Source organism: Monodelphis domestica, chromosome 4 (genome assembly GCF_027887165.1).
Source record: "Monodelphis domestica isolate mMonDom1 chromosome 4, mMonDom1.pri, whole genome shotgun sequence".
Classification (NCBI taxonomy): Eukaryota; Metazoa; Chordata; class Mammalia; order Didelphimorphia; family Didelphidae; genus Monodelphis; species Monodelphis domestica.
The window spans coordinates 254,965,491-255,109,669 of record NC_077230.1 but is presented as its reverse complement, the minus strand read 5'-3'; the positions used below and the strand labels follow the sequence as shown (position 1 = coordinate 255,109,669).

General features: G+C 35.8%; 1 protein-coding gene and 1 pseudogene across 1 annotated transcript; both read right to left on the bottom strand.

Moving 5' to 3' along the window:
* Nucleotides 1-90,436: 90,436 nt before the first annotated feature.
* LOC100011825 (ADP/ATP translocase 3-like) lies at nucleotides 90,437-91,810 on the bottom strand (annotated as a pseudogene).
* Nucleotides 90,437-133,674, bottom strand: ANGPTL5 (angiopoietin like 5). The gene is made up of 8 exons (XM_007494954.3): nucleotides 133,146-133,674; nucleotides 126,811-126,955; nucleotides 124,834-124,937; nucleotides 124,468-124,561; nucleotides 123,333-123,433; nucleotides 111,637-111,757; nucleotides 96,917-97,102; nucleotides 90,437-92,935 (listed from the first exon to the last, which is right to left on the bottom strand). Exons 1-8 carry the CDS (start codon nucleotides 133,242-133,244, stop codon nucleotides 92,616-92,618), a joined length of 1,170 nt encoding a protein of 389 aa, XP_007495016.1. The 5' UTR covers nucleotides 133,245-133,674; the 3' UTR covers nucleotides 90,437-92,615.
* Nucleotides 133,675-144,179: the final 10,505 nt, after the last annotated feature.

The following is a 144,179-nucleotide window of genomic DNA, read 5'->3' as shown; positions in this document are numbered from 1 at the left end:
AAAAACTGTCAGATTGATAATCTCAATGAGTAGAAATTCCAGTTTTCTCAATAGCAAACTTCCTTTTCTTTAATTAGTCTTGACTTTGCCTTCCTTTGCCTGTGCAAAAGTAGCTTCTGTGGATGAAGGAGTCATGTCACATGGAATTGAACATATTTGCCTTTCCACCAGGATCCCTCAGGCTTTATTCTAGCAGTTTAACCTTGGGCTATGATTTTAAATTGCCCAATCATAAAGGATGATTTTTTTAATATAAAAGAGAACTCAGAAGATTCTTCCCATTCCAAGGGACCATGGAAAGAGTTTTATTCCTATTTAATGTCACTGAGCTATTTAAAACTACAAGTTACTCATTAATATACTGGTGCCTTTCTATGTAAAATTTTTTTCAGAAATAATAAAATCTTAAAAATCATATTTAATACTAGTCATGATTTACCCATAATGAAAGTCAATACAATGATTTTTTTCCACTGAACATTCAATAACATCTCTCATCATGTCATGTGTGAAATGTGTGACATTAGACAAATTGTTTAACTTTTCTGGGCCTTGGTATTCTCATGTGTTAAATGACAAAATTGGACTAGATGATGCCCCTTCCAGTTCCAAATCTAGAATTATAAAATAAATCAGACATAAAGAAATAAACATATTTTGCTAAATTTCTAAATGTCCAGGACACAAAGTAGCAACTAATTCCTAACTGTGTCAGTAGCCCAGCATCCAATGCTGAATATAAAAGGTCTTAATACACAGAAAAAGGTAGAAAATAAAGGAAAGATTTTTTAAAATTTATTTTTATTGTCATACAAAATGCACTTCCATATTGATCATTGTTGTAAGAGCAAACTCCTGCTAACCAAAATCCCCCCCTAAAAACCATAAATACACTGATGTGAAAGATGACTCCAACAGTTCTTTCTCTGGAGGAAATATTTATTTTCGAAGTGGATTATAAACTTGTCAGGTGTTGGTCTTCAGCAGTATTAACAAAGTTCTCTCCCTCTTAGTATTTACTTGATTATAAGTATCAGAAGAATAAAGGGATTCTTCATTGACAAACCACAGAGTAGGCTTAATTACATGGGTACAATTTCAGATAAACTCACATTCATCCTCTGAATACATTTACTAGAAATCATATTGTAGCAATGTAATGATCCTTTAAGCATTAAGACTATTTTATTGAGAATTTTTTTGTATCACAGAATCCTAAGAAAACAAAAGGAAATATATAAAAACTAGCACTTATAGCTAGCTATGATGTACAATTTGTTAAAATTCAGCTGTGCTTTAAGGACTTTTGTTTCAGCTTTGTAATTCATTTAAAATATAGGATGCTTCTTTTCAAAACATACAATAAAAACAAAAACAAAATTTAAAACTAAGTGACCTGCAATGAAGTGGAATCAAGGAGGTTTTTTATGATGTGAAGTCCAATTTTTAAAGAAAAGGAAAAGCACAAAAACAACGAAAGTAATCAATAGGAACAAGAATATTTGAACTAATATTGTGCCAGTGAAAGACATTCGTATTCTCTTTGATTTTCTATGGTAACTGACATAAAATGTTATCTTTTATGTCATCTTTTGTTTTATATATTCAAAATTACACAAAAGACAAACAACAGTTCCCTTTAAGAAGCCATTTATTAAAATGGCAAGATCCTTTCCCTTAAAGGAACTAATTTAGGAGGAGGAGGAGGAGGAGGAGGAGGAGGAGGAAAGAGAGAGAGAGAGAGAGAGAGAGAGAGAGAGAGAGAGAGAGAGAGAGAGAGAGAGAGAGAATGTCAGAACTAAATAAATTTATATGGTTGTAGAGAATAATATTCCAAATCATTCTGAGTCCTACAAGAAGAGAAGCTAAACAAGGTAGAAAATTTCTGAATTAATAGTGAGTGGCAGAGAAGTATTAAAGAAATAGTTATATTCTAAGAGGATTATGGTGAGATGCTAGTAGGTTAGGACCTAAAGTAACTCAAGTCCCCTGGAAACATCCCAATTCTAAAAATGGACCAGAAGAAACAATGTTAAAGAAAAAGAGAATCAGCTAGGAAATCTTATGTCCAAAGAAGAACAGCAGGAAAATGGTGCCAGAATTCACAGAAGTAGAGAGCAGAGGAGTTGTGGTAGATGAAAGTCACAACTTAAAACAGATTGATTGGTCTCACAGCAGGACAGGGTCAAAGCAGGATCCTTAGATGGGATAAAAGACAGGACTAAATCAGCATCCAAGGACCTTGGGGTTAAACCTTGTGGCAGTATATAAGGACAAACAATTTCCACAGAAAGTCAGGGCCTACTCTTAGCCATTAAACTCAAGATCAAGCAAGGCCACTCCATACCAACCAAAGGGAGTGTTTGAACTAAACACAAACTCCCAGTACAAACTCTGAGGCGCTCTCTCTCTCTTTCTCTTTCTCTCTCTCTCTCTCTCTCTCTCTCTCTCTCTCTCTCTCTCTCTCTCTCTCTCTGTGTGTGTGTGTGTGTGTCTCTCTCTGTCTATCTATCTATCTATCTCTCTATCTATCTCTCTATATATACATATGAAAATATTGAAAACAATGAACAAATACTTTAGCCTAAAAGAATCCCAAGTGATAAACTCAAAGGAAGAGAACAATTCCATGGCAAAAACAAATGTAGAAGCTTGATATAAAGAATGGACTACAAGGATATTTTGAAGAATTGAAATGAGAGAGAAAAAATGGTCGAGTACAGACAGCAACTCACCTAAATTCTCCCAGAATTCCCTGCCAAATAACTTTAAAATTATGCCTCAAATCAAACTTTGGAATACCAGAGCTGACAAAAACTCAGAATGAAACATTTTTTTTCCAGCTGAGACAACTTAGGAGGTCAGAAGGAAAGTTCAAGTGATGGCCTGACCATAACACACATAGGAAGTGAAAGCACCAGTGGAAGGTGTTGGAGGTGGCCATGACAGCAGGAATAGCAGCAATAGCAGAAGCTTTGGAAGCTCTCAGTCCAGAGAAAATAATGGGATCAGATAACTAGTCAGAAAGAGATATCAGTCATTTGCTGACATTGGGTATAGCTGGCACTGGTTGGCATAAGAATCTGGATCACAATTGCAGGGTGCAGAGGAGTGCTTGTAGTTGGTCACAAGGGCACAGGAGCCATGATAACAGAAGGATTAATTTCAAGTGGCAGAAATAATTTCAAAATTCATCTGGAAGAATAAGAGCTCAAGAATAGCAAACAAAATGTTTGTTATAAAAAAAAGTGGGAAAGATGAGAATCTAGAAGCACCACATCTCAAACTATTACTGCAAAATAATGGTCACTAAAACATTCAGGTAAGAAAGAGAAAGGTTGATCGAGGGAATAGATTAGAATAAAATATTATAAATAGAATATATTATAAAATATACAGAAATAAATTAAAACATTTGCCTCATATTCAATTAACCTCAAAAGTCTACTGGAGTAAGGACTCACTATTTGACAAAAACTGCTAGGAAAACTGGAAAGTGGTCTCATATCCACAAATCAGGAGAAGATCCAAATGAATATATGACTTAAATTTTTTAAAAGGTGACATCATAAACAACTCAGGAGAGAAAAAAAATTACTTTAGATCTTGGGACAATTATTCATGACCAATCAAAAAATATAAAGGATCACAGAAAATAAAGGAAACAATTTCAATGATATGAAATTAAAGCATTTTGTACAAATGAAACCAATGGCATCAAGATTAAGAGAAATGGGTGACCTGGGGAAAAAAATCTTTGCAACAAGTTTCTGATAAAGGTTTTATTTCTATGATATATAAAAATTTTCAAATGCATTCAAGATTCACGTCAATATATACAAATATACTTAAAGAAGCTCTTTTTTAATAACAAAGAACTGAAAAAAAATGAATGACCATCAATTGGGGAATGGCTGAACAAATTATGGTATGTGAATTATGAAGATTAAATTGTAATCCCCTGATTGTAATAATGAAGTTACTTAGCTCTTCCTTTATTGGGAAGATTAAATTGTAATCCCCATTCTTTTTTTAGATTATAATCCCCAAAAGTGTTAATTTATTATTTAAAGTAGATATACCCATTTTAACTACAGAAGGTGCAAACTAACTACAAAATGTGAGTTCTAACCAAAAAAGGTATAATCTAACCAAAAAAAGGTGTGAACATCCATTTCATATATTGAGTGGGCAGTCCTGGAGAGGAGTGCCTGCTGTTTTTGGTAGACATGAAATTTAGGGGAGGTGACACAAAAGAAAAAGATCTTTAAATAGAGGGCCACAGAGGCCAGAGAGAGATCAAAGAACTCTGACTCAGAGTTGGACTGGATATAATCAGTCACCCGGGATTGGAGTAAAGGATTAGTCGCCCCGAGCTGCAGGGAAGACAGACACTTGAGGAGAGACTGGAAGACAGACACTCAGACTTGGCTGTGGAACTCGACCCTGGAGTAGCTTGTGCAGGAGACCTCAGACTGCTTTCTTTTTAGATGGTCACCATGGTGAGTGTAAAGGCTGACTTAGTTTCCCTGACTTTCTGGAGGTGTGAACCTCTGAGAAAGTCCCATTGTCTTGAGACTCTTTTCCCTGATTAGGGCCTTAGAATTTCTACTTTGCTAAGAAGAGCTTTCTCACTCTCTCCCTTTTCTCTCTTCCTTAATATCTTCCCTCTATTGTAAAATAAACTACCATAAATTACATTTACTTTAGTAATTCATTTGGGATTTAGAAATTAAATCCCTGGTGACACAAATTTAATTATAGTCAGTCCAAACATAATAAATTTAACAGAATATAATGGGACATTATTCTTTGGAAAGAAATCTAAGACTTATATGAACTATACATAATTAAATGAGCAGGAGGATAAGTTATACATTAATAATCTTCTCTATAATATATAATTATGCATATATATGTGTGTACGAATATTATGTATGCACATAAATATAAATTTTCCGACATTTCATAAATTATGTTCTCTCCCTTGTTCCCATCCCTGCCCTTTTTCCAAGACAGCATTTAAAACAATACAGCTTGTATATTTGTTATATATAGCTTATATACTCATATATTTCCATGTTCATCATGTGATGAGAGAAGACATATGACTTATATACTAGAGAAAAATTCATTGAGGAAATAAATAAAGTGAAGAATGGCATGTTTCAATCTGCATTAAGCACCCTTCATTTTGCAATGAGGATGTAACATCTTGTCTGGCATTTGAACTAGATTTGTAGGTCCACATTGCACAGACTCATGACCCCTACTTTCTCTCCAGAGTCATTGATATCAGAGGGAAGATAAAAGTCAGGACTACTCATGATGGCCTGGTATGCAATGGCTGACCTTGGTAAATTCAATGTCTGACCAAGCTCTAAGTGCTCCATGGCTCATGTTTCAACTATCTTCATAGCCTTTTGAAAAAAAAAATGTCCTCATTCCTCCCATTCCTCTGGGGAAAGTCTTCACTGCTTGAGATAAACAATCTTCTAAACTCACCTACCATGGATTTGAGATCCATCCATTATCTTCAACCTGGTTTAGCCATTCTACTGAGATGCTTTTTTGGGAATGTGGCTACTGTGTATGCTCTAGCTTCTAAGAGCTACAGGTGAAAGCTGGGTGAAAGGACAAGAGAAGTAGCTGAACAGCACTGAAAAGCACTCAGCAAACCACACAAGAACTGTTAGTCCTCACTAAACACATCATATGCCTTTTTTTACTGTTATCTCATTTATTAAATATTTTATTGCATACTTTAATATATTATTTAATAAACATATCATTGTATGCTTTAAAATGTTATCTAATATTTGACATGTTATTACATACTTTAATGGAAAGGCAAGTTCTCTATATAATAGATCTAAAGTTTCAGCTAAGTGGAACAGTGGATAGAATGCCACACCTGGAGTCAGAAAGACTCATCTTTGAGAATGAAAATCTGGCCTCAGACACTATTAGTGTAAGGATAGGTTGCAAAGGAAAAGACGTAACATTGGAAAAGGGATGATGGACAACCAAAGACCATTGGTAGCAGAGGATCATGGGAGAGAACAGACCTCAGAGAGCTCTGAGAGGAACTCTGGCCTTTTGGTGTTGGGATCTCAAGGTGTGTGGAAGCCTCTCATCTTACCAGAGATTTTGCCAAGAGCCTAACTAAAAGATTTCCAAGTGTCCAGTTCCAATATACTCTCCTGAAGAGAATTTCATAGTACCATGGAAAACCTTGTGAGGGTCTAAAACTCTTAGCCAGAGAGGACTGGACCCTCCTTCAACCTATTGCACCTGCTATGCTTGTTCCTTGGCCCTACAAGTACTAAATTAGTAGTGAGAGATAGAGGGAAGGGGAGGTGAAATTCTGGGTTTGCTTTTCAGGAGCCAGAACCAAGGACCTCTTGGGATTATAAATCAGGGACCCTGATTTCCTCAAACCAATTCTCCATCTTTCCTTATGTTCATTGTCTATTAAATCATCAACTCACTGTCAGATATTTTCAAGTGGCTTATTCTAGGAGCTTGAGGAAAGCAACTCATTGATACAGATCAACCATAACCAAGTGCAGACCAAAACCCCTCCCCTGCTGAGTCAGAAGACTCGGGAAAGGCTTATCTTTCTGGCCAATTTGTGCAAGGAAATTTGGGGGCACCCCTTACATCATCTGATAGGGGAGACTTTCCTTCATCTCCCCACCACCTACTTCTAACAGGGGAACTTCAATTTCTTGAGTAACACCGACTGATAGCATAGCCCAGGCAGAGTGTGGGAGAGAGAAGAGTAGGAGTCACTTCATCAAGGATTCTACCATTCAACACCTCACCTCCTCACCATTGTGGCCTCATCTAGCTCCTTTAAACCATCAAATACCATCCTCAAAGAAGCATAAGTCTCTGTTCCATAAATAATCCTTACACTAGCTATGTGACTCTGGGAAAATCATTTAACTCTGTTTGTCTCATATGTAAAGTGCCTCAGTTTCCTCATATATAAAATAAACTGAAAAAGGAAATGGCAAATCACTGAAGCATCTTTACCAGAAAAAACCCAAATGGGATCACAAAAACTCAGATATGACTAAACAACTATTTCATTACATTTTTCTTTTTCTGCTCTTTTATGTTTAAGGAAAAAACGACATTTGGTGGTTTTAAGTTCAAAACAAAAAATATAATAAAACATGTTTTTAAAGCTTTATCCTAAATATGACTGGAAAAAGTCTTGAATAAATAGGACGAATGGCTATGAAAAAGAGTTGAGGCAGTCCCTAAGCAATATAAAGATAGAGAAACAAGAGTGCTGAAGAGTAATCAAAGCTGAACAAAGAATTAAATTCATAGAGGTATATATCAAAGTGATCTGTTCTTTCTCCCATCCAGCTAGTAATGTCAAGTAGACAGTCTGGAACAGTGGGATGGTAACTGGCTGTGGAATCAGAAGTGAGGTTCAAGCCTGGCTTCTGATGCTTTTAATTTGTGTGACTTTGATTGTCACCTATTAGCTTGCAATCGCCTTAAAGGCAGGGACTGTTTTTTGCCTCTTTTTGTATCCCCAGGGGGTGTATGGGGTGCTCAGGGAGGGGTAGTATCTCTGGTATGGAGGGCTTGTCGTGCCCTCTTAGGGCAGCTTTCCAACCTCTGACACCCAGCTCTCACTTGTGGCTCCCGGTAGCTGCTAGCATGCAGCAGCGGCCACACCCCGGGCAACGGCTTCGACAGGCCGGCTAAACCTTGTGAGGGGAGCCATCGGGGTCGTCGACCCCTGGTGAACCAGGGCTTTGCTCATCCAGCATGGGAAGACTGCTTCAGCAGAACAGGTGGAAGAAACCAATAAGAAGATTCAACGGCTAAGATGGCGACACAGCAAAGCACTGTGGAGTGCTGAGGAAGTCTCCAGGTGTAACGACTTTTCATGCCATTGGACCCAGGCTTCCAACGCCGAGAGAGTGGGACTGTCTCCGTGCATCGACTATTCCACTTAAAAAAAAAAGTGTCTTTGTGCATACACCATAGATGAAAACGCACAAAGAAAATCGTCATCCTCGGTTACCGAGTGACTACTACTGTATCCTCAGAAAAAGTAGGTGCTTAATAAAATTTTATTGAATTAAATTAAACTTACTCTACCCAGGTCTAAGTTTTGTCATAAGTAAAATAAGAATGCTGAATTAAATGACATCTGTACATCTGTACATCTATACAGTGTATAGAGAATTGTACTTGGACTCTGAAAGACCTGAATTTGAATTATATCTCAGATTCTAGTTATATGACCTTGCCTAGATCAATTCATTTGATCTCTCTAAGGCTCAGGTCACTTATCTTTAAAACAGGATACAATTGCTGGGTTTATACCCCAAAGAGATAATAAGGTAAAAGACTTGTACAAAAATATTAATAGCTACACTTTTTGTGGTGGCAAAATTTTGGAAAATGAGGGGATGCCCTTCGATTGGGGAATGACTGAACAAATTGTGGTATATGTTGGTGATGGAATACTAGTGTGCTCAAAGGAATAATAAAGTGGAGGAATTCCATGGGAACTGGAATGACCTCCAGGAATTGATGCAGAGTGAAAGTAGCAGAACCAGAAGAACATTGTACACAGAGACTGATACACTATGGTAAAATCAAATGTAATAGACTTCTCTACTAGTAGCAATGCAATGATCCAGGACATTTCTGAAGGACTTAGAGAAAGAACACTATCCACATTCAAAGGAAGAACTGTGGGAGTAGAAACACAGAAGAAAAACAATTGCTTGATTACATGGGTCGATGGGGATATGATTGGGGATATAGACTCTAAACAATCACCATAGTGCAAATGTCAATAATATGGAAATAGGTCTTGATCCATGACACATATAAAACTCAGTGAAATTGCTTATTGGCTATGGGGGGAATGGAAGAGGGGAGAGAAAGAATATGGAACATGGAATCATGGAAAAATATTCTTAATTAATTAAATAAAATTTTTCAATTTAAAAATATAGAAATAAAATAGGGTATAACAATCCTATATAAATGTTAGTGACTATGATTACAGATGGCATCTAAAATATCTTCCATCTTTAGCTCTATAAGCCTTTAATTTGCCTGATATGCAAAACAGGGGTGCTTTTAGAATAGCACCTACAAGTCAAAACAAATCGGGTGCTTTTTTCTCTAAGGATGCCCTCCATCTATTCTATAGCTATAGTGTATGTATACAGGGGTATATGGGGTGTTCAGGGAGGGGTAATATCTCTGGTATGGAGGGCTTGTCTTGCCCTTCTATGGCAGCTCTCCAGCCTCAGACCCTCATCTGACACCCAGCTCTCACATGTGGCTCCCAGTAGCTGCTAGCATGCGGCAGCAGCCACACCCCGGGCAACAGCTTTGACAGGCCAGCTAAACCTTGTGAGGGTAGCCATTGGGTCGTCGACCTCTGGTGAACTAGGGCTTTGCTCACCCAGCATGTGAAGACTGCTTCGGCGGAACAGGTGGAAGAAAGCAACAAGAAGGTTCAACGGCTGAGATGGCGATGCAGCAAGGCATTGTGGAGTGCTTAGGGCGTGTTGGAGCACAAAAGACAACACGGCCATCCAATGCAGCTGAGGAAGTCTCCAGGTGTAACAACTTTTCCTGCCACTGGACCCAGGCTTCCAATGCCGAGAGAGTGGGACTGTCTCTGTGCATCGGCTTTTCCACTTAAATCTACAAGCACAGGTGTCTTTGTGCACAAAAACGCACAAAGACAATTGTCTTCCTTGGTTGGAGAGACAACCAACCATGTATACAATATAAACTCCCTGAAGGCATAAACCATTTCTGCTTTTTCTTTTCTGTTTTAGGAACCCAAGGATCTGTCTGTAACACAGATGAAAGACTTAAATGCTTGCAAAGATTATTAATCAAGTTTTTGGGGGTGGAGCTAGAAGCAGAAGGTGGTAAAGAGATTATCTGGCTTAATGGAAGCCCTCATGTAGACAAGCTATGAAGAATCTTAAATACTGTTAATCTCTCATTACAAAAGAAGCCCATTGAAAGACAACTCTTAAAGGTAGAAAATCAATATAGATAGTATATTTTAACAAAACTTTTAATTTAAAACAATCTATTTTAAAAAGCATCAAAAGCACCATCTAAATATTATTTCATCTTGTTTTTCTAATTCCTCAAGGTGCACAACAAATTCTCTAGGACACACTGACTTCTAAAAAATATTATTTGAGGGCTGACTGACTTCATTTACCCCCACCACATTATTTCCAGGGGGTAATTAGCATTTCTCATTGCTCACAATGAAATTCGTGTGGACACATTATGTAACTTGCTTACTGTCCCTTTTTCTTCTTTCAGTTCTTTTCCTGTTTATTCAGAATGAGTAGTCTAATGGAAGATTGTTTGTATTCTCCAGAGAATAGAGTATAATGAGAAGAAAATGTCACATTACAGTGACTAATTAGTTGACAAAAGGGATTGAAGATGAGGGTAAAAAGGCATATTAAGCTTACTTTCCCCCAATGATGCATTTACCTTTCCAAATATTGTGAAATTAAAGTTTATTTTGACAAGAGTTCCACATACTATTTTTATACAACTAATTTTAATGGGATTCTGGGAAGATTTTTTTGGTGCTTCCAATTTACATTTAGATGACACATAAGGTGATTTTTTTATGTTATTTCAGCAACCATTTAATCAACAAAGGAGTAACAAAAAACTTTGAATGGAAGCAAGCATAACATCTTAGAGTTTGAGATGGCTAATGAGAACAAATCCAGGCTTGGTCTTAAAAAAATGGAATCATGGTATAAGACCAAAAGTAAAAGGAGAAGGAGACAGCAGAGAATAAGATAGTGTCCTAGAAGCAATGAACATTGCTTGGAAAGATTTGGGGATATTATGGAGAATAGAAGAGATGGATATGCTATGGCCCATGGGGTCACAAGGAACTGAACATGAATGAATGAATAACTAAAAAACAAAATTATGTAGGGGGTATTGGACTCAGAGTCAGGTAAACCTGGGTTCTCTTCTTGCTTCAAATACTTAGCTACATGACCCTGGGCAAGTCACTAAAATTGGGCCTCCGTTAATTGTCAATAAAGGAGTCAGACTCAATGATCTCTAAAGTCACTATAATTCTTGATGTTAATGACACTAAAGTCAAAGGACATGGTTTTGGTTTCAATTCCTTTATCTGATGTTTACTACTTAAGGATCCTTGGACATGGCTCTTATAAGGGAATTTCCTCAATCCAAAATTTTCTCATCTATAATTGGAAGGGGTTAGATTAGAATCTTCTAACATCTCTTCTAGCTCTAGATGTATTATATCAAAATAGCTAGGGAGGAGGGGTTATGTACAATCAGAGTCTGAAGACACAAGTTTGATTCATAGTTTCAACACCTTACTATCAATATCACCTCAGAAAAATAACTTTATCTCCCTGGCCTTCTTTATCCTCATCTGAAATATGAAGGATAGAATTTGGGATACATGATAGCTGAGGACATTTTGGAGTCCATATCTTTGAAGCTATACCAATTACCTTTGACTTGGAAAGAAAAAGCTTCAAAGAATTTACAGGGAAAAAATAACTAGAATCTTATGACTCAAAGATTCATAGGGTAAAGATTTCTCAAATGAAATGGACAGCTCCAAAGAGTAAAATGAGGAAGAAAGGGGGAATCTCTATAGAGGTTGTTGTGGAAATATAGGACATTTGTTGACCAACTCATTCATGATGTAGGCTATAATGTCACACAAACCCTGCCAAGTAGCTGTACATAATCAAAAGCACATAGGAACAATAATTAATTGATTAGAATGGGGTTACCTTTCATATAAGACATATGAATTGCTTAGATTCACAACTATGAGAAAACTCCTTATATCTTTGAATATAACTGAGGTACTTGGTTGGGGGTCTCTAGAAAGCAAGTAAAAGTGGTTCAGTTTGCCAACCACACCAGACTAGCTTCAAACAATGCTCAATTCCACAGTTATTGCCTCTCTTGGAAAATGCACAGAATAAGGCAAAAGTGATCTAAGTTGCACCAGGCTATTTAACATATCATTAGCATCTCATTTACATTGAGAATTGCTCTCCTCACCTGAAGTGAGCAAACAGAGTGAACCATAGGTAAAGTCACACAGACCAAAGTGGACCCTGGGTAAGTGACATCCATTCCCTGGAGACATCCTTTGGATAAGAACCAATTAGCATTAACCCTATCAATTCGGTGGGGGGGCGGGGTTTGGGGGGGTGTACACTGATCCATATAAGTATGTATATATACATATATATATAATATACATGCATATATGTTGACCAACTCATATATATGTGTATGTGTATATATTTATATATAGATGTGAGTTGACCAATAAGAAATGTACATATATATATATATATATATGTATAAGCATATATATATGAATATGATAGAAATAAATGCAGATTGGTAACAAAAAAGAAAAGAAATTATTTTATGACTAATACTAAATAATACTAAGAATGATATAACCTAGAATGAACTGAGGCATATAATGAATGCTTAAGTCAATAGAATTGAATTTTAGATATGTTGAGAACAAAAAAAAAGGGTTACAAAAGGTTGTATGAGGTAATAATGGGCTATGAAGGAAAGAAAAAATTCCTCTATTTCACTCATATTTTCCCTAGCAAGAACTAAACAAAGATGATTAACAGGTTTTGAAACAGACAATTCTGAAAGAACTAGCAGATATAATGGCTTAGCTGTACTCTCCGAAAGCCTGTAAAAAATAGGACTGAAGATGAACAAATGTGATTCTAATTTTTTAAAAAAGAAAATAATATCTATTTTATAAACTGTAGATCAGTAAGTTTTACTTTATTACCTGGCCAAATTGTAGAAAATATTATTTTAAATATGTTTGTAAATAAGAAGAATGAGTAGTGATAATCTCTACAAGTTTGCATGGGTTTATGTAATACAAGTCATCAAAAACAAACTAACTTTATTTTCCTTTCAGACAGGGTTTTTTTTAAGCTGAGAAGAAGAATACATAGCAATAATCTATATGGCAATCATCTGTCAATGAATTAACTATAATCAGAAATGCAAAGATCCAGGACAACTCATGATGAAAAATGCTATCTGCCACCATAGAAGGAATTGATGAAATCTGAATACAGATTATAGCATACCATTCTTCAAAGTATTTCCTCCATGAATTTTCTAAACTGTGAATGATATGTGTCTTTCACAACATGACAAACAAGGAAATATGCATTGTATGATAACACATGTACAACCTCTATCATATAGCCTGCCATCTTGGGGAGGAGGAAAGGATGGAAGGCAGGGAAAGAACATAGGTATCAAAATGTCTGAAAATGATTGTTTTTTAAAATGTATTGGCATGCAATCTGGAAAAAATATTTTTAATAGAGGAGAATACAATGGACTCAATATGTCTGGATCTATACAAAATATTTAACAAAATTTCTCAACCCATTTTATGTGTGTGGTAGATTTAGAATTGGCTCAAGAATTGTATCCAAAACATATCAACAAATAAATAATATTAAAATGAAGGGAAGGATCAAGTAGTATGGCACATGACTCTATCTTCAGGCCTCTTATGTTCAGTGTTTTTAGCAGTGATGTATAGATGATGTATATTAATTCTATGCATGGAATAAGATTGGATGGAATATCTGGGTTAGAATTTGCCAGGTTGAAGTCTCCCTAATTGTGTAATAAAAAAATACTATGACCAGGGTGGGTCTGATCAAGAAGAGAATAGAAGCATCAGATGGCTCTTGCAACAAGCAATAGTTATTATTCAGAGATACATGGTTCTGGGCTGAGAAACAAGTGTCAGGAACAAAATAGAGTAAAAAGTGAGCAGGTAAAAAATAAGGTCCAGGGTCATGTTTCAGGGTTCCTAAAGAAGAGGTCTGCCCATGTTCATACCAACTCAAAAAACACCAGTGACTCATTATATCTACAGAAGGAAGAATTCCTACCAAATATTTCATGTGAAAAACATCCCTCAGATTTATTGTAAAGAAAGCTCCACATATAGAAGCCATAAAACAAGCCAAACCAAGACAACACTAATGTGATCTTGGGCTAAATTAAGAAAAGTATCATGCCTGTGACTAGCAAAATAGTGCTATTGTACTGGTCAGATCATAACTGGAGTATTACTAAAGGATGCCCAAAGGAAATTGACAAGGATGGTGACTGGGGTTAGGATATTGCAATAGAAGGATGATCTTTTGATGGTACTTGGAGATGCTTAGTCTGGAAAAGAAATGACATGGAGAATATGATAGTTTCCTCTTAAGTACTTGAAGGACTGTCACATGAAAGAGGAATCAGTCTTAGTCTGCTCTTAAAAAGTAAAACTAGGAGCCATGGGTGCAAGTTCAAAGGGATGGAAATGGAAAATTTCTTAATAATTAAAGTTATGCAAAAATGAAATTGACATTGATGTTGACTATTGGTCATGATCATTTCCCTACTTTTTCATTCTGCTTTTTCAGTTTTAAGCTGTCCAAAGGCTGTAACTGAATTCAGTAAGGGAGGAAAATATTTTCATTTTAAGCAATAGAAGCACTCAAATTTTAACATTTCTCTCAAGTGCTGAACATAAAAAACACAAGAAAACTGTGTTGGAAACTTCCAATAATGCCACAGATTTATAGCCTAAAATTTAGTATAATGTGTGTCTTAGAAAGTTGCCAGTGGAAATGAGAGATTATGTAACCTGCCAGAATCACATAGTCAATATATAGGACCAAAATCATTATTAAGGCTGTGACCACTCCTACGGGTCTGCTTTCAGTCCAAAGCAATGGCCTCAATACCTGGTACACCAAAAGAATCTATTCTTAAGACTCTTACTTCTAAGCTTCACTACAAAACCACTATAGCATGAACCACAAGAACAGTGTTATAGTGACATTACTGATGAGTTAAGTGGTCCAACTGAGAATCCCTTTACTTATTCAGTAACTGTGCTGTAAATGTATAGTTTGGGGCAACACTGGAGTCACTGTGGGGCTAAATAACTTGACCAGAATCATCCAGCCAGCAAAAGCCAGAGGCAGGGCTTGAATTCGGGTCATTCCACCTCTAAGTGCAGATCTCTATCCACTGGGCAACATTGCTTCCCTATTCATAAGTTGCTAAAAATTCAGACTGGTTATATAAGTTTATATCCAGTAAGTCCAGGGAATGAAAAATCCTCATTTTAGTTATCAGTCTTTCGTAAAGAGCTAACGATGCCTTTTAAAAAACTGTCCTAACAATATTACTCTATCCAAAGCTTTAAATTCCCACACTGTCATAAAAAAGACACGCCATTAGTTTGAGAACTAAAGCACATGAATCATTTTTTGGTGAGAAAATGAAATCTGTACCTTCCCTCCTAACAACAAACCAAATAGTGATCACAAACTTCTATATCATCTCCAGATGTCAAAACTGGTGCCAAGACTCAAATGTTCATCTATCAGCATAAGGCTGATAAAGAGTTTTTCATCAGAAATGGCCTGAAGCACTTTTCCTAAAGAGATGTATACCTTTGAAATCCACTTGCTGCACTATCTGCTTTTCAATTATCAGTGCAATTTCATAAAAACTATTTGAGGATTGTTTTCGGGTGTGAACAGTAAGTTTCTAAGCCTATTCAAAAATGCAGAACTGCATTGTTTTATGCTAGCAATAGCCTAACTAAAAATAGCAAAAATATGATTATTCCCTAAAGTAATATCCTTTTGTAAGACTTTTGTAAGACCAAATTCAAAGGACATTTCATTCAACTTTGAACATACAAATTGAGTGTCTGCCATATCTCTTCAATAATCTGAGCTCAAAATCAAGGATCAGAGTCTGAGAAATGCTAAGTCCTAGATCTGCCATTAACACACAGTCTGGCATAAGGAAAAGAGAGGTGAAAGAAAGGAGCAGAGAAATGGGGGTTAGAGTCACTTTGTACTATTAAAGTTGGTTTTTGAATCGATCTGTAATACTTTATATGAAGCCCTATTCAATTCCATGTTATTCCCAAAGAAGATTGGATATAAGATTAGACGCCAAAAGAGAAGATCTGAGATGAGAATGTGGGAAAAGAATACAAGACAAAAGTTTTTTTGTCAAAAATATGGATGCTACTAACTTATGCTATAATAGGGATAAAGAAGGATGTCGGGCTAGCATTAAATGACAATAGCATGCATCCTGTTATAAATTTGCTTAGTGAATATTTGCTTTTTCAAAAATCATTTAATAAAATAAAAAATAAAAACTCAACTTACCTAAAGAGAATCCTGTGGCCATGATGTGTTGTCATTCCTTTGGAAAGGCATCTTCCCTTCCTATGAGTCATAATAAAGAAAAAAATTCAAAATCTCACAACCAAAACTAGTTCTATATTCCTCTGAAAAAATGACAACAAAAGTCAAAGACTATGATCATCTTATAACTAAATCTAGTCTCTTTATATTTTTCACAAGGCAATTCAAAAACACCAGGCACAGGGAAACAGCTCCTTTCCCTTGGATACTTTTTAATAATACCAGAAAAAATATTCTAAAAGCTATTTGGCTCTCTTTCACTGGAAGTGAGATTTATAAGGAGAAGAGAAGCAGGTAACTGGCCTTTAGATAGATGCCTGGATGTGGGCCAGTAAATAATTCTGCAACAAAAAACCACAAACCAATTACCTAGAAGCATTCTTTCTCCAAGGAAGTAAGTGTGAATAGAGAAAATTAAAATAAAATTTAAATTATCAAGCAACTATAAGTGCTACAACGTGACTTGCCTCAAAAGTGCTATAATGGAAAATAGGAATATAATTAAGGATTTAGATTGAAGATGAAAATGAGCTATAATGCACCATTAAGATGTGATTACTCAGGATAAGGTAAAAAAAATGGAGAATTAAAAGTCAATAAGATGAAAGCTACAAGATAAAAAGTCAGATTTCTCATGCAAGCTAGTCTATTGGAGTGAGAAGTTCATATTAAGACAACGTTGTGCAAATTAATTGGGTCAAGTAATTATTTTGATAGGATATCATTTGGTGACAGTGATGCTCATATCTGTACACATGTAATCAATTCTCAACAAATACTTTAAGGGGGAAACCTCGATGAACTGTTATTGAATCCTATGCAGGGTGTTACCAACTCTAGGTTGATTCAGAATGTCTAATCTCAACCAACTGAAACCAGATTGAGCTAATGTTTCCACCATTAATTAGTTTTCTCTCCATTTTCTTCTGGATTTCATATTATACGTGTTTTCATTGATCTTTGTTGTGTCTTGTGGTTTGGGAGTCAGCAGCATTCTGGCACTAGATAGTATTTCAAGGAAACGTGGAAAAGTTAATATTCTGAAAGAGTGTGCTTCATTTACAGTCAGCTGGTAGCAGAGTAGATTTAGTGTTGGGCCTTGAGTCAGGAAGACCTGGGTTCAAATCCAGCCTCAGACAACACCTAGCTGTGAGTCCCTGGGCAAGCCTTTCTTCAGTTTCCTCAATTATAAAATGTTTCCATTATAGCATTTCTAAAGCAAGTAATTTTGTAGCACTTAGTGTTGCTTGATGATTTTTTATTTTTTAATTTTCTAAATATTATATATATATGTATATATGTATGTATAAAATAAAATGATAATAAGAACAGCTACATCACAGGTAGAAACAGCTTAGTGCAGTACCTGGCACAATAGTAGACACTACTTAAATGTATATTCCCTCCCCTTACTGTTAGATAGACAAAATAGTGCCAATTAGAGTGGAGGAAGCAAAGCATTTCAAATACACAATGAAACAGAATATGCAAAAAGTGTAATTGAACATTTTTTTAAATGCCAAGAACTGACAAACTATTGCTTCAAAAACAGAATCCTCAGAAAACAAAGAGAGAAAACTGACACCAGGATGAGATGCTATTGAATCCTTTATAGTGGTTTATAGACTATTGATGTTGGAAGAACATTGAGACCAATAAGTAGATTCTAGAATTATTATGAAGTGAAAAAATCATGCCTCATGGGCAAGACTCTACAAAGATGAGAGGATTTAGAATTCATATGCAAAATGGGACCTTGGATGGGGTACTGGACCTGGAATCAAGAAGATCTGAGTTTAAATCCTACATCAGACATCTACTAGCAATGTGACCCTGACCAAATCATTTAACATGAGTTTTCTCACTTGTAAAATGAAGGGAAGTTAGACCCATTGCCTCGAGGGTTCATTCCAGATCTTATTCTATTATTGGGGAAAGGTAACTTTACTGATGAAACTCACTTTTTCATTCAAGGCTATTTATTCCAAAATCACTATCAGAAGTTTAGATGAATCTGAAGGTCTGGGCATCTTCTTTAGACAATAAAACATTTATCAACAATGTTTTGGGAGAAATTTTAATTCTGAAATGCTTGGAAGTCTTGTCCCCATTGAGATTTGAACTCATGAATAAATTGATATACTGATGTTAGCACTTTCAGGTCTTATAGGAGAGCAGAGAGTTAGCTACCTAGCACTTGGTCCTTTCTGTCCCTTCCTCCATGCTGGACAGGCTTTGTCTGTCTCTATTTTTAAGGCAGACTTACAATATGATTTTTTTTTCTCTCTGTCTATCACCATATCCTCATTAGCCTCTTTATGTCTGGGGATTTGATCCACCACACCCTATTACCATTAGTTAAATTTTTGGGGTGGAAAACAATATGATAGTCCATAGATACACATATTCCATTCCTTTGCTTATTTGTGGACTTTATATTAGACAGAAAGTTGATGATACAATCATAATAAACTTATAGCCAGCATTAAGAAAATGCCTAACATTCAGATAGAAGTTTGGCTCTCTATTCTAATTTCAATGTTTGTGTGCATCCAAGATATAAGAAACAGGAAAGGGAAGCCAATAGAGCAAAGTAATGGCCTTTAATTGGACAAGCATAAGGAGGGCAAAATTAAGAAAAGGACATGCCACACCTTTCTTTTGGAAATTCCCTCAGTCCATTAAAAAACTGAATAAACTGGTAGCTTCAGTCTGATTCCTCTGGGTCAAGATACCCAAAGGGTCCCCTTCTCTGTAGCACTTATGCTCCCTTTTTGGTTTACTCTTTTGATTTCTTCTGTCAGTTTGTAAAGTCTGAGGTAATCCTGGGAATGCCATTTCCCAGATCTTTCTTCTCAGTCTGCTCCTGGGAAGGCAATTTGCATCTCTTTTATAAATTCTGGGTAAATCAAGTTCTCCTATTCTGAGATATCACAATAAGTAAAATCACTATCAGGGCTACAAGAAAAAGCTTGTCCTTTGAATGTCAAATCTCAAAATGCCAGTCAGTTCTCAAATCTGTATTATACTGATAAATAGAATTATTCTGGAATTAAAGAAATTCACAAAGGGTAATGGAATATTACAACATAGCCTTATATCATGACATGTGTCACACAAGTTTAACATTATTCAAGAGAGAGAACATTCAGTTGACCTAAGGATTTGCCTATATATAATGACATTAAGACCTATGAATTGGGGCAGCTGAGAGGTTCAGTAGATAGAGAGCCAGCCTCAATTCAGGAGGTCCCAGGTTCAAATCTGGCCTTAGATACTTCCTAGCTGTGTAACCCTGTGAAAGTCAATTAATCCCATCTGTCTAGTCCTTCCACTTTTTCTGCCTTGGAACAAAACTTAGTATTGATTCCAAGATGGAAAGGAAATGTGTTTGGGGTTTTTTTTTGTATTTATAAACAAAAAGAAAACCTGTAGGCTGGGGCAACTAGGTGTCACAGTGAATAGAGCACCAGGATTGGAGTTGGGAGGTTCTGGGTTTGAATCTAGATTCAGATACATCCTAGCTGGGTAACACTGGGAAAGTCACAAAGCTATTTGCCTAGCCCTTGTCCTTTTGTCTTAGAAGTGTTATTAAGATAGAAAGCAAGGTACTTTTTGAAAAGCTATGGACTCTTATCAAGGCTAGACTTGGAAAATGAACCATTTCTTAATGATATACTCAATAGGCAATGTGACCAAAGTGTGGTTCCATGACAAAAAATCAAAGATATCAAAATCTTATGGACTCAGTGTCAAATCATGTTAAACAAGTGATGACATCTAAAGGAGGGCCTATTGCATGTTAAAAGTATTTTAATATGAACTATTGTGGGGTTTCTTGAATAAGTGATTGCATTTAATTACTTTGCTTTGTCCCCATTAATTTGCACACTTCTGTATGTAGGGAAAGTGACTCCATCAAATAAATTCAGTTTTTAACTATTCTGAGGTTCAGAAAAAGGTTTCTGCAAAAGAAGAGTTATCCCAAATAATATGTAATTTTAAAGGGCTTTTCTCTATTAAAGTTCTACTCTGATACTTCATTATAGTGTCGAGGTAATTTCCAAATGACATTCCAAAAGAATAAGCTTTTCAAGTTCCCACCTCCAAACACTGGACTTGGAGTCAAGAAGAAAGAACTGATTTATATCTGATTTCAGATATTTACTAGCTAGGTGATGCTGGGCAAGCTTTTTAACTTCTATTTATCTCCATTTCTTTCATTGTAAAGTGGGTATAGTAGCACCTACTTCCCAGGGTTCTTATATAGATTAAATGAAATATATGTAAAGCAGCACACTTCCTGGTAAACAGGAAGAGCTTAATAAATACTTGTTCCCTTCTTTTCTGTCAAAATTAAAAGGTTTAAAGCAGAGGTCTTGCATGAAGTATGTACCTCTTATCTGATAATGCCTAGAAGGGTGCAGAGGAGCCCATAAACAAAAGGAAGACCAGAAAATTACTAACCTTGGGGTCCTGACATCTGAAAAATACTTATTATTAAAGGCATAGAGGCATCTATTTATGTAACTGGAGAAGATACCCACAATGGTGAAATTGTAGGTCTTAAAGTATTGAAGTATTAAAATACAGATCTTCATTGAAAATAAGTCCCTTTGAAGAATCTTTATTTCTTTTCCTTTTTTAGCTCTTACTTTCTGTTTTAGTAACAACTCTTAAGACAGAAGGATAAGAGCTAAGCAAATGGAGTTAAGTGACTAGCTCAGAGTCATATAGCTAGGAAATGTCTGGGATCAGATTTGAATCCAAGTCCTCCCAACTCCAGACCTGACACTCTATACACTGTTCTACCCAACTGCCCCCTACGACCTTTATTTCTAATTAAGAAGATATTGTAAGGGTCTTTGAAATAGCTTAGAACTACTCAACATTTGTAGGAAGCAAAATTGCTGGTGAAAAAGTTAAAGACCTTTCTGATTTAATTTTTTTAAACCCTTACCTTCCATCTTAGAATCAAGACTGTGTATTGGTTCCAAGGCAGAAGAGCAGTAAGGGCTAGGCAATGGGGATTAAGTGACTTGCCCAGGGTGACAAAGCTAGGAAGTTTCTGAGGCCAAATTTGAACCTCAGACTTCCCAACTATAGGCTTGGCTCTATGTCCTCTGAGCCAACCTACCTTCCCCCTGGTTAATTGAAAAATATACCAAAAAATAACATTCATGGAAACTACAATAATGTCAATGAAAACAGGATTAAAAAATCAATAGATTAATAGTTATGGTGTCAATCGCAGTCCTAGATAACTGATGATGAAACACAGATCTTTGCTTAAAAGAGAAAGGTGAGAGACTGTGGAAGTGAAAGCATCTTTCATCAGACTCCACCATCATTTTGTTTCTTGGTTTTCTCAAATGTTCTCTTTGTTGCAAGGAAGACTTCAATGATAAGGGAAGAAAAAACTTGCACAGTGCTTTACAAATATTATCTATATTGAGCTGCTCAACAACCCTGGAAAGTTGATGTTATTATTCCCACTTTAAAGATGATAAAACTGAGGTAGACAAGAGTTTAAATAATTTGGCCAGAACCACACAGTTAGTATCTATATTTGAATGCAGGTTTTCCTGAATCCAGGCCCCATTTTCTTTGGACAGCTCTATTTATCTATTTCATACTGAGATCAATACTGGTCTTCCACATCAGGGGAAATCCCATCATCATTTGTAAATGATGAGTAGAAGCTTTGACTTCAATTAATTTCAAAACATCAGTTCTGACAAAAGGGAAAAAAATGCCATAGATTTATGTCATCATAGTACAGATGATAGAAACTAATGGGCTTGAGTCCATAACTCCATAAAAATAGATTCTACCAAATAAGGAACTGATCCAGATTGAACTAGAGAATGATGTAAGCAAAGGGGACTTGACAGTTCTCCTCACCATACTTCAACTGAATATAAAGCAGTTAAGAAGTCCTGTTTTCTTTTAAAGATTTGTGTGCAAATTTTTACTGGAAATTATCCAGACTTTAATTGAACTCTTAGAGCTCCAAGAAGAATTAATGAGGCAATTGAGAGTTTATGCAGGAAGGAGATTTGTTCAAAGTAGCTATCTTTCATTGCATATTTTGTACACAAATAAACACTGAAAATAATATATCAATTAAACCCAGGCCAACCCAAAAAGCATAACAATATGTCCAAGCCATTTTGCTAGATAACAAAACTCAAAATTTTTTCTGTTTCTCAAGGGACTTATATTTTACTGGGGCAGATATAATATTTAAATTGATAAGGAACATAAGATAATTGAAGGAGAGAGATAGAATTAATAACTATGGAAATCAAAAAAGGTTTCATGTAATAGGTGGCACATGAGCTGAACTTGAATGAAGCCTAAGAAATAGAGTTGAGAAAAGAATGTTTGACAGGCATGGTAGGCTTCTAATGCAAGGTCTCAGAAGATGGAGGTAGAATGCTCATCTGGAGCATAATAAACTGGACAGTTTGACTAAAACATGGAAAGAGTGAGAGGAGTACTGGGAAATAATTCTAGAAAGGTAGACTAAAGACAGATTATGGAGTATTTCAAATTGCTCATAGAGACAAAATGGAATCTATGAAGGTTTTTGTTCAGGGAATGGCTAAAACTATGAAGATAAATGTAGCCAGCTTTGTGGAGGACAGATTTGAGACTGAAAAGACTATTGAAGTAGCCCAGTGAAGTTGTAATGAAAGTCTAAACTAAGATTTTTGTCATATGTTCTGAATAAAATGAAAAGATATGAGATATGGTGGAGAATGAACTATATTTAGTAATTGATTGGGTTGATGAAGAAGACGATTACTAAGGGGGAGGGAAGGCAGATAGAGTGAAAAGTTAGAACTAACTCCAAGTTTTGGGACCTAAACAATTGGAAGGATGATGGGGCAATCAATAGAAATGGAGTGTGAAAGACTGTTAGATTTAAAGATTAAGATAATAAGTTTAATGAATTCTGTTTGGGCTACATCAAGCTTGATATAAGAAAAAGAATAAGTAAGTTAAAGCATCCAGAAGACAGTTGATGATGCTTGACTATAACTCAGGAGAAAAAATAGAACTGCATACATAGATTCTGGAGTTATCTGTATAAAGATGGCATGAAAGATATGAGACTGTGCAGGAAGAGTAAGTGGTCAACAGTTGAAAAAAATTCAAGGGAATAACAAATGAAAGCCAAACCTTTGAGGGCCTGGAGATTTCTAATACTGTTATTCACAAGCTCCCATCAACTGTGTTCTACATTAACAGCCAGACTTAATTATCTTTTAGAGTTGGGTTTTATTATAACATTTTCTACAAAGCATTTTCCCAAAAGTCGGATTTTCCCATAAGCATATGCAGGTCCATCAGAAGAGTGAGCATGAATATAACAAAGAGGTAACTCACATATCTTGGTTAATGGATATATTTTTTCTCCTTTTATGAAGTTCCCTTTATGTGTAGTTTCCTTCTGGATTCTGAGAGTCACAGCCCTTGTAGAGTTCTAAAGCTGCCTTTCCTTTATGCATCTCATTTTTCTTCAGTGTGTCTCCCATATCTTGTCTGGATGTATTGTTTGTTACTGGTCCACTCTCTACTGGCAAAATTTGAAAATGAGGAAAAGTAGAATATTCTCTCTGGGTTCACTGGATTCAGTTTAAGCTTTGTTTTATTGAGAAGTCTGGGACTTCCAGGTTTAAATGAGGTTATCTGGATCCCCAATCTTGCCCACATAATATATACCTCCCAAGGTTTCTGTAAAGAAAGCAAAGGTTTTATCAGCCCAGAACTCTAGATTTAACTGATCAGAGAGAAGCTGAGGGAAAGTTAATTCATACTCTTGGCTAATTCCATGGGAGACAAATTGCTCTGATAACCTCTAAAGTCCTAGTGGGACATTTTATTCTCAAAGCCTATGACCTACCCTATAGATTCTGGCCCTAAGTGGAATACTGGTTCTTAAAGCATCCTCATGAAGGTTTTCTTTAGTGTACATGGAAGTAAAGCATCATCCTTGTTGCCTGAATTTCAAAATCAGGTGGAAGAAGCACATGCTATGATTTGACACCATCCTATGTTCCTGGGTCAGGTAAAATATACAGAGTGAAGGTTACTGGTAGTATTCATCAATAAAGGTTATTCATCTTAGATCAGAACCAAGCCTTTAACACAATCAGGAATACTGAATTTGCTTGTTGAAAAAAATACAACTTATTTTTGTGCACCTCTACTTTCAGCTTCCAGCAAAAAGGCCTGGGGACTGAAGGAGGAGAGGACTATAAAACCAAATGCTAAAGTTTGAATATTTGACATAAAATTAAAGTATCCTAGATTAAGAGATGGAAGGAACCTTGGGAATAATCTAGTCTTTTTGTTGTTCAGATATTTCAGTCACAACTCTTATGACTCCATTAGGAGTTTTCTTGACAAAGATACTGGAGTAGTTTGCCATTTCCTTCTCCATCTCATTTTTACAAATGAGGAACTGGATTTCCCAGTTAAGATGGCTGCTGTGTAAAAGCAGGACTCTTCCTCTCCTCACTACCTAAAAGGCAAAAAAAAAAGTTCAAATGAACAAAGGGGCTCCATAGTAGAGAGCAGCATTGAAGGTAGATGGGATTTGGATATTTCCATGCTATAAGGAGGTGAAATATCTCCCACCAAAATGCAAGCTGATCAACCCTCCCTCACTCTACCTACAGAGCCAGAGTCAGAGCCAGCACACTAGAATCAGAGTAAGCGAGGGGCAATCTCTAGCTCCTTGGGAGCTGAATTAGAACACCAGGGACTTAACCCTGAAAGCAGAAAGACTTAAGACCCCAGGAGGCTGAAGAGTGTGGACCTTGGTTGCTGAGATAGAGCAGAGAGGAGTGGCATACAGTAGAAGCCACAGAGACTGGAGAGATTGCCTCAGGCAAAAACCATGCTCCTTAGCTCCATACACAGAGAGCCTGCCCTCCTTACTCAGACTTCTGACTGGAAAGTGAAGGGAAAACCAGCATAGTGATGGCCAGTAATGCCCAGGAAATATAATCTTCAACCACCAAAAAGTACAAGAGAAAGGCTCTGACCCTGAGTAATTTTTATGGAGAAAAAGTCCAGTCTACAAAGGAAACAGCAGAAGGCAACAAACAAGAAAATGCATCCAAATCTTCCCAAAAAATAGAATGGCCACAAGCTTTTGAAGAATTTAAATCTGAGATTATGAGAAAAGTGGAATGGTTTTGGCAAGAAAAGTGTGAAATAGTTCAAAAAGAAAATAACAGTTTAAAAGACAGGAATTCCCAATTGGAGAAAGAAGCTCGCAAATCAAAGGAAATGATAAATAAATAGAAGACCAAAATTAAACAGCTGGAAGCCATGAAAATCAGAATGGACCAAACCAAAAAAAGGAAAATCAAAAGAATATATCAGAAAGCCAGTCTTTAAAGACCAGAATTGGGCAATAAGAAGCCAGTGATCTCACAAGATAGCAAGAATTAATAAAGCAAGATAAAAAGACTGACAAAATAGAAGGAAACATGAAATATCTCACTGACAGAATAACTGACCATGAAAACCAGTCTAGAAGAGACAATTTGAGAATCCTTGGTCTACCTGAAAACCCAGAAATAAACAGAAACCTTGACATCATACTACAAAAAAAAAAAACAAGAAAACTGGCCAGATATTCTTGAACAAGAGGGCAAAATAGTCATTGAAAGAGTCAATGGATCACTCTCTACACTAAATCCTCAAAAGACCAACCTCAGGAATGTAATTACAAATCCATGAGCTTCCAAGCTAAGAAGAAAAATTTACAAGCCAGAAAAGACAATTCAGATATCAAGGAGCACCATCAAGATTACACAAAATCTGGCAGCTTCCACACTATAGGACCACAAGGATTGTAATATGATATTCAGAAAGGCAAGAGAATTGGGTCTACAACCAAGGATCATCTACCCATCAAAACTAAGTATATATTTCCAGGGGAAAGTATGGGCATTCAACAAAATAGAAGATTTCCAAGTATTTGTAAAGAAAATACCAGAAGTGGAAAGTTTGATATCCAAGCACCCAAATCAAGAGAAACATGAAAAGGTAAATAAGAAAGAGTGGGGAAAGAATTTTTTTTAATTTTCTTCTTTAAGAGCTTCAATAAGATCAAATTGTTTATATGGAAAAATGTTATTTGTAACTCTCAAAAATTGTATACACTGTTATAGTAATTAGAAGAATTATTCATAGGTAGAGGTTGGGGTAGTAAGTGGTCTAAAATGATATGCAAAAGAAAAAAGAAAAAAGGGATGGGAATAGAATATGGAACTAAGAGAGACTTGAAGGAATAAGATGAATAGGATAATATATACCACACAAAGAGTCACATGGGAAAGGGAGGGGAAGAATAATATTATAAGTTGAGGAAGAGAGTGTTAATAGGTAATACTCAAACCTTACTCTCAGTGGAATCAGTTCTGAGAGGGAAGAGCAGCTAGATCCATTGGGGTATCAAATTCTAACTTACCCTACAGGGAAAGTGAGAAAGGAAAAACCAAAGTGGGGAGTCAGGGGGGAAGCACAAAAAGGGAGGGAAAGAGAAAGGGAAGGCAATTTAATAGACCCTAAAAAATAAGAAGTGTACAAATGAGGAAAAGTTAAATGGCTGTCCCAGTGCTCTGCCTACTGTACCACTTGACTGCCCAGATTATTCTATCCTCCTCATTTTATAGATGATATAACCAAGGTCTCCAGAGGTTCACTTTTTTCAGTATTGATGATCTCATATCCTTTCATTTCAGAACAACTCTTCCAAAAGCCTCAGCAGACTTCATAAGACTTGTTTCACCCATCTTTACCAATCTTTAAGCTTATGCCTTAGGGATAAATACAAACCTGACTGCAAGAACAGAAGATACTGTTAAAGACAAGTGGAGTAAAAGGATTAAGAAGTGACCACCTTGGCTTTTGTAATACATTCAGTGCATGCCCAAGTTCTTTCATCTCTAACACAGATTCCAGAGCAATAAAAAAATACTTGTCTTTCAAATTCTGACTATTTTCAATGACAGGACCTGTAATTTTTGACACTAAGCTAAGGCCATAGGCATAGAATGTGGGCCAGCTTTGCCCAGCACACAGACTAAGCTTGCTGCCTAAAAGTGGTCTATAGAAAAATACTTTTTGTGATATATTCCTTATAAATGCTCCCTTATGAAGTACTTACCCAACCAGCTGAATAAAAGAACCTCTTTTTACTTTATCTCTTAACTCCTGCTTATTTACTGAGCCTATCCTCATGAACCCACTGAGATTTGTGCATATTGACCCCTGAAAATCAACTTTAAATTTACTTCAACCAAAGCAATCTTAGAACAAAGTGAAGGATGAATTCCAGGCAGAATTTTTCCTTCCCCAAGACTGGAACTTGGTCCAGCTACCTTATCCAAAGTCCTCTTGTAGAATGTTTAGAAATGAGTCTGGCTTAAAACCAATCAGGCTTGAACCCTTGTTATTTCTTGGTAATCATCTTGAGGGAAGACTATTTTGTCTCTGTAACCCCAGTGCCTAACATAGAGTTTTGCACCTAGGAGGTAGTCTTAAATGTGTTCAATGGAATTTCCCTGGAAAAGGAACACAGAAGCCATCTAGAACTAGACTGGTAGACAACTATTGATTTAAATATTTTTATTGGACATTCCATAGGATTTAGAATGTCTGAATGGATCAGACAAATGAGTATAAGTATATTTTGACCCTATCTGGTTATCTCAACCTGCGAACGTGTATTGGAAGTTAAGGGCCAGGAAGGCATCTGGAAACATTACTTTTAGAAGAGAAGTCCTTGACCCTATCTGACTCATATTTGCAGGTCAGACCCAGGAATGCTGTGTCACTATAACATAAAAATTCTGAAAGCATTGTCAAGTCAAGGGACCAATGACTTCAACCTTGCCCCGTACCAACAGCTGCAGACTATCTTAGACCATTCTCTGGTATAACACAAAGAAAATTAAATTAGGGTTACAGAGGTAGCTGCCCTGTAACTTGCTAGCTGCGACTACTTGAAAATTGCTTTAATTCAAGTAAACATATATTAAACACCTATTATCTGCAAAGTAGACATAGAAGAACATAGTAAAAAAAGCTCGGGATTTGGAGTTGGAAAGGTGTGATTTCAAATGAAGCCCAATTTGGGTGTCATTTAATGTTCTGAACTGTGTTGTTCAGTTGTATCCAACTTTTTATGATCCCATTTGGGGTTGGCAAGATATTAGAGTGGTTTGCCATTTCTTTCTCTAGATCATTTTATATATGAGGAAACTGAAAGTTTAAGTGGCTTGCTTAGGATTATGCAGCTAATAAGTATCTGAGACAAGATTTAAACACAATAAGATGCCTTCCTGATTTCAGGCCAGGCATGGCACTGAACCACCTAACTTGAGGTTTTATCTATTGATTCAAAGACCTTCTAGAGCCTATATTGATAGATGGGTTCCCATCCTTGGAGTGTCTTATGCTGAGGCATGTAAGGGGTAAAATTAGGGGGTTTTGCCTGAATATATTATTCTAGTGGTTTCCAGAGATTAATTCAATCCCAATAAATTACTCAAGCCTGTTTGGGATTTTTATGGTGGTTTTAATTACAATAGAAGGTAGAAAATTAAGAAGAAGAGAGAGAGAAAGGGTATAAGATTTCTTTGTCCTAGCCTAGTCCGAGGGAAGTCCAGAGAACTCAGCCACGAAGCCTCCTCAGAAGACTAAAACTAGATTGGCTTCCAGCCACAAGGTCTACTCTGAGATGAGGGGCCTCCTAAGATGATAGTGCTTTAGGAGGTAAAGGAAAGGAGGAAAGGAAGAATCACTCACTGAGGTCCTCAGGGAAGATGCCTCACCTAACCCACACTACAGACCTTCTCCCAGTCACCTCACTGGCAAGGGAAAATACCAACCCAACCAAGCACACTGCCACCAGCCATATGAGCCAGAGAGAGAGCCACGTCTCTGCAAAAGAGGCTGGAAAGAGGAAGTGACGCGAAATATGTAGACCATTTTTACGTCACTTCCTGCATCTCACATGTACCAATGGTAGCTTAAGCTTGACTTAAGACAGCCCAGGGGTCTGTCAGTTGTTTCTTATTTGTCACTTGCTAGTACATGTCTCTCATAGGCCATCTTCCTCAACACTTAATCCTTAAGTAGGGGTGTATACATTCCTGGTTGCTAGACTAAGCAGGGTGGAGTAAATCTAAAATTCACAATCCCCCTGATGATGATTGGGGAACTAGTCTCCCCAATTGATCACTAAACATAATCAATCTGCACCTCTAAATTCTTCTAACTGCAGGTACATACAAAATTTTCCTTTCTAAGAGGAAACTGCAGTAAAACCAATTTTTGCTAGGTGCATTGACAAAATCCAATTAGGGGCAGTCCCCTTTTGGCATAAGATTATACATTCAAATAAATGTCCAATCAACCTTCTGTTCAATCAACCACACCCAAAGTTCATTCTGGATCTTCTTGATGTAGTGCAGGTTTTCTAGCATCTTTCTGCAACAGGTCATTCTCTGGATTTAGGAGTTAGCAAACTTCTTTCCTTGAAGATCTTCTTGAACAAAAAAATTTTAAAACCTAGGATTTTTTATCAAAATATAATCCCCCCTGAAGTGGGTGTTAAGAAACACCCAGTTCAGCTCAGGATGCTTGATGAGTTATGGGGGTGTATAAGTCAATTATCAAAAGAAAAAGGAGAAAAACCAAAAACATAAAGAAAAAATGGAAGAAAGTTAAATTTTTGGGAGAAAGGGGAAAAAATCAAAATCAGAATCAAAATATCAAAAACTACATATATAAAATGTTGAGTAAACAAAGAATAAAGTCACAATAGACCATGTATTAGGGTCCAATAAATTTCTAACAGGCCCTTGTACTAGGGTTCAATTGAAGTAATTTCTATCCCACAAGTCTGTAGGACAGGATGCAGGAATATTTCACTTACCCATTTGCAGCCAAGACTATAAGAAGTTGCCATACTATAAGAAAGAAAAAAAAACTAGATTGTTGTAAAGGATTGGTAAGTGTCATTCCCTGGTCTGATTTTTTGTCATTCTCAGGGATATGGGGAGCCAGGATGATAGCCAAACTTCAGTACTCATCTACATTTCACAAAGAGTGTGGATAAAAAGGAAGTCCTACATCTTAACACATGTCAAGCATCGCATCCTTGAGTCTCACACTAGGTTCAAGTCCTTTTGTAATGGCTTAGAAGTGTATCAATCCTACCTGGATTGATTTCTTACTTTTTGACCTGTGTACTCTTTTTTGCACTATTCAGGTTAAGTCTGTGCTGCTTTTTTTGACCCCATTTTCTAGAATCAGACACAAACATTAATCAGAGTCCCATAACATTTTATCAATAAATGACAGGTTCCCACAGTTTAAAACTTTTAAGTATGCATTAATATTATAGAATATATATATATATACATATATATATATTAAACTTATATTACTGCTGAATAAAAAAGTAATATTGATTGTATGTACCATAAGTACAAGAAATCAGAAAAGGGGAGAAGAATCAAATATTTGAATAAAAATAAAAGAAAAGCAATAAAAAAGGGGGGGGGAGATTCAGGAATTCAATTTGTTCCCCCCCCAAAAAAAAAACAGTATCCACTTGTCTATGGATTATTATCTCCAATGCATGTGATAGTATACAGTCAATCAGTTTCAATAGAAGATGCTCTCTTTACATGTGAGTAAAGAATCCAAGAGTCCTTCTCTCCAATCTTTATAGATGTTGGAGTAGTTAACAATATTTGGAATGGTTCTTCCCAGGAAGGCTGAGTTGCTCCAGTATGCTGGAAATTCTTTATATACACTTTGTCTCCTGGGTTCAGGTCACGAAGTGAAAAGTCTAGTGGTCTGGCTTGTACTGCAGCTCTGGATTCATGGAGTTCACATAGTTTGTGCTATAATTCCTGTATATAGGAAGCAATAGTAGTAGTATAGAGGCATATATGCAGGGGAGAAAGGTTTAGCCTGTATAGGTGAATGACCAAAAAGGATGTCAAATGGTGAGATGCGTAGATCTCCTCTGGGCCTGCTTCTAAGATAAAATAGGGACAGAGAGAGAAATTCAGGCCTTTTTAAATGTGTCTCAGTGCATAATTTGCCAATCTTAGTTTTAAATTCTCTGTTCATTCTTTCAACTTTGCCTGAGCTCTGGGGATGTTATGGTACATGAAATTTGGGAATTATCCCCAAGTAAGAATAAATCTGATTTAGAACAGAGTCAGTAAAATGACTTCCTCTATCTGAATCAATACATGCTGGGAGGCCAATGGGAGGAATAATCTCTTTTAAAAGTACTTCAGAAATAATAGCCACTGTGGCTCAGGCTGTAAGAAATGTTTCCAGCCATCTTGTCAGTTGATCTAATATGACTAGACAAATTTTATAATGTCCAGCCTTTGGCATTCTTATGAAATCTATCTGTAGATGCTCAGAAGGTATGTAAGCCAGAGGACACCCACCAAAGGCTTTGCCATGAAAGGGATGTTGGTCATATGCTTGGCAGGTAGAGGAGGTTGTACACACTTTAGAGGCTATAGTAGTTATACCAGGGGCTATCCATACTCTCTTAACAGAGTCCACGATACCCTAGGTGCCAAAGTGACCATTTTTATGAATAAATTGGAAAATTTGGTGATAGAAACTTCTAGGGAACAGGGGTTTTCCTTCAGATGACACCCATACTCCATTAATCTATTTTACTTTAAATTTTTGCTTCCATTTTTCCACTTCCTTTTCATTTTAGGAAAGTGATAAATTTAAGTCTTCAGTGGCTGTTAATGTTAAAAAGTAATTCAGGCCCTTCTAAGGCTACTAGCTTTGCAGCAGTATCTGCTCAATCATTTCCCCTAGAGACAGGGTCAGTGCCACCTGTATTGGCAGAGCAATGAACTACAGATAAGTCTTCAGGCATCTGGAGAGCAGAAAGAACTTCATTAATAATTTCTGTATTAGTTATAGATTTTCCAGCTGGGGTTAAAAATCCTCTTTGGATCCATAGCATCCTGACTGAGTGACAAATGCCAAAAGCTTATCTAGAATTCATATAAATTGTTGCCTTTTTATCCTTGGCAATTTTACAGGTGTCTTTCAGGGCTATGAGTTCTGCACCTTGAGCAGAGGGCAGTTAAGCTGACCACTCAGTGGCAAATTCTGTGACTACAGCAGCTCCAGTGTAGCATATGCCATCCCTCATAAAAGAAGAACTATCAGTAGATAAGACCAAATCTGGGTTGTCTAAGGGAGTGTCCAAGAGATTATCTTAAGGCTTTTCTGCCATGGAAACGAGTGTTTCACAACTGTGTGATGGTTCTCCTGAAGTTGATAAATCTGGAAGCAAAGTGGCAGGGTTAAGAGTTGTACAGAATTTCAAAGTAATATTTTTGTTGTTTAACAAGGTAATTTCATATCTTGTAATTCACTTATCAGAGAATGCCTGTGTTCTATGCCTTAGCAACAATGCTTCTACCTCATGTAGGTCACATAATTTTTAATGGGCATCCCAATACTAGATCAACAGTTTTTGTCACTAGTATGCTTCTACCACTAAGAAATAGTTGAGAGCAATTTTAGGAGCAGTAGGGTTTTGTAGACAATGGATTCCTTGCTACTGTGTCGAGTTGGGCCAAATAATAAGCAACTGGGCACTGAGAAGGTCCCAAAGTCTCAGTTAAAACACCTGAAGATACCTCTCTTTGCTCATGTACATGCCAAGAAAATGGCTTGTTGTAATCTGGGATGCCTAGAGCTGGGGCAGACAGGATAGCCTGTTTTAGATCTGACAGAGCTGACAGGTATTCTGGCTCCAATTTGAGGTGTTCAGGGATCAAATCCCTTGTTAGTGCTATAAGGGGTTTAGTAATTTCCCCATAGTTAGGAATCCATTGTCTACAAAACCCTACTGCTCCTAAAATTGCTCTCAACTATTTCTTAGTGGTAGAAGCATTTACTTTTTGAATATTTTCCATTTGTTTGGGAGAAATAGAATGGGCACCTGCAGTCAGGATGAACCCCAAATATTCTCCTTTGGGGAGACACCACTGAACATTATTCTTTGAGATCTTATGCCCTCTTTTGTGTAGTTCCAAAAGAACATGTTTACTATCTTCCTGACATGCTTCTATTGAAGCCAAGAGTAGATCATCTACGTATTTGATTAATTTGCTTTTTATTAAAATAAAGGCACTAGATATAAAAAAGACAAAAATTTAAAAAACAGTACCTGCCTAACCTTTGCTGACTTCATGAACATGGGTAAATCTGGTAATCCTTCTGAACCTGATTCCTCATATTTCAAGTGATTACAATGACCCCTTACCTCTCATGGGAGTTACATTCCAGAGACCCCCCATGAGAGGTGAAATTCTGTGAAGTAGCAATGTTATATTTATTTTGTTATTCATATATATTTTAAGGCTTTATAAACCCTTCCCACTCTTCTATAAACCTTTTCCACACTTTTATTAACCTACAGCTTCACAAATCTTAAAATGCTATATAAATTCTAGTCATTATAGTTATTATTATTATATACATTTATATACATACATTTCTCTTGTGCTTTAAGGCTTACAAAGAACTTCATTAACACTCAATGGGTAAGCAGTGGCACTGTTCTCTTTAAAGTTTTTCTACATAGTCATCCCTCACTATATATACCTAGTAGACTTCAAAGGATATGTACAATTCAGTAACTTTTTGAGTACAGTTCCAAATTGTTTTTCAGGATGGTTGAACTAATTCAAAGCTCTTATGACAGTGAATTAATGCTCCTGTCCTCCCACAACTCCTCCAACATTTGCCATTTTCATCTTTTGTCATCTTTGCCAATCTGGTGGGTGTGAAATGAAGCTTCAAACTTTTTTTCCCACTGTCATGTATAGTCACACACATTCCTGAACCCCAATATTTTAAATTGAATGAATGATTGTATAATAATCCTAATTCCAAACAGCCGGAGATTTGGTTGATTGGGCAATTATAAGCCCTAAGGGAAATGATGACAGAAACAGGAAGCATCTTTTCAGCGGTGCAAAGACAAATGAGCAATATTTTGATGTTCCTAAGGAACATTTTCCCAGCCTACCTAAATTTAGAAAGAGAAATTTTCTTATTATTTTTCTGAGGGGAACAAATTAAGACATTTTTTAGAGTTGCCTTTTGGTTTAAGTATGTTACTTCCCAACCAAAAACAAATGAGTAGGAAGAAGGAATGGAGATTTGACTAGATCCAAAATTAGAATTTCTCTTTCCAAAATAATCCTGCCTCAACTTTCAACACTTCCTCAACCAAAGTTTCCTGAAAATGTGAGCTTGTGACGCATTTGCTTTCAGAGGACATTACCATGTGCAATGACTTATTAGCAAAAAAATAACAGTGTATAACAATGTCCTCAATATTCTAACTATTCCTAACTTACTGAAACAGAGAAGTGCATCTTGGAAGATTCCATTCATATTAGTGCTTTCTGATTACAAAGATCCTTACAGGCATAATTTGCAACAACTTTATGAGGTAGGTAGTGAAGAGATTAATGTCCCCAGTCTACCAGAGGAGGTTGAGGCCCAGAGAAACTCATGACTGACAGGTTCATAAGTTTAGAGCTGGAAGGAATCTTTGAATCCAATCTCTCTCACTTTACAAATGAGGAAACTAACTTACCCAGAATCACATAATTTTTAAGTACCTAAAGTGAGGTATAAGCCCAGGTCTTCCTGACTGGAAATCTAGTACCCAATATACCAGATCATGCTATGGTTTGATGTGCGTTCATACTCTGAAGTTCCTTCTATGGCTGAGGATAACATTTTTCATCATGAGTCCTTTGGGATTGCCTTGGGTCCTTGCATTGCCGATAATAGTTTAGACCTTCACAGTTGATCATCAGATGATATGCCTGTTAATAAATACAATACTCTCCTGGTTCTACTCTCTCCACTTTGAATCAGTTCATACAAATTTTCTGAAATTCATCCTTTCTTATGGTATAACAGAATTCCATTACCCCATATACTACAACTTGTTTATCCATTCCCCAATTGATGGATCTTCCTTCAGTTTCTATTTTTTTCTACCAATCAAGAGAGCAGCTATGAAATTTTTGTACATGTGGGTCTTTTCCCCTTCTCTATGTTATCTTTGGGATATGGACCTAGTAGTGTTATTACTGGGTCAAAGGATATGCCCAGCTTTATAGCCTTTGGGGAATACCTCCAAATTGCTCTCCAGAATGGTTTTGAAGTTCACAGCTCCACCAACAATGTATTATTATTATGATTTTCCCACATTTTCTCCAGCATTTGTCATTTCCTTTTTTTGTCATATCAGCCATTACAATAAGTGTGGAGTGGTATCCCAGAGTTGCTTTAATGTGTATTTCTCTAATCAATAGTGATTTGGAGCATTTTCTTCATATATGTAAAGATATTTTTGATGTCTTCATTTGAGAACTGCCTGTTCAGATCCTTTGACCATTCACCATTTAGGGAATGACTTTATTTTTATAAATATGCCTCAGTTCCCTGTGTATTTGAGAAATGAAGCCTTTGTCAGAGAGAACTTATTCTTTATGTACATATATGCAAGTGTGTGTATGTGTATAAACTCCCCTGACTAAATGTAAGTTCTCTGAGAGTAGGAATTATTTCATTTTTAGTCTGTACATCCCCAGTACCTAGCACAATGCTTGACATGTGCATAATTAACACATGCTTCTTGATGGGTTGATTGAAAATGTTTAACTTCAGAGTAGAAAGCTGTCAATCAAGTCATGGGGGGTAGCATTAATGAAATAAAAAATTCATTCTAAGTCCATTAGGAAAAACTATCTAGTAAACATCTCTAATATCTCCATAGTACTAACAGAATCATTATTTTCCCTTAAAATTATCCTATGGTGAAAATGAATGGGGTAATTTAAATGAGACAATCATATTCCTTCCAAAAACATAAGTTATTTTGATTTTTTAAAAATAGATTTCATCCATTATCAGGATAATAGACTCACAATAATAGCACTTACCTCAAAGAAACCATCACCTTGACCTTACATTTAAAATGTAAGGTCATATGTATAAGTGTAAAGAGTATAAAGTATAAAGTATAAGAAGTATAAAGAGGAAAATTTGTATGTATACAACAAACATTTTTAAAAATCTGCGTACAAGACACTTTCCAAGGTACAAAGGATACAAAGACACCATCTAGTCATATATTACTTGTTATCAAAGATCTAACATTTTGCTAAGGCATATACAGATAAATGATAGATGTTAACAAAGGAAACAGTTCTAACAATTGAAAGGATAGAGATATACTCCCTTTATGATGTAGCATCGAAGTTCAGCTTTCTAGAAAATTAAAAAGGTTTCTAAGGTCAACTTCCCCCCAAGCAAAGATTTTATTTCCTACAATGTGTATACAATGTGGATTTGGAGCCAAGAAGAACTGGGTTTGAACCTCACTTTAGACATTTACTGTTTGTGTGACCCTGGGCAAGTCACTTACTTTCAATAGGTTATATGTATGCAGTGAGGATAATAATAGCACTTACCTCAAAGAATTGTTGTCCTTGACAAACTTTAAAGTGCCAGGTAATGATAATGATAAGATAATGATAATTTTGCTGCTTTGTCCTCACCCAAACTCATATAATACATAGTTCAACACGTAATTATAGACATTATACCTCAAAACCTGCACTGTTTTACTCAGTTATAGAGACGAATATTGGAAATGGTGGAGCAGGGGTTATTTTCTCAACAATAATAAAGAATACTTTTTGTAGGTTTGCATAATTATTTTCTCTTCATTTTAGCAAATCAAAGCATGCATGCTTTTTAGTTTAAAGCCTGCCCTGCTATCTTCTCATAAAATGTTCGCTATTCTGAATACAAAGCTCCAAATACAGAGAACTGAAGAAAATCAGCCATTTTATATTACCCTCAACAGCAGACTCTGCTTACAAAGTATGGACTGGAAGCAATTATCATGCTATTTCTAAAGGTCTCACTAGCAAAAGTGGAATTTTCTGTTTTCTCTTCCTTTGTGATTTTAAAATGAGCCATGAAAGGCTACATCCCATTTGAGAAAAAAAAAATTCTAAATAAACTTGTCAGGGAAATTCCCATATAACCACCTGCAAATTTCATTTATTCCAAAATGAAAGTTTATGCTCATTTTAATAGCTAGCAAGGCCATCATCATCATTGCTACCACCAGCACTTGACATGAATGTAATTAAACTATATGGCTCCACCAAAAAGGCACAGTAAGCTTTGTCTTTATCAACTATACTAAAATGATATTTGCACTCAAGAACAGTAAAATTCTAAACATCAACAAAGAGAATTGAAGCCTTCATGCCTAATCCCACTGCCAGTTTGAACTACTGAATGATCAGATTTAACAAATGCCCTGCTCTCCTCCCGACATAAAATATATAGAACATAAAGTTATCTAGGAGAAGGCTATGGCTGTATATCTAAGATACTCAGCATTCTGAAATGAAAGGGGGAAACGGAACACTTTTAAAGCAAAAAGCACCTGTTTATTGTCAATCTTAATGCTCAATTTCAAAACCATAAAATAGGCCAGATAGTAAAACAATCTAACTAAATCCTGAATTAACAAAACAAAGGGTCCTTCAATTGGTCAGTCCACAAGCATTTATTAAGTGCCTGCTATGTACCAGGCAGCATGCTAAGTAATTTACTGGCATTGTCTCTCGCTTGATCCAGCCTAGCAGCATATTAACCCTGAAATCAAGTCATGATGTGCCAAAAACGAGGGAGCCACTCTATCCTACATCCATAAATGAACTTGATTGGGGGGATACCTTGTGGCAACCACTTTAAATTTGACTCCATTCTACTCAGAGATTATGTGGATGTCTAGAAGGAAGGCTAACCAGGTTGGGTTTTTTTGAGTGGGGAATATTATATTTCTGTTCTTGCTATACTTTCTCAGTATATTTTCTACCTTTATAAAAGTTAAAGATGTTAACTGATTCACTGATGTTTAGGAAATGGCATCTGGCAGAATTGATGTTATGGAGAGATGAAATGGTCAAAATGATAGGAATCACTGGGAATTTATATTGGGAGAAATATTATTTTGGGAGAAACTGGTTAGAGGCTCCTGAATAAGAGTAGTGGGAAAAGCCCCAATTTCTCAGGATTAGCTCTAGGATCTTGATAAAAGGATGACGAGCTATTGCCCTACTCTGGAGCTCTGAGGACCAGATTGCTCATCTAAGGTGCTTTAGGAGAGAGCCCAGAGCCTAAGTGCTACATGTAGGGCCTCATCTGAAACACATTTTGGATCTATCACATTTTCCAGGACTCCCTAGAGAAATTCTCAACTTGGGATTCCTTAAAGGTCAAACCAATTTCTTGATTATAACTTCTGCTTGTTTGAACATTTATGTACAATATCTATTATTTTACTGGACACTTTATGTGTTACAGTTACTAAAGTAAGTGAGATATAGATTTTACATCTGTAATATGTTGATGATTAACTTGGAAATACTCATTTTAAGACTAATTGTCTTGATAGGAGATTTTTATAGACTGAAGATTCATAGAATGAGGTATGCCTGCTTGCTTAAAACTCTCTGGTAATCATCTCCAAGTGCTGAATCCCTTTTGGGAGCTCCAGGAGTTTTGTAGTTTACTTCATTCTATATTGTTCTCAAAGTAAGCATGCATATATTATCATTCAGTGAGTTTGGAATAAATAAGTTTGACTTTGTAGTGGCAATGAGCCACTGAGGAAATTTTAGGTTTCCTCTATTTTTGAGAATACCAAAGGATTTCTGTGTGCTCTAAGTGGAAAGAGACATCCAGATATTTGATATGGACTTCCATTTGGATTCATTTTGTGTTTTGGGGATCCCTGGAGAAAATTTTGGCTGTTGTAAATGTCCAGAGGAACTTTATGTGCCTAAACCAATTCTGTGAATATGATTCCAGAGGAGAGGACATCATAGTGGAAGAAGACAAGTATACCCAGGCCTTGTGTCAGTGAATTGTAATGCGTGGTACCTGATTTGCATACTATAGATACAGAAGGCCTGGAACAGAGCATTTGTGATGAGGAATGAATATGTCTTCCTCTTACTGGAGTTTCAGCTAGGACGCTAATATAATAATGGAGACTGTAAAAGTCTCTAAAAACAATTGCCCAATTTTGTGTGTAAGCATTGGAGCTAGTTGTCTCTCACCACTTATTGGGGCTTTGTGTGAAATGCTGAATAAATGAAACTGCCTTGAATATAGGATTTCTAAAATAAAGGCTCCATAACACCTCTAGTCAGATAATTAGAGGGAATATGACTCAGTACAAAGAGTGCTGGGTTTACAGTTAGATCATATAATTTCAAATCCTGATTCTACCACTTAATATCAATGCAAGCTAGGATAATTAGCAACCTGTACACACTTCAGTTTCCTTATATGTAAAAAAAGGGCATTTAATTAGATTGCCTCTAAGGTTCCTTCCCATATTAAATCTATGATCCTATGAATCCTACATCTTTATCTACAGTCCACCCATCTCTTCTGAGTTCCAGACCAGTGTTTCTAGCCGCCTAAAAAATACCTCTGCCTCTATCCTCAAATTCCACATGTCTAGAATCAAGCTCTAAATGCTTCCTGAACTCACTTTTATTCCTTCCTTCACTTTCCATGACTTTTCTGTTTTTTTCTGTGAAAACTTGGCTGCTCTCAGAAATGCAATGATCTGGTGAAAATCCAGAAAGACTTATGATAGGGAATGCTATCCACCTCTAGTGAAGGAATTGTTGGAATCATCTTTCACAGCAGTGTATTTATGGCTTTATTTGGGGGTTTTGATTATAAGTGGGCTCTTACAACAATGGCCAATATAGAAGTATGTTTCACATGACAATAAAAATATGCTTTTTAAATTAATATCTATAACCATAGTTATCTTTGATTCTTCCTTCTCCCTAATTTCTCTTATTCACTCAGTCACCAGATCCTGTCAACTTCATCTCTCCTCTTACTATATTACAGTTTTCATCACCTCAATATAAGCTTTCATCAGCACATGAATAGATAACTATACCAGCCCTCTCCTCCCTACAAGCCATGTCTTATCTCAACTTTGGATCATCCTAAGAGCCTAGTACAGTTGGTACTTCATAAATATTTGATGTATTCGATTGTTGGGTTGCATAAACCTTTTTTCAATAAAAAATGTTTGGTTGATGCTTTCTATCTCTATATCACAGTCACTTCCCACCCCAGGCCACAAATTAAACCCTCCATTGTGACAGGTGAAAATTATTTGATGCAAATATCTTCTCAGAGAATTGTACCATTTTCTATCTTGGAAATCTTTCACTTCTGTTGTGAGAAGAAATATGTTTCATGATTTATTTTGCAGGATCTTCATTTGTATTATTTTTATTTGTTTGGTGAACTTCCCAGGTATCTCCCTCCCTCCTGCCCCCTCCTCACATTAGAGAAGGCATAATTTGGTGAAAAGATATGTGTATATATAAAACTATTACTTGCTTATTTCTGTTTATTATTTTTTTCCAAAGTGGATATACACAAGTAATTCTTCAAACAACATTTCTGTTACTGAATCTAATATTCCCATTTCTCTTTTTATAATTTTACGTAGATCTTTTCATGTATTTCTTAATTGACTTGCTCATCATTTCTTATAGCATAGTAGTATTCCATCAAAATTATATTCCACAATTTGTCTGGCTATTCCTCAATGGATAGACATCACTTCAATTTCTAGTTCTTTGCCACCACAAAAAGAACTGCTATAAATATTTTAGAATATGTAGATAGTTTTGCTTTCCCCCCTCATCTTATGAAACAATCCTAAAAGTTATATTGCTGAGTCAAAGGGTATGCATAGTTTTATAATTCTTTGGTAATAATTACAGATTGCTCTCCAAAATATTTGGATCAGTTCACAGTTCCACCAACAATGCATGAGTGTCCTCATTTTTCCACTTGCCTTCCAACATTTGTCATTTGGCCCTTTTATCATTTTAGTCAATATGATGGGTGTGAGATGATATCTTAGAGTTTTTTTAATTTTCATTTCTCTAATAAATAATAATTTAGAGCATTTTTCATATGTTTATTTATAGCTTTGATTTATATCCAAAAACTCTGTTCATATCTTTTCACTATTTATCAATTGGAGAATGGCTCATATTCCTATAAATTTGATAAAGTCTTGAAATATTTGAAATATGAGACCTCTTTTTTAGAAACTATAAAAATGTTTTCCCAACTTACTGATTTCCCCCTTCTCTTGACTACATTAGTCTTATTCATACAAAATATATTTAATTTAATGTAATCAAAATTATTCATTTTATATTTCACAATGCTTCTATCTCTTATTTATTCAGAAATTCTTCTCTTATCCATAAATATGACAGGTAATATGTTCTCTGTTCTCCTAATTTTCTGAGGATACCCCTCGTTAGGTCCCCTCATGTATCCATTTTGTTCTTATCTTGGTAAATGGTGTAAGATATTGGTTTATACCTAGATTCCACCAGTGTATAAATGAAAATCTGTTACCCTAAAAAAGAACTACATTTCCTGGGATCCCACTGACTTCCTGTTGTTATGTACTTCCTGTAGACAGGAGATATTAGGTGGGGATGTGGAGAGCCCTGCCTTTTTTTGGGGGGGAGGGGGCTTCCTGTCAGCATGGTGATAGTAGTGAATGGGGAATTTTTGAAATGGGCTAATCAGTCATGGGCATAGGGTCTTTATTTTGTATCCCTTTTATTCCTTTATTTCTAATGATCCTTAACAAATTCCTTAAAATATATTTTCATTATTGAGATCTAATTTTAATTTTTGCACTAGTTGGAGTGCAAAATTTTTAGGTAATTTTTTAAGATAGCCTAGATAAATTTTTAAACCACATTTCTCCTGCCAAGGCTTTTTGCCCACACCACCCACTCACCCACCCACCCTTACAAACTCTGAGAGAACTCTGAATTCTTTTTGGAGTTGCTACCCTTTTCTTTCCATACTTTTTGCCTGGTTGTTCTCCCTACCAGTCAGGCTATTTTTAGCCAGGGGGACTCTTGGTGAAAAGGAGATTCAGCTTCTCTTGCCCATCTGCTTGAGCCCATGTTCTTCAGTTCCTTGCTGCTGCCTCTGGCATTGTTGCTGCTGATACTGCCTGTTCCTGCTCCTGCTCCTGCTCCTACTCCTGAATCCTCCTCCTGATCTCCAGCCCCAACCCCCAATTGTTGTTGTTGTTGGTCCTGCTGGGCCACTAGTAGTTGTCGCTGTGACTTTGGAACTCACAAACTTGGAGCAGATCCCTGGGCAACTGGTGAAAACCGGAGTGTATTTTCCTAAGGCAACAATTAGCCTCCTAACTCCCTCTCCACATGGCTGGAGAAACTGGTGTTTTACCTCAGGGTAAGGAAGAAGAAAGTTACTCTTCCAAACAGGAAGTAAATTACAAACATGGCACACTCATTAAAAGAGCAATGCATTACCTATTTCAAATAGCTTCCAGCTTTAGGATGTTTTTCTTTTTTTTTTTTTCATGAGAGCACTGATCCTTATACTTGGCTCTCCGCAGATTCAGGGGAGAAATTCATCTCTCTACAACCCTTTGCCTTCAAAGTCTCTAATATTCATCCAATTTGAGATTCCTCAATCCCATGTTCTCCCTCACAGTAGGAAATGTCAGAGGTCTGACAAAAGGAATCCAAACAGATAGAGAAGGAACTTTAAATAGTCTGGAGGTGAATATTTAAGCCTCTTCAGACTCCATAGTTTTATAAAAGCCTCTGTATTTTTTTGTATTTTGCTGATTGTTTTGTTTACAATTTAATTTTGTTGTTTTAAATTCATATATTAATGTATTCAATACTATTCTGTTACACTGAATCATTTTAATCTACTGTGTTTTAATTACTGTTATATTCTGATACCTTTCCCCTATAACTATACTGAACAAATTTATTAAATAAGCCCATAAAGAAAAGAGCCATTTCTTCCATTTTTGCTTTGTTAATTGTCACAGAGAAGATGGATGAACTTCATTAAAAACTGGTTACAATTGTACAACAACCTTTGGAAAATTCAATGAGCTAAATATCTCAAATTGATTTTAAGGGGTGTAAAAAAAGAGGGAGCATCTCTCATTTGTAACTCATCTGCTTATTCTATCCTTTCACCAGCATAATCTAGATTTTTGGTGATGTTTTTAGAACCAACATCAACAGTACAGAGGTTTGGTTTTTTTCTAGACTCCTCTGCCACATTTTGTAATGATGGCAGTACAGTTGAAACATTGCTACACCTGAAAAACTTGTGAAAATGTCACACAGCAGACTCATGTGAATCCTAATGAAAGTGCATTTGTTTGCTATTGTCATTAAATGGGCCATTATAACTTTGGGGATTTTGAGATTTCTTGAATGTGCATTACCTGTTGTACTATTGTTCTTCATAAAAATGTTACTTTGTGAAAAATCATTTGCACTCACACTGGATCATGGTCAGGTTTGAAGGAGAGCATGGATCTCATTTGGGCGGGGGTGAGAAGCCTTTGTATTCTACCTTTCCTTATCTGACACCATGTGCCACTGATTATAAGCTATTTATTTTTTTATTTTAAAAACTTGTTTATCACTGTTTTTGCTTGCATGTGCAATATACTATTTCAATTTTATTTTTCTCTCCTTTTTGTATTTGAAGCACATCATCAGTATTGAGAAGATTTTCTTTAACTTTTTTTGATTTTGCAGTAATATAAGTTAAACTATGTATTTTCTATAATATTCATATATACCCAAAAGCTTTAGACTATGGAAAACTGCCATTTATTGATAAATATTATGGGAATGTGATTAATGATTGTGTCTGATTCCAGGAGAAGGGAACAAAAGAGCCATAATACATTGCCAAGGAGCACAGAGTCAAGGAGACCAACCAATTCCAATGGGTTGATGAAAATCTGCACAGTGCCAAGGAGCACAAGGTCAAAAAGGCCCAAACCAATCCAGGTAGGATAGATCAACCTCTAGACTAATGCAATAGGACTTGTACCTAGTTTGAGACTCAAGGTTGTGGTACTTGACATATATTAAGATGCAGGACACTTTGTATCTACACTCTTTGTAAAATATTCATAAAAGTTTGACTATCATCCTGACCCACTCTATCCCTGAGAGTGAAAGTAAAATCAGACCAAGGAATAACATCCCAATCACATAAAAATCTAGTCCTTTTTTCTCTCTTATAGTTTGGCAACTTCCTGTAGTATTGGTTGCAAATGGGTATGAAATATTACTGCATTTTGTCCTACAGACTTATGGGATAGAAATTACTTTAATTGGGCCCTGATTAAAGCATTTGTTATAAATTTATTTTTCTTTTACTTATAATTTCTACACATAAGACTTTGATAGTCTATATTTTATCCAGAAGTTATCTTTTCTCTTTTATTTGAATTTTTGGATGTTTTTTATTTCTCCTGTTAATTGACTCATATACTTCATAACTCAGCCATTAACCCCTAAGTGATCCCTGTGTTTTTCAGTCACCCTCTTCAGGGGGGTGTTATAATAATTATTATTCTAAATTTCACAGTATAAATTCTTTTTGAGAGTAATTTTAGGTTAAGGAACATGTTACCTCTCCAAATCCAGAAAGTGAACTGCTTGGAGAAGCCACCAAAAGATCCCTCCACAGACCACACCCTTCACCAGAAGGTCCAGAGTGAACTTTGGGATGTGGTTATCTGTGTAGGGTTGAATGAATTTATTTTGTCCATATACTCTTATGCCAAAAGGGACTTCCCCCTAACTGGCTTTTTGTCAATGCGCCTAGCAATCATTAGTTTTGTTCTCTTTTCCTCTTATCCTCAAATTATTGTAATTTCAAAGTTGGTTATGTATACAAGATCCATTGGAGAGACAAGTCTTCCACTGGATCTCAGAAGGAATGCATAATTGAAAATCTGTTACCCTAAAAAATAAGGACATTTCCTGGGAGCCCACTGACTTCCTGTCATTACATACTTCTTATAGACAGGGGATATTATATAGGGTAAAAATTATAATTATATCTTAATAATAAAAATATTTTAGTTTTGGAAGTTTATTAAAGATCATTAGAAATCAAGGAATAAAGAGGATACAAAATAAAAAACCACATGCCCATGGCTGGTTAGCCATTTTCAAAATCCCCACTCACCACCATCACTGCTGATTCTACATCAGAGAGGAGGAGCCTCAAAGCCCACTCCTTTTATCCTTTATCCTTAATCACATTGTGTTGTGTTCAGTCAGGGGCTCATGTATCACTTGGGGGAATGTTAACTATTTGCTTTCACCTACTTGCAGTTCTCTGCTGTACAGTCTTAATTCAATTCAACAAATATCTGTTAATAACAAATTCTTTGCAGAATATTGTCTACATGTTGACTTGAATACAAGGTGTAGATTAAGATATTATTCCTTTATTCGTGGACCTTAGAGGAAGATATGATACTAATAAAAATAATAAATATTTATAATATAATAATTATAATATAAATATAAATAATTATAATATAAAATAATTCTTGCTAGTCAAATCTAAGAGAAATGATATGCTGTTTAAAAAGGGAGAAACTATCAATTTGGGAAATTAAGGGAAGCTTCCTGGAGGAGGTGGCATTTGAATTTAACTAAAGTAATCTGGTTAAACCATTTTCTTTTCCCAAGAAGAGGGGGAGATGACAGGCAAACGTAGACTAAAATAACTAGAATAGCTGATGAGTTTATTATTGTATTTCTATTGTAAATATGCTAAATTCTGAATTATTCCACACCTAAATTCTTTCTGAGAGATATAGTCAGTGGTGTTTTTTATCTGCTTTGATTGGTACAACTGTAAAAGGATCCAAATCACTTTCTCTATTCGTCTAAAACTCCCTAGCCCCTAACCTCCTTTTGTCTCAAAGTCAACCTATAAAGTTCTGAACTGGTGGTAATATAACATGTGCTGCTTCATTTCTCAGAACCAAAAACAGTATTGAGAATCAGTAGCAGTGAGGTGATGAGTCTATGGATCTTCAATATTCTTCATCTACTAGATCAACTTATTGACTATCAAAAACCTCTTTTTCTGTGTGTTAAAATCTTTTTTTTAATTTTAATTTATTTTTTTAATATATTTTATTTGATCATTTCCAAGCATTATTCCTTAAAGACATAGATCATTTTCTTTTCCTCCCTCCCACCCCCCATAGCCAACGCGTAAATCCACTGGGCATTAGATGTTTTCTTGATTTGAACCCATTGCTTTGTTGATAGTATTTGCTTTAGAGTGTTCATTTAGAGTCTATCCTCTGTCATGTCCCCTCAACCGCTGTATTCAGGCAGTTGCTTTTCCTCGGTGTTTCCACTCCCATAGTTTATCCTTTGCTTATGGATAGTGTTTTTCTCTCCTGGATCACTGCAAATTGTTCAGGGACATTACACCGCCATTAATGGAGACGTCCATTACATTCGATTATACCACAGTGTATTAGTCTCTGTGTACAATGTTCTCCTGGTTCTGCGCCTCTCGCTCTGCATCACTTCCTGGAGGTTGTTCCAGTCTCCATGGAACTCCTCCACTTTATTATTCCTTTTAGCACAATAGTATTCCATCACCAACATATACCACAATTTGCTCAGCCATTCCCCAATTGATGGGCATCCCCTCGTTTTCCAGTTTTTGGCCACCACAAAGAGCGAAGCTTTGAATATTTTTGTACAAGTCTTTTTGTCCATTATCTCTTTGGGGTACAGACCCAGCAGTGCTATGGCTGGATCAAAGGGTAGATATTCTTTTGTTGCCCTTTGGGCATAGTTCCAAATTGCCCTCCAGAATGGTTGGATCAGTTCACAACTCCACCAGCAATGAATTAATGTCCCTACTTTGCCACATCCCCTCCAGCATTCATGACTTTCCTTTGCCGTTATGTTAGACAATCTGCTAGGTGTGAGGTGATACCTCAGAGTTGTTTTTATTTGCATCTCTCTGATTATAAGAGATTTAGAACACTTCTTCATGTGCTTATTAATAGTTTTGATTTCTTTATCTGAGAACTGCCTATCCATGTCCCTTGCTCATTTATCAATTGGAGAATGGCTTGATTTTTTGTACAATTGATTTAGCTCTTTATAAATATGAGTAATTAAACCTTTGTCAGAGGTTTCTATGAAGATTGTTTCCCAATTTGTTGTTTCCCTTCTGATTTTAGTTACATTGGTTTTGTTTGTACAAAAGCTTTTTAGTTTGATGTAGTCAAAATTATTTATTTTACATTTTGTGATTCTTTCTATGTCTTGCTTGGTTTTAAAGCCTTTCCCCTCCCAAATGTCTGACATGTATACTATTCTGTGTTTACCCAATTTACTTATGGTTTCCTTCTTTATGTTTAAGTCACTCACCCATTTTGAATTTATCTTGGTGTAGGGTGTGAGGTGTTGATCTATTCCTAGTCTCGCCCACACTGTCTTCCAATTTTCCCAGCAGTTTTTGTCGAATAGTGGATTTTTGTCCCAAAAGCTGGGATCTTTGGGTTTATCATATACTGTCTTGCTGAGGTCGCTTCCCCCCAGGCTAGTCCACTGATCTTCCTTTCTGTTTCTTAGCCAGTACCAAATTGTTTTGATGACTGCTGCTTTGTAATATAGTTTAAGGTCAGGGACTGCAAGGCCCCCATCATATGTGGTTTTTTTCATTATTTCCCTGGATATCCTTGATCTTTTGTTCTTCCAAATGAACTTTGTTATGGTTTTTTTCTAAATCAGTGAAGAAGTATTTTGGTAGTTCAATGGGTATAGCACTAAATAGATAAATAAGTTTGGGTAGGATGGTCATTTTTATTATATTGGCTCGTCCTATCCATGAGCAGTTAATGTTTTTCCATTTGCTCAAGTCTAGTTTTAGTTGTGTGACAAGTGTTTTGTAGTTGTGTTCATATAGTTCCTGTGTTTGTCTTGGGAGGTAGATTCCTAGGTATTTTATTTTGTCTAAGGTGATTTTGAATGGGATTTCTCTTTCTAGTTCCTGCTGCTGAGCTGTGTTGGAGATATATAGAAATACTGATGATTTATGTGGGTTTATTTTGTATCCTGCAACTTTGCTAAAGTTGTTGATTATTTCAATTAGCTTTTTGGTTGAATCTCTAGGATTTTTTAAGTAGACCATCATGTCATCCGCAAAGAGTGATAACTTGGTCTCCTCCTTGCCTATTTTGATGCTTTCAATGTCTTTTTATTCTCTGATTGCTACTGCTAGTGTTTCTAGTACAATGTCAAATAGTAGAGGTGATAATGGGCATCCTTGTTTCACTCCTGATCTTATTGGGAATGCATCTAGTTTATCCCCATTGCAGATGATATTAGCTGATGGTTTTAGATATATACTGTTTATTATTTTTAGGAATGACCCTTCTATTCCTATGCTTTCTAGTGTTTTTAATAGGAATGGGTGTTGTATTTTATCAAAGGCTTTTTCTGCATCTATTGAGATAATCATGTGGTTCTTGCTAGTTTGCTTGTTGATGTGGTCAATTATGTGGATGGTTTTCCTAATGTTGAACCAGCCCTGCATCCCTGGTATGAATCCTACTTGATCATGGTGAATGATCCTTCTGATCACTTGCTGGAGTCTTTTTGCTAGTATCCTATTTAAGATTTTTGCATCTATATTCATTAGGGAGATTGACCTATAGTTTTCTTTCTCTGCTTGACCTGCCTGGTTTTGGAATCAGTACCATGTTTGTGTCGTAAAAGGAGTTTAGTAGAATTCCCTCTTTGCTTATTATGTCAAATAGTTTGTATAGTATTGGGATTAACTGTTCTCTGAATGTTTGATAGAATTCACTGGTGAATCCATCAGGCCCTGGGGATTTTTTCTTAGGAAGTTCTTTGATGGCTTGTTGGATTTCAATTTCTGATATGGGATTATTTAAGAATTCTATTTCCTCTTCTGTTAGTCTAGGCAGTTTGTATTTTTGTATATATTCATCCATTTCTCCTAAATTGGTGTATTTATTGCCATATAATTGGGCAAAGTAATTTCTAATGATTGCCTTAATTTCATCTTCATCGGAGGTGCTGTCCCCCTTTTCATCTTTAATGCTGTGAATTTGCTTTTCTTCCTTCCTTTTTTTAATTAGATTGACCAGTACTTTGTCTATTTTGTTTGTTTTTTCAAAGTACCAGCTTCTTGTCTTATTTATTAAATCAATAGTTCTATCACTTTCGATTTTATTAATTTCTCCCTTAATTTTTAGGATTTCTAGTTTGGTTTTCTGCTGGGGGGTTTTAATTTGATCACTTTCGAGTTTTTTCATTTGCATTTCCAATTGATTGATCTCTGCTCTCCCTTGTTTGTTAATATAAGCATTCAGGGATATGAATTTACCTCTGATGGAAAATTACCGCTTTGGCTGCATCCCAAAAGGTTTGAAAGGATTTTTCGCCATTGTCATTTTCCTCGATGAAATTATTAATTGTTTCTATGATTTCTTCTTTAACTAAACGGTTTTGGAGTATCATATTGTTTAATTTCCAATTGGTTTTAGATTTGGTTTTCCATGTACCATTACTAATCATTATTTTTATTGCCTTGTGATCTGAGAAGGCTGCATTCATTATTTCTGCTTTTCTGCATTTGTGTGCTATGTTTCTGTGACCTAATGTATGGTCAATTTTTGTGAATGTGCCATGTGGTGCTGAGAAGAAGGTGTATTCCTTTTTATCCCTATTTATTTTTCTCCATATATCTATTAATTCTAATTTTTCTAAGATTTCATTCACTTCTTTTACCTATTTCTTATTTATTTTTTGATTTGATTTATCTAAATTTGATAATGGTTGGTTTAAGTCTCCCACTAGTATGGTTTTATTGTCTATTTCTTCCTTCAATTCTCCTAGTTTCTCCATTAGAAATTTGGGTGCTATATTATTTGGTGCATACATGTTGATTAATGATATTTCCTCATTGTCTAGAGTCCCTTTTAACAAAATATAATTACCTTCCCTATCCCTTTTGATCAGGTCTATTTTTGCATTGGCTTTATCAGATATCATGATTACCACTCCTGCCTTCTTTCTATCAGTTGAGGCCCAGAAGGTCTTACTCCATCCTTTAATTCTGACCTTGTGGGTGTCAACCCGCCTCATGTGTGTTTCTTGAAGACAACAGATGGTAGGGTTTTGGATTCTAATCCATTCTGCTATTCGTCTATGTTTTATGGGTGAGTTCATCCCATTCACATTCAAAGTTATGATTCTCATTTGTGGACTCCCTGGCATTTTGATAGCCTTCCCTAATTCTAACCTTTTCTTCTTCGGCTCTACCTTTTAGTCCAGTGATTTACTTTGAATCAGTCCCCCTTGTCCCCTCCCTTAATGTTTCCCTTTTTAGTCCCTCCCTTTTTCTTCCCTCCCCCTCCCCCCTCTCTTTCCCTCCATTTTTGTTCTCCCTCTCCCCCTCCCCACCTTGGTTTTCCCTTCTCCCTACCCTTGTTGGGTAAGATAGAATTCAAGATCCCAATGGATCTGGATGTTTTTCCCTCTCAGAGTTGATTTCCCTGAGATTGAGGTTTAAGTAACCCCCCCTTCCTGTCCTTCTTATAGGAGTTTTCTTCCCCTCCCCTTCCCATGTGAATCTTTGTGTGAGAAAGATTATTCTATTTGGTCTTTCTTTACCCCCTATTTATACATTACATTTTCCCCACATATTAGTATACATAGATTGATATAAATGTAGTCCTTATAGAAGAGAGTTTGAGTAAAAGAAGAAGATAACATTTTTTCCCCTTTCCTTAATATTTACCTTTTCAGGTATTCCTTGCTCTTTGATTTTCGGTATCAAACTTTCCACAGAGCTCTGGTCTTTTCTTTGCAAAAAGTTGGAAGTCTTCTATTTTGTTGAATGCCCATACTTTCCCTTGGAAGTATATAGTCAGTTTTGCTGGGTAGCTGATTCTTGGTTGGAGACCCAGCTCTCTTGGCTTTCTGAAGATCATGTTCCATGCCTTACGATCATTCAGAGTAGAACTTGCAAGGTCTTGTGTGACCCTGATTGGCATTCCTTTATATCTAAATTGTCTTTTTCTGGCTTCCTGTAGGATTTTTTCTTTTGTTTGATAGCTTTGGAATTTGGCAATTACATTCTTGGGAGTTGTCTTCTGGGGGTTTAGTGTAGAAGGCGTTCTGTGAGCTCTGTCAGTGGCTGTATTGCCCCCTTGTTCTAGAATCTCTGGGCAATTTTCTTTGATTATATCTTGTATCACCATGTCCAGTTTGGTGTTTATTTCTGGCTTTTCTGGGAGTCCAATTATTCTTAAATTATCTCTTCTCCCTCCATTTTCCAGATCTGTCATCTTGTCGGTGAGATATTTTATGTTCTCTTCTAATTTCTTGGTATTTTGGCTTTGCTTTATTAATTCTTCCTCTTTTACATGATCGTTGTCTTCCAGCTGCCTGATTCTGGCCTTTAAAGCCTGGTTTTCCTTTTCAGTTTCATCACACTGGTTTTGTAGATGCGTGAATTTCTTTTGCATTATTTCCAACTTTTCCTCCCAGAAGGCTTCCATCTTTTTGGTCATTTCTGATTCAAATTCTTCATGGGTTTGTGGAGAGTTTCCATTTCCTTTGGAAGATTTTGGAGCATTTTCTTGTATATCATATTCTATCTGCTCTGTATTTTGTATTTTGGCTCCATAGAATGTGTCCAAAGTCGCCCCTTTCTTCTTATTTTTCTTGGTATTTTGGGGCTTCTGTGCTTCTGTGGAGTTTGCCATCTCTGAATGTGGAGGATTAGTTTTTCTTATCTCTGTCTGGTGTTCAGAGGCTTTAGTCCTGGGCAGATTGTCGGTTCTATGAGCTTTCCCTGGGTTAAACTGAATATGCCTCACTGGAACTGGAATGGAAGGGTCGGACCACATTGCTTTCCGGAAGTTGCCTTCAGAATCGCTGGCCGTGAGGATGTTTCGTCGGCCTGCGGGGGGATGGGCTGCAGCTTCCCCAAGCTCCGAGGGCAGGGACTTTCACTGAGACTTGGATAGCAGGATCCAGCCCGTGAGGCTGTCTTGCCCGCCCTGAGGGTTGCTGTTGTTTCCACCCTGCTCTCTGCTGGGGTTGCTCTGAGGGCAGTGACTTTCACTGGGACTCAGATAGAAGGCCCTGAGGGTTGTTGTTGTTTCAGACGACCCTGCTCGCGGGGCGGGGCTGCGGCTTCCCGGAGCCTTGGACTCTGCGCTCCTACCCCTTAGGTCCGAGTGATCTTGGGTTCTGGCTTTTGAGGGGGGCCGTACCTTCTGATCCAGGTCCAGGTCCAGGAGGAGGATTCCCAGGGTCTATGCTGTTGATCGTTTTGAATTTTGGCGCCTTAGGAGCTTATAGTTTGAGATCGGTCGGGAAGGGTTTTCCGGAGATCTGAACTTTAGCTTTCTCTAAGCCGCCATCTTGACTGGAAGTCGTGTTAAAATCTTTTAATGAATTTGGAGGTGGGCTTTAAGGAATGGATAGAAACATTCAGCAGTTGAAATGTGGAGAGTACTTTAAGGACAGAGTTGAGCAACAAGACCCTTGCCCTACCACCATCAACCAATGGCCTCTCCCCCTTCTGAAATTCACATGAACTATCCTCTTCTTAATGTTTTCTTTGTCTTTGCAAATTCCAAGATACTCTCCCATTTTTCTAAATGCCTATGAATCTGACTCAAGGTTTTGGGGAATTTTTTTTTTGTTTTATATCATCCTTATTATTCAATATCCCTATCCATGATTCTTCTAACACCTTAGACCATCTTAGTCATTTGACTAGTTTTTCAAGTCCTAAGGCCTCCATCTATACTTATCTATCCATCTTAACCTTCATCATTCCTTGAAGGCTCTACAATTCTGATCTCCAAAAGGCCTATCTTTGAGAAAAACCACTCCTACCTCTACATTTAGACACACTATCTCCCATGCCTGAGATAAAGTCCCTTCCCATACCAATCCCTTTAAAGCCTTCTCATCCTTCCAGGTGCTAACTATTTGCAACTTTCTATGTAAATTATTCCCTAATTCTCCATATAGAAATTATCCCACGTGTTTATCTTATATCTAACTTGAATCATAGTTCTGTGGAATAAAATATAAAGGACACTAGCTTTTTAGAGATAATTAAGTTAAATATTTAAAATTTAAAATTATTCAATTAAATAAAATATTAAAAATAAATATTTCTAAAATGGGAAGGGCACTTGGGAGGTAGTAGTCATCTTATTGCATAATTGTCATGTAATAAAAATTTAAGGTTATGTGACAGTAGTATAAGTAATTGACCAATATAAAATCTCAATTTACAGGAATTAGTTTGAAGATCTTAGAAATTATCTAACACAACCCTTTCCTTTTAAAGATGTAACAACTAAACAACCAGAAAAAAATAAGTAAGTGATCTAAAGTCATACAAGTATATAATGACAGAGCAGAGTTATGGCTAAAATTCAATTTGTCTGACTCCTTAGACAAATATCTCTTTGCCAATGTTTTTAAATGAGGAACAATCTTGTGAAAGGGAATTTTGATTCCCGTTGTCTATTTTAAGTTAATCAATCAATAATTTAAAGTACCTTAACTTACACTTAGTAAGTCACTAACAAAGAAAGTTCAAGCCCTAAAAGGCCACAAGCTCTGCACCCCTGGGCAGTGTTAGGCAAACTGAAAGGCTGTGATTGATTCCTGAGACATGATGAGGAGAGCTGATGGGCAGAGAAAATTGTATATAAGCAGGAGCCTGAGAGAGATTCACTCTCTTCATGCTTGGCTGGTGTACGCTGAAGGTTTACAATGGTTTTCAATGTCTTTTTGGCTCCTCAGATTTTTGACTTCCTGATCCATACTTTGGATTCTGGTGAACATTCGGCTTCCTGCATTGGAGACTCAGGCTGAAGAGGAACACTTACTTGGGTGAGACTCTTGCCTCCTTGGCATGAAAGAATGCCCTCTGCAGCTCAGCCTCTTCAGTGTTGGTTTTTGGTTGTTGGAATGCCTGACTGGAGATGCTCTCAAGGACTGGTGGCATGCGCATTTGGATTCACATTCATGGTCTGTAGACACTAGAATTGGGATTTAGGGTATTTTTAGCTAGGCACTATTTTCTAACTCATTCCTATATTTCCTACTTTAATATCTTTACCTTGCTGTAAATCATAGTTTAACTTTCATTTTAATAAATGATGACCAAAATAGTGTTTTATAACTCACAAATTTAGTCAAACCATTTTTAGCCCTTACAACCTATATCTTAGGCTTTAGGTGAAGATTTCTAAATAATTTTTTTAAACCTTCTTTTAAAATAAGTATTTTATTTGTGCAAAGCCACCAGATGACATTAGTGAACAAAGAAGGCTGAGTTGTCAATCACACATTGAAGCCAGGGATGTAAGGAGCACATGCATACAAATTGTTCCTCCCTCCTTTCTTGTGTTGGGCACCTCCCTAGCAGCCATTCACCTTCAGAAGTAAAGCTTTCCCTTTTAAGCCCAAGGAAGGCTTCGGAGGCAAATAACCTCCACCACTTCACTGATACCTTGTCCCAATGACTAGCTCTTTGTGTGTTTAGGAGTGTTTGGTCCCAATAACTATTTTTCTTCTATCTCAAAAAGAACTTTCTTTTCTCATAATATTTAACTTCTTAAATCCATCATCCATAAATCTTGTTTTGGCAGTACTAAATTAGATTTTATAGAAATAAATCTCAATACTTTAAAACTCTTCAGTTCAGGATTTTCTCTGTGTACCCAATCTCCTGCATAAATTACAATGAAATACAAAGAACAGAGACAAGATAGCTATTTTTTTAATGCAGTTTCCCAAAACAACACAAAATTCCAGCATTACTGATGAAGGTAAAAGACAGTTCTATGCCCAATATTGTTGACTATAGTCAATAAATATTCATTAATCACTTACTGTGATTAATATACAATTACTGTGCTAAATGCAGAGGATACAAATAAAGACAAAACAGCCCCCTTTTTCAAAGAGCTTACAATTTAATCAGAGAAAACAACATATTTTCTTAAAAGCTAAAAAATATGGGATGGGGAGATTAAAAGACACCCAGCATATGGACATGATGAAGTCCATAGAAGCACTGATGGATGGGAAATAATGAAATGCTGCCCTGGATGCCCTTTTTAGGTAGTGAGGTAACAGAATTGTGAAGAGTTCAACATTGTCTACCCTCACCAATCAAAGGGAGGGAAAGGCCCTAAGGGAAAGGGAAACTGAGGATCTGTTGAGTTTCAGAGTTATGTGATCTTGTAAGATGCTGAGACTCTGGAGAGCACTGATGAAGTCCAAAGTAGTACAGTTGAATAGGGAATAACAAATGATAGGGAAAGGAAGCTATGACTATCCATCTTCCTCCAGATAGGTGGAGGAGGAGAGTAAGTTAGCAAATATCAGTTCTGATAGAGATGCTCTCTCCTAGAAAGCACTAAAGAAAATTTCCAGTGGTTCCAATGAGAAATTTCAATTTCTCACCAATGGGCACAGAATACCCTCAGATCAGATCAATACAGAGTTGAGACTAGCCCAACCTTGAACCACTCAACAAGCTCCTAAACCAGATAGAGGAAACTAAGGCTTTTGGGTGCATGTTCCACCCCTCCACCCTTTTTTGTACAATGGAGAACCTCTTCTCTTTAGTCTTGTCCTTCTCTTTCCTTGTTTCTCACTTACACAATTTTCTTTAAGCTCTAGGTCATGCTAAAACTATCTGGGAAGAAGGGAGAGTGGAGAAGTTGCTGGGAAAATTTCCCAAATCTGCAGGCATCTAATTCCCAATCTCCTTGGCAATGCCTTCAAGAAGCCTGGCCAAGACAAATGCCTTTTATTTTTATATCCTGGTCAGTCATTCCTAGATCTGTGACCCACTCTCATAAACTGAACTCCCTTGGTAATAAAGAAAAGCAGTTAAGCAAGTGACTGATAATAATGACCTCATCTGACAATGTATGTATGTATATATATACATACATATATGTTCAGTCTTCTACCTCTCTGCCAAAATGAGTCAGGTATGACTCATTATTTGTTCTCTAAAACCATTAGTAGTTTCCCAATTATTCTTCCTCATCAGTTTAGTGGTCTTTTCATTTGTATTGTCATAATCATTGTGTATATAATTAAAATAGCTGCTTATGAGTTTTTCAGATCCATTGTTCTACAGTTTTTTGTATTCTGTTGTCTTTTTGCCAAGTCCATTATGATATCTCAAACTTCTTCCAGTTTTAAAGTTCCATGATTCTACAATTAAGTCTGTTAACACAATAATTATCAATAGTTAGCTTTTGTAGGCAAATCCTTTATAGTTAGCCTGATGGAGCTGAAATGTCAGGAATTCTGTTTTGAACAACTTCAAATAAATGGCAAAAGATAGGGTCTACTTTTTTAAAGGATGCTATTTTCAGGCTTTAAAGTCTTGGTTCATTGCATTTTGACTTGCTTGTTGAATGAATGAACTTTATATTGCAACAGAGACCAGTTCAGTACAAACTGCTAAAGTCATTAAGATCCAGGTATGGAAACTAGATTAATATCCTCTCCTTGCAACTATCACATGCCACCTAGTGTCCATAAAATTGTCATGCCTAACATCAACAATCATTTAAAGTGGGATAGCAAAAAAAGAAGACTGCTTGGAGCCTAAAAGTGTATTTTCAAGTACTATCCCTCTTACAAGGTGAATGACTTCATTTTGTCCCCTGGAGCCTCAGTTTCCTCATCTGTGAAATAATTAGTAACCCCAGAAGGAAGCCACTAGAGAAGAGTTTTTTCATAAGATAGGATTTGGCCAAGTCGTGAAGAAACTCACAGTAGCCAAGGGGATATATAAATATAAGCTATAATAACAACAAAATTATTTTTGGTAACAAAGTAATCTCAATGAGCAACACAGGGGTACTTCAACATGTGGTTTTTCCACCATGTTTTTTCATCCTTTTCCTCTCCAAAGACTCCCACAGAAACTCAGAAACACAGAACAGTGCGTATACAAAGAAAGGCAGAAGATAGTCCTTAACATCAAGAAGTGCACAACCTAATGGGGAAGTATCAGAAAAAAGCTCACAGATGTCTACTTCTCACTGTCTCCAGTAAGAGAGAAGGAGGGATCCCAGGGGCAAGGAGTGCTGAGGAGATGTGTGTTTCTAAGCAAATTTAACCTTGTAGAATGATGAATTATTGAAAGTATCAAAGTCCAGGAAAGCTGAAGAATGGGAAAGGATAGGAACCACTCTTCATTTGAACCCTATTTAAGAAATGCTCCATGACAGTGGTAAGCACCATTGATGAATATAAATCTGCCTCCTTTTTATTCCTTGATTAACACTTAAGACCTTTGAGGTTATATTTGTCAAAGAATCTTATTTGACCTTTATATATACAAGAGATATTCCTTGTTGGAAACGGGATTTTGCTCATCTGAATTAAATCCTTATTCATTTTGTAGTTGTAAAACAATAAACCCAGCAGGAGCTAATAATCTTGCATCTTTGGGTAGATTTTTAGGGGGGAGTTTAGATGACCATAAAAAATCATTTGTGGAAATTGGTCCTTTCTATTACTTTCACAAAAGATACACTTGATCATCACCTTTCCTTTAAGAATTTAACCCATGTAAAGCATTCATTACAATGGAGAGGGCAATAAATCCCAGAAAGTGCCTTACTCAATAATTACTTCACCTCTTTTCAATTGCCAATTTTCAATTTGTCAATTTGTCATCTGAAGAATACCAGCTATTCTTATAAATTTGACTCATTTATCTACATATGTGAGAAATGAGGCCTTTGTCAGACATTTTTGCTTTAAATATCCTCACCCAATAGTTAGCTATTTACCTTTATATCTTAGTTGTGTTGGTTTTGTTTGTGCAAAACCTTCTTAGTTACAGTTACCTATTTTACATCTTATAATATCCTCTCTCTCTCATTTGGACATAAATTCTTTTCTTATGCATAGGTATGACATGGAAACTATTTTATGCTGCCCTAATATGTTTATGGTATTTCCATTTATTTCTAAATCATGTGTCCATTTTTACTTGACCTTGGTATATTACATTTAGTATGAATATTACTTCACTGCCTATGATGCTTTTTATTAAAATGTAGGTTCTCTGCTTTCAAGTTTGTTTTTGCTTTTGTTTTGTGTGAAACTATTATAGCTACTCCCTCCTTTTTTACTTTAACTGAAGAAAAATAGGTTCCGATCCAGCCCCTTGTTTTAATGTGTGTATCTCTCTGTTTGACGTGTTTTTCTTATAAGCAACATATTGTTGGATTTTGGTATCTAATCCATAATGCTATCAGTTTTATGTATGAATTTATCCCTTTCATGTTCAAAATTATGATTACTAACAGTTCATTTTCCCTCCATCCTATATCCTATTTCTTGTTTATCTTCTCTCTCTCTCTCTCTCTCTCTCTCTCTCTCTCTCTCTCTCTCTCTCTCTCTCCCTCTCCCTCTCCCTCTCTCTAATCTGTTTTGCTTCTTGAACTTTGACTTCCTTTATTCCTCCTCCCTTTTACTCCATCTCTCCCTTTTTTACTCTTCCTCTTCCCCTATTAATTCTCTTTTGGGTAAGTTAGATTTCTATACCCAATTGAGTATGTGTGCATGTGTGTGTGTGCTCTCTCTCTAAAATAATTTAGATGAGACCAAAGTTCAATTGGTGCCCATTCTCCCTCCATTCTAAAAGGTCTCCCTTGCATGCTTTCTTTACATAAAATGATTTTTCTCATCTTCTTCCATCTCCTAGAGCTTCTCTTTTTCTCCCTCATCTACTTTTTTGGGGTGTCATTCCAATATAATAGACTCACTCATCCTCTGTCTATGTAGAATCCTCCTAACTACCCTAATAATGATAAAGTTCTTAGAAATTATATATATATATATATATATATATATATATATATATATATATATCTTCCCATTAGGAATGTGAATTGTTTAACCTTTTTGCTTCCCTTACAATTTCTCTTCTTTTTATGTTTCTCTTGAGTCTTGTGTTGAATGTCATTTTTTTCTCTTTGGCTCTGTGTTCTCATCATGAAAGCTTGAAAGTCCCTGTTTCATTAAATATTCATTTTTCCTTCAAGGATTATACTCAGTTTTGCTGGATAGATTATTCTATCTATTCTACCCTAGTTCTTTTGCTTTCCAGTATATGATGTTCCAAGTCCTATGTTTCTTTATTGTTGCTACTAAATCTTATATGATTCTAATTATGACTCCTTGATTCTTTTGAATTATTTATTTCTGCTGTTTAAAATATTTTCTCTTTCACTGGGAAGTTCTAGAAGTTAGCTATAACATTCCTGGGAGTTTTCATTTTGAGATTGCTTTCAGGTAGAGATCAGTGGATTCCTTCCATTTCTATTTTATCCTCTGGTTCTAGGATATCAGAACAGCTTGCCTTGATAATTTCTTGAAATATGATGTCTAGGCTTTTTTTTTATCTTGGCTTTTAAGTAGTCTGATAATTCTTAAATTGTCTCTCCTTCATATATTTTTTCATTCTTTTGACTTTGATTAAATATTATCTCATAGAATCATTAGTTTCTACTTTCTTGATTATAATTTTTTTAGAAATCATTTTCTTCAGAAAGCTTTCATGCCTCTTTTTCCATTTGGCTAGTTCTATTTTTAAGGTGTTTTTTTTTTCAATATTTTTGTGTCTCTTTTACCAAGCAGTAACTGTCTTTTCATATTTTTTCTTCATTCTCATTTATTTACCCAATTTTTCCTCTACCAATCTGATTTGATTTTGAAAATCATGTGTTAACTCTTCCAGAAATTCTTGTTAGGTTTGTGTCCAATTCAAATTATCTATGTTTCCTTATAGCTGTTTTAACATCATTATCTTCTTCTGAGTTTGTATCTTAATCTTCTAAGTAACCATGGTAGCTCATCATAGTCATATTCTTTTTGTAGTTATTTGCTCATTTTTATTGCCTATTTCTTCACTTCAAACTTTTAGTTTGAACTCCTAAGTTTCCAGATTTTTTGCACTACTGTTTTCAGAAATATTTTTAGGGGTTCTGAAGGTTTTGGTGCTTCCAAAATAATGTGTCCTGGGGAGACATATGATCATTGCTTTTCTGGTCTGCACTCAGGTCCTCAACCAGAAAGGTCTTCAGGTCCCTTAAGATTGCAATTAATGCTGCTCCTCAGTGTCCCTGCTCCCTTGATTCCTTTTAGTAGTACTACTCCTCAAGGCCTCTGCTCCTTCTTGAACAAAGGTGCTCCTATCCACTCTAAACTGTGAACCAGAAGTCAGTATAAACCATGGAGTTGTCAAACAGCACCTCATTCTGCATCTAGTGTTAGCATGGGTTTCTTTTGTGTGTTCTGCCACTTTAAAATTTGATTTGAGGTCATATTTTAAAGGTGTTTGATGAGGAATATTGGAAGAACTCAGGTTAGTGTTTCACCATCTTAGCTCCAGCCTTAGAAATTTCTATTCATCTTAGTTCTATTCAACATAAATACTAAGTAAACAGTTCATCTCCATCTTAAGCCAGTCCATAGATACATTTTTCATGCCTCGGGACCTAGCACAGGTTTCTGAAACTGTTCAGCTTTTTCTAGATGGACATTGACCTATTAATGATAACTCTTTGAATCAAAATCATGTTTCTCTACATCTGTTTCCCCATCCTAAAATCGGGACAATTATATATATATATATATATATATATATATATATATATATATATATATAAACAAGGAAGTTTTATCCCCTCCCCCTCCTGAGTAGCCTATCCATAAAACATTCCTGAGATAGCACAGTTGTGTCAGGTTTTGCATTGGTCAACATGCAGTGCGTCAATAAAGGTGAGGGTTTGGGGAGAATCCGGGAGAACCAAGAAGAGAATGGAGTAGGCAGGTGAGAGGGGAAGGGAGAAGAGACATGAAGGCTAGGGGCTACATGATCATGTTACTTAGCAATGGTTGTCTACCCTTCCAATAAACTTTATAAAATATATATCTGGGTAGAAATATTATTCAACTCTTACAATCTAAAAGGGTAATGGCAACCAACATTTTGTAAACCATAGAACAGTTTCTAAATGTCTATTCTTCATGAAAAGTTACAACTGCTTTTTATATTTATTACAATTTTTGCCACAACACAATTATCAGAACATCAATTCTGGCTAAGTTCTATGTGTTATAACAATGCTTTCTATAAGTTTAACATTTAAAAAATTCTGTAGTTTTGTTGACTGACTGCTAGCTAGTTCTTTTTTTATTCAAATTGTATTCACTACAATAGAGAGGAATAATTGATCAGCCAAAATTCAATTAAGGAGTACTAAGAAGGACTGCTATACAAAATATGTTGTATTTGGGCATCTGAGTATTCTGCCCTGTCCAAAAAAAATATGACAACAGTTTACATTTCTCTAAAATTCCTACAAAATAAGCTGTGTGCTTTATGGAACAGAGATTACAACTTAGTTCTACATGTCTTTTCCTTTTTTTTTTATTGAGGAAGGAGAACCAAGTTTTGAAAACCTCATTGGTATGGGGAACTTCACATGAGAAAACTCCCTGAAGCAATGTAGATCAGCATCTGCTTTGTAATTTCCAGCTATATGGAGTTCCTTGGATCACTGAGAGATTAAGTTATTTGTCCAGAGACACCTTAGTCACAGTGTATCAGAGGCAGCCTTCTGCCAATGAATTACAATAAGATTGGGGGGAAGGGAGATAATAAGGAAAAAAGATTTGTACAAAAATATTTATAGCTGCACTTTTTATAGTGACAAAAAATTGGAAAATAAGGGAGTGTCCCTCAATTGGGGAATGGCTGAACAAATTGTGGTATATGATGTTTATGGAATACTATTATCCTGTAAGGAATGATGAACTGGAGGAATTCCATGTGAACTGGAAAGACCTCCAGGAATTGATGCAGAGCGAAAGGAGCAGACCAAGAAAACATTGTACACAGAGAATGATACACTGTGGCACAATTGAATGTAATGGACTTCTTTACTAGTAGCAATGCAGTGACCCAGAACAATTCTGAGGGACTTATGAGAAAGGACACTATCCACATCCAGTGAAAGAACTATGGGGATAGAAATGCAGAAAAAAAAACAACAACATGATTGATCACGTGGTTCAATGGGTATATGACTGGGGATGTTGTCTTTAAAATATCACTCTGTTGCAAATAATAATGTGGAAATAGGTTTTGAACAATGATACATGTATAACCCAGTGGAAATGGAAGGAAGAGGGGAGGGAAAGAACATGAATCATGTAACCATGGGAATATATTCTAAATAAATAAATATTTTTAAGAAGAAAGAAATCACCATATAATAATGTTATCTATTATTAATCTTGCTCAATACAACTATTCTTTCACTCATTTAAGGTGCTTGGCTTATGAGAAACTCCTTGGGGCGGCTAGGTAGCATAATGAATAGAGTCAGGTCTGGAGTCAGTAGGAGTTGGATTCAAATCTAGCCTCAGACACTTCCTAGTTCTGTGACCTTGAGGAAGTCACTTAACCTGATTGTCTAGCCTTGCTTCTCTTCTCTCTTATAATTGATACTAAAACAGAAAGTTAAGGTTTCAAAAAAAAATAGAAAAACCAAAGAAACCTCATGCTTAATGATCAACTTATCTTCTTGCTATTCGGAAGAGGGTTTATAATAATGCAACTTTATCTCCATATACCTTCCTTCAAGCATGTATCAAATGTTAACATTGTGTCAAACACTGAAGATACAAAGCAAAAAAGAAACAATTCCTTCCCTCAGTGAACTAGCAATTTACTGGGGAAATATATTTACAGATAAATAAATACAAAATATTTCTAAAAATAATACTAAGTAGTCTCAGTGAGAGGAGTTATTTTAATCCAGGTTTTATACTGGTCCAAAGTGCTAAATCAAGATTTGAAGAGACTGAGTAAATCTATAATGTATATATATATATATATATATATATATATATATATATGCATATATATATACACACATACATATGTGTGTAATATATGTATATAAATAATATATAATGTATATATAAATGTATATATGTGTATATTTTTGTGGCATGTTTAGACTCTTAGGGCCCAAGGTCTGGGCAGAACAAATATTTCCTAAGACACACACACTAATAACTATGGGAAGTGGGGGGAAAGAGACTTCTTGAAGGAAGAGGCTCTTAAGTTGATCCTTAAAACACGATGTTTCAAAAGGCAAAGAAAAGAGTAGTTATCGTATACCTTTGAAAAAGATACAGAAATAGATTATTCACGTAACAGGATTGAGGATATACTATTCACATGACAAGCTATTTTTTAATTGAATTTGAAACTGTAAATACAAAGTGAAAAAAAAATAGCTCCTGCCTCGAGGATCTTACATTGTTCTGGAGTAGTAAGAGGGGAAGGGGGGACGGTAGAATGCCACATCTTAAGAAATGTTTATACATCATAATTGAGGAAAAAGGAGAAAACTAATAGCTATGAGAATCAACAAAATCTTCCCACCAATGGCAGCACAAGGGCTCTCCTTTGAAGGAGATTCTAGGGATTCTAAGAAGCAGAAAAAAAGGAGCAAATGCATTCCAGACAGGGAGGACAATCTGTATAAAGGTATGGAGGTGGTGAGTTTGATGACCATGTTCAGGGAACAGAAAATAGTCTAGTTTGGCTAGAATTAAAATTGCAGAAGAAAAATACTGTGAAATAAGTCTGTAAAGGTAAGCTCAAATCATAATAAGAAGGGTCTTTAATATCAAACTGGGTATGCACTTTAATCTAACATTAAATAAAGAGGCCATTGAATACTCTTATGAGTGGCAGGCTTAACCTTATACTTCAAAACAGTATAGAAAGTATAGAAGATATTATGTATGGTCCGAGAGGAAGAAGACTGGAAGCCAGTGTTCCAATTAGAAAGCTAAAGTGCTAGTCCAAATCTAAACTATAACAGTGCCAGAGAAAAGAGGGAATGAAAGAATTTTCCCATCTCCTATAATTCCCCTAGAGTAGTAGGCTTCCCACTTTGTCCCCTACATCTCTGAAATCAGGATTCTGTGGTTAGGCCATGATGAATAATTTCCTGTTTAGCTTGGGGAAATGCCATCAGAGACTCCTAAAATCCTTCTGATTCCAAGACTCATTACTCTCCACACAACATTCCTAGAACCCTGCTAACTTCCTATTACTGCAATGCTGTCCCCATCACTAGACTTACCAAGTTACAGTTTGGCAAATATACAATATATACTACTGAGAGGTAGAGAAGATGAAGGGTCCCATGAGAAAGATGATTTTTCTTCTGAAAATTATTAGGCACATCTGACCAGAATCCTATTAGAATTATTATGCTATTAAAAATAAGAAACAACACAAAGCCTAGATGCCAATTAAAGGATCCCCATCTTCTAACAATGCATTTCTTTGGATCATTCATTTTGCGCTAAAAGCCTCTCATTTTCCAGATAAAGAAACCAAAACCCAGAAAAGTTAAATTACATTGCCTATTATTGCAAGCCAGTAAAAAGGATATCTGGAATTTAATCTAGGTTCTCGCTTTTTAAAAGCCAGTGTTCTTTCTAATTGACTTCAATCAGACCAAAAATGAATGAAGAAATCTTTTTGAGCACTTACTACATGGTAATTGAAGATAGCTGTGGTAGTAGTGGTTTGACTTGCTTGGCACCTGTTGCTTTATCTCTACCTCAGGATTCCCTGGGGCTTCAGTAGACTGGTTTGCCTACTTCATTAAAGGTCTATCACAAATATTACCTTCAAGTTGGGGGGGGGGGGAGAGCTGTAACCATTCATAAAAATCATTCTGAAAATATCCAGGAATAAACATTCCAAAGGTACTTTATTACCAAAAAAAAAAAAAAAAAACCACTTTATATCTTCTGCTACACAGATTCACTAACATCACTTAAGGACAGGGGTTCTTACCTTTTAAGAATTTATGGATCCCTTTAGCAGTTTGCTGAAGGCTATGGAGCCATTCTCAGAATGATGCTTATCATTTACATTCACAATTGAAGGGAAAGCTAATTTTCCATTAGAGGTTAATGAAAAGAAAGATATGATATTTTCTCCAATTATGTTCATGGTCTCCCTAAAAAATATCCAAAGATACTCTGGGGGCCATGGTCCCAAGTTAAGGATCCATGCTCAAAAGTTTCTTTTTTTTCTAAATCCAGACCTTGAGACCACTACTTGCCTTCTTTGTTTTCTCTCATATTCTCCATTTGCAATCTTGTCAAGTAATCTTATCAATATTACTGTCTGGACAATCTGGACAAATACACTGATTTTTCTTAGCATCAGATGTACTGAACTCCAAATGATGAATCTGGAGTGATAAGCTATAGGCACATAGGTAAGCCATTGTCTTGGCTTTGTCACATATTCTATGTGAAATGTCGCATAAGAGTAGATATTTCAATTCCAGTTTGTTTCCCATTCAGCATGATCAGATTATCTATTCTATAGTAATTCTATCAACCAAATATGCACATATGTATGTATTAAAATTATATTATCATGTATGTAATATAAATATATGACATGTAATACGTGGTAAGCTCTGTGCTTGGCAATGGGGAAAATATTTTTTAAATGCTCTGGCATATGATCAGGCATACTCTAAGAAGTAAGTTCCTCTTCCCTCTTGTGTCTCCTTGACATGGTATGAGTAGTCATGCCAAGGCATACATTTTCCCTTGTCCCATGTCATCTTATTCCACTGAAGAAACTTTTATTCTGCCATTGACTCACAAGTTGCTCCCACACAATAATAGACTGCGAACTGAAAGAGATCTCAGACACCATTTAACTCAACTTTTAAGCAACTCATAACTGAATGAGAATCTTTTCTGTAACATATGACAATTGACCACCTGGCTTTTGCCTAAGGAAGACGCCCCTAGTAAGCTGGGCCCAACTACATTTAAGAAAGTTCATTCCTTTTTTCAGATAGCTTTCATTGTTAGGAAATTATCTTTATGTCAAGCTTCAAATTTACTCCTTCACAACTTATATCCATTGCTACTTCTGGGGTTAAGCAGAAAACTAATCTCACTTCCTTATGACAACCTTTCAAATTCCTGATGGCTACTATTGAGTCCCTACTAACTTTTCTTCTTCAGGCTAAATATGACCAATGATTCTGGTCTTTTCTTTCTATTCAATATTTCCAGTTCCTTGAACTAATTTTTGACTCTTCTTTAAGCTAAATGTTACTGATTCAAATATGTACTTTCCATCCCCTTACAGAACACAAGCTCCTTGAAAATACATTATCATGTATATAATATAAATATATGACACCTAATATGTGGCAAATTCTATGTCTGGCAATGGAGAAAATATTTTTCTTTTTTGTCTCTGTTTCTTCAGCACCTAGCTTAGGGCTTTCATCATAGTAATTGCTTAAAAAATGTTTGTAAATAGACCAATTGGTTAATTTGTCTTGAGTTCAATGTCTTCCACCATTCTGACTGCCTTTCTTTTGGATTCTCTTAAGCTTATCAGTGTCCTAAAGTATGATGCCCCAAATGCTCCACATGTAGTCTAACTAGGTGCAAGATAATGGAATTATTGCCTCTCTGTTTCTAGATGTTCTTTCCCTCAAATAAGCCTAAGATATATAGCCTTTCTTAGTTGCCATTTCACACTATTGATTTGTATTGTGTTTGCAATACACTAAAACCTCAAGATATTTTCTTTCAAAGACATTGATGTTTAGATTCTTTGAACTTAAATATATGACTCTATGAAGAGAAAGCTAGGTGACTCAATGGATACAGAGCCAGGAATGGAGTCAAGAAGATCTGGGTTCAAATTTGACCTAACACATTTCCTAATCCTTATCATTCTTCTGCTGGGCAGCCAGTACTTATTACTGATTCTAAGACAGATAGTAAGAGTGGTGGTTTTCATTGTTGTTGTTATTGTTGTTGTTTTAAGACTATGAGGGTAGTGATTGCATCTTATTTCTTTTTAAGCTGTGTCTCAGAAATGCAGACCTGTGTTCTCACTAACTGGGTTTAATCTTAATGCTTCTCAACAATAGTTCTATGGTTTATGTCCCATCCAGATTTCTCAGATATCTTGCAAGCATTCAGGCTGATTAAACTTAAAATGTAAGATAAATTTTATTTCACTTAATCAAAAAATGTAAACTATACATAATATTCTATTAAGACAACTTAGGTGGGTCCCCCTTCTTTTGGGAGCTATATGGCTTAAAGACTTATAATACAACTCAAATTTCAACCCCTCCCACAAAGGTAAAACTCCCTGGAGGAAAAAAGAACTAAGAATACTAAAAAACCAATCACCCGTCCCCTTATGTGAGTCCCACCCTATGTAGCTACAATCTTCCCACCAATGTAGGAAGAGGAGCTATTTACAAAATTAAGAACTCTGGGGTCCTTTAGAGTCAGCAACCATCCAACTCAATAGATCCTACCTTGCTACCTAGATTTCTACCACTCGGTTCACAGGCTTATTTTTCCTCCTAATTTAAATCCTTGAGAATGCCAGGTTCTCTATGGCTGTACTCCCAGAACAAATTTCCTGCCTGGCCCTGAGCAGAACTGCATTAGTAGATGTTAACCAATTGCTCTCTTTTAAAAAAGAAAGAAAAAAAGAAAAATGTGCTAACACTTTTAAATTTAATCTACATTATTTTTATTTTATTTTTGTTATAAGTACATACATAATAAATTATAATATTCTTCTCCAAGAGAAACAAATTTATCATTAGCTATGTCAAAAAATATGTCTCATTCTTTTTCTCTTCCTTCCACCTGTACTCCTCTCCAGAAAGGCAGTCTAGACAATCAATTGATTTATTGTGTTTGTCAAGTTTTGAGGTATAAAATCTCATGCTGAAAATTTAACAATCAGCTTGTGAAAGCTGGTAAAAAATGGTTCAAGAAAACCATTATTCCAAGGTTCCGGGTTAAAACTATATTTATTACAGCCAGCAGTTTCAAACTAAGTATCTGTTCCATAAACTCTATGTAGCAGTCCAGCCCATATGTATAATTAAGAGGCAAGGATTGTGTGTGGGCACATGGCCATTCTGCGCATGGCAATGAACTCTGTTCCCAGAGAGGTTGGAGTTAGGGTGCGAAACCTTGCTTCCCTTTGTCTCACTCACCTGAGGATAAAAACTCCACCTTCACCTTGTCGTAATTTGCAATTATCCAATGGCAATACACTGTGTAACTCATCAATATGTATTGAGACACTATGTAATTTATCAATATGTATTGAGTACATTTGTGTATCAAAGAGATTAAATAGGGAGCCGTGGCCATCTCTTTTCCCTTCTTCCTCTTCCCCTTGGACGATGTCACAGGTTTGCTCAACACTGTCTTTACACCTTTCTCTCTTTTCTCTATCTCTACCTGAGCCCTGGCCTTTGGCCAGGTGTCTCTTTCTTTTCCAATGCTAATATCTAGCATTCTCTAATTCTTCTTATCATTCTCTATTCATTCTCCCAGCTGAGCTATATCATCCTCTGACCAGTGAAGTGTTAAATTGAGATCTCTGGACAGAAGATAGCCTTCCAGTGACGTCCATTGATTGGAGCATGGCTGCGGCTCCAAGATATTAATAATAACTGATCTCTGACTCATTTTTGACATCCCGAACTTGGCTCCCTCATGCCCTTCATGGTATCCAGAACTTCTATCCTTTTTCTATCTTCCTACCTTAAGGCTTCTCGCAGGCTCGGGAAGCCTTACTCTATAATAAATATTTATTATCCTAAGTAAAATTCTATGAGAATTTCTTTCCCTGTATTTCTTTTTTTACATGTTGATAAAATTTTCAATAATTATTTTCTGACATTTTGCAGACCATGTTCTCTCTCTCCCTTCCTCTCTTTCCCCCTCCCCAAAACAACAGGTAATATAATATAGGATATAGATATACATGTGCTATCATGCAGTACATATTTCCATGTTCGTGTTATGAAAGAAGAAACATATCACTTATACAAGGAAAAACTCATGAAGGAGATGAAGGGAAAACTAGTGTGCTTCAATCCTCATTCAGATTCCATCACTTCCTTCATGACAGTGAATGTTTGTTGTTTTTTTCAACATCAGTCTCATGAACTGCCTTGGATCATTGCATTACTCATAATAAAGTACCTGAATTTTTAATATTCACTTTTTAACTCCTTTTTGTCTGTCCCACAAGTGTAGTAGCCTTGACCATGAACTAAAATTTTGTTTTTCATTTGTTCAGCCCAATTTTTTCTTAATGTTTTCCAATTAATCATATATATTTGTTTGTACATAATTATTTGCTTTAAAACCCATTTGGTTTTAAGTTCCTGGAGAGAAGGAATCATCTTTTGCCTTAACTTGTCTCCCCAGTAGTTCTTGTCTTCAATTGTTTAATTAATTCTTGTTAACTGACTTTCCTTTTATTTTTAAAATTAAATTTCAACCAATATTTGTTAAGTATCTACTGAGTTCCAGACACTGTGCTATGTGCTATAAACTAAAAAAGAAAAAATTATCCCTGCCATCAAAGAATTTAAATTCTACTGAGAAGAAACAATGAATTCAAAAATAGAATGAATGCAAATATAGATACACAGTTATAACATATACCCAATAAATACCAATGTAACAGGGCATTGGATTGCCTAGGACAGTTCACTAAATGGAATCTCCATTTTAAGAAATCACCCCTTGCTACACAAAATAAATACAAAACAAAGTAATTTCATGGAGTATCTAAAATCAAAAGTAGGTGAATTTAAAAGTTCTCAAATAGGAACTTGCACTTGAGCTAAACCTTAATAGGAGTAATGGCTTCCAAGAGGCAGAGGTAAGAAAGAAACTATTTCAAGTATGAGGGAGGGACAATTCTATCTAAGTCACTGAGTTAGGAGATGATCTGTGATATATAAGAATAACTCAGTAGGCCTAACAATATTGTAAAGAACCATAAGTACACAAAAAAAAAAAGAGTAAGTGTTTTATCCTCAAAGCAGAAGGGAGCCTCTAAAGTTTTTTAACCAAAAGAGTAACAAGATTAGATCCTTAGACAAGTTCCCATTTCGTGCCCTTTTTCATTGGTCTTTGTTTACTTTGTTCCTCTCTCCCTAATACATCTACACTTTCCCAATCTGCTTTTGTCATCTTAAGTCTAGAGTAGCACACAATTCTCAACTATAATGAATACATTAATGGATAGATTTTTTAGTCAAAATTTAAGGAGGTATTATCACAATGTGTTTATAATGAAAAAGATAGACTACATGATAAATGTCTAGGTAAGGTTTTGTTGAAACAGAAAAATTACTTATATAGTACCCTCTTGTGGTCAGTACTAGTCACTGTAGCTTTTGCCATGTCGAGAAGTATCTTTTGTTTTTGTTTCTGTTTTTCATTTCCCAGGCAAAAATGAATTGTATTAATTATTCATTTAATTAATAAGGAATCGATAGTTTTAAAATTATGATTCCTTGATTTTTGAAGTTTACAAAGTAAGCAAATCACAAAGGTTGTAGTTAATCTGTTAATTAAGGGGAAAATACAGTTTTGCTTCATATGAGAACTCTGTTGAATGTCCTACATGTGCCATAACATCATACCCTTTCCACCTTTCAACTTCTATTGCAACAGAAAAGCATATTTGATAATGGTGCTTAGTTGAACAGATTCACATTAACTAAAATCCTCATAATTGCTAGAAAGTCACAGTATTGTAGGAAAGGGAAATAAGCAGGGCAAAAAAAAACTGCATATGAATAGTGACTATAACAATGTAAATGGAAAAGGCAACAAAACCCACATGAAAGCTATGTAGTTATAATGACCAAATTTGGCTCCAGAGAAGTTATCAAAGAAATACATCTTCCTTTCAATGAAAGTCAGGCAACAATGGATGTGGAATGTTGATCATGCTATCAGATGCAATGGATGCTACTTTAGAGTACATATAGAAAACCAGGTTCTAGTTTCGATGCACATTGATTATGTTTATAGATAAACTTTTGGTTATCGTTTTTTCTTATAATTTTTCATCTTTGTTACAAATAAATTCTTCCTGGGATAGTGGAGGAAATAAGAGTATATTAAGAAATGTGGTTAATTTTGTTTAATTTTAAAAATTATAATGTCATCATAATTAAATTAGGGAAACAGAATTGTTACCTAACAGATCTTTGGAGAAGGGAAGACTTTATGACCAAAAAAAGATAGTATTATAAGTTCTAAAATGAATACTGTTTATTATATTAAATTAAAAGCTTTTGTATAAACAGAATTAATTAACCAAGATTAGAAGAAAAAACAAACTGGGAAAAATTTTATAACAAATAGAGAACTAAGTCAAATTTATAAAATACAAGCCGTTCCCCTATTGACAAATGACCAACGGACACAAGCAATTTTCAAGTGAAGAAATCAAATCCATCATATTAAAAAAGTTCTAAATCACTCTTGATTACAGAAATGCAAATTAAAACTGCACTGAGGTACTACCTCACACCTATCAGATTGGCCAATATTGTAGTAAAGGAAAGTGGTAACTGCTGGAGGGGATGAGGTAAAATTGAGACACTAATGCATTGTGGGAGGAGTTACAAAGTGATCCAACCATTCTGGAGCTCAATTTGGAACTATGCCCCAAGGGCTTTAAAAGACTGACATAGCAATGCCACCACTGGATCTGTGTCCCAAAAAGATATTTTAAAAGGGAGAAATGACCTGCTTGTACAAAAAATAGTTATAACAGCTTTTTTTGTAGTGGAAATGAATTGGAAATTGAGGAGATGTCCATCAATTGGGGAATGGCTGAACAAATTGTGATACATCTTGGTGATGAAATACTATTACTGTGCTATGATAATGATAATAAAAGAAATGATAAAAAAGATGATTTCAGAAAAATGCTGGAAAGATCTGCAGGAACCAATGCAGAGTGAAATAAGCCAAACTGAAAGAATATTGTACATAACAACAGCAATATTGTACAATGATTATCTGTGAAAACTTGGCTACTCTTAGCAATTCAATGATCTGGGACAATCCTGAAAGATTTATAACAGGAAATGCTATTCAACTTCAGAGGAAAAAAAATATCGGAATCATCTTTCACATCAATGTATTTATGGTTTTATTTGGGGGTTTTGGTTATGTAAGAGTGTGTTCTTACAATAATGACCAATATGGAAGTGTGTTTTACATAACAATAAAAACAGGTTGTTTTTTTTAAGTTATAATGTCATGTCAAGGCATTGAAAGGGGCATTTTTGACAGAGGTGAACCTCGGAGGTATGTAACAAGTTCCTTAACAATTTAGGTGAAAAAATGCCTAAAGGTTTATCTATAAACATAATCAATGTGCATCGAAACTAGAACCTGGTTTTCTATATGTACTCTAAAGTAGCATGCATTCCCTTTTCACATTCCACCTTTGAATTTTAATCTATAAATATTAGACATTCAGGTCACACCAAGCTAGTATTGGAAACTTGTTCTATTATATAATTTTTTATCTTGTGAAAATAATTGCCTAACAAGGCTTCATGTGATTAATATACTTGAATATTTCTGTGAGTCCTCTTTTCTGCAATCACTCAAATACACCAAAGTTAGTATGATAACAATGAAGAGAAATAGGTTTAAAAACCACTGTCAACAGAAACCAGCACTGTTTATAAAGATGATTCATTTTAGAAGTTATGATAGCATAGGGAAGTGAGTAGCCCCAATAAAGGGAACACAGAATCTTACTGACTAGTACTTGCTGTTTCTCAGTATTATTGGTTTCTATGGTGACTGAATTCTAGGTACCTCCAGCTGCTGTAGCCTGATGTGCAAGAGAAGGACAGCATATGTCAAGGTAACCTAGGAGATGATTTGGGGCACAGGTGCTCAAGAGATTAAAAACAACAACAATAATACTTTTTTTGCCAAGTTAAATTTTCTGAAAGCTGTAACTCCAAGCCAATTTTATCCCCTCCAAATAACACACCAATCAGTTTTTATTTTCATGCTGAATTAAAATGTAGTTTTATTTTTCTGCTTAATAGGACTGGTACTGCCTGGTACTGCCATATTAAGATATAGCTTCACTTAAAGGATTCATGAAATGCATCTTCTTTAACTGAAGTAGTAGCATGGTAAAGTAAAATAGTCCATTGGTTTAGGAGTCAATAAGAACTGTCATTGACTCTAGCTATGAAACCAAGGTCAAATCACTTAACTTTTCAGTGTCACAGGAAATTCTAACTGTAAGTTAAGGTTACAAATGAGTTGTTCCTCTACATCAAATGAAATTGCCTCCTGTTGGTCCTGTTTTTCTTCTTGTTTTCTTCCAAGAAGAATGACCTTTGGGCTGAAAATAACAGAATAAGAGTTGCCTGCTGGAAGCTAACATAGATAAGTACAGGGTACTCTACCTGCCCAATACATATATAAACACACCTGCACAAAGATCCACATGTTAAAAGATTTAAATAACAAAACAAATATGCCTCATAGACAGTTGATGTACAATATAAGTAATCAATATTAATAAAATAAATCCTAAGTTTCCACATGAGTAAAGGTCACCTAGTTCAGATAAACTATACCTTTGTATACTAAAAGAATTCAGATATGTGATTATTGAGTCTTTGTCAGTGATATGTAAAAAACCATACCAAACAAAAGAGGCACCCTGGGATTTGAGAAGGGTAATTATTTCTTTATAATAATTTTAAAAAAAGAGGAATGTAATATATCTCAAACCATAGACTCATGAGCTTGATTTTGATTCCCAGATTTCCTAAAATTCTTGAATATAATCATTAATGGCTGGCATTTGTCTAACACTTTAAGGTTCGGAAAGGACTTTACATAAAGAAATTGATCATGAAAAACTAGAAGAAAGAAGAGTTTTTACCAAAAAATCAGCATGGCCTCACAGAGCTGTTAAATTGGCAGTTCATGGGAAGAGTATAGATATCATTTGTATGAACTATAGCAAAGCATTTAAAATTTCTCTTGCTATTATAGTGGAGGAGATAAGATAAAGGTTTATGGTAGAAGCAATATCTTAACTCTCTATTTCCATGCAAGTTAGGCTAATTTTTCTTTTTAAAGTATTCAAATCATCCTTGAAACTTGATTGGATTAAGAGAATAAAGTGAGGCAACTGAATCATTTCCAGCCTCAAAAAACTCTGGAATTAGCTAGTGTTTCACAATGGGCAGCTCAGGCAGATAAGCTTTGTTAAATTGAATCAAGTAGAGGTATCCTTGGTGTATAACATTATCAAATATCCTTCTGCAATGGCTAAGTAAAGGAAACTAGGAAGGACACGGAATAGAGAGCCCAGCCTGGACTCTTCTTGAGTTCAAATCTAACCTTACTAATTGTGTCACCCTGGGCAAGTAATTTAACTTCATTTGTCTTAGTTCCCTCATCTGTAAAATGAGCTGACTGGAGAAGAAAACTGCAGACTACTACAGTATCTATAATTAATCCCAGAAATCACTTACATGAGCACAATATGTCTAGAAAGTGTTTTTTTTTTTTTTTCTGAATTTTATGTTTACTTCAAACTCAATAAAAGTCACCAGAGTAACAGGGAAGTCATAAATAAAGATAGATTGACATGAAAGTCCAAGGTCCAGATATAAGAAGTTAGCTTTGCTATACCCTGACCTGATCACACTATGTCTCGAATATTATGGGAGTAGAGGGATGCTACCACTTTTTTAATTAATTGACTGTATTCAATAAATTTTTGTATTTTGTCTCTTCATTGTCATTTTCCTTAATGAAGTTGTTGATTTTTTTCTATGATTTATTCATTGATCCATTCATTCTTAAGGATAAGATTATTTTATTTATCATTCATTTAGAGTCCTTCTGCTGCCCTTTGTTGAATATAATTTTATTGCATTATGGCCTAAAACATATACATTTAATATTTCTACTTTTCTACATATGATTTTAAGGATTTTATGCCCAATTATATGGTCAATTTTTGTGAAAGTGCCACGTTCTACTGAGAAAGATATATTCCTTTCTACTCCCATTCAATTTTCTCCAGAGGTCTATACTATCAAACTTTCCTAAAGTTGTATTTATCTCCTTAACTTGTTTCTTGTTTATATTTGGTTGGACCTATCTAATTCAAAGAAAGGAAGGTTGAAGTTTCTTCTTAGTAACATTTTATTATCTATTTCCTCCTGTAACTATGTAAATTTTCCTTTAGGAATCTGGATGCTATGTCATTTGGAGCATATATAATTAGTATTGATATTGTTCCATTGTCTATGGTGCTTTTTATAAAGATATAATTATCTTCTTTATCTCTTTTGATTAGATAAGTTTTTAATTTTGCTTTATCTAAGACCATGATTGCTACCCTTACTTTTTTTACTTTAGCTGAGGTATAGTTGATTCTGCACCAGCCCCTTATTTTTAATCTGTTTGGGTCTCTCTGCTTTAAATGTGTTTCTCATAGATGGCATATTGTGGGATTCTGGCTTTTAATTCACATTGCTATCCTCTTTCATTTTATCGATGAGCTCAACCCAATCACATTTGCTATTATGATTACTAATTGTGTGTTTCTCTCCATCTTATTTTCCACCTATTTATTTTTTTCTCTCCTTTTAACTTTTCCCTATTCAGAGATATTTTATTTTCAGCAACCACCTCCCCCAATTTGCCCTCTTTTTGTTCATTCCTCACCCCACCCCATTATTCCCCTACCCTCCCACTTCCTTTTAGGGTAAGATAAATGTCTATAACTGACTATGACTTTTACTCCCACTTTGAACTAATTTCTATGAGTCAGGTTCAAGCACAGACTGCCACCCCCCATCTTTTCCTCCACTGTATGGCCTTTTATGTGGCTTTTCAGGAGAGATATTATATCCATTTCTCTCTACCCTTTTCTCTTTCCCCATGTGTTCCTCTTTCCCATTCCTTGATTTTTTTATATCCCCATCCTATTCAACTTTCTTCCTTCTTTCTATGCACATTCTTTTTCTCTGTTCTAATAGTGAGAAAATTCTTAAGTATCTTGGGTACTTTAGGCATCTTGCATACTTTAAATACTTTACCTTTCTCAAGTATCATAGGTATTTTAATCATTTCAACTATTACTTTCCCAGCTTTTAATATACCCAGTTCAATCTTGGTGAAACTCTCAGTTTTTACTTTACTTTTTATGTTTCTGAGTATCAAACATGCTCATCAAATCTTCTATTCAGATCTGTTTTTTTTTTTTAATCAGGAAAGTGTAAAATTTGTCTATTTCATTAAACATCCATTTTTCCCCTGGAGCATTATGCTCAGTTTTGCTTGGTATGTAATTCTTGGTTGTAGTCCTAGAGTCTTTGCCTTTCAGAATATCATATTTCATGCCCTCTGCTCCTTTGATGTAAAAGCTGCTAGTTTCTATGTAATCTTGACTGTGACTTATTGAAATATGAATTGTTTCCTTCTAGCCAGATATAATGTTTTTTTCCTAGGCCTATGAGTCCTGAAATTCAGTTATTATAATCCTAGGGAGGGTATTTGGGGATCTTTTTCAGGTGGTGATGAGTAGATTCTGACAATTTATTTTTTCTCTCTTGTTCAAGGATATCAGGGCAGTTTTGTGATTTCTTGTAATATGGTACCTTGGCTTTGATCAGGGGATACAGGTATTGTGGTGATTCTTTTCTTCCTATTCAGTCATTTCCTTCTATTTTTTTTCCCATTCTTTTGATTTTATCTTGTTGTTTCTTGATGTCTAATGGATTCATTATCTTCCATTTGTTGAATGCTAATTTTTAAGAAATACTTTCTTCCCTGAGATTTGTGATTCCTTTTCCATTTCCATTTGGCCAATCATATTCTTTAAAGAGTTGTTTTCTTCAATGTATTTTTGTACCTCCCTTTCCTTTTGGCCTATTCTAGTTTTTAGGGAGCTGATTTCTTCAGTAAATTTCCCCAACTATTGAGTTTTTCTATCAATTCTTTTATTATTTGGCTTTTTCAAATTCTTTTCAAGTTCTTTCAGGGGTTCTGACATCCTTTCACACTTTCCTTTGAGGTTTCACATATTTCCTTTTTGGAATTTTTGTCCTCTTATGAAATCATATTTTAGTCTCCCTTATCACTAATATGACTTTTTAATTTTTTTAATATTTTGCTCATTTTTAAGTTATTTTTTTCCACTCAACTCTATCTGGTTGTTGAGTTTCTTTTTTATTCCCAGGGCAGAGGGAGCTGTGTTCCAAGCTTCAGAGTACTCTTCTTTGGTACTTGAGATAGGCCCTGCTCTCTTTGTTTACAAAGGTGTGTCTGTCAAGGGAGCAGCCCTGCTAACTTGCTCTGGGGAGACTTGCAGCGATTTTGTCCAGCTAGGTTCAGCACCTCATTTTACCAGTTCCCTTATTGTTTTGTGGGCTGGGCTAGTCCTTGTTATGCTTCTTCCCTACTCCTACCAAGTGGCTTGGACTAGACAGTATAAGGAATCAAATTAAGCAGTTGGTTTTACTAAATATGTGAGAATTCTAAATTAATATTATGGTCACCAGTTTTTAAAATTAATACAGCCCAAGTCAAAATGGCTTTTTAACAGCTTTATTTACAAAAAGAGGGAAAGAGTGAAAGTAGAGAAATGTAAAAGACAGCAGAGTAAGAAATATAACTTATCACCCTAACTGTTGCTGGCTCACCCATGCAGGGCTTGTTAACCCCTCAGATGGAGGGGTTGGTGTTAAATTAAGCAAGGGCTCAACCTACAGGCCTCCTCCAGGAAAGGAGGGTCAGCTTTTTTCACTCACCCAATCCAAAGTCCAAAGGGAGAAGATTCAAGAGCAGTCTTACCAGAAGTAGTTCAAGTGCCAGAGTCCCAGGTCCAAGTGAAGCCAAAGGCCAAAGTTCTAAGGTGAAGCTCTAAGCCACAGTCCCTGTCCAAGATCCTCCAAGTCCAAGACCTTTTGCACAAGAAGTTCATCATCTTTTATAGTTCTTTTTATGTCATTTCCTGTCCCTTCCTCCACTTAACAGGACCAATTACTCTCTTTAGATTTGTTTAGCACTGCCCAGGGGGTGGTCAGTCATTTCTGGAGTTGTCATCTACTTTAGCAAGTGGCTTGAGGACCTCTCCTACTTAGTTTTAAGTAGGAGTATCTACTCTTTTGGTGGATTAAATTTAAAAGTAGACGTCTAGGGGAGAGTCAATCCCATCTTCACACAGGTATCATGCTCTAGGCTCTGCCACCTCCAGCATTCTATTACTTCACTGCCTTAGGTAGTCTGCTCTCATGTAGCATAGGTTCCTGCCCTCTGCTTTTGCTATCATTGTGGAGTAGCTTAGGCTGGGTCGGTCTCCTACTCTCCACTAACTACATTCTAGAACTGTGTGAAATGTTGCAGGATGGGTTCTTTATTATACTGTGGCTTCACTGCCTCTGGCCAAGTGGCAGTATGTTGGGCTTGTCTGAGTTCTATTGATTCTTACAAATTCTGGGCTGCCTGGCCTACTCTCTCTTCTTAACCCAGTGGGAGATTGTTCCTCCTTCTTCTCTCTCACTCTCTGTATGTTTGTGAGTGAGTGGAGGGGGCGGGGGGGGGGGGGAATCAAGGGAATGGAGCATCTTTTGTTCTGCCATCTCATCTTCCAGCCTACATCCTGGAGAATAATGTTTAGTTCTGCATACCACATTTTTGTGAGGAAAGACCATTTTCAACTAGAGAGCCTCCAAAGAAATATAACCAATATGTTGAAGGGTCATGAGTTAGAACTCATTCCATATAAGGATCAATAAAAGGATTTGCAACTGGTTAGTCTATAGAAGAGAAGACCTAAGGGGGCATGTGACAATTGTTTGAGGTGTTTAAAGGTCTCCTTTGTGGAAAATGGATTTAATTTGTTGTTTAGCCCCAAAAGTTAGAGCAAGGAAAAATTGCTAGTAGATACAAAAAGGCAAATTTAGGTGGTCAGGAATTAGAACTTCTCTGAGGCCCAGGTAAGTTTCAGAAAGGGGGAAGTGGTAGTAATGAATAACTGTGTAGACTCAGATCTGCCTGAAGGGGTAACTGAAGATTCTCAGTCTCAATGTCCAGGAACCCATGCTTGGTGTCAATAGGTGACTGAGTCTTCAACAGGATCAACTGTGTGCTAAAGTCTATGAAAGTCAATTGGCAAATGCTCAAAGAAGTTCAATGACCTTTCCTCTCTTGCATCACCAACTAACTCCCAGTGGCAGTCAGGAATGGGTCAGTGTACTGACGTTCATCTTTACCCCCAACTTCCCTAGATATTATTTCTTGCAAGTGTCATTCTTGGTAACAGCACATGGTATAGTGACTGGGCCCTGAGAATCAGGAAGACACTTGTCTTCAAATCCCACACTAGACATATACTTGCTGCATGAACCTATGGCAAGTCACTTATACACCAGAGGAAAATTCATGGAAGAAATAAAATGAAGAATGGCATGCTTCGATCTGCATTCAGACTGACTGAAGCATAATAGATTCTTTTCTAGCCCTTCACCTTTATTCTGTGCATATCTGGTTACTTTAAGTCTGTTTCTTATACACACAAATATTATGAGGAAATAAGATTTGTATTCTTTTCAACCAGGGAGGATATGATAAAAATTAACAATTGGGTACTAAGTAATCAAATTAAGTAGAGAGACAGAGATAATATCTTATTGAACCTCCCTTGGAGTCTGGAAGTCCTGGTTCAAGGCCCACCTATAATGCAAATTGATACAATGACTCTAGATAAGGCAATTAATATTTTTAAAAAACCATTTGTCAAAGGCAGCTAGGTGGTTCAGAGACAAGAGTTCCTGAGTGCAAATTTGACCTCAAACATTTTTTAGCTATTTGACCCTGTGTCCAGTCACTTAAGCCTAATTACCTAGTCCTTCCAGCTCTTTTGCCTTGTGTGAAGATTGGATTTGACACTCCCTTGATTGTAACAATGAAAGTAGTTAGCTCTTCCATGATTGTGAAGATTAAATTGTTATCCCTTGTCTATTTTTAGATTTAATCCCCAAAGCATAAACACAGTACTTAAAGTTGAGTATGGAGACCTACCCATTTTGGATTTAGCCACAAAAGGTGTTAACACCCATTTCACACATTGAATGGGAGGTTTGTGAAAGAGTGGGCAGTCCTGGAGCAGAGCATCAGCTGTGATTGGTAGACATAAAAATTTAGGGGAAGTGACACAAGAGAAAAGGTCTTTAAAAGTGGAGTTCAATTTGCAACTTGACACACATTTGGAGGAACCTCCTGTGAGAAGCAGTTCTGCTAGACTTCTGCTGGAGGCTACTGGCAGTTCTACTGGAGTTGAGGCTGATGAAGAAGAGGCTGATAAAGAATCTGCTGAATGAACTGACACATGGTGAGTATAAAGGCTGACTCCCTTTCACTTGGCCTTTCTGGAGGCTCCAGCCTCTGGAGAGGCCCATCATCTTGGGACAACTTTCCCCTGGCTGGGGCCTCTGAATTCCTGCTTGGCTCAGAGGAAGTTGGAGCAGCTATCTCTCTCCTTTTCTTCTCTTTCTCTCTTCCTTAATATCTTCCCTCTATTATAAAATAAACTACCTAAATTCCATTGTTACTTTAGTAATTCATTTGGGAGTTAGTAATTAAATCCCTGGAGACCAACTAAAATATTATCCAGTCCAACCATAAATTTGACACTTGGAACTAGTACTTAGTGTTGATTCTTGCAAAGGAGGCAAGGGTTTAAAAAATAAACATTTATTAAGTCCCTGCTATTATGCTAATTACTAGGGATATAAATTTTAAAAAGATAGTCCTTGCCCTCAAGGAGCTTACAACCTAATGGTGTAAGACAATGTACAAAAGGAACCTGAAAATTTAGAGAGTTTGGCACCAGGAGTACCCTGAGTGGGGTATAGCTACTAATAGAAAATGGAGTTACCTAGAAAGTTTTAAACTACTTATAATGGGAAGAATTTCTTGTTCTGTCCCCCCTCCCCCATGCCTTTGTCAAAGAATAGAGGTAACTGAAGGAGTTAAGAAGATATGAGTAGCAAAAACTGAGTCAATCTGCATAATGATGAGATTTCTGGTGATGAGCTTATCCTAGAGGAGAAATGATGTTCCTGCAGTTAAGACTAAACAGAGCCTATGATGTGAAAAAGGAGAGTAACAACGTCTCAGTGGCCCAGGACAAGATTTTAAATTGCAGAGCAATTTCAGGTATGCATTGGTGTGTCCTTACTCAGAATTTCCTCTATCAATTAAATAATAAATGCAGACCAAAAAAAACAGAAAAGAGAGGTTAAGTACATACAATTTTACACACACACACACACACACACACACACACACACACACACACATTTACTGTGTTTATCAACAAACATTTATTAAGTGTTATAATGTGCCAAGTACTGTGCTAAGTGCTAGTAATATAAAGGAAAAAGTGAAAACACTTGGTGCCCTGAAGGAGCTTAAATTCTCATAGTGGAATACTCTAAAAATGGAGATTTGAACCCCAGACTTCAATCCCCAGAAGTCCTTGGCAGTTCCCAGAACTCCCTATAATCTCACCTGAATCCCCACCTAGGTCGAGATCACAATTTGTATTTAAACTGACTGTAATGCCTACTCCTCTCTCTTCCTGTACTCGGAGATTGCAAGGATGTAGTGAGTAGACTAAGCGCAGGGGTTCTGAATTTGGCTTTCAGCCATGGGCACGTGGCTTATTATTTTGTATCCTTGATTTCTAATAATCTTAATAAACCTCTAAAATATAATACTTTTAGTAGAGAAACTAATTTAACTGTTACAATACTACATATACATAAATTGATACAAGGAGGGTAGGTAGGAGGTGGCCTTAGATGGGAAGATATTAGCAGATTGAGAGACACAAGCAATGTCCTGAGCTGTGTTGAATATAGCAAGAGATTCAACAAGGCAGAGATTAGAACATTACAGACATGGGATAATCATAGATGTAGAGGTGGAAGGGATGTCAGAGACCATCTATCCAGTCCAATGAGAGATCTGAAGCCCAAAACTGTTAAGTGACTTGCCTAAAGTCACCTAGGTAGTAAGCATCTATGGCAGGATTTGAACTTAAGTGCTTTGATACCAAGCATAGTGTTTTTTCTACTCCACCATTCCTTGTGAGTGAGGAACAGAGAATAGGTGAGAGAATGGATGGATAATAAAGTGCACAGATGGGATTAATGTGTAAGAAGATGGAAAAGATAATGAAGGAACAAGGTGTGAAGAGCTTTAAATGCTAAATTGGTCTTACATTTGCTGCTTCTCACCTCCTACAGCCCCCATCCTAGTACAAAGCCTCACTGCTTCTTTCCTGGACTAACGTAACTGTCCCTAAATTAGTATCCACTCATGTATCTCCCTGATTCAATCTACCCTCCCTACAACTGCTGAAGTGATTTTCCCAAAGAACAGGTCTATGGCACTCTCCTCAATAAACTCCAGGGGCATCCTATTGCTTCTAGGATCAAATGAACTCTTCTATTTGTCCCTTTATTCATTATGACATGGTAAGACACATCTGATATTGATTTATATTGATATAAGATGTCTCAGATATATGTATACATAATTTGTTAGAACATATTCAATGTATATTACATATAAATGTGTATTATGTGTACTTTGGTAGGGTGGTTTCCTTCTACCTAGTAAGTGCACACTATGTACCAGATATTGGGAATACAGATATAACACAACCAAAAAATAATAATAATAAACTCTCTGCCCACAATATTACATTATAACTGAAGGAAGATCACACATAAAAGGAAATTGATAAAGGGGTGGGAGGAGACAAAGATAACTGGAAAGTTCTTGGCAGAGAAAGTCTAGAGTGTAGCCTAAAGGAAATGAAACATAATTGGCCAGGGTGCCCTCCTAAAATGGAGGTTTATCACTCACTTTGAGAGGTCTATAAGGGTAAAGCATATTTCCATTGTATGAATTCCATGGGGGAAAGAGGTTTCAGAATGTGGCACAGTAAGAGGAAGTCTAAAATGTATCCAGAAGAATGAGAGATCTATGTAGATCACCTATGCAGATTAGCAACTTGTCTGTAATTTAGTTACCAGAGACCACGGAAATTAAAGATGTGCCCATCTGTAGTTGTTGTTGTTGATTTGCTGCTTTCCAAGACAACTGATGGCTAAACAAAAGTCAGGATTGACAATGGCCCAAGATGCAGTGGATTGGCATCTTCAATATCTGACCAAGCTCTAAGTGCTCCACAGCACCTGCTTCAGCCATCTTCATGGACATGGGAACAAATTGCTCTCATCTGCCCATTACACCAGGAGAAGTCTTCACATCTGAGGTAGATAACCCCTTAACTCCATCTATGAATATGAGGCCTCTTGGTTACCCTCAACCTGTTTTAACCAGTTAGCCAAGTTGATTTTACTGGGATTTAGCCACCGCATATGCTACAATTTCTTGGAGGGTTGGAGAGTTGGGTGAAAGGAAGACTCCAAAGATGGGTATCCACTGCATTTGCCCCACACATTTTAGCACATGTGTGTAACATCTTATAGAACTAAATGGACTCAGAAATCTCTTCTGGCCCTGAGTTTATGATATGACAATATAATTAATACCCTTGTCACAAGTTCTAAAGGAACCTCTGAATTAGATTTTATAATTAAAGATGCCTAGCTGAATGATATTGAAATGAGGAATAAATCGTATATTGATCAAACCAACATAAGAAATAAATTCAAGTATTACTAGAGGAAAATTTAATTAAATCCTTTTACATTATTTAAATTTTCATTGTTTAAAACTTTCTTCTACTTGAAGTGCATTGGATGTCTCTAATCAATATTTAGAATTAGGTTGCCACCTACTGGTAGAGATTTTCAAGACAACGTAATAGAAGCTGTGTAAAATGCACTTATCAGATAAATGCTTTATTTTTAATAAACCGCCAGTTAAGGAATTTGTTGGTACCTCTGGTATTTCTAATCAAGTAATATAAGCCTGAAAATAAAAGAGAGAGAGATACCTACATACATACATATATACATACATACATAGTTATAGACATACACTAAATTATACATAATGACCATTAACTACAATCTGAACTTCTAATTCTAATATTTCATTCATTCATTTATTCAATAAACATTTATTAAACATCTACTATGTTCCAGACACTTAGTTGCATGACTTCGATTAAGTCTTTTCATCATTCTGTCTTCTTTTTCTCATATCTGAAAGGAGGAGGACTAGATTTATAATAGTTGTAATTTTTTTGGTCTTGGGATACCTTTATGCTCTAAAAAATTATTGAAGGCCATAAAATATTTTTATTTGTGTGGGATACATTGATCAATATTTATAATATAAATTAAAACTAATCATTTTTAAAAATTATTAACTTCAAGATAAAAGCAAATCATTAGATATTGACATATTTTTGAAATATAACTATATTGTCTGAAATTTTAAACATCAGTGGGAATAGTGGCATTGTTTTATATGCTTTTGCCAAACATTTTAGTAGCTGACTTAAAAAAAGACACCTGAGTTTTCATATCTGCTTCAAAATTTATTCTGTTGCAATATGTTATTTTGTGTGATGTATACAAAGAAAATCGGGCCTCACAAAACATATACTTAGATATGGGAGGAGTGTTTTAATAGATAATGTCCTAGTAAAATTCTGAAAATTGTTTTTATCTCTGAGCCACCAAAAGGATCATAGAGACCCCATGAATTCAAGGACTACACTTGAAAAACTGATGGATTATATAATCTAAGATCCTTCTAGATTCAAGGTCCCTATGGTCCTGTGATCATGTCTTTTCTTGATATATTTTCAAGATAAATGAGAATCATGTCTATTCATTAGTTTGTGAGTTTACTTTAGTGCAAAGGTCTATTTTTGTTATTTTTTCCAAGTAGGCAGACTAACACACGAATGAATGATCAGAATGTCAGAAACCATTAGAAGGCAAACTAGCCCCAAAGAATCTCTGGTGTCAGTGACACATGGTAACAGTCAAAATGTTACCCATTTATGATAAGTGTATAATAATCCCTTATAACAGAGGGCTTTTACTAAATCATCCCAAATTACCATATTCCTTTTTAACAAGGAAAACAGGAGATAGAGCTATTTGCATCTGATATTATACTCATATCTTCTAGCATTGTTACTTTAGCTGAAGAAAGACTCCTGCCAGGGACTCTCTTATTTACAGAAATCCACCTGAAGAATGTAGATATATTGACTCCACTTAAAGAACTCTGGAAGTGAGACATGGAGAGCTGCTGGTATTTGTGAATATCAACTATAATATTTCATGCTTATCAGCTGTCTGTCCTAAGACTGAGTCAACTGGTGGCCATACATATAGTTAAGCAAAAGGACTGACCTTTTCACACTGTAGAAAAGGAAATCTGTAACCTTCCATATTTGTAAAATCAAATTTTCTCATGCACATATACATGGATCAACATCTTCTAAAGACACAATATTGACAAATCAGATATTTTACATATTTCTTTATTCTCAGCAAACATCGGAAAGTTAGTAAAATGCTATTCAATTCAGAAGGCTGACCTTATTGAAATATGAAATAGCTCAGACCTCAGTGGAAAATGAAATGCCAATAAGTTGTCTTTCCAGATGTTTAACACATTAAATTCAACACTGCCACGTAAATGAGTTTAATTCTTGAATCCACATTGTGTAAGGAGTTTACTTCATTAGAATTGTTTTGCCTAAAACAAGAGAAGCCAAACCAGAACTCATCCTATTCCTGGATTATGAAATCTCCTCTGTAGATTGCTTTTCAAAACTTATTTTCTAGTTCCCTTTGTTGATGTGAATTGAAAGTATGTGTAATATGAACCATTTTAAACTTGAGTGACATTATTCTTAGAACAGTCAGTAACTACCAAGAGTCTCTGTAGCATAGGGTCAAAGAGCAATTCCATAAAGATTTATGTTGCTGGATGAAGGATTCTTCCTCTTGCCCTCCAATTTCTGAATATTTATGCAACACGGGGTTACATAGTGAGATACATACAAATACAGAGGAGTTGACTGGAGACATAGGCAACAATGTATCAAATCTGGCATTCCCTTTGGTTCACAAATAATACTAGACACCAATTTTCACATATATAACCTCATTTTCCATTCCTCATCTTTTTTATTCTTTAGATACCACGGTGATGCTCCCTTCTGACATCTCCTTATCTCTTTCTTCTATTTTACCTCTTTTTTGTTCTCTTTTTCCTAAGGTTCTTATGCATTCCACTATGTACCTGATCTAATCCAAATAAGTTACATGTTTATCTCTTAATTACACTCAAGATAGTATGATATAATGGTTGGAGATATGCACCTGAAGTCAGAAAGACTTGGGAAGACGCAGAACAAATCTGGCCTCAGACACTTCCTAGCTATGTGATTCTGGGCAATCAAGTTGCTTAACCCTGATGGCCTAGCCCTTGCCACTCCTCTGTCTTTAAAATGGTACTAAGGAAAAAGGGAATGGCTTAAAGGGAAAAAGTATTCCTTGCAAGGAACTCTCTAAGTTGATGAGATCACAAGTTCAAATTCTAACCCTCTTCATTTTTCTCATCTCCAAATACAAAGCTCATATTATTATTTTACCCCATACACTCCCCAGTTCTACCTCTATGTCAGTCACATATTGTCCATGAGCTTGTAAAGTACGCAAAAAATGTCTATATGAGCTCAGAAAATCAAACAAAGATCATAAAATTCCCATTGATCAAATTTGACCCACATCATCTGAAGAAGGAAAATTTTCTATACTGGCTTTATTGTGTGAATGTTTATATCTTTTGTAAGCATTTGTAAAGTGTATACCTACATTTATAAATTTTATTTTCTTTCCTTCAGTGAACCTATAATAACTTATATAAACAAAAGCATCTTTTCATTCCCATGCTGGTTTTCCATATGGTTGTCATGTACTTCATATCAGACACACCTCTCTAGTTCTTCCACTCATCTAGTACTTATATCTGCCTCTCTGGGCATGAACATCTCAACACTGCTACCAACACCAAAATCTTCATGCCCATTCCTTAGTTATTTCTTCTCATCCCCACTAAATTAATGTAAGAACCTTTACCTTCTACTTATTTCCTTTTTATCTATAACCCACGGAATTCCCACTCTAGAGTAAGCAAACTATTTTTAAATTCATTTCTCACCCTTTATCCAATTTCTTTAAAAAAAAAAACTAAAATTGCGCTCTTCAACATGCTTTGCTCACTTCTTCCCCCTCCCATGAGAGATGAAAATTTTACATCAATTCTTGCCCTCTCTGATGAAGGGTAATCTTTATTGCACGTCTTGACTAATAGGAGAGGTGAGAGGTTTATTTTTTTCTAGCCAGTACCACTTTTGATCAACAGTCCACATTTTAATTTTCACTTGTCTTTCCTTGAAACCCATGCTATCTGTAATGCTTGTGCCTTAAAAACTGGGGAGAGACACCTAGCAGATTGGCTAACATGACAGCAAAGGAAAGTAATGAATGCTGGAGGGGATGTGGCAAAGTAGGCACATTAATTCATTGCTGGTGGGGTTGTGAATTGATCCAACCATTCTGGAGAGCAATTTGGAACTATGCTGAAAGGGTAACAAAAGACTGTCTGCCCTTTGATCCAGCCATAGCACTGCTGGGTTTGTACCCCAAAGAGATAATAGGGAAAAAGACTTGTACAAGAATATTCATTGCTGCGCTCTTTGTGGTGGCCAAAAATTGGAAAATGAGGGGATGCCCTTCAATTGGGGAATGGCTGAACAAATTGTGGTATATGTTGGTGATGGAATACTATTGTGCTCAAAGGAATAACAACGTGGAGAAATTCCATGGAGACAGGAATAACCTCCAGGAAGTGATAGAGCTAAAGGAGCAGAACCAGGAAAACATTGTACACAGAGACTGATACACTGTGGTACAATCGAATGTAATGGACTTCTCCATTAGTGTCAATGCAATGTCCCTGAACAATCTGAAGGGATCCAAAAAACACTATCCACAAGCAGAGGACAAATTATGAGAGTAAAAACACTGAAGAAAAGCAGCTGCTTGACTACAGGGGTGGAAGGGACATGAATGAGGAGAGACTCTAAATGAACACCCTAATGCAAATACCAACAACATGGAAATGAGTTCAAATCAAGGACACATGTGATACTCAGTGAAATCATGTGTCGGCTATGGGAGGGATGGTGGGAGGCGGGGGGAGGAAAAGAAAATGATATTTGTTTCCAAGGAATAATGTTTGAAAATGGCCCAATAAAATAATGTCTAAAAGGGGGGAAAAAACTGCGGAGGGGGGAAGGAGTGAGAGAACAGTATATTGTCATATAACCAATCAGGATTAAAATGTGGAATAATATTGAAAACAAAAATTCATTAGAAAAATCTTCAATGGTTGTAAAAGGTGGATATGACTGAAAGAAATGTTTATAACTTTTTTATTAATAATGAAAAACCTATTCCTACCCCAGTATATGGGATTGACACAGAAATTGACACTGTTAAAAGACAGGTTTTTTAAGGTATTAATTGACACACAAGTTACTCCTTAAGAGTCTTTCAACAGAAATTGCCTGTTCATTTAATAACTTGTAGAAGAGGACAGCCACAAAAAGAAGCACAATGTTTTTATTAAGTTACTTTAAATCACTATAGATATTTTGCTGTCAAGGAAAAACATTCCCTCTAAATCACAAATTTCTATAATCATATCTGAATTCAGTATAACTTCAATAACATTTACTTATGTGGAGGGTGGGGAAATTAGTCTGGATTTGTAAAGAGAGTGAAATGAAGAATACTTTTTAAAGAAATACAAGTTAATCATTTCCAAATGCTGAAAGTGGGTTAACAAAATTCAAACTATCACCTAGTAGAGGTCCTTTAAAACTCATTCCTTCAGAATAAACAAATAATCTAATTAATATATAATTTTAATATAAATTGGCCCCCATCAAGTCTTTAGGGATACTTGAAAAGTTTGCTTTCAAGTATTTTTAAAAGAAATGTTAGTTTAATAACTTGATAAATTTATGCACTTCCTAGTGATCACTTTACTCAAATTATCAATTACAGTATCTAGAATTACTCTGCAATTGTTTTCCCTTTCCATTTTAAAAAGATTCATTTGCTACAGAATAAGAAATAGAATAATAGAATAATTATTATATTATATATTATATAATAAAAACAGAATAAAAATAGAATAACAAAAAGAAATAGAATAATAAATAGTGCTACAGCAGTATAAAGTTATCAGAACAGTAGGGAAGACTAGATAGAAGCCTTGAATGATATCTTTCTGAAGAATTTAAGGTAAGTACTGAAGACCAAAAAAAAAGAGCAGCTAACTGCAGAAATGTAACTATTGGATAATACTCAAATGTGTATGTAACAAAGGTTATACTTGTATTCATATAAGTAGAGATCTTCCGTAGTATGTTGAAAGTACTAGATTTGAGCCCCAGTTCTGATTCAGCTATTTTTTTACTGTTATCATTTCACCTCTGTGATTCTTTAGGTGTTCTTTTTTCTATAAAAGATCATGGTCAGATTTTATTTTTGAACTGTAGCATAAAAGCAGCTGTGCAACTCAAGCAAGTGTAGCAGGAGTCAGAAAGCTAAAATTTCTTCCACTCAACTAATTATTTTCATTTTAAGATCACTTCTTTGTATTTAAGCTGTTAGGCAGGTCACGAGAGCAACCTATTTTTGATAAATCTTAACATATGCCCTAGTATAATGAATTCAGTAGTAATTTGTATTACCATGATGAGTAAAAAAAATTCTATATCTATAGCATGTGCTCACAGCCCCAAAAAACTCACCACAAACCATGTCTGATAAGATAGTTATTACATCAGGAGGCTTAGAGTGTTCTGTGTATTTATTGTTTTACAGAAGAATGACCAACACAGATCATCGTAACTGCCAAATAGTCAGCTGTTCAAAATAGCATATATAGTGCGTAAGTACAAATGGGAGACATGATTTTTTTTTTCTTTAAATAAATTACTTAAACACAAATTTATGGTCCTACAAAATAGCATTGAACTCAATGGTCTAAGTTGTTCTGTCTCCTTGGACCCACAGTAAAGGTTATTTTCCCCAAAACCAATAGAATCAATTTACTAAATCATCATCAGTTCCATTGGGTGAATAAGGGATCACAAAAAATGAGTCCCTTTTTCTAAGAGCTTTTCCTGGCTCCTCTACAAACATGATCTGGCTTGGATAAAAAGACAACAGGAATTTCTTGAAGGTGAATGGTCCAAAATACTAAGTATGGTTACGTATTCTACATGACCTTTATTCACTGTTTCCCTTTTTAGGTAGGATGTACTTAGATTACTTTCTTCAATTCATCATACAGGACAAGTACAAAAGTTCCACCCATGCCTCTAAGAACATTGGACCAGACACCCTTGAAGAAAGCTTTGCCACCCTCATCTTTAGCAATCTTCCTCCAGCAGTCAATTGTCCCAGTGTACATGATATCAGCATCTTTGCACCCAGACTGCATCGTCATTTTCTACCTCACTGTATCAAAGGGATAGGAAACCACACCTCCTACAGCAGTCAGCGTTTGTGCAATCATCCAATTTATCACAATATGAGTGTTCTTAGGATCTGAAAACATACCTTTTTCTGTATCATAGATTCCAAAGTAGGCTGCTCTATAGATAATAATACCCTGCACTGAGACATTGAAACCTTGATATAAGCCCCAAATTCCATCAGACTTGGTGATTTTCACAAGGCAGTCTCCCAGGCCTTTGAATTCTCTCTCAGTGCCAGATTTCCCAACATCAGCTACCAAGCAGGTTCTCGAAAAATCCAAAGGGTAGACAAAGCAGAGAAAAGTGGCTCCAGCTGTACCAGCAGAGGCAAGATTGCCAGCAAAATACCTTCAAATTTGGGTGTGCTTGTCCACTCCTCCCCAAAACACCTGCTTATACTTATCCTTAAAGGAAAAGTTAAGGGCCTATGTGGGGAAGTATGTATCTGATGACATTTGCTAAGTTACCCTCCAGAAGGAAAGCTTCCCTTGTTCCTTTGGAATTCAGACTATACAGTCCATAATACCTTTGTACTGCTTATCTGTAGCAATTTGTTTACTTGCATGCTGCACCTGCAATAGTAGCTTGACTCCCTCGATGGGGGCCACCATGGTCTTAGAAACAGCAGCAGGGATACCACCAGCCAGGAAGTCCTTGGCAAAGGAGATGGCCTGTTCCGTCATCGTTACTGAGGGGATAGGTGGTGGAATTGGAAACAAAGCCAATGAGAGAGGGCTGAAAGCTGGGGAATGCTTTGCTGTATCTCAAGTATTTTAAACATTTAATTTATTCAATCCATAAATATTTCTGTATGAAACTCTTTCCTAGGCACTAAGAAAAGAAGAAACATGATTCTGGTCTTCAAGATGTTTTCCCCTCCAATGCTATTTTGAAGACATATGCTATTTTGAAAATAGTCTTATTTGTTCTACTTCAGTATTTAAAGAGGATTGAAGTAAGAAAATCCAGAAATTCACTGGATACAATAGCATAAGTTAAGTGGAGGATGAACAACCATTTTAAAAGGAGTTAATTATATATTGCTAATTTTTCTATTAAGATGTCACATCCTATATTGGACCAAACTTTTGCCTTATAAAAGTTGAGGCATAAGACTAGATTTGAATCCATAATAAGAAGATTCCACATGTAGTTGGACATTAGCTAATATTACATAATTGAAGGCCTTGGATTTGGAATAAGGGGATCTCAGTTCAAGTCTCCACTATAATTCTGAATTAGTTAAGTATAATTTCTGAATTGGAAAGTTTCTTAATCTCTCTGAGATGTGGTTTCTGTATCCATAAAATGTGTATGATAATCTAACTGTCAGAATTCTTTTGAGAAAAATGCTAATTATATCATAAAGTACTATATAAAGGTAAGCTCTTATATTTTTTGGGTGGAAATACAAACATTTTAATAAGATAATATTATACTTTATCCAGAACAACTAGTATGACTACTATATTACTGTTGTATGGGTAATTATTTGAAAAGCGGATTGTAAATTCTTCGTATTTTCATTGAAACAGATTTAATTTTGACCCATGAATTGTTTTTAGCCCATGTGCCCCAGTGAATTCCAGATGAGAGCAACTTTCCTGGGTATTGATGAACACCATTAAGATTTGCTAAGCCACACTGATTGAACCACCAACCAGTCTTATTATTAAAGTGACTACAACTCTTGACTGACTGACCACCAATCATGCATACTGGACGGCATCCATCATTATCAACATCAGAGGTGCTGAAAGGCACTGCATTTTGATTCTCTTCTTTTCTTAGACCACGGAATGCATCACCTAAATAAAACAGATGAAAATGTGTCATTAATATAGTTGATTATTTTCAGTCTGCTTTGTTATTGAAATTTAATGAATACTTTAAAGGTAAAAACTGATGAGAAACTACCATATAATCTTTATATTTCATATATCAGTGTCTGTTCAGGTAGCATTACGTAAAAAAAAATTAATGCCTTTCAGAATTCTTTAAGCATCTTTCTAAAGCCAGCTCCAAAAAATATCAAAAAGATGATAGCTGGAATTTAGATTTTGTAAACACTAAATCAGATAATATGAGTATGAAAATGTTATATGTAAAACTGCCATCATTTTGCAGAAAACTTTTTTGAATTTCAAATCAATCAGTCATTATTATTGACTATGAACAAGGGACTAAATTAAAATGAACACATTTTTCACAATGCAGTATGATGAATACAAACAAAAGGAAGGTTTTTACCTTAAACATTTTTATTGTTAAACCTCCTTACCTGTATCCTTGATTTCTAACCTGCTTAATATTGCTTGAAACTCAGCTATGTGGATCTTGAACCATGCTCTGATATTCTGTCTATATCTACTAGATCTTTTCCTTACACTACAGATAGGCTCAGAATTCCACTATCCTAAAAGTACATGTATACATAATGAATGCATGTATATATATACTTTTTTCACATTGAAATGCCCTCAAATTTTCCTCCTATATTTCTAACATTCCAGCACTATTTCTTCTACTTTATAATCTTGCTACTGTAAGAGAGGAAAGACAGATTCAACATGCAAGAAAAGCAACCCCAGCAGGGGAGGAGCAAGGGAAGACAGAGAATTCTGGGAAAGAACAGAAGGCTGAGAAAATTCAAAAGCAGTTCCCTCACTTCTCTTTGGGAACTCCTTCAGAGAGGTTGGTCTAAGAGAACTCTGAGCCTTGATCATCCTTCAGTGAATCCAGACTCCTTGAATCCAGTGGAAGATTACAGGAGTGAATAGGACTTTATCATAAAGCTATCCACCCAAAGAAGATTTCCTCTCTATCCCCTAAAGTGGTCATTTTAACTTCATATTATATCTAGGATAGATAGAAGACAGGACAGCTTCCACAACTGACCCAGAAGGGTCAGGCAGTCAGCTTGGCCCTTCAGGATTTGAGAAGGGGGTCAATTGTTAGTCTCTTAGGGACTCCCTACATCCCATTTTCCCACTACCTTACCCAACAATCCAATTTACCCTATCTTATCTGTGCTCCTTAAGAATAAATAGCTGTTTCTTTAGATCAAGTGCCTGCCTCATAATATCTAGGGAGAGAAAGAGACCTTAAGCTTGGGGAAGAGACCTAAACTTTCTCCTCAAGGAGGGAGAATCAGTTCAGTCCTGGACTTTACATATAACCCAGTCTCTAAAGAAATATAGTCTGTAACTCTGAAGACAACTAGTGTGGATTTTACTAAGAAAAGAGAGGGGAGAAAAATCTATCCCCTTCTCCACCTTTTGACTCCATTTCATCTCTCTAATTCTCTAGCTTCAAATTCAGCATAGTGGGTGACTCCATTCCCCCATCCATTACACTACTCTCCCTTACCACTCTATTGATAATGCTGTCACAAAGGTCACTAGTGACTTTTTTAATGTTCTTTTTTATTTCTTATTACATTTTATTTCATATCACAATCACTTCTATTTTATCCACATCTCCACCCCTTCCACTGAAAATTCTCATAACAACAAAAATCATTTATGCAAACACACTACAGGGTCCATGTTTGACAGTGTATACAGTACTACATTTCATATCTAAAGTACCATATCTTTCTACTAAGAGAAGAAGGTCTTTTTAGCAGTTCTCTATGGCAAAGATTGGTTATCACAATTAATAATTTAATTGCCTTTTGTTAATGGTTTTGTTTACAATATTATAACTTACCAATATTATGCATATTGTCATACTGGTTCTGCTTACTTTGCTCTGCCTTGCTTCATATAAATCTTATAATGTTTCCCTGAATTTTTCATATTTTTTCTTATCATGTTATAATTTTATGACATATTTATATGATGTAATTGTCATTCCCCAATTCCAATTATTTTTAATTGCCAAATTTTTTTCTTAGCATCCTCCTTGATCATTTTCCAACATTTAACCAATATTGAACACCCTACAATATTTCTCATAATTATGCTATAGTGTGGCTATTAAATAATTCTCTCTCAAGTAGCTGCCCTAACTTTTCTTGTGGGTGCCCCAAATTCTCTTTCCTTGATTTCTTCTATACCATTTATATTTATCCCTTTGCCAATCATATATGTATATGTATGTATATATATATACATATATATATTCCCTGATTTCAATTATCATGAGTATACAAATGTCTCCTCAAATTCCACTATCTCCCTATATCATAGTTAACAGAATGTTAGAGTCTGGAAGGAATTTCAGAGGTCTACTACAACTTGAACCTGAACAAGAATCACTTCTACTACACAACTGATAAATTGTTATTCAGATTTTGTATAAAGGCCTCAAATGACAGGGAAATACACCATCTTCCAAGTCAGCCAATTCCAATTCCATATAAATCTGGTTCTCTTAAATTTCTATTCATTGTCCCAGTTATACCCTCTAGAATCAAGCAGAATGATCCTAATTCCTCTTCCATATGACAGACCTTCCAGCTTGAAGATAGCTACCCAACTTCCCTTGCATTTCTCTAATTTCATAATCTTCTGTTCTCTAGGCTAAATATACTTAGTTACTTCAACCAATTCACACATGGAGTGAAATTGAGACCTCTCTACATCTAGCCTCTTCTAGATTGTCTCCAGATTATCAATTATTTTTAAATGTGGTGAGAACTGAATTCTATGCTCCATATATGAACTGAACAGGGCAGAGGGAAAGATAATGGGTCTTATTCTTCTACTCCTATATTCTTTGCCTTTCTTATTTGAGGCTAAAATTATATTAGCTTTTTTGGTTACAAAATCACCCTGTTGACTCATAAATGTAAAGCTGGAAGAGACCTTAGAAGGCATTTTACAGATGAGTCAACTGAGGCACAAGGAGATTCGAGTTTTCATCATTACCGTTATAATATATAAAATCATTAGAGTAGAATACTCATGAGACCAAGGTCAGAGTTCCCAATTCCATATGAATGAGTTTACCTCCAATATTATCTATGTTACAAAGGTTTGCAATGATTATAAAGAAGGCCCAAATAAGGGAGTATCAATGAATAACCAAATATATGACTGCTGGTGAAAAATCAACTCAAACCATCAGTAAAATCATATTTGTATAGGGAGAATAGCATATTGTTATAAAATTAAAAGTTGGAATGCTGAAAAAAATCTCGCATAAATTAAGGACATATTTCTAATGTCATGTGTGTCATTTTTACTTATGGTTCATGTCACTTCCAGGACATCCAACACACAGGATCACAAACTATATCTTACTTCAGCATTTGAATGGCACAGAAAATCCATTGTGTGAAGACAAAAACATATCTCAATTCAATCCCCCTTAAAATTAATTTAATAACATATTTGGAGTTTTAAAAAATCCTTCATACATTTAAACTATCATAAATAGCTTGGAATAGTATAGAAAGATCTATAAAGAATGAAAGAGTTGGAGTTAAAAGACCTGATTTCTGGCTTCATATCTTTACTAGACATGTGATTTCAATCTCTCTGAATTTCAGTTTTCTCATATGTAAAATTAAGATAACAATACCTTCTCTACTCTACTCAGTGAAAGCACTTTGAAAACTGAAAGGCATACAAAATTAAGGTACTATTATATCAAATATAAAGTATCGAAACTAAAAATATAGTCACATTTTTAAAATTTCAAGCCCATTCTACCACCAACCACCAAGAAATCTATTACAATTAATACCACATAATAGCATATATATGTATATATATTAGCCTTCATTAAGTTTTATGTTATATTTGTATTTACTGGCATAATTTTAAGAAGGATAATTTTACCTGCATTTCCTGAATAACGTCCTAAGTGTATCTTAAAAAAGTTTGTCTCATCTTCTAGCCAAAAGTTTTCATATGATGCATGAGCAGATGTGCCATCTTCAGATTCTAGCATCACTAATAGCAGAAAACTGGTGTTTTTCTGATTTACAACATAAAATATTTTTTTTAATCCTAGCCAAAATTCTCCTGTAGAGAGAAAATACTTGGTCTTAGATTATAAAAAGAAAATGTTAATAATTTCTGTTTTTAAAACCCATATATATAATCATATGTATATATATATATATAATATATAACATATATAAACCCTTATAATCTTGGAATCAATACTAAGTATGAGTTCCAAGGCATAAGAGTAGTAAAGGCTAGGCAATTGGAATTAGTGACATCCCCAGGGCCACACAGCTAGGAAGTATCAAAATTCATATTTGAACCTAAGACCTCCCATCTCCATCTGGCTCTCTATCCACTAAGCTCTCTAGTTGCCCCCAAAATTAACTACTCTTTGACCACTTTATATCTCAACTGCCAGAAGCCAAGAGGCTTTATGTTGAAAAGTTGGTAGAGAAAGAGGGAATCTTTGCCCAAATGTTTAGTTTAAATTGTCCATATAATTGTTTTAATTTTTAACTTGATTTGGTTATCAATATTTTGCCTCAGAGACAAATATAAATGAAAATCCCAAAGGACACTAGAAGTTACTTTAAAAATTCCTTAGACCACATCAGTATGATAATAATAAATTCATTTACATAATCATACATAGTATGCCTTCTCTCCAACTCAAGTTGCCTCAAGCCTTCCTGAAAATGTTTAGTTCAAATATGGATGTTCTCTGTCTTATTGTCCTATGGTTTCTTAACAAATGTTTATTTGGTATGATCCATCTAGCTGATCTATGGAACAAAAATCAATAGTTCACATTGGTGATCATGGAGTCAGAAACAGAACTATAGAGTTCATAGGTTGGAGGTAGGCATTCCTAGAACTGCTAAACAGCAGGTTTTTCAGATCTCCAAGGCAAGAGTATCAAATTTCTAGACCAGGTCAGAATGACTATTTCTTCTCTTTTCAAACTATGAATGATTAGTCTCACCAAAAATGTCTTTCATCTAAGGACATATACCCACCAGTGAACTCTGAGTGTGAATCCTAGGCATCCTCTGTGTTATTTCCAATGTAACCTCAGGGCTAGAGTTTGCATACCCAGTATGCCTATACTCACATTCTGAAGTATGTTACTCCCTAAGCTAAGGATAAGCTGACAGGTTCCAGGCAGAGTTGAGGTGAGGGGGAAGAGGAATACAGAAAGTCTAGGGATGATATTGTTGACAATTCATTGCCTAACAAAACACTAAAGCTCCATGTGGACTTGTGTTGTGGCTCAATTTAACATCAGAAAGATGTTGACTATATTCAGCATGTTGTATATACTCAACCTATATGAACCCTTTGGCAGCATTAGAGACTTTAGAATCTACTCCAGGACAGATAAGGTATGTTACCAAAAAGAAAGCACTTAAAGGGTATAGCACAGGTTAGAGCCAAGTTTCTAGTAAAACTCTAGAAAAAATGGATCAGACAATATTAAGTACCAATTCAAGGGTATATGATAGGCTTTAGGATCTAACAGACTTCATTTCTCTTAACTTGTAAAAATAAACTTGCCTGACAGGAAAAAAGTGGAGAGCTGGAAAAAAAATGTTCAATGAATGCATAATATGCACGCAATCTAAAAGAGAGCAAAAGAGCTTCTTTGTTCTTAAAATCAGACTTTTCTTCTTTATTATTAGGAAAAAAAGATATATCATTGTAATAGAGGGTTAGTCTGATTGTAAAGGGAGAAAGAGTGGAGACTTCACTTTCTCAAATTGGGGTTCAGGAGGGACAGCTGATGTTTAATTTGGCCAAGGGAGAGAAAGGGGAAGTGAGTCTGTAGTTCCCCCCTTTCAGCCTCTTCTCAGTTATGGCTACCCACCCAAACTGCCCCTTGAGTTCCCTTCTATTACTATTATATACAAGAGCTTCTCCCCTCAGAGAGAGAGAGAGAGAGAGTATTCTCTCTCTCCCACAGCTAGAACTGTTTCCCCACTCAAACTAGATTCATTTGGGAGAAAACAACAAAGTTTATTCTAGGAATAACATCAGGAATGACACAAGGAAATGGCTGTAAGGAAGGATCTGTGAGGAAAGACAGAAAGCTGTCCCTAACTGGCTATGCCTTCCTTCCCCCACAAGTTGGGGAACCCAGGCCTTGGCAGCTTTGGCCCCCTGAGAGATTCAAAATTTGAATGGCCCGGTCTTGGTCACAACCGAACACAGTTCAGACCCAGGGCACTACCTGCTGTGAGGTGATCTTGTTAGCTGCTTTGTTTCTTCTCGGACTCATCACTTTCAGTTGGGAAATCAGTGGGGGGTGGTGTTCAGGCACCAAGGGAAAGACTTGAATCTTTTCCTCAGGATCCAGTCTTAACAAGACCTTCTCCTTTGGCTGTCTCAAGGCTGAGAGACCTAACTGACTGCAGTCAGAACCTTTTTTCTTCTTAAGATTCCAGACCTCCTGGGGCCCCTCTCCCAGTCGAGGAGAGAAGGTTCAGCAGCACCTCAGCCTGTCCTCTTCCTTGAGTTCAGACCTCTGTCACATCATGCAGTTAGAACAATTACATTCTGGCCTCAAGAAAAAGGTACTGATAATGAAAAGTGGTATAAAGATAGTGGAAAGGACATGGACACCAATTAAATAATTGTCATAACAAGGAGACCAACAGAGACTAAAAAGTGCCCTGGCAAATAAATTTACTTTCTTGCCAAGAAGCTAAGGGCAGTACTAGTTTAGAATAAAAACTCATTTATAAAATATCTTTGAGAAAGTTTGTAGATTATGAGCAGCATCACCTCAAAAAACAAAGAAAAGCAAGAAAGGGTAAAATCAATATAAAGAAGACTTAGTGAGAGACCAAATTAAGAAAAGTTATTCCAAAGATAATTTTTTTTAAATAGAAAGGGAAAATCAAACAGAAGGGAAATAGGAGAGATAATCTATAACAAATATTTTTGAAGGCATAAAAAATTTTCATTATCAGAGACAAGTGAGACAGAAACTTCACTTAAAGAAAACATACAGAGAAAGTATTTGGATTTGGCCAAGTGTACATAAAGTTAATTCATGATAAAGGTGGAACATTTGTGAGGACATTGAGGAATATATTCACAAAGTACCTGAAGGAAAAGAAGATATCAAGACCCTGGAAAAATTCTCAGACCTTATTAAGACCAAAAGAAGTCAATCAGGTGAATATAAACAACTTCTACTTTCTCATCTGGAGAAAAATTTTATGATAATTTATATGTGCATAGAGGACATACACAATTATAATGTTAGACAATACATGCATAACTCAGTAGAATTGCTTTTCAGCTTAAGGAGGGAAGAGGAGTGGGAAAAATCATGAATCATGTAACCAATTATAATGTTAGGAGGGAGTATAAATATTTATAAGCAATATTTCTCCACAATTCATAATATTATCCCAACACAAGTGACAGAAGGATTTAAAGCATTATAATATTCCACTGCAAGCATTATTTGCTAATTATTTTTAAATTTTGATTTGGTAGGGTGAATATCCTTAAAATCTCATTTCTAACAAAGTGTCTCCCAATCATACATAAAATTATTCACAATTCCATTAAGTCTTTACAAAAAGAACTTTGATTATTATCTGATCATTAATATCAGATAATTAAACAGAGACATAAACTCATCAAAGGATTTTACTTTGTTGTACAAGATATTTAGGATTTAACTGAAGTTAAAGAGAAATTCCCTATGAATGGTAAAAGTCCTCTGGATGGCCTGTTTGCAGGAAACATCATGCTGTTTTATTAATCTCTAAAATATTGAAAATATTGCAGACTCTTTGGAAGGGATACATAACTAATCAAAAGTATCTGGTCTAATTATCTACACAGAAAAAAAATGATGAAGTGTCTACTGCCCAGATTATGACACATGTTCAAATGGGCAATGTATTGAGCTCTTCTATTAATCAACATATCTTGGGCCAACCATGCAAATGAGTCAGAAATTCCAAAATCATAAAGGAAAGAAAATGCAGGTTGGATTTTTTTGGAAATTGCAAAAATTTTGTAATGATCCTAAACTGCTCCCAGAAACAAAGCCCCTATCTTTTTTAATTTCAATATTATACTAATGTTATATAGCTACATGTCATGTAATAATGTAGAGTCTGAAAAATTTGAAATGAATATCAATTAAAACAAAACAACTAGGTGGCACAGGGGAAAGAAAGCTAGTCCTGGGTGCAGAAACTTTCTTGAGGTCAAATCTCATCTGAGACAGTAACTATGTGACCCTGGGCAAGTCACTTAAACCTGTTTCTTTAATTTCCTCATCTGTAAAGTGAGCAGAAGAAGGAAAAGATGAATCACTGTAGTATTTTTGTCAAGAAAACCCCAAACGGGGTCATGAAGAGTCAAACACAACTCAATAACAACAATCAGTAAAGTGGCAAAGGAGACATGCATGGTGTGAGTGATTAGGCTGCAATACATAACACATTTAAAAAAAACTATGAATAAGAGCTACATTTAACAATACCATTAGCAAAGAAATAAATCATTGAAAAATAAGTTGATTTGATTATATCATGAGAGCAATGTACAAGACGTTATGTTTTTCACTGGCATTGTGAAAATATCAAGAGAAATTGAGAAAGGCTCCAGCATATTAGTTAGCTCCCCTGTGTCAAATTTATAGGAGGCAATATATAGGATATTCTATTGCATGGGATAATAAACATGGATGAGTTTCAATCTGTATAATTAGGGAACATCTACATTGATGAAATCACTGGTCTATTGAGTTTTGATAGTACCATCAGTGCCTTGTATAATTTTCATAAGATTCAAGATTTTAAAAATTCTATTTTGAGAAAACATTTCAGGAAAAGAAGCTCCATAACTCCTTGAATCAAGAAAATGAAATATTTAGTGACAAACTGTATAGGATGAAATGCCAAGACATAAATATAGATATAGATAGATAGCATATGCATGATAGATAGATAGATAGATAGATAGATAGATAGATAGATAGATAGATAGATAGATAGATAAAACTAAAGGTAAAAAAAGAGGTTAATACTAAGAGAAATGGGAAAAGAAACAAAATGGGGTAAATTTATATATCACAAAGAAGCACGTGGCCAGAGGAGGGGAGAACACCAATACACTGGAAGGGTAAAGAGGCTGGATATAGGAAATACTCAATTCTTACATGCATTGCAATTGACTCATAGAGAGAAGAACAATCAAATCCGTTGGGAAAGAGAATTGATTTGATCCCTATAGAAGTAGAAGGGTAAAAAAATGGATTGATGGAGAGGAAAGCAATCAATACAAGGGAGGGGGAGGGGGAGGCAGTAGTTTAAAAAGACTTTAAAGAAAATAAGATGGGAATTAAGAAGGGAGGGGGTGGAAAGGGAAGTGAAATAAGAACAGGAATTAGGGGGGCTAATTAAAAACAAAACACTGGTATAGAAGGAAACAGTGAAAGAAAGAAGGGCAGGACTAGGAGTGAAAATCAAAATGTTGGGAAATACAGAGCTGGTAATCATAATTCTGAATGTGAATGGAATGAACTCACCCATAAAATGCAAGCAAATAGCAGAGTGGATTAGAAACCACAATCCTACCATATGTTGTCTACAAGAAACACACATGAGGAAGGTAGACACACATAGAGTAAAAGTAAGAAGATGGAGTCAAATCTATTGGGAATCAACTGAGAAAAAGAAGGCAGGAGTCTCAATCATGATATCTGACAAAGCAAAAGTAAAAATAGTTCTAGTCAAAAGAGACAGGGAAGGTAATTACATCCTGATAAAAGGCAGTATAGACAATGAGGAAATATCAGTACTCAACATGTATGCACCAAATGGCATAAAATCCAGTTTCTAAAGGAGAATCTAGTGGAGTTCAAGGATGAAATAGATAGAAAAACTATACTAGTGGGAGGCCTGAACCTTCCTCTATCAGAACTAAATAAATCAAATCAAAACATAAATGAGAAAGAGGTAAGAGAAGTGAATTAAATCTTAGAAAAATTAGAGTTAGTAGACATGTGGAGAAAACTAAATAGGGACAAAAAGGAATAAACCTTCTTTTCAGCAGAACATGATACATTCACAAAGATTGACCATGTACTAGGGCATAAAAACATTGCAACCAAGTGCAAAAGAGCAGAAATAATAAATGCAATCTTTTTAGATCACGATTCAATGAAAATAATCATTAGAAAGAGTACATAGAGAGGCAAATCAAAAACTAATTGGAAATTAAATAATACAAATCTCCAAAATCAGTTAAAGAACAAATCATAGAAACAATAATTTCATTGAAGAAAATGACAATGATGAGACATCCTTTCAAAATCTATGGGATGCAACCAAAGCAGTACTTAGGGAGAAATTTATAACTTTGAGTTCATATATTAACAAATTAGGGAGGGCTGTAAACCTTAAAATTCCTTAGACTTATAAATGTTGGAAATTTCACCATTGGGAAATTTCATACTTGGAAAATTTCTTACTGATAATCTATTGGAATGTGAACCCCATTGGCATGGGAGGTTCCTCCTCCTCCCTTCTTAAGATTACTTTAGGACAGAAACCTTTTGCTGAACAATGGAAAGGACTTTGACCTATGCTTAAGCATAGAACAGGAATTTCTTTGAGTCATGATTGATTTTAGAATTGATACAATGGAGATACTTGGAATCAATCTCCACCCTACTCAGTCCTAACAGGATTGAGGAAGGGCTGCAGCATAGATCAAAATTTAATTATTCCAATCTCTACCCTACTCAGGTTAACAGGATTTAGGAAGGGCTGTAGCAAAGGATCAAAGATTTAATTATTTGAAAATATGACCTTCAACAGACATGTGCAAAGCCAGAGACCTCTGGGCGGTCCTGGGTTAAGCTAGAGCCTCCATTGGCACAGGGAAATTGATGGACAGTGATTGGTAGATGTGAGAACTGAGGGGAGGGAACTTGGATGGTTTCCTTAAAGATAGAGGGGTCTGAAGACTCAGGGGGGTGGTTGAGGAGTTGGTCTGAGTGGTTGGAGTGTGCTCTGAGAAGCTTGCTCTGAAGGAAGCTGAAGGTGGGGGCCTTTGAGACTCTTTCTCCATTTTGGTCACGTGAGTAATATGGACTGATCTCTTTTCTTTGCCCCAGCTATCTAAGGGCTTGGGCCTTGTGGCCCAGCCTAAACAGAGGGGGTATTTAAGCCCTATCCCCTTCTCTTCCCTTTCGCTCTCTCTCTCTCTCTCTCTCTCTCTCTCTCTCTCTCTCTCTCTCTATCTCTAATTCCTTTCTTCCTCCTGTTTGTAATTAAACTCTATAAAAGGCTGATGGCTGATTTGAGTTTTCATTTAGGAATTACATAGCTGAATTCTTGGCGACCTTAAATTTATATATATATATATATATATATATATATATATATACATATATATATATATGTCTTTTAAAGTGATTTCCTTGTCACAGGGCAGAGGTCAATTAATTGGGCATGCAAATTAAAAAACTAGAAAGTGAACAAATTAAAAATCCTCAGATGAAAACTAAATTAGAGATCCTAAAAATCAAAGGAGAAATTAATAAAATTGAAAGTCAAAGAGAGATTGATTTAATAAATAAGACTAGAAGCTGGTACTTTAAAAAAACAAATAAAATAGACAAAGTACTAGTCAATCTAATTTTAAAAAAGGAAAGAAGAAAACCAAATCAACAGTATCAAAGATGAAAGGAGAGACCTCATCTCTAATGAAGAGGAAATTAATGCAATCATTAAAAACTATTACACCCAATGATATGGCAATAAATATGGCAATCTAGGGAATATAGATGAATATTTAAAATATAAATTGTCTAGATTAATAGAAGAAATATACTACCTAAATAACCCCTTATCAGAAAAAGAAATGAACAAGTCATCAAAGAATACACTAAGAAATAATCCCCAGGTCCAGATGGATTCACAATTGAATTCTATCAAACATTCAAAGAACACATAATCCCAATGTTATTCAAACTATTTGGCAGAATAAGCAAAGAAGGAGTTCTACCAAATTCATTTTATGACACAAATATGGTACAGATACCAAAGCCAGGCAGGTCAAAAACAAAGAAAGAAAACTACAGACCAATCTCCTCAATGAACATAGATGCAAAAATCTTAAATAGAATACTAGTAAAAAGACTCCAGCAAGAGATCTCAAGGATTATTCACTATGACCAGGTAGGATTCATACCATGAATGCAAGGATGGTTGAATATTAGGAAAACCATGCACATAATTGACAATATTCACAAGCAAATTGACAAAAATCATATTATCTCAATAGATGCAGAAAAATCCTTTGACAAAATACAACAGTCATTCCTATTGAAAACACTAGAAGGCATAGGAATAGAAGGGCTTTTCCTAAAAATAATAAACAGTATATACCTAAAACCAGCAACAAACACCATCTGCAATGGGGATAAATTAGAAGCCTTCCCAATAAAATCAGGAGTGAAACAAGGATGCCCATTATCACCTCTATTATTTAACATTGTACTAGAAACACTAGCTGTAGCAATTAGAGAAGAAAAAGAAATTGAAGATATTAAGATAGGCAATGAAGAGACCAAGCTATCACTCTTTGCAGATGATATGACGGTCTACTTAAAGAATCCTAGAGAATCAACTAAAAAGCTAGTAGAAATAATCAACCACTTTAGCGAAGTTGTAGGATACAAAATAAACCCACATAAGTGATCAGCATTTCTATATATTTCCAACAAATCTCAGCAGCAAGAACTAGAAAGATAAATTCAATTTAAAATCACCCTAAACAACATAAAATGCTTAGGAATCTATCTGCTGAGACAAACACAGGAACTATATGAACACAACTACAAAACCCTCTCCACATAATTGAAACTAGATCTAAATAATTGGAAAAACATTAATTACTCATGGGTAGGATGAGCTAACATAATAAAAATGACAATTCTACCCAAACTAATTTACTTATTTAATTTCATACCCATCGAACTACCAAAAATACGTTTTTTTAATTTTAAACAATATTTTATTTGGTCATTTCCAAACATTATTCACTGGAAACAAAGATCATTTTCTTTTCCTCCCTGCCCCCCCTCCCACCACCTTTCCCTCTCCCTTAGCCGACACAAGATTCCACTGGTTATCACATGTGTTCTAGACTCGAACCCATTTCCCTGTTGTTGGTATTTGCATTAGAGTGTTCATTTAGAGTCTCTCCTCATTCATGTCCCTTCCACCCCTGTAGTCAAGCAGTTGCTTTTCTTCAGTGTTTTTACTCCCATAATTTGTCCTCTGCTTGTGGACAGTGTTTTTTAGATCCCTGCAGATTGTTCAGGGACATTACATTGACACTAATGGAGAAGTCCATTACCGTCAGTTGTACCACAGTGTATCAGTCTCTCTGTACAATGTTTTCCTGGTTCTGCTCCTTTCTCTCTGCATCACTTTCTGGAGGTTATTCCAGTCTCCATAGAATTCCTCTACTTTATTATTCCTTTTAGCACAATAGTATTCCATCACCAACATATACCACAATTTGTTCAGCCATTCCCCAATTGAAGGGCATCCCCTCGTTTTCCAATTTTTGGCCACCACAAAGAGTGCAGCTATGAATATTCTTGTACAAGTCTTTTTCCTTATTATCTCTTTGGGGTACAAACCAAGCAGTGCTATAGCTGCATCAAAGGGCAGACAGTCTTTTATCACCCTTTGGGCATAGTTCCAAATTGCCCTCCAGAATGGATGGATGAGTTCACAACTCCACCAGCAATGAATTAGTGTCCCCACTTTGCCACATCCCCTCCAGCATTCATTACTTTCCATAGCTGTCATGTTAGCCAATCTGCTAGGGGTGAGGTGATACCTCAGAGTTGTTTTGATTTGCATCTCTCTGATTATAAGAGATGTAGAGCACTTTTTCATGTGCTTATTAATAGTTTTGATTTCTTTGGCTGAGAACTGCCTATTCATGTCCTTTGCCCATTTATCAATTGGAGAATGGCTTGATTTTTTATACAATTGATTTAGCTCTTTGTAAATTCGAGTAATTAAACCTTTGTCAGAGGTTTTTATGAAGATTGCTTCCCAATTTGTTGCTACCCTTCTGATTTTAGTTATATTGGTTTTGTTTGTACAAAAACTTTTTAATTTGATGTATTCCAGATTATTTATTTTGCATTTTGTAACTCTTTCTAAGTCTTGCTTGGCTTTGAAGTCTTTCCCTTCCCAAAGGTCTGACATGTATGCTATTCTGTGTTTGCCTAATTTTCTTATAGTTTCCTTCTTTCTGTTCAAGTCATTCACCCATTTTGAATTTATCTTGGTGTAGGGTGTGAGGTGTTGATCTAAACCTATTCTTTCCCACAATGTCCTCCAATTTTCCCAGCAGTTTTTATGAAATAGTGGATTTTTGTCCCAAAAGCTGGGATCTTTGGGTTTGTCATATACAGTCTTGCTGAGGTCGCTTGCCCCCAGTCTATTCCACTGATCCTCTTTTCCGTCTTAGCCAGTACCAGATTGTTTTGATGACCGCTGCTTTATAATATAGTCTGAGATCTGGGACTGCAAGGCCCCCTTCCTTTGTATTTTTTTTTCATTATTTCCCTGAATATCCTTGATCTTTTGTTCTTCCAAATGAACTTTATTATGTTTTTTTTCTAAATCAGTAAAAAAAAATTTTTGGAAGTTCCATGGGTATGGCACTAAATAGCTAGATGAGTTTGGGTAGGATGGTCATTTTTATTATATTGGCTCGTCCTACCCATGAGCAGTTAATGTTCTTCCAATTGTTCAAGTCTAGTTTTAGTTGTGTGGAAAGTGTTTTGTAGTTGTGTTCATATAGTTCCTGTGTTTGTCTTGGGAGATAGATTCCTAAGTATTTTATTTTGTCTAAGATAATTTTGAATAGAATTTCTCTTTCTAGTTCTTGCTGCTGAGCTGTGTTGGAATTATATAGAAATGCTGATGACTTATGTGGGTTTATTTTGTATCCTGCAACTTCGCTAAAGTTGTTGATTATTTCAGTTAGCTTTTTGGTTGAATCTCTAGGATTCTTTAAGTAGACCATCATGTCATCTGCAAAGAGCGATAATTTGGTCTCCTCCTTGCCTATTTTAATGCCTTCAATTTCTTTTTCTTCTCTAATTGCTACTGCTAGTGTTTCTAGTACAATGTCAAATAATAGAGGTGATAATGGGCATCCTTGTTTCACTCCTGATTGTAATGGGAATGGATTTAGTTTATCCCCATTGCAGATGATATTAGTTGATGGTTTTAGATATATACTGTTTATTATTTTTAGGAATGACCCTTCTATTCCTATGCTTTCAAGTGTTTTTAGTAGGAATGCGTGTTGTATTTTATCAAAGGCATTTTCTGCGTCTATTGAAATAATCATGTGATTTTTGTTGGTTTGCTTGTTGATGTGGTCAATTATGTGGATAGTTTTCCTAATATTGAACCAGCCCTGCATCCCTGGTATAAATCCTACTTGATCATGGTGGATGACCCTTCTGATCACATTCTGGAGTCTTTTTGCTAGTATCCTATTTAAGATATTTGCATCTATATTCATTAGGGAGATTGGTCTATAATTTTCTTTCTCTGTTTTTGGCCTGCCTGGCTTTGGAATTAGTACCATGTTTGTGTCATAAAAGGAGTTTGGTAGAATTCCCTCTTTGCTTATTATGTCAAATAGTTTGTATAGTATTGGAGTTAGCTGTTCTTTGAATGTTTGATAGAATTCACTGGTGAATCCATCAGGGCCTGGGGATTTTTTTCTTAGAAAGTTCTTTGATGGCCTGTTGGATTTCTTTTTCTGATATGGGATTATTTAATAAATCTATTTCTTCTTCTGTTAGTCTAGGCAAATTATATTTTTGTAAATATTCATCCATATCACCTAGGTTGGTATATTTATTGCCATATAGTTGGGCAAAGTAGTTTTTAATGATTGCCTTAATTTCCTCCTCATTGGAGGTGAGATCCCCCTTTTCATCCTTGATGCTGTTAATTTGCCTTTCTTCTTTCCTTTTTTTAAAATTAGATTGACCAGTACTTTGTCTATTTTGTCTGTTTTTTCAAAGTACCAGCTTCTAGTCTTGTTCATTAGCTCAATAGTTCTGTCACTTTCGATTTTATTAATTTCTCCCTTAATTTTTAGGATATCTAGTTTGGTTTTCTTCTGGGGTTTTTTAATTTGTTCGTTCTCAAGTTTTTTGATTTGCATTTACAATTCCTTGATCTCTGTACTCCCTAATTTGTTAATATATGCACTCAGGGATATGAATTTTCCTCTAAGTACTGCCTTAGCTGCCTCCCATAAGGTTTGAAAGGATGTCTCGCCGTTGTCATTTTCCTCAACGAAATTATTAATTGTTTCTATGATTTCTTCTCTAACTATCCGACTTTGGAGTATCATATTATTTAATTTCCAATTAATTTTTGATTTGGCTCTCCATGTACCCTTATCAATCAATATTTTTATTGCCTTGTGATCTGAAAAGGCTGCATTTATTATTTCTGCTTTTCTGCATTTGAGTGCCATGTTTCTGTGACCTAGTGTATGATCTATTTTTGTGAATGTGCCATGTGGTGCTGAAAAGAAGGTGTATTCCTTTTTGTCCCTATTTATTTTTCTCCATATGTCTATTAATTCTAATTTTTCTAAGATTTCATTCACCTCTTTTATCTCTTTCTTGTTTATTTTTTGGTTTGATTTATCTAAATTTGATAGTGGTATGTTCAAGTCTCCCATTAATATGGTTTTACTGTCTATTTCCTCCTTCAATTCTCCTAGTTTCTCTATTAAAAATTTGGATGCTTTACCATTTGGTGCATACATGTTGATTAGTGATATTTCCTCATTGTCTATACTCCCTTTTAACAGAATATATTTACCTTCCCTATCCCTTTTGATCAGGTCTATTTTTGCTTTGGCTTTGTCAGATATCATGATTGCAACTCCTGCCTTCTTTCTATCAGTTGAGGCCCAAAAGGTCTTACTCCAATCTTTAATTCTAACCTTGTGAGTGTCAACCCACCTCATATGTGTTTCTTGAAGACAACAAATGGTAGGGTTTTGGGTTCTAATCCAGTTTGCTATTTGTCTACGTTTTATGGGTGAGTTAATCCCATTCACGTTCAAAGTTATGATTGTCATTTGTGGATTCGCTGGCATTTTGATATCTCCCCCTAGTTCTGACCTTTCTTCTTTAGCTATCTCCTTTTGAACCAGTGATTTACTTTAGGTCAGTCCCCCTAGTCCCCTCCCTTGAGATGATTTGCTTTCTAGGCCCTCCCTTTTTATGCTCCCTTCCCCTCCCCCCTCTCCTTCCCTCCCTTTTTGTACTCCCTTCCCCCTCCCCCTACTTAATTTTCCTTTCTTTCTTGCCCTTTTGGATAAGATAGAATTCAGGATCCCACTGGATCTAGATGTTCTTCCCTCTCAGATTTGATTTCACTGAGAGTAAAGTTTAAGTAATTCCACTTCACGCTCTCTTCCTCTCCTCCTATGAGAGTTCTTCCCCTCCCCTACCCATGTGTATCTTTATATGAGAAAGATTATTCTATTAAGTCCCCCCCTATTTCTTGAAGTAAATCTTAGTGTTATCGACGGTTCCCCCCTCCCTTTTCCTTTCTTTGCCCCCACTTTCCCCAAATCTTCTTAATGCCCCAATCTTTCCCTATGCATGTTTCTTCTAACTACTCTTATGATGATACAATTTATGAGAGTTACACAAAACATTTCCCCACATATTAATATATATAATTTGATGGCTGAAAAGAGTCTTTTGCAAGCAATCTTCTGGAGATAGTCATTGTCATCATCTTTTTCAGTAGTCTTCTTCAACTGCCTCTTGGAGGTAAGTTGGGACTTGGACTGTCTCTTGGATGAATGAGTAACTGGCCTTCGTTTCCTGGTGTCTGGAGAGAGATTATTTTCAGAGAGGCCTTCCCTTCTTGGAGGAGGCCATGTGGGTGTAACTTCAGGTACTCATTCGAGGGTCAACAGGCATTCTAAATAAAAATATCTAAGTCCAAAGGATCTTTTATATTTTAAGAATCATTTGTGTGTGTTTGGGGCTTAGGCTTAAGCAAGGCAGAGTGCTTGGCCTCTGGCTTCTTTTTTGGCCTCTGCTCACTATTTTTGTCCTTACACATTTTAGAAGAATTTAAAATACTCCCCAAAGTATTAGAAAAAACATTAAATTTTGAGTCAAGAAAGCTTTGAAATCTTAATCCTATGTTGAATATTTTCTAGTTATGTAATCACAGGTGAGCCACTTAATTTATTTGTATCTCTGTTTCTTCATCTGTAAAACAGAGATGATAATAGTGGTAGTATCTTTCACACAGGGTTGTTGGAAGCATAAAATGAGTTAATAGAAGAAAAGCACTTGGAAAACTATAAAGCACTAAATAGACTACTAGCTATTCCCATTCTCATTGTTACCAATACTAATAACAAAGTTTATTGGGAACATGACCTACATCAGCAAAATTATGACCAACAGAGGGTTTTTCTATAGAAGTGACTTAAAAATGACCAAAATTAAGAAAGTAAATATGCAAAATTTGTACCTAACAGATCACCAAATCCATCCAGATAATCACACCAGAGCCTTTGGAAATCAATTACTCCACTAATTCTTTTCTGTATCACAGTCCAGCCACCTCCTCTGTAATCCATATCACACATTACCTAAAATAAAAATATTTCAGAAAATTTTAGCAATATATCATTGCACCATATTTTTTCCATCTTCATATTTTTAAAACTCCCTTTTGACTGAATTTTATTTTTCAATCTAATATATTTGTATGACAACAGGGTATTATGACTAAATGTTTTTACAAATAATATATTTAATGGAAAGAAACTTGTAATATAATAAAAACTTATTAAAAGCAAAATACTGACTAGTTTTAATTCATGCATTTATGTATTTTATGACTCTCAGAAATACAAAATTTGTCTTATCTTGTATATCTTATATATGGTTAGCAGTGGCTGGGCTATTGAAGACTATGGAAATCCTGACAGGGTCAACTCAAACCCTTTCAAAACTATCAGGGCTTTGAGTACATCTTATAATGAATAACCTATAAAGGCTTTGAGTGCAAACCCAAGGACTGATTATCTATCCGTAAATACAGAGATCAAACTACCTAAATGCAGGCACTCAGTCAACAAAATTTCATCAAGGACATACTATGAGCCACACATTGTACTCAGTACTAGGGGTATGAAGGAAGGAAAATACAGCCCTGACTTTAATGAGCTCACATTCTAATGGGGGAGATAAACAAAAAAATTAATATACAAGATATATAGAATATAAAGAAAACATAATCTTAGGAGAAAGTCACAAGGAGTGCTATTGTTATTCAGAAGTGGCTGACTTTATAACCTCATTGAGGTTTTCTTGACAAAGATAGGGGAATGTTTTGCCATTTCTTTCTCCAATTTATTTTATGGATGAGACAAACAGGGTTAAGTGACCAGTGCAGGGTACAAAGTTATTAAATGTCTTAGACTAGATTTTTAACTCAGGAAAATAAGTCTTCCTGGCTTCTGGGATTTTATCCACTGTGTCACCAGCTTCCCCTCAGAGTGGCAGGAATGAAAATGATGAAATAACTGGAGAGACTTCCTGCAAAAGGTGGGATATGAACAGTTTTGAATGAAGCTATTGAAGTCAAGAGACTTTCTTATTGAGAAGGGGGAACATTCCAGGTATTGGGGGAAAATCCAGGGAAAAGGCAAAAACTTGAGAGATGGGTCATCCCATGCAAGGAAGAGCAAGAAGATCAGCAACATTTCATGGTGGAATATGCTGAAGAGGAATAAAGGGAGAGAAGACTAGAAAACCAGGAAGAAGCCACATTGTAAAGGGATTTAAATATGAAAGAGGAAGTTTTTCTTTTTGATCCTGGAACAAATAAAGAGCCACTGGCGTTTTTAGAGTAAAGGGATCAGACCTCTTCCTTACAAAACATCACTTTGAAAATTGAGTGGAGGATAGATTGGGTTGGAGAGAGAATTGAAGCAGGAAGACCAATGGATAAGGCTATCTGTTGTAATAGTATTGTCTTGGGGTGATGAAGGCTACTACCATAATGATAAAAATGGCAAAATTTGGCAAAAAAAGTGCAGGGGTGAGTACAGGTGAAGAATTGAGAATAACACCTAGGTCATGAGCCTGGATAACTGCGAGAATGGTAGGACAATATGCAATAATAGGAAAATGGGAAAAGGAGAAGGCTTAGGAGGAAAGATAAGTTCTATTTTGGATATTTTGAGTTGTCTAAAGTAGAACCAATTCAAAATATCCAAGAAGCAGCTGGTGATGTAAAACTGCAACTCAAAAAGTTTAGGTTTCATTGGATAAATACATGTAGTAATCACCAAAATAAAAATGATAACTGAACTCATGAGAATTAATGAGATTATGGCATTAAATAATTTAGAGGGAGAAGACAAACCTTTTACCTTATTACCATTAATGGGCATTAACTGGATCTAGTTAAAATCCAATAAACTGAAAGGCAGCAATCAGCTAGGTAAGAAGGAAATAATGTCACAAAATCTAGAAATTAGAGAGTATCCAGAAGCAAAAGAGGCTGCAGTAAGGTCAAAAAAGATGAGAATTGGGACTTCCAGACAAGATGGCAGCTTAGAGAAAGCTAAAGTTCAGAGGTCCAGAAACCCTTCCTTACCAATCTCAAACTGAATGCTCCTAGGGCACCGGAATTCAAAACAAACAACAGAATAGACCCTGGGAACACTCCTCCTGGACCTGGATCAAAAGGTAAGGCCCCCCAAAAGTCAGAACCCGAGATCACTCGGATCTAAGGGGTAGGCAGAAGGAAGGTCCCAGGACCCATCCCCCCAACACAGAGCACTGAATCCGAGGCAGCAGCAGGAACCTCAGGGCAGGCAAAAGGGCCTTGGGAGCTGGCTATTCTGAAGGCTCCACCCTGAAAACAACTTGAGCCAGTCGAGGGGGCACCCAGACAGCATGGAAACAGAGAGAGATGGTGGGAGCCTGTAGCCCCCTGACCAGGTCCTTCCATCTGAGTCTCACAAAAGGTCCCTGCCTCAGGGCATACTCAGTCTGAGGTTAATCCTATCACCAGCCCTCAGAGCTCCTGGAAGCCATGGGCCCTCCCCCTCAGAGTGCAGGGTCCTCTGAAACAACAGTAACCCTCATGGCAGGCAAAAGGGCCTTGGGAGCCAGCTATTCTGAAGGCTACATCCTGAAAGCAACCTAACCCAGTCGAGGGGGCACCCAGACAGCAGGGAAGCAGAGAGAGACAGGGGGGAGCCTGTAACCCCCTGACCAGATCCTTCCATCTGAATCTCACCAAAGGTCCCTGCCTCAGGGCATACTCAGTCTGAGGTTAATCCTATCACCAGCCCTTGGAGCTCCAGAAAGCCACAGCCCCTCCCCCTCAGAGTGCAGGCTCCTCTGGCCAGCAAAGGCATTGAAATACATCTGAGAGTGTCAAGCCAGGCTCAGAGCAGAGAAGTAAGGCAACAGAGAAGCATCGGGAGGGAACAGAGGAGGGTAGTAACACTGAAACACCAAAACACCAGCAATTCCAGGCTTCCTGGAGAAGACAGACAATTTGCCTGGGGCTAAAGCCACTGAACACCAGACAGATAACAGGAGAGCCAGCCCCCCTCACTCAGATAGAGATGTCAAACAGCACAGAAGCAAAAAAGCCTCAAAACAACAGGAAAAACAAGAAGGGGGCAACTTTGGACACATTTTATGGAGCAAAAATACAAAATACAGAGGAGATAGAATAGGAAACACAAGTAAATCCGACAAAACCTTCCAAAGGAAATGGAAACTCTCCACAAACTTTTGAAGAATTTGAATCTAAAATGATCAAAAAGATGGAAGCCTTCTGGCAGGAAAAGTGGAAATTAATGCAAAAGAATTTCACGCAACTACAAAACCAGTTTGACCAAACTGAAAAGGAAAACCAGGCTTTAAAGGTCGGAATTAGGCAACTGGAAGACAACGAGTAGGTAAAAGAGCAAGAATCAATAAAGCAAAGCCAAAAGATCAAGAAATTAGAAGAGAACATAAAATATCTCACTGACAAGGTGACAGACTTGGGAAATAGAGGAAGAAGAGATAATTTAAGAATAATTGGACTACCAGAAAATCCAGAAATAAACAGCAAACTCGACATCGTAATACAAGATATAATCAAAGAAAATTGCCCAGAGATTCTAGAACAAGGGGGCAATACAGCCACTGAAAGAGCTCACAGAAAACCCTCTACACTAAATCCCCAAAAGACAACTCCCAGGAATGTAATTCCCAAATTCCAAAACTTTCAAGAAAAAGAAAAAATCCTACAAGAAGCCAGAAAAAGACAATTTAGATATAAAGGAATGCCAATCAGGGTCACACAAGACCTTGCAAGTTCCACTCTGAATGATCATAAGGCATGGAACATGATTTTCAGAAAGGCAAGAGAGCTGGGTCTTCAACCAAGAATCAGCTATCCAGCAAAACTGACTATATACTTCCAAGGGAAAGTATGGGCATTCAACAAAATAGAAGATTTCCAAGTTTTTGCAAAGAAAAGACCAGAGCTCTGTGGAAAGTTTGATACCGAAAATCAAAGAGCAAGGAATACCTGAAAAGGTAAATATGATGGAAAGGGAAAAGGAGAAATTTGTTATCTTTTCATTTATTCAAACTCTCTTCTATAAGGACTACATTTATATCAATTTCTATATATATATTAATATATGGAAAATGTAATGTGTAAATAGGGGGAAAAGAAAAATCAAATAGAATAATCTTTCTCACACAAAGATTCACATGGGAAGGGGAGGGGAAGAAAATTCCTATAAGAAGGAGAGGAAGAGAGTTTTTACTTAAACCTTTCTCTCAGAGAAATCAACTCTGAGAGGGAAAAACCTCCAGATCCATTGGGATCTTGAATTCTATCTTACCCAACAAGGGTAGGGAGAAGGGAAAACCAAGGGGGTGGAGGGGAGGAGGGAAAACAAAAGGGGAGGGAAGGAGAGGGGGAGGGGGAGGGGAAAAAAGGGAGGGGCTAGAAAGGGAAACATATCAAGGGAGGGGACAAGGAGGACTGATTTAAAGTAAATCACTGGATTAAAAGGTTAGAGTTAAAGAAGAAAGGTTAGGATTAAGGAAGGATATCAAAATGCCAGAGAATTCACAAGTCACAATCAAAACTTTGAACATGAATGGGATGAACTCACCCATAAAAAGTAGATGAATCACAGAATGGGTTAGAATCCAAAACCCTACCATATGTTGTCTCCAAGAAACACACATGAGGCGGGTAGACACCCACAATGTCAGAATTAAAGGATGGAGTAAGACCTTCTGGGCCTCAACTGACAGAAAGAAGGCAGGAGTGGCAATCATGATATCTGATAAAGCCAAAGCAAAAACAGACCTGATTAAAAGAGATAGGGAAGGTAATTATATTTTGTTAGAAAGGACTTTAGATAATGAGGAAATATCACTAAGCAACATGTATGCATCAAATAATATGGCACCCAAATTTCTAATGGAGAAACTAGGAGAATTGAAGGAAGAAATAGACCATAAAACCATACTAGTGGGAGACTTAAACCAACCATTATCAAATTTAGATAAATCAAATCAAAAAATAAATAAGAAAGAGGTAAAAGAAGTGAATGAAATCTTAGAAAAATTAGAGTTAATAGACATATGGAGAAAAATAAATAGGGACAAAAAGGAATACACCTTCTTCTCATCACTACATGGCACATTCACAAAGATTGACCATACACTAGGTCACAGAAACATGGCACTCAAATGCAGAAAAGCAGAAATAATAAATGCAGCCTTTTCAGATCACAAGGCAATAAAAATAATGATCAGTAACAGTACATGGAAAACCAAATCAAAAATTAATTGGAAATTAAACAATATGATACTCCAAAATAGTTTAGTTAGATAAGAAATCACAGAAACAATTAATAATTTCATCGAGGAAAATGACAATGGCAAGACATCCTTTCAAACCTTTTGGGATGCAGCCAGCAGTAATCAGAGGTCCCTGAGTGTATATATTAACAAACTAGGGAGAGCAGAAATCAATCAATTGGAAATGCAAATAAAAAAACTCGAAAGTGATCAAATTAAAAACCCCCAGCAGAAAACCAAACTAGAAATCCTAAAAATTAAGGGAGAAATTAATAAAATCGAAAATGATAGAACTATTGATTTAATAAATAAGACAAGAAGCTGGTACTTTGAAAAAACAAACAAAATAGACAAATACAAATACAAACAAAATAGACAAAGTACTGGTCAATCTAATTGAAAAAAGGAAAGAAGAAAAGCAAATTAACAGCATCAAAGATGAAAAGGGGGACATCACCTCCAATGAAGAGGAAATCAAGGCAATCATTAAAAACTACTTTGCCCAACTATATGGCAACAAATACAGCAATCTAGGTGATATGGATGAATATACACAAAAATACAAACTGCCTAGACTAACAGAAGAAGAAATAGAATTCTTAAATAATCCCATAACAGAAAATGAAATCCAACAGGATTTCATCAAAGAACTCCCTAAGAAAAAATCCCCAGGGCCTGACGGATTCACAAATGAATTCTATCAAACATTCAGAGAACAGTTAATCCCAATACTATACAAACTATTTGACATAATAAGCAAAGAGGGAATTCTACCAAACTCCTTTTATGACACAAACATGGTACTGATTCCAAAGCCAGGCAGGCCAAAAACAGAGAAAGAAAATTATAGACCAATCTCCCTAATGAATATAGATGCAAATATCTTAAATAGGATACTAGCAAAAAGACTCCAGCAAGTGATCAGAAGGGTCATCCACCATGATCAAGTAGGATTTATACCAGGGATGCAGGGCTGGTTCAATATTAGGAAAACTATCCACATAATCGACCATATCAACAAGCAAACCAACAAAAATCACATGATTATTTCAATAGACGCAGAAAAAGCCTTTGATAAAATACAACACGCATTCCTATTGAAAACTCTAGAAAGCATAGGAATAGAAAGGTCATTCCTAAAAATAATAAACAGTATATATCTAAAACCATCAGCCAATATTATCTGCAATGGGGATAAACTAAATGCATTCCCAGTAGATCAGGAGTGAAACAAGGATGCCCATTATCACCTCTATTATTTGACATTGTACTAGAAACACTAGCAGTAGCAATTAGAGAAGATAAAGGAATTGAAGGCATCAAAATAGGCAAGGAGGAGACTAAGCTATTGCTCTTTGCAGATGACATGATGGTCTACTTAAAGAATCCTAGAGATTCAACCAAAAAGCTAATTGAAATAATCAACAAATTTAGTAAAGTTGCAGGATACAAAATAAACCCGCATAAGTCAACAGCATTTCTATACATCTCCAACATAGTTCAGCAGCAAAAACTAGAAAGAGAAATCCCATTAAAAATCACCTTAGACAAAATAAAATACTTAGGAATCTATCTCCCGAGACAAACACAGGAACTATATGAACACAACTACAAAACACTTTCCACACAACTAAAACTAGACTTGAGCAATTGGAAAAACATTAACTGCTCATGGGTAGGATGAGCCAATATAGTAAAAATGACCCTCCTACCCAAACTCATCTATCTATTTAGTGCCATAGAACTTCCAAAAAATTTCTTTACTGATTTAGAAAAAAACATAACAAAGTTCATTTGGAATAACAAAGGATCGAGGATATCCAGGGAAATAATGAAAAAAAAAATACAAAGGAAGGGGGCCTTGCAGTCCCAGATCTCAAACTATATTACAAAGTAGCAGTCATCAAAACAATTCGGTACTGGATAAGAGATAGAAAGGAGGATTAGTGGAATAGACTTGGGGCAAGTGACCTCAGCAAGACAATATATGATAAACCCAAAGATCCCAGCTTTTGGGACAAAAATCCACTATTTGATAAAAACTGCTGGGAAAACTGGAAGACATTGTGGGAGAGATTAGGATTAGATCAACACCTCACACACTACACCAAGATAAATTCAAAATGGGTGACTGACATGAACATAAAAAGGAAACTATAAGCAAATTAGGTAAACACAGAATAGTATAAATGTCAGACCTTTGGGACGGGAAAGACTTTAAAACCAAGCAAGACATAGAAAGAGTCACAAAATGTAAAATAAATAATTTCTACTACATCAAATTAAAAAGCTTTTGTACAAACAAAACCAATATAACTAAAATCAGAAGGAAAGCAACAAATTGGGAAGCAATCTTCATAAAAACCTCTGACAAAGGTTTAATTACTCGAATTTACAAAGAGCTAAATCAATTGTATAAAAAATCAAGCCATTCTCCAATTGATAAATGGGCAAGGGACATGAACAGGAAGTTCTCAGCCAAAGAAATCAAAACTATTAATAAGCACATGAAAAAGTGCTCTACATCTCTTATAATCAGAGAGATGCAAATCAAAACAACTCTGAGGTATCACCTCACCCCTAGCAGATTGGCTAACATGACAGCTATGGAAAGTAATGAGTGCTGGAGGGGATGCGGCAAAGTAGGGACATTAATTCATTGCTGGTGGAGTTGTGAACTCATCCATCCATTCTGGAGGGCAATTTGGAACTATGCCCAAAGGGTGATAAAAGACTGTCTGCCCTTTGATGCAGCTATAGCACTGCTTGGTTTGTACCCCAAAGAGATAATAAGGAAAAAGACTTGTACAAGAATATTCATAGCTGCACTCTTTGTGGTGGCCAAAAATTGGAAAACGAGGGGATGCCCTTCAATTGGGGAATGGCTGAACAAATTGTGGTATATGTTGGTGATGGAATACTATTGTGCTAAAAGGAATAATAAAGTGGAGGAATTCCACAGAGACTGGAACAACCTCCAGGAAGTGATGCAGAGCAAAAGGAGCAGAACCAGGAAATCATTATACACAGAGACTGATACACTGCTGCACAATCAAATGTAATGGACTTCTCCATTAGTGTCAATGCAATGTCCCTGAACAATCTGCAGGGATCTAAAAAACACTATCCACAAACAGAGGATAAACTGTGGGAGTAAAAACATCGATGAAAAGCAACTGCTTGACTACAGGGGCTGAGAGGAAATGACTGAGGAGAGACTCTAAATGAACACTCTAGTGCAAATACCAACAACATGGAAATGGGTTCGAACCAAGAACACATGTGAAACCCAGTGGAATTGTGAGCTGGCTATGGGAGAAGTGGTGGGAGGGGGTGGGGGAAGGAAAAGATAATGATCATTGTTTCCAATGAATAATGTTTGTAAATAATCAAATAAAATAATGTTTAAAAAGTTAAAAAAAAAGATGAGAATTAAGGAGAAGGTGTTGGATTTAGTAAATAAGAAATTATTGGTAACTTTGGAGAGAACCATTTCAATTGAATGATGAGATCAGAAGCAGGATTGTAAAAGGTTAAGGGACAGAGAGGAAGTATAGGCCACCAAATTAGGTGGTTTTCTCAAGGAATTTGAAGATTCTATATAGATATGACATGGAATGCAGGAGAAGCAGAGATGACAGACAGGGGCAGCTGGAATGTTCTGGAGCAAGGATTTCTGGGAGACCAATGAACTCTGAAGTTCAGTTTCTGAACCCTGGAGAGAAATAGCTCCTATACCCAGTTCAGGATTGGAACAACCCCATTCGTGAGTATTTTCCCTGTCATATCCAAAGCCCACTGTGACTCTTTACTGATCCTGTCTCTATGAATTCAAGACCTGTGTGGACTGATCAAACATTTAGCTGCTTGAGAAGGCAGACTGGGTCAGTCCCAAAGCCTAAACTTCTTTATCCATGCCAGCTGCACCTAAAGACATTGCTGTTTCTTATTTTAGTTTAGGTTAGCTAGCATAGGAGGATCCAGCAGACAGAGAGGGCTTCCAGGCCAGCTCCAGTGGTTAGCCTAGGACTGAAAGGACCTGCCATCAGACTGTGTTTTTAGCATAGGGAAACCCTGTTTGAAACTCTTCCCTAACCTCACCCTTGTCCTGTCCCCAAATAAATATCAGTTTTATAATAAGCAATCAGAAAAATATCAACAAGAAGAAAGAAGGTTGATGGGTGGAGGATTTATGTCTGAGAGGGAGAGCTTTCTTCCAGGTTACGTTAAACTCCTGGATCCACTGTTACTGCTCTACTCAGGCAGCTTTCTGTGCAGAAAAGGGACATCGTGGTAGAGGCTAAGTTCAGCAAACTTCCTAGCCATCTGATCATACCCTCCTCCTGAGGTGTTCTCTGTCTTGGCACAGAAGCTGTAATGGCTTGTCCACCAAAGTGCTCTGGCCTAAGGCAGAGAGTAACCATTTTACTCTCTGTCTCTGGAGGAGAATACCCTGACAGGTCAGGTTGCTCAAAATTCCTGATCACTCTTCTGTATCATCAACCCAGGGTCTCCCTCCATTCTTTCAAATTTAGCCATGAAAGGGGGAAGAGTTACAGGTTCATAGCTATAAGGGATTATTAAATCATATGAGGGGTTTTGCTTGTTTCTTTAGGTTAGTGGAGACATGAACTGATTTGTTGGAAGCAGGAAAAGAGACAGTTGATGAGCAGACAAAGACTGGCGAAAGCAGGAATGTGAAAAGAGGCAATCTTCTGAGAAAGATAAAATAGAATGGTATGAAGGGTACCTCAGATGGTTCATCTTGGCAAGGAGTAAGGCCAACTATTCATGTGAGACAGATGAATGAGGAAAAAGTAAAGGAAGATGAGAGATGAAGAGGAGTAAAATAAGAAGAAACCCTCAGAGAATAGCCTTTTTCAGTGAAGTCTGAGGCAAAATGATGGACAGCAGGTGGTGAGGAGGGATTGCCATAGTAAGGTTTAGGGGAATTAAATGTTTTGGCATAGCTGCAGGTTGCGGTAGTAAATGAGAAGTAGGATCTATTAGGCAAATTTCAAGTTCCTTAATTCTGTAAGAGTCAAGTTGAGATTTCATCGTAAATTTGTAATGACCTAGTTAGCATGGCTACATGATTTTCTTCAGCTCTGTTCAGAAACAAAGGCATAGCTAACATTTCTATAGCTCTTTATAGTTTGCAAAGTACTTTGCAACTAGTATCACGTATCCTTACAACCCTGGAAGATAGGTAGTAAGGTCTACATTAGATAATAAATTGAAAATATTTAGCAAATCTTAACACCCTATATGAATACATGAATGAATGAAAAAAGTAAGCATGCCTGAGTGCTTATTATATATTTAACATTAGATATTTTTCAAAGACAAGATTTGGATTTTCTTGAGTAGCTCATTACATGTAAACTGAAGCAGAAATAGATTGATTTTTCTCTACCTTCCCTACTACTATTAAAAATTATAAATTTTTTATATTTATATATTGGTTGCTTTCTCATTTTTAACTTCCAAAAACATATGAGATCATAATGAAGGATAATCAAAATTATTATCCATTAGTAAGTCCTAGACCTGAGCTTACTGTGTCATATTTTCATCAGTAAAATATTCCTTACTGCTATTGTGACAAAGATCCTGAAACAAACTGATTTACTCTAAGCCAAAAACCATGAACTTTGAAAGTAAAATTGTAAAATTTCATATTTAAAAAACAGCATGTATTTTATTTAACCATTAAACACTAGAATTCTATAAACCAATAGGATTAAAACCAGAATTCTTATAGATACACTAAGAAATGTTTAAGGATTATATTATAAAATATATTGAATTAAGGGGCAGCTGGGTGCCTCAGTGAATTGACAGTCAGACCTAGAGATGGGAGATCCTAGGTTGAAATCTGAGCCTCAGACACTTCCAAACTGTGTGACCCTGGGCAAGTCATTTAACCCCTATTGCCTAGCCCTTACCACTCTTCTGCCTTGGAACCAATATACAGTATTGATCCTAAGACAGAAGGTGAGGGTCTTAAAAAATAAATGAATCAAATATATATTGAATTAGAACTCTGAATTTACATACTTATTTTTTACTTATTTTGAGAATCAGTAGAGTACCAACCTTGAAAACCATTCTCCCCTCTAAAATATACAATAACCCTGTGAAATAATTTGACTTTCCAGTGCTCTTAGCAACTATATGAGACTATGAGTTTCAGAGAAAGTGCCAATGTGGATCAGTAGAGGAAATTCCTTACCAGAAGCTCCCTACACCACAAAAATCATACGTTTTACCTCTATGATTTCCCTCTATCTTATGCTACATGTGAAAGAAGACTCTTACCTCAAAAGGGTAATGGGAACCTTCTGGATGTATTATGTATAAACCACTTGGAGTTTTTGTTACAGTGCCGATTGTATCTTTAATATCAGTACAATCCAAACCTAAAGGACAATTAAAAGAGTTCTAGTTCAGCATTTTTAGAAAGATGTATCCTAACACATTAAGATGAACAAATGAGAATAAAAGAATTCACATGGGAATTTCTTTTCAGGAAAATTATAATAATTTTTAATCACTGACAAAAACATCTCAGTTCTGAAAATCAGAGAAAGATAAAGAACAGGGAGAATGGGCAAACCTGCATTGCTTTCCAAGGGGTAAAAAAAAAAACATTATTAGAGAATATTCTGTCCATTAATGACAGCATGACATCTGAGGTTGCTGATGGTAAGGGAGTCAGGTTGATTTCGATGAGTACTAATCTTTATTTCAATACTTTTCCCAAAACAATCTCTCTCCTTTCTCTTCTCCCAATTTTGAAAATTTAATACAAAAAATGTTTATCACTATTTATTTTATATTTCTTCAAGCCTCTCCCACAATACCTCTCTTAGGATTGTAGCAATAAGCTAATAGATTTGAAGTGAATCTTTCTTTCTCTTTTCCTGATACCACAAAAGCAGATTAACAAATATTGTTAAGCACTAACTCTATTCTATGTACTGAGGATACAAATACAGGACAATTTAATGTTACATTTCAATAGAAATGAAGATAATAATCAGAGAAATTCAAAGCTTGTTAAAGGTGTAAAGTCCATATAATTTAAACTGAGAGTGACAGAGCTTATTCAACAAGAAAATAAAATGGTATCATCCCAGTTAATTATTCTAGCTAAATATTCTAGCTGAAATTAGATGCTAGAAACAAAGAGAAATTTGGAAGATTAGTGACAGAGATTTCATTCCTGGTATAATCTAGCAGAAACAATTGCCACATGAGACAAATAGGGTGGTAACCTGCAGAAGTAGCATCATGACCAGAAGACAAAGGCAGCAAGTGTTACTCCCTCATACTCTATTAGGCAACAAGGATTTGATATTATTCTTCTAAAAATAAAGAAATACCATTGCCTTATATGTGGCACTTCTAAAAGATAAAAGATATTAAATGGCAGAAAAGGCAAAGTTCTTACCATGTGCCTGAACTGGTCGATGAGGAAAGGGATCCAAATGTTTTCTAAAAACTTCCGTATTCAAAAGAAGGATTCTATTCATAAGTTCATTCACCTATGTATCCAAAAGAAGGGAGAAAACCACATCTAGAAATTTATATTTCAATATATTTCTGGTGCCTCTGAGTTCAGATTCCTCTGCCTTTGTCACTCAGGCTATTACACCTATATTTCTGTATTTGATAAGCACATACTATAGGCTTGCATTCCTTGGTATTTTGAGGAAACATTAAATGTTAAATTTTATTTCAAGCCCATGATAATTTTTAGCTCCAAATAAAATTTTAAAAGTAGGCATTATTCCCAACAAAGAAAATAAGCAAGCACCTGATTAGATAGATAATCCAAAGAAGCTTGTTGTTCATCCATCATATTTCTGAGAAGTTTTTTGGTGTTTCTTGTATAGGAAACAATGGAACTCTGCAAATTCCCTTAAAGGATGATAAAATTATTGAGAATTATTATGATGATGAAGAAACTATTAGACTGAAAAGTCTTGAATTTCATGAATTTGAGGTAAATGTGAAATTAGTAAAACTTTGATTAATACAAATAGAGTATAGTGTCCTAGCATGGTTAATTTTCTTGTTAATCCTTTTTTACTTTAACCCTTATTAAAAACTTTTCCATAAAAGATACTTCAGAGACTTGAAAAATTATTTTCTAGATATGTTACTTAAATTTTAATTCAGGAGATAGAAGAGATATGAGTTCCCATTACATATGGTTTCAAATATTGAAAAAGTAGGAAATTGGTCTGACTCCTTATCAAGACCAGAATATATCTTGGAAGTTGCTTAGTTGTATATAATATTGCAATCAAGTTTGCTTATTTGTTTGTTTTATCTCCCCCTTCTCATAAAAGTGATGAGAAATTCTTGTTATTCAAAGGATTTGGTAACCACGTTCTGATTTGTTGAAGCTCATGTTATAGTAGAAAGCCTTTTAATAGGCATTTTATTGTGCTTACTTTATGTCAGGTGTTGGGTTAAGCACTGGAGATGCAAAGAGCACAGAATATGAAGATGGACCTGGGTCTGAGTATCAGCTTTTCTGCTTATTAGTTGAGTAACCTTGAAGAAGTCACAACATCCTGTGATTTTTACATCTCCATCTTTCTTGGTCTAGCACCCAAAATTGTGCATACCCACACTACATGGGCATTTGTTGTCAATAACAAATCAGAAATAACTAACTGCCCACCTGGGCTGTCCCAAGCCAAGCTTGAGCCACCATGGGCACTTGTGAGGCAGAGGAAGTGATGTAGAGAGCAGCCTCTGGAGTTCACTCACTTCCTGGGGACAGAGCTAGGGGCCAGTTCATTCTAGGAAGTTGAGCAGGGAGGGGGCCCACAGACAGCTTTCCTTCAGATGGGTCATGTGAGTCAAGGACTGATTCTCCTTTCTACTTTGGCCTTCGGGCCTAAACCCCGTCTGGCTCTGCCAGAAGGTTGAGTTAACCTTTTTTCCTTTTCCCCTTCTTTCCTTCTCTCCCTCTCCTTCTTTCTTACTCCCATTGTGATTAAACCACCATAAACTCCATTCTGACTTGAGGGTTTTATTTTAGTAATTTCATAAGTAAATTCCTTGGTAACCATAAATTAATATTATATCAATCTTTAAAAGTGATTTAAATATCACAATCCCTAAATCTATTCCCTGAGATGTACAATAAGGATAGCAATATCTTCCTTCCTTACCCCTTTTAAAAGATTTTCGTGAAGTTCAAATAAGATAATATATAAAAATAGATTTGAAAACTGGAAAGTAATATCTAAATGTGAGGAATAATTGCTATTGTACTTTATTTTTAGTCATTTCACTTCATAAAATCTAATTGAATCTGAGTTACCTAATGTTTTGTTAAAGCATAAATCAATTCTACAAAATCTTTGAAAAATGGTTTCTTAACCTCTCCTCGAAAAATTTTAATAATAAGGGAAAAAGATCTTTTTTCTGCATCCTTTAGCCCCCAAGTATGAAATGGTCTTGTACAGTATTGGTACTAAATTAATATCTGCTTAAATGCTTGTTGTTTTTTTTCCCATCTTGCCTTCTTATTCACTTTATGGCCTAGGGAAAATTTTACCTGGTCAATAGATTAGGAATAAGCAGTTTGCATAATATCAAGTCACACATGTACTTGTTGAAGCCCATAAAATTTAATTGGCAAGGCCATAGTATTAAGATAGGCAGGCAGAATATAGATAAAATTACCCAGCATCAACCTACAAATGGGACAAATATTTTCATTTATAACAAAAAATTCAGCAACTTATAGATGCTTATTTCAAAGGTTACTTACTACACATAAAATGTTTTTCTTCTCGTATCATTTTAGTTTGACTTGAACATGATTTGCCACAGTTTTCCTTATTTATAGTAGCATTAGGTTTACTTTTACTTCCTGGATTGGATAATTCTTCAAGAATGTTGATAGCTGAAGAATCCTGCCACATCATTATACAAAGAAAAATATAGAATATTATGTAGATTACATATATATGAAGAGAAGCATGTTGTAACACATAGAGAAAATAAGGTAGCCTTTTATTCAGGAAGACCTGAGTTCAAATCCTGTCTCTAACTCATAATGTACATATAATTATTCAAGAATCATATGCAAGTCACTTGGCCTTTCTAAGATTGATATTTTGATTCTGATTTTGAAATTTTTTCTCCCAAAATTTATTTTTTTCTTCTGTGTTTCTCTTTTTTCTTATGATTTTGGTTTTTCTTTTGACACTTCACTCATATACCCCATAACTCAATCACATATCCTGAGTTGAGCTGGGTATTGGTCAACACCCTCCTTAGGGGGTATTATATAATTTTTGTAAAATACAAGATTTAAAATCTTTTTGAGAGAAATTTCAGGATAAGAAGCTCACTAATTCCTTGAATCAAGAAAGTGAACTATTTGGAGAAAGTGCCATAAATAAACTGACACTGCATCAGAAGATCCAGAATGAACTTTGATGTATAATTAATTGAATTGAAGGGGGTTGAACACATTTATTCTAAATGTAAACTTTTATGCCAAAAGGGATTGCCGCCTAATTGGCTTTTTGTCAACATGCCTAGCAAACATTGGTTTTGCTGTATCTCTTCTATTTCCCTCTTATCTCCAACTATTGTAGTTTCCTCTTAAAAATGTAATATTGTATGTACCTTAGCTAAAAGATCTTTAGAGGTATAAGCTAGTTATGTTAAAAGATTCATTGAGGAGACTAGTCTCCCAAAGAATCACAGGGGTGGTGGGAAGATAGGATTAACTCTCCTTTTGTCTATTTTTAGCTAATCAAATCAAAAATTTAAAGTACCTCTACTTACCATTAAGTATGAGAGTTCACAGGTCAATTACTAGAGTATGCTCACACCTCCAAAGGCTACTGCCCCTGCCATGGTTAGTGCTAGGCAAATTGAAAGACTGCCATTGGTTTTTGTGAAGAAGGGATAGTGACAAGAAATGACATAGAAAAAGATGCATAAAAGAAGAGAACAGGGTGGTCTAGCATTCATTCCTTTTTGGCGTTTGGAGAGATTGGTTTCAGAGATTCCTTTCCTGGAGTTTGGAGTGAGTGGCTGAGATCCCTGCCTTGGCATAGAGGAGACTTTTTCCCTGGATCCTGCATGGGCTTGCTGGGTGAGTGACTGAGATTCCTTCCTCAACTTTACAGGAGGCTGAGTTGGTGGAACTCTGGCTGAAGATACCACTGGGACTTCTGGCTGAGGATTACTGGGAAATCCAAGTGGAGACAAGGGACTTGGGGAAGCCCCTGTTGGGGCTGAGCTTAACTTCACTGGAGAAGGGCTGATAGACTTGTTAGAATCTCTTTCTTTATCTATATTTTTCCACTTTCACTCTTTCCACCTCTTCATAAATAAAGCTGCTAAAAGTCATTTTGACTTAAGCTATAATATTTTAAAATCACCAACCACAATATTACTTTATAACTCTCATATTTAGTATAAAACCTAAATTTAAACCTTACCCCCCTTCAAATACTCACTATCTGTGTGACCCTGGGCAAGTTACTAAAACTTTTATTTGTCTCAGTCTCCTCAACTGTAGAACTAACTTAATAATAATAATACCTACCTTGTGAGGTTGTTGCGGGGATCAAATGACATAATAGTGATAAAAAAATCACTTAAACTTCTCTTCAGGCAGATCTTTATGACTATAAATTGTAGAGCACATGTTTACTGGAAATTCCCTTATTAGCATGTCATGCCAGTCAATTCATAGGTCCTATCTCCCCCCCAAAAAAATCTCTACTACTCAGAACTTTTATTCCTCCCTGATTGTCTTTATATCACACTCTCCATAGGAATTATCCCAATTCTTTTCCTCTCTAGACCTCCTTTACTATCCTATTCCCTTCTCTATAGAAGACTTCATCACCAATTTTTCTGAGAAAATAAAGCATGTCTACTTAGCATTCCCTTTTCACCCTACTTTATATCTGGAAACCATTCTCTGTGTTTTTCCAGTTTCTCCTTCTTTCTCCCATAGTCTAATGAAGAGTGATTTTTCCTTGCTATCCATTTTCCTGGTGCTCCTGACCCCAGCTCTTCTAGATGTTCTCATTGACCAGTTCCTCTTTTTATCTCATCCTCAATCTCAATCTTTCCTCCTTTATTATCTTCTAGAAGGTGCTTAATAAATGCTTGTGATTGATTCATTGATTGACTGTTAGAAAGAAGCATAACTAGGTGTCCTTCATCCTTAAAACCTTTCCCTTTACCTTGCCATTCCCTAATGCCCTTTTTCAACACACTTCTAGAAACAGGCTTTTAAACTCATCACTCCCTTTTTCTCACTTCCCACTCACTTCTTAGTTTCATGCAATCCATCTTCCTACCCCATCACTTCACTAAAACTACTCTCTGCAAAATTAGCAACGGTCTCTTAACTGCTAAAGTGCAATTATCTTTATCCAATCCTCTTTCTTCCTCACCTGTCTAAAGCTTATGATTCTGTCAATCACTTCATGCTCCTGGATACTGTGAAGAGTGAATCAAACTTTCTTTGACTATCAATCAACAACTTTTAACTTAAGCACTTAACACTAAGCAAGAGAATTCACTTATTAGAGTAAGCTCACACCTCCAAAGGCTACTGCCACCTCACTTAGGCAGTGCTAGACAAATTGAAAGTCTGCAACTGGTTCCTGTAAAGTGGAGGAAGGGACAGGAAATGATGTGGGAAAAGGACTATAAAAAGTCCTGAACTTCTCTGGGGGACTTCTTTGGACTTCTTTGAAGGTAGCTTCTCCTTTGGACTGCTTCTTTGGAGGACTTTGCCTTTTGAACTTCTCCTTGGATCTTCTCCTTGAAAGTTAATCTTTAGAGACCCTATGTCTGTGAGCTAGGTGAGTAGCTGACCTATCTTTCCTGGATTCTGGAGAGATTGGTTCCAGAGAGGCCTTCCTTTCATGGAAGAGGCTGCATTGGTGGAAACCTTGCTGAAGACACCACCAGGTCCTCTAGCTGAAGGTTACCTAGCCCTGCCAGGGCTGAGCCAGACACCAGAGCAATACTTATGGTGGTAGGCTAGACATTTCTCTAACCTCTTCTGACATTTTTCCACTTTCACTCTTTCCACTTCTTTTTAAATAAAGCTTCTAAAAGTCACTCTGACTTAAGCTATAATATTTTTAAGTTGGTGACCACAATATTACTTTAGAACTTTCACATTAGCATAAAAACCTAAATTTTATATTCTTACAATACTCTTTCTTCCCTTGACTGTCATGATACTGTCTCTTCTCTCAATTTGCTGTATCCATATTTTCTAAACATACCTTTTTAAAAGTCCTGTAGCAACCAAGAGGCATTGCTAATCAATCTGATACTACTCAACAGGATGCATCTGTTTTTGGAAATTCCATGATGAGCAAAAGTGCTAAGGAAATGTCAAGTTCTCTATAGTTCTTAAAGAATGAATGGCATTCCATTTCCAAGCTTTACCTCTCTTTGGGTGGCCAACTAATTAATCAATTAATTAATTAAGATGCATTTATTAAGAACTTAATATGTGCCCACCACTTTGTTAACTACTGTAGATAGAAATAGAAAAGAGGAAGATTTTTTATCTCAGGAGCTCACATTCCAATTGAGTGAGATGAAACATACGGAAACATTCAGCTACAGTATGGATGGAAAGTATGGGTGCAGTATGGATGGTCCTTAGTGTAGAGTGACAGGATAGCAAGATCTTAAAATCATCCCAAATTTTCAATAGTCTTCAGCAAGACAAACAGAAATTGCTGGGCTCCATAACTGCATAAAAGCAAATGGCCAGGCTTTATGAGTATATAATGATAGAGCACCTAGTAAGACCCAGTGGTCCTTAAGGGTTCAGTTGCAGAGCAGCCATTAAAAACCCAATGTTCCTCCAACAGTAAGGATTAAAGTCAGTGGCTTTCAAGTGCACCGAAAGCATGTGAATAACACTGTCCCTAAAGCCCATGATTTTTGGAAAAGGATGGAGGAGTGGGCCCAAAGGTTAAAATGAAGTGGGTACTTTAGATCCCTCTGCAAGTGCTGGGATGGGATTTAGGATACAGGGATGGGAAAATGGAATGAATTAATGAATAATGAATAATAATGGATTGATATTTCATTATGCACATAAGGTCCCAGTTTCCTCCATTTATTATTATATGATTTATATATTATTTTTCTCATAAAATAACTACAAATTATAGATAAAAAATTTAATTAGTTAATAAAACTTTGTATAAAGTACCATTTTGAAAACTAGACTAAAAATAAGATAATGCTTGTCAAGGCAATATACCATTATGGATGGAAGATAGGGTTTCTAGTCCTAGGACTTATTTACTATAGATTTTACTTATTTACAGCAGATGGCACTGTGGTCCAGAGTTTAGTAATGTAGGTGAGGAAGTAGCCCTCTATCTTTTGGAATTTATGAATAGATTTCAGAGATTCTAGAAATTTGGATAGGAAAAAAATTACATCTTTATTTCAAAATAATCAGTTTCCTATATGTTTTGTTTTCAAAATTTTAAAGACATTTTTCTAAGAAGAGGGTTCATATTGACAAAGTTTCATGATACAGAAAAAGATTAAGAACCCCTATCCTAGAGTATAGCCATGCTTCCCTGACCACACCTTTCTCCTGTCTCTGGTAGGCCTAGGGGATGTGATATTCCTTTGGTCTTCTATTATATAGCTTCTATTAAGCTTCTATTATGTCTCTCACTTTGAAGGTCAGAAATTTCACTGAAAAACCTAACACTCTAAACCATCTGTTCCATAACCAATTGGAAAATGGTCCTAAGTCACACAGTTGGTCTATCTTTGCTATTTAGGAGCTTTACTTTAAGTCATTTCTATAATCAAAACAACAGTATGTTCTCTCATTCAGCTCAGCTTCTAATCAGGTAATAGGAAGAAAAAAGTTTTCCCTATTATCTGCAATAGTCAGTTGGAGAAGGTCCTCTCTGACTCTTTACCTCTCTCTGACAAGCTATTCACTGGCTTCCCCCATTACAATCACATCTGTAAACAATACATAGGTAGACATCTTGGAGAAGTCAGGCTCAACCATAAATTAAAAACAGCTTAAAGAAACAGAGAAATTACCCAGAAATCCCCTACTCAAGGAACAGGAAAAGGCAGAGGGAGGGGGATGCCATTTGCAGAGTCAAGCCTTCTCTGCCCCTTGCTGATCTCCAAGGAATGAAAATAGTCAACAACCCATGGTGCCACCTCTTCCACAAAGTCTTCCCTGATCCACTCCTCAGAGAAATATAAAATTTGCCATTCTTTAGCTAGGCCTCTCTTTCATATTTATGATGTGTACCTTTGTATTACTATTGTCCTCATATGAGTCAGAATTGTACATCTACAATTACCCAGACAAAATTTATATTTCAGAATTAGTTACTCTTAAATTCATTTTTCTTAGCATCATGGAAAGGTAATAACTGAAAAAATAGATATTCTAGAAAACTTAAAATATGCAGCTATGTATAGCTTTATTTTAGCTTATGTGAAAAGCCTAAAAGAATTAAGTTTTATTTCATTAGCTTTCATATAATTCACTTATTTTTTCACACTTCTGGTTTGGCAGTTAATAAATGCATTTTACATTTGAATAAGATGGAATTTAAAATATTAATTAAAGAGTTCAAATAGATTTATACAAACATAAGGAAATCTAAATATGCATACATGTAATAGATATTTTTCTCATGGGTTATACTTCCTAGCTTTATTGATAAAACAATACAATATTAAATATAAAATATTACATAACAGATAAAAATAGCTCATTAAAATGAAACATACTTAATCCCAATCAGATATTCCCTTAACTTAGTTATTGACATGAGTCACATTTTAACCTGTCCTACAATTGTTTTTTAAAAACAAATTTAAATGTATTGAAAATTATTTTAACTGTCAAATTCCCACTTAAGTTATGAGTTCTAAATATAGTAATAATAATAGTCACAAAATTTAGTCTTAATAGTTTTTTAAAAGAAACTCAATAATCTATAATGAAATTTAGTTATAAAAACAGCTTTTGCAAATGTAGAAATTATTCTGTGAAAACTACCTAAACAGGTTCTTCTTATCAAAGGAATATAATTTACTTACCATGTTAGAAAATTGTATGCAATTACCACGTACATTTTCTCCCCATATAAAAATGCAAATATTTAGGCATATTGATGAAGTTAGGCTTAAAGGTACCATATTTTTCTTCAAGAAATGAAAACACTGCTTCAAATTCCAGCTCTGTGGAAAAAACTGCAGTGCACAGACTCTTCAGTTAAAAATTTTTGGAAGATGTACAACACAAATAGAAGCCAACACCCCAATTCTTTAGTTCCTACATTTAAAACACCACTCATTTTAAAAACACAGGCACCTGATTTGGTACTCAGGAATAACTGCAAAAGTATGAAGTAGATGACTTATTAGAGTTTCATGAACCTGTTTAAGACATGTTACTGGATATGTCATTCCATCCCTACCACTTCTATATCACATGAACAGAAAATAATTCATCAACATTTGAAATCCACATCTAAAAAAAACATAGTAAGATTAATTCTGCTTGACATTCTAACAGATATAATTTTGAAAACCTAGCACTTGCATAGGACAGCTAAGGAACAAGGGATGAATTGCCAGGCCTGGAAGGAAGTAGACTCATTTTCCTAAATTCAAAACTTCATCAGACACTAGCTATGTGACTCTGGGTAAATCATTTAACCCCATTTGCCTCAGTTTCCTCATCTGTAAAGTGAACTGGAAAAGGAAGTAGCAAACCACTCTAGGATCTTTGCCAAGAAGCCCCAAAGAGGTCATGAAGAGTCAGGCACAACTGAAAAATGACACTACCAGCATTTTAATACAAGATATTGCCTTCTTTTCATCATTTTAAATTATGTAATGCAATTATAATATAGATAAAAGCTATTTTTATTATGTATTCAAAGCTTTCTAGTACTAACCAAAAAATTAAAATACTTAGGACAGAATCTCCTCCTAATGTCTACATGTCAAAAGTATACCTTTCATGCATTTGGGGAAAATATTTCTCTGATAAGCTGTATCTGTGGAAATTAATATGTTCATAATGGGACAGATAAACAATGATCTTTTGTAAATGGAAGAGATTCCTGTTCAGTAATGAATTTGGATTAGGTGGTCTCTGAGGTCACTTCCTACTTTGAGACTCTCTGGTTTTATAAAATCACTTAACCTCTATAGGCCTCAGTTGCTTTATTTGTATAATGAGGAGGTGGTTCTAGATGACTTCTAAGGACTCTTTGATCTATAAGTTCCATGATCCTGTAATCATACTAGAACCAGATGAGTTTCATCCATCATGCCCAGAGTAAAGTTAATTACTTAATTTGATCAACCTTCACATCTGGAGTATGTAATATAGGCTCTTGAATGTGATTTTTATTTCAGTTCATTTACATTGATTTTAACTATATAACCTCTAATTTTTTTCTATGTAGATTGAGTACAAATCAGAAGTAGGTGTCATCATTGACTCAACAAATTATAATAGGTTTTAAGTAAACAGCTCTGAATCCATTTCCTCTACCTTTCTCTAACAACTTACATTTATATACCACTTTACAGTATATGCCTATTGCATAATAGACTCTATATCCAAACACTTTCTGGATTATTAGCATTAGGATGATTCATGAAAGCAGAAGAATTCTCCAACAGGAAAAACGTATTAACAGTCTTGCAAATCATTTTGTTACCATTTCCCCTGTCAGAACAAATTCCTATAGGTATATCTGATTAAGCATAAATCTGAGTGTTCTTAAGGTGTACTTCTCTGAGAATAGAGTTGTACACGTGGACAATAACAGCTCATCTTGGAAAACTGGGCAGCCAAGCTCAAACTGGTTTCAATTCCAAAATTAGTCATAGACAGAAACAGATGGCCTAAGGAAACAGCACACAGGCAAATTCCAGATAGTTAATTGTCAAATGAAGCATTTTAGGTGAAAAAAATATATAGTAAGAAAGCTATTTTTAAAATTCATAGTCATATCTGAAAAGTTTTTATTGAATATTTTATTCTTAGATATTTTATTAAATGCATATCTGTGTCTCTATAACTAATACTTCAATATTTTAATAGATTAATGTTCTAACAAAGCTAATAAATAGGTGATTCCCCAGAAGAATACAGATTTCTAACCATTCATGCTTACTCATATCTGTAAAACTTTTAAAATTTTAAACCCTTACCTTCCATCTTAGAATCAATATTGTGCACAGGTTCCAAGGAAGAAGAGCAGTAAGGATTAGGCAATAAGTGGTTTTCTCAGGGTCACTAGGAAATGTCTGGGGCTGGATTTGAATCCAGGACCTCCCATCTCTGGACCTGGCTTTCAATCCATTGAGCTACCTAGCTGCCCCCTGAGCAACTCTTATTCCTATCTTTCCACAAATCATTGACAGAAGGCATATACAATGTTCTAAAGATCTTACTTCATGTTTCTTAATATTTCTTGAATACCAAGGTATAAAATGGTCTAATACTGTTTCAAGACAAACCATGAATCTCCACATAGTACAAATTCAAAACATTGAATAATTATTTTTCATTGACAGTCTATAGGCAGAAGGATAGGTGATTAAGTAAATAAATTTAATCCTGAAGGGCATCTAGGTGGCTTATTGGATTGAGATTTAGGCTTAGAAATGGGAGGTACTAGGTTCAAATGTGACCTCAGATACTTTTTGTAGCATTTTCTCCTTAGCCTAGGAGTTCTTGAACTTGACTATAAAGTTCCTAGGGCCTGTCATTTGGGGATTTAATGCAGGAGGTAATCTGTGGAGTCTTTCAATCTCTATTTTACCCTCTTATTCAAGGATATCAGGGAAGTTTTCTAGAATAATTTCCTGCAATATAATGTCTGGGCTTTATTTTTTGTTCATGATTTTCAAGTATTCTAATAATTCTTAAATTGTCTCTCCTGGATCTATTTTCTAGGTCATTTTTTTCAATTGGGTGTTTTTATTTTCTTCTATTTTTTTCATTCTTTTGATTTTGTTTTTTATAGTTCCTTGATTTCTCATGAAGTCATTCATCTTGAATTATCAAATTCTAATTTTTAAAGACTGGATTTCTTCCTTGACCCTTTGATCCTCCTTATCCTTTTTCTCTATTCTTCTTTTCAAGTCATTCTTTTCACCCTTTAATGTTTTTGCCTCATTTTCCAAATGGTCAATTCTGGCTTTTAGGACATTATTTTCTTGTTTAAATTAATATGCCTCTATTTCCAGATGTCCCATTTAGCTTTCTAAGCTATTGTTTTCCTTTTCCCAATTATCTTCAATCTATCTTATTTGATTTTTTAATTCTTTTTTGAGCTCTTCCAGAGCCTGAGTACAATTCCCTGGATTTTTTGACATTTTGCTTGATGTTCCTTGGATCCCATCCTCCTCTGTTGGTTTTGTTCTTTGATCTTTATCTCCATAGAAGCTTTCAATCATTGTTTCCTTCTTTTTCTTCTGTTGTTTACTCATTTTCCCCCTCCTTGTGAACTATACACTCACTCCTCTGTTTTGTTTTTTTTTTACTGGGCCTGCATGTTTGAGCTACTCTGCCCTAAAGGGACTCTTTAGTCTTCTTTCTCTTCTACTGGTATACTGGATTATATGGTAAAACTGACCTGCTGAGCTAATCTGCCTTGAGTCCTAATCTTCACCCATTGCTGCAGAGTCAGCTGCACTGCCCCTCTCCACTCCCTTCATCCTTCCTGCCAGCTTCAGTCAGAGTCCTGAGTTTCAGGTGGTGTTATCAAGATACTCGATTATGGTTACAGCCTTCCCTCTGAAATCCCAGTCATCCTGAGTCTTATTGCAGGTCTCAGTGCAGTAGGTGTGGGAGGGAAATTGATTCTTTCTGCCTGCCTTTCAAATTCTGTTCAGTAGGAGAGCCCCATGATTCCATCTTATTATTGGGTTTGGATTTCTGTCTTTTTTGAAGAATTTTAAGACTGGTATAGACGGATAGTCAGAGAGGTTTCAGCTTCTGCTTCCTTTAAGTCACCATCTTGATTCCATCCCTTCTTCAGCCACTTCCTAGCCATATAGCCCTGCACAATAAAAGTTGCATGGTCTAGCCTTTACCACATTTCTGCCATGGAACCAATACACAGAATTGATTCTAAGACAGAAGGTAAGGGATTAAATACTTTTTTTAAATACTGACGTAATTGTGGAAATGCATCATCACTGCCTATTGGCACTCCAAGTCTCAATTTGTTAGCACTGTTACATACATAGTTAAAGGAGGAGAGGAAGAGAAGAGAATTTGAAACTCAAAACATTATTTTAAACTATTGTTACAATTTATTTTGACATGTAATTGGAAAAAATAAAATGTTTTAAAAATAAAAAGTAAAAGTATAGATATTTATATAGTCTTGGGGTATACCACGTCCATTCCTTTCTTATCTTAATTGCAGGTTAGAGGTAAGCAAAGAAAATGATTTCTCATTAGAGACTTTCTTTTTTATATTTTATTTTTCACTCAATTACATGTAAAAACAACTTTTAATCTTCATTTAAAAACTTTTTTGAGATAAATTCTCTTTTCTCCTCTCCCTAAGATGGCAAACAATTTGATATAGACTTTGCATTTGCAATAATATAAACTTTTTTCCATATTTTTTTTCATTTTGTGGAAGAGTACTTGAACAAAAACACAAAACAAAAAAAAATGAAAAAAGGGAAATATAGTAAATTTCAGCCTGTTTTCAAACTCTATCAGTTCTTCCTCTGGAGGTAGATGACATTTTTCACCACAAGTCCCTGTGGATTGAATATAAATACTTTCAAATATTAATCTTCAAAGCAAAAAATGTAATCTGAATACCTAGACCACTGAATATACCATATTTACTCATATAATTTCCCACATTTCCCTCAATGTTTTAAATCTAAATCAAAGGGAAAGGAAGAAATTATGCACAATAAACCAGGTCCTAGTCTACTGCCACTTTCAGAAACCAACACTGTTCTTTTCAATTTGCTTTCTCAATTACTAATTTTTTTTACCTCATCTACTATTATTGGAATTTATAGTAATGTTAAGCAGAATCTGGTGCCAACATTTTAGTTAGCAGTTGTTATAGAGATGGGGACTTTGAAAAGGAAGGAATTAATGTTCAGCTGTTGGGGATTGGATACTATGTGACACTTCTTTCTTTCTCTATGCTTACTGTTACCAATGGAGTCAGTCAGTCTAGATTAAAGGGTAAATCTGTTTCCCTTCATCCTCCTTTCTTAACTGATGCATTTGAAGTTCCCCTCCTAACACATAGACTCTGATTCAAGTTCTATCATAAATCAAGATATCTAATTTATGAGAGTATAAGGTGGTTGAAAGAGTAAGGAAAGGACAGAGGGAAGAGGAAGTCCCTAAGATTTTCTTTCCTATATAGCTTTTGAGGGTTTGACCTAGAAAATCTTTTCAGGAATAAGCTCTGTGTTCCCCTAAGGGAAAAAGAGTATCTTTATCCCAAAGATTGGCTCCAGTTGAGAATTGAGATCTTCTGTTCAAGCAAAGGATTTAGAGATTTGTAGTTCTCCAACCCTGCTCCAAAGAGTCTCAGATAAGAAGAACTTTGTTTTTTCTCCTCCAACTGATTTTGAGCCTGGATGGAATTCCATCCCATTCCCCCAGGTTTTGTTTTGAGCAAGTTCCATTTGCTCCTCTTCTGATGCATTTCTTCAAACTTCAAATTTCTTTGTTTCTGGTCATCCCCTTGTTCAGTTTCCAAATTCTTGAACAAAATATTAAATTCAACAAATATGTGCTAAGTACCTATAACACATAAGATACCATGCTGGGTACTGAGGACAAAAAGATTTTTTCAAAATATATAGTCTCTGTCCTCAAGATGTTTATTATCCAGTAGCAGGAGAATGACATGTATTTGTAAAAATACAATGCCAGGTAGAATTTGAGAATAAAAAATTACAGAATTTCAAAGTTAGAAGAGACCTTCACATTATCTAGTTCTTCCAGGACTTGAACAAAAACCTTCTCTATAATACACTTGACAAAAGATAACCCAGACTTTGTGTCTCGGAAACAGATCACATTCTCTCTAAGAAAACTTGAGGAGAGAAAGAATACTTTTATATGAACAACTTAGGAAAAGTTTCATGAAGAAAGCTTTAGCCATGATTTATTCAAAGTGTCCCTTGCAGCTTCAAGTGAGGCAGAACTACTTCCAGTAAATCCTGAAAATCAAATAAACTATTTTATATCAGCTTCCCTATCTCCTACCCAGCCTTAGCAGCTGTAAACACTCTGCTCCCTCTTCCTCTTTGACTATTCTGAGATGGAAGTGTCCAGGCAAATTTGGGAGTTTTAGAAATCCAGAAGTTGCATCAGAGGTCCCATTGGAGTTGATATTAGAAAGTAGCAGTGACCATAACATAGTAATAGATTGTTTGGGGTTTTCCAGAAAAACTAGTACCTCTGATATGAGGGCTTGCTGAACTCTTTTCAGGGTTGCTTTCCTCCTTTGGTATGTATCTGCCACCCAGATTTCAAATGTGGCTCCAAGAAGCTATATGATTTGGGTTAAACCAAGTTAAGGGTATCTGGTAGGCCTCAAACCCTTTGGTGAGTAAAGGGGTGTTTCTTCCAGGCATCTGAAGATTTCCTCCAGCAGAAGGAACAAATGAGAACAATTTGTTCTTACAGCCATTAAGGTAGTGGAAGCAGGTGCTATGGAGTGCTTAGAACTTGGTTAGACATTAAAGAAGTCAAGTTCATCCACGGCACCCCAAACTATCACCAGTAGTCAACTTTTGTCTTGCCACTGGATTTTAATAACTTTGGAAGGGAGAGTAAGGCTAACAACTTTGTTCATTTAAGTACAATTTTTGCTAGAGTTAAAAGGCATTACCAGTGATATCATTTTGGTTCTCTTTGAGTGCAAAGATCAACTAACCAAGTAATGGCCAATAGCAATGGAAATATTTGCAATGAGATAATCATCATGCTTCCAAGAGCAGAGTCCTTCAATAAGTCAACTACATATTCAATATATGCATAGACCTAGGGATCCCCATTGCCCAACCAGCAAGGAAAACTTGGTAAGGACTACACAAAGGGACCCCCAGTTTCAGAAGTTGCAAGTCTCTCTTCTGCCCCACCCATATTCTCTACAAGTGTGCCTCATTAGTTTTGTACTTTAAGTCTGAGTTCACTTTTCTGCAGGGACCTTCTTTGTACAAGGGAAAAGTCTGCCTACATTTTGAGGAAGGCGAATTTTTTGTACCAACTCTCCTTGATAATACTTTTTTTTTTAGCAAATCTATTTTCTAAAAGCTAATCAACTGTTTGGTTGTTAATGGGAAGCACTCAGGTAAGGCCTCAGGAACAAAAATATTAAAACCATACCCTCAGAACTGCCTCCTGGGATCAATCCTAAAAGTAATAATCATAAAAGTTTTCTAGAAACATCAACACTATGAATGCTAGTGCCCAATTGAGGGAGTGGCCTGAGGCAGATTATTTTGTGTCTTGAAGGAAGAGGGATTCTAAGAGATGGAGCTGAAGGAAAAGTACATTCCAGGTATAGTAGTGGCAAGTAAAAAGGCACAGAACTGGAAGATGGAATATCATGTGAGGAGCAAAAGGAAGGCCAATTTGGCTAGATCTCTGAGGAAGAGTAATGTATAATGAAGCAAGAAAGATACGTTGAAGCAAGATTGTATAGGTCTTTTAAAGTTAAACAGTAGCAGTTATATTTGAGTCTAGGGGCAATAGAAAATCACTGTAGTAAATGAAGTAGAAGAATGGCACAGCTTTTAATGAAAATCTCTTGAATAGCAATGTGGAGAATTCACTAAGGGTGGGAAAGAATTGAGGCAAAAAGAAGAATTAAAAGTTCATTCAAGTAATCTAGATGAAAAGGCAAAGATATACTTCTAAATGTTTAAAAATCAGTTATCTAAAAAACAAATGCATGGAATACTTTTAAATTTAATATGAACTCAATATTTTCTTCATCATTTTTTTTAAATTCAAGACAATTAACAGAATAAACCAAGCCCCAATTTATAACATTTGCCAATTTCTGAGACATAAAAGGTTATGTTGAAATTTTAATTGGCTTCAGCATATCTCTGAAAAAAAAGTGTTGTGGATCTAAACCAAGGTTTGAGAGGAGGGGAAAGGAGTCAGATGCAAGAAATATTATAAAGACAGAAATGTCAACTATTACATGTATGTGGGAAGGAGAATGAAAAATGGGGAAAATATCAAAGTTATTCATCTGAAAGAATGAAAGAATTCATCACTAATTATGAATAGGCAAAATGAATGTATTACTTGGGAAATCTTTGGCTCATTAATATAACAATTACAATCTAGTCCCTAGTGGATTTGTAGTGTGACATTAACTCTGGGGCCTGAATATAAGGAAAATTAATTTTATGAATAACTGACATCTAACTCTGTAGTATCAGCCATGTCTTGTTTTTCAGTTTAAATTTGCTCACCCAGTTTGTGACCTGCTTTCTTATCACCAGATGTGAATTGCCCTTCCATTCTCAGGAACTTACACATGTGTCAGACCTGATTCTGAGAGTTTATAACAATAAGTCTGATGTGCACCTCAGGTTTCTAAAGAGAAAATTTCAAATAGCTCAGAGAAAGAATTAGTAGGAGCCAATGATCTAAAAGTATATAATGAAAGTTCATCAAACTGGAATATGATTATTATCAGAATGAAATTTGGATAACCCAAAAATGAATTACTCTAATTGTGGAAAAATGATGATTTCTAATATTGATATGACTATAAAAGTAAATAATCTCCTAATGATTTTTAAAAGACATGTTGAATATGCAGGCAAGATCAGATAACTGAGAAAGAATGTGATACTGTGGAAAAGTCCACAAAAAGTGTCAGAACTGCTAAGATGGATGATGAATACAGAAAGTATGAAGTTACCTGTATATGATATAAAAGTCAAAGCTGCTAAAAGATTAAATGTAATGATGACAGTGGGTTCATTCAATATGTATTTATTGAGTGTCTACTATGGCCAAATACTGTATTTAAGAGAAGAAAGAATTATTTGACTCTCATATTGATTTCATTTTCTCTGTTGAGAACAATCTTTGGGTTTTGAAGGGGGGGGGAATAAGGGCAAAAGACAGCTATCAAATGTTTTTAGAAGATGTCATGTGAAAATATGTCTCTCTGAAAAGGCCACTAGCCTAAGTGAGCATCAAGAAATTTTTATTGTAACTTCAGCTCTTAAACTTTATAAAGGAACAGAATATAATTTTAATAAAAAACTACCACTGCTGGACCCAGAGGACTTGAGAACACTAGACCTCTTCTTCTTCACCAAAAGGTCTGTCTTGAACACTGAGCTCAGTCACATACTTTGAGATTCAGTTGGGAGGAGCCTAACCTCTAAAAAGCAACTTCAGGAGTTTTCCTTGATTTTGGTTTCATTATCTCTGGCTCTTTATGCTTCAGCCTTGGAACCACAGAGAAAATTACTCAAAGTTTAGGTCTAGTAAATAGCATGTGTTGAGGAGGTGGGGGGGGGGGCATTAAAAGATATTGAATGTAAAATATAAATCAGGTGTAGAACAGCGATTTCTTTCCTCCATGCTAAAGAAATGCTTAATGTAAAAGATTCACAAGTACACATGAACAAAAATAAGCAACAGACATAACTTTAAGGACTTTTACATTCTCTTAGGAGATATAGACTTTAAATCAGAAAGCAATGTATGGGACTGCTGAATCAGCATTTCACATTTCATCTCAGCTCTGTCTAAACAATTACCTCTAGGCTCATATCTTCTGATAAGCCATGCCAAGAAATAAGTTCATCCTTCTGCTGTGATCTTCCTCTCAAATGTGTAAACTCATCCTGCTGCCAGTCAATTTCAACTAGAAGACTCAGAAGCTGACCTCTCAGATTCATTAGTCTACCTATAAGGCTGGAAATGACCATTTCAGGATCACAGTTTGGTCATCTAAGCTCTGAAAAGAAAACCAGAAACAGAAAAAGGCAGGCAGCGGCTCAAGACCCAAGTTCAAATATGTTATCAGACTTGTAGGCATTAGGTTGTTAAATTGAAGGCAAAGGTACAAATGTTCATAAGAAACGTAAGGAAGATACCATGTACATAAATAAGTATATACAAAACAAATAAAAAGTAAGAAGTACTGTTTTAAATCCTAGAATTTCAAGATAGCCAGATAATGCTTAAATATTCTAAAACTATAGCAACATCATCTACCGTCTTCTTTCATAGAAAGATAACATTTGAGAGCTGGAAGGGACCTTGGGGTTAATCAGTCCAAATCAAATGATTCTCTAGATTCAGCTTAAAGACCTGGAGAACCTACGAGAAGGCTATTATCTATCAATTCTTAAGGTGACATTTGGTCATCTCTAATTGTTAGAAAAGTTTTGGGGTTTTTTCCCCTGACTTCAGGCCTAAATTTGTTTCTTTGCAGTTTGCACACATTACTCCTGGTTCTGTCTTTTGGGATCAAAAAGAATAAATCTCCTCTTCTTCACAAGTCATATCTTCAAGATATTTATTGAAGATATTTTTTGCATCCCTCCTTTGTCTTCTCTTCTCCAGGCAAAAAACCCCTCATTTTCTCCAAATGATCCTCATATGACAATTCTTTTCCACATATATATATGTATATATATTATATGTATATATATATATATAATAGTAGTAGTAGTAGTCTCTCGGTAAATCAAGGATGACTATTGTCTTTGTGTGTTTTTGTGCACAAAGACACTTGTGCATGAAGATTTAAGTGGAAAAGTCGATGCACAGAGACAGTCCCACTCTCTCAGCATTGGAAGCCTGGGTCCAGTGGCACGAAAAGTCGTTAAACCTGGAGACTTCCTCAGCTGCATTGGATGGCCGTGTTGTCTTTTGTGCTCCAACACGCCCTAAGCATATATATATATATATATGTATATATATATATATATACATATATATATATATACACTCCTGTGTTTTACTTCTTATTCCTTCTACTAAGGAAGTAATAAAAACAGTAATAAGTAATAGGGAGCTGTGAAGTAATGGCATAAAAAGTTCTGTTATATTGGGTACTT

Excerpts from the sequence above, each read along its gene's own strand:
- ANGPTL5 (XM_007494954.3), bottom strand. The coding sequence starts at position 133,244 with ATGGTACCTTTAAGCCTAACTTCATCAATATGCCTAAATATTTGCATT. Across the intron at positions 124,938-126,810 it reads AGAAAAACATTTTATGTGTA|GGAATTTGCAGAGTTCCATT; the intron begins GTAAGTAACCTT and ends TCATCCTTTAAG. Across the intron at positions 124,562-124,833 it reads TGGATTATCTATCTAATCAG|GTGAATGAACTTATGAATAG; the intron begins GTGCTTGCTTAT and ends TTGGATACATAG.